Source organism: Mercenaria mercenaria, chromosome 6 (assembly GCF_021730395.1).
Source record: "Mercenaria mercenaria strain notata chromosome 6, MADL_Memer_1, whole genome shotgun sequence".
NCBI lineage: Eukaryota > Metazoa > Mollusca > Bivalvia > Venerida > Veneridae > Mercenaria > Mercenaria mercenaria.
The window spans coordinates 71,084,737-71,228,915 of NC_069366.1; the positions used below are offsets into that span (position 1 = coordinate 71,084,737).

General features: G+C 36.5%; 3 protein-coding genes across 4 annotated transcripts; 2 read left to right on the forward strand and 1 right to left on the reverse strand.

The window, feature by feature from the left end:
- The first annotated feature begins 3,824 nt into the window (after positions 1-3,824).
- On the forward strand, positions 3,825-8,087 carry LOC128557831 (uncharacterized). Its single transcript, XM_053546277.1, has 2 exons — positions 3,825-5,609; positions 6,214-8,087. The coding sequence occupies exons 1-2, from the start codon at positions 5,573-5,575 to the stop codon at positions 7,074-7,076; spliced, it is 900 nt and encodes a 299-aa protein (XP_053402252.1). The 5' UTR covers positions 3,825-5,572; the 3' UTR covers positions 7,077-8,087.
- A 4,783-nt stretch (positions 8,088-12,870) lies between these two features.
- On the reverse strand, positions 12,871-72,079 carry LOC123550056 (hemocyte protein-glutamine gamma-glutamyltransferase-like). The gene is made up of 18 exons (XM_053546278.1): positions 71,948-72,079; positions 67,021-67,326; positions 65,294-65,402; positions 59,892-60,052; positions 59,254-59,384; positions 48,054-48,207; positions 47,484-47,602; positions 44,892-45,005; positions 43,286-43,457; positions 27,220-27,358; positions 26,063-26,169; positions 23,631-23,793; positions 21,362-21,498; positions 19,437-19,531; positions 18,560-18,764; positions 17,155-17,327; positions 15,888-16,027; positions 12,871-13,628 (listed from the first exon to the last, which is right to left on the reverse strand). The coding sequence occupies exons 2-18, from the start codon at positions 67,316-67,318 to the stop codon at positions 13,484-13,486; spliced, it is 2,562 nt and encodes an 853-aa protein (XP_053402253.1). The 5' UTR covers positions 67,319-67,326; positions 71,948-72,079; the 3' UTR covers positions 12,871-13,483.
- A 2,013-nt stretch (positions 72,080-74,092) lies between these two features.
- Positions 74,093-117,043, forward strand: LOC123548648 (hemocyte protein-glutamine gamma-glutamyltransferase-like). Of its 2 annotated transcripts, none has more exons than XM_045336109.2 (18): positions 74,093-74,267; positions 77,746-77,999; positions 78,369-78,477; positions 79,183-79,340; positions 80,553-80,683; positions 83,344-83,497; positions 85,808-85,926; positions 87,688-87,801; positions 88,527-88,698; positions 90,288-90,435; positions 106,101-106,207; positions 106,980-107,142; positions 108,471-108,604; positions 108,795-108,886; positions 109,699-109,906; positions 111,772-111,944; positions 112,874-113,010; positions 114,107-117,043. In XM_045336109.2, exons 2-18 carry the CDS (start codon positions 77,768-77,770, stop codon positions 114,246-114,248), a joined length of 2,493 nt encoding a protein of 830 aa, XP_045192044.2. In that variant the 5' UTR covers positions 74,093-74,267; positions 77,746-77,767; the 3' UTR covers positions 114,249-117,043. The 2 variants fall into 2 exon arrangements, with proteins under 2 accessions (XP_045192044.2, XP_045192045.2); XM_045336110.2 differs by having other exon boundaries at positions 77,756-77,999.
- The last annotated feature ends 27,136 nt before the right edge of the window (positions 117,044-144,179 follow it).

A 144,179-nucleotide genomic window follows, 5' to 3' on the forward strand; every position in this document is an offset into this window, starting at 1 on the left:
GTATTTGTGGAAAAAAATTTATATACAGGTATGAAATGTTGACTGTGGTGCATTTTTTGTCTACTTTTTAGGTACGTACGCACTCCTCTTATTTAAGGTGGTTAGGTCTTTTTCCATTGACAACTTTGAAATACAAGTATGGAAATGCTGGACTTTTACTGCATTTTTGTTCAAAATTTCGGTGTATGGGGAGGGGCTATCCCCGTCATTTAGGGGTCAGGGTCTCTCCCCGGAAATTTGGAAACGGTATAAAATGGTTGCCTCTGGTGCATTTTTTTTAATTTTAAGGTACTGGATGGGTACTCCCCCATTTTAAGGGGTCAAGGGTTCTTCTGGGAAATTTTGAAAAATAAGTATAAAATGTTCGCCTCTGGGGCGTTTTGGGTCTACATTTTGAGAAAATATTATTTCCAAAATGGGTGCAACTTTGATGAGTATAAGTCACTAGTAGACCAACAAGGGTGGGGTTTTGGGTGGAGGTGGGGGGGGGGGGGGGGGGGGGGGGGGGGGGGGGGGGGGGGGGAATCGGCTCGGGCATCAATCCAGGTCTGTTACACAACAGGATGTTCAACTACGCGACACGAGACTGGTTTTTGTACCAGCTGTAGAAAACGAAGATTTCTATTAATCACCATGGGCTCTATTTCTTTGTTTGGAGGTTTACATTTAAAGTCATAAGGTAACTATCAAGCTTCAATGGCGAAGAAGAATCTTATGTGCCCTCTGTAACATTTTTCAGGTAAAGCGGGAATTTTGATATTAGTTTCCTTCAAGTCTCTTAGAATTGCTTGATTTAGTCTTATTCCCCTCATTATCCTACTTTTCCGTCTACCCACACATAACCCCCTCTCTTTCTCTCTCTCTCCCCCCTCCACTTTCAAAATGTAAATATTTATATTTTCTATTAATTGTCTTGGTGCTGTGTGTTTGTGTTTTAGATTTCTGTGTCGTTATTCACCCCGTCCCCACCCATATACCCAACCTCCACAAACATACAACACTATTACCAATCGTATTTAGTAGAAAAAAACCTCAGAATATTTCTGCCCTAGAACACTGGCCCTATTACAAAATAATTTCACAAATATTTTTTTTCCGTGACTGTTCAAGCAAGGTGTGGAACTCATGTGAGCGATCTAGGGCCAACAAGGCCCTCTTGCTGCTATACGTAACAGCACTTATCATTAAGATAATTATTTGTATTACATAAACCTGTTAATTTTTGTTTCCACAAAAAAAATAAATATACACAAGGAATTGACAGTCATAATGTCAAATAGGAAGTGCGACATTTAGCGTTGGTGTTACGACATATAACGGTGGGCAAATTTTTGCGACATTTAACGTTAAAGGTGCGACATTTAGCGACAGACGATTTTGCGACATTTAGCGGTGGTTGCGACATTTAACGTCAACCTTGCGACATTTAACGGTGGTTGCGACATTTAGCGGCGTTGCGACGTTGCCACAGTGCGAAGTATTTTTGAGAGCTATCAGAAAAAGCCACGTCGGATGGAAATCTTTACCTACAGAAACCAAATGTTTATTGAATAATATAACAGGACGCTTCAGATTTATTAACAATTATGAAAATGTCATATAGCATGATTATTATATTTGACATTGTTAAAACATAAATTCAGTTTGTGACATTGTATGTGTACGTGTCCGTGACGTATCAGATGACTTGCTCCGTGTACCTTACTTCTTTGCTGTAAATGTTTAAAGTGGCACTTCTCAGTATTCAATATACCCGCGATAAGCGGAGGAATATAGTTCTGACGTTGTCGTTGTTGTTCGTCTGTCCGTCCGTCTGTCATGATAGTTCTTCTTAAGTTTTCAAGAGATTGGGCCCAAACTTAATGAAACGTGGCACTGTGAAGTGAATTGTGACATATTGTCTTGACATACATGTACCATCCACGGTTCAAGTGTAATGGTACTTTTAAGATTTCACAGAATGTTACATATTGCTATACGGATAACTCCTGTCAACGTTTTCAAAGCACTTGGCCAAAATAAATAGAAACACAAATTGCTATTAAATGGACATGCTCATATTGTAAGAATGTCGTGTACTTTCGTGGAGTACATCATATGTTACTCCAAAATATAGATATAAATAATGTTGATATATATTTTTTTGAAAAATTGTAGATTTTGCAACTTATAAAATGGCTCTAAACGTTTCCCAAATTTTGAATTGACTTGTTGAGCAATTAAGGTTGTGCGATTTGTGATTGTTTGTCTCGTGCGTGTAGAGTTCGGAAATTAGTATTTCTAATAGAGTCGTAGGTCTATACTAGTATAGAATTGTATTACAAATAAATGTCACTTGTTATTGTCACTGCTAAATATAGATTTTAAAAAGACAATGAACATTTTTATTTATAAACTCGCCCACATGTTGTAATAAAGATGTTTCGATGGATATCGAAGGTTAAACAGAAAATGTGTTTTTTTTTAAGATTTAGTAAGTACTAATATATCCAATGGGGAGAAACACGTATAGATATTTACGATTAATGTCGACGTAATTCTCTCCCTTAATCGGATCAATGTTGAAGTTTGACTGAACTGTGATGAATATACAATACTAAGAACGTTTAATGACAAAAAAATGATAGGGTCCTGTGTTTGAAGGATTGCGGTACTGATTAGAAAAATTTGGACCTCACGCAAGTTTTCATAATGACGGACAATGGAAAATCACAGTTTCGATACAAAGCATTTTTAGTTAAACTTCACACAGTTGTAAATAAACGTATGGTCTCTTACTTGGTGAAATAAAATGTATAGACCCGTGTGATTGTCTTTTGGTAATTTTCAATGATTAAACAGATCTGCACATTTCAAGCTGATTGTAAGATATTAATAAGATCCTCACTGATAGTTTTGCGACGTGGAAGTGAAAGTGAAGGTGTTGAATTCGGCGAGTGTGAGGTTGCACGCTTTGACGTTTTCACCTGTATCAGACTCTACTGGAAGGTTGCTTTGTAAGGAAAAAACATTTTATGACGGTAGAACATTGTTCCGCTGTAATACTGATCGTAATGCCATAACAATTTGATCATAGTACTAGTTTTAATATAGCTTTCATTTTATTTCTGCGTAACATTCTTCTAGTATAGAATCCCAGTAGTCTCCGATCGGTCAACTTCCTGTGCAACGTATCTGAAATTTCATCTTTATAAGCAGACCTTTTACAATATTTATATAGATATTCAGTTTAGGGCGCTCAATCCATATTGATATTTAATTTACTTCTTTCATGAAGGGAACCCGCCCGCTTAGCTCAGTAGGTAGAGCGTTGGTCTACGGATCGCGAGGTCGGCATCGCGAGGTCGCGAGTTCGATCCTCGGGCGGGACATATGTTCCCCGTGACTATTTGATAAACGACATTGTGTCTGAAATCATTAGTCCTCCACCTCTGATTCATGTGGGGAAGTTGGCAGTTACTTGCAGAGAACAGGTTTGCACTGGTACAGAATCCAGGAAAACTGGTTAGGTTAACTGCCCGCCGTTATATGACTGAAATACTGTTGAAAAACGGCGTTAACCCCAAATCAAACAAACAAACAAAATCTTTTATGAAGGGACTTCTGGTCCCCCCATTCTTGTGTAAATTTTGGTTTATCAAAGTTGTAAGTCATTTACACTAAAATCTTTCAACGTCGTTTCCCAAACACCTCACTTGTGTATGCAATAGAGGCTGTATTTTTCAATTGATCTTCATGAAATTTGGTCAGAATGATTGCCTTGATATAATCTAGGGCAAGTTTGAATATGGGTCAAAAAGTAGGTCACTAGGTCATATCAAAGAAAATACTTGTGTCCACATTTTTGGTCCAATCCTAATGAAAATTGGCCAGAATAGTTGATTCCATGAAATCACTAGGTCAAACATGTTTACACTGTTATGGTGTGTTTCTCAGGTGAGCGACATAGGGTCATCTGGGCCCTCTTGTTTAATGAAACGGAATACCTTTATAGATAGCAACATGGAATATATGTACATTCTTTTATTTTATTGCAAAAATGTGATTGATATATGGCAGCATATATGACAAAATACAAAAAGAATCGAGCAATAACAGAAAGTACTAAACAAATCCTGACATTTGTTAGATTTTGTTTCTTTCGGGTTTAACGCCGTTTTAACAGTATTTCAGTTATGTAACGGCGGGCAGTTAACCTAACCAGTGTTCCTGGATTCTGTATCAGTATAAACTTATTCTCCGCAAGTAACTGCCAACTTCCCACATGAATCAGAGGTGGTGGACGAATGATTTCAGACACAATGTCTTTTATCAAATCGTCACGGAGAACATAATTTATTACGCCTCGCACAGGGCTCGAACTCACGACCTCGAGATCCGTAGATCTGCGCTCTCCCTATTTAGCTAAGCGGGAGGGCATGTAAAGATAGAATACTATCGAGAGAACATCAGGATTGTTCTGTTTTCATCATTTATCCATCTGTTTGTCTGTCAGAAAACCAGGCGCAATTGGTGGTTTCTGCCATAAATTTAAAAGTACAAAAGAATTTACCTGGAAATCTTAGGCATAGATAAAAGGCAATATGGATATTAGTGACTATATTTTGTCATACATTCATCCATCTGTCTGTTCATCCAACAGTCATTCATAAAAGATACAGCTGATATTAACTTGAAAAGAACGAAAGAATTTGTCATGAAACCTGGTGTATAGATGGTGAATTATTTGGTGAATGTGCAAGTCCTTCGTTTCAGTTTCAATATATAATAATGTTGTTCTTATGAAAGCATTTAAAAGACAAATACGAATTTACAACGCTGATTGTTGCCCTGGTGTTTTACCGTATGTTTTGATTTTAATGCGCAAGCGCTCTTAACGTGTGACAACAGTAGGGAACTTTTTATTGCTTGGTAATAGTTCTTGTTTCGGATGTAAAAATTAAATATTGCGTTTTGTAACCTTAACTCCGGCTTCCAAAGTTTAGTGTTTCTAGTATAATAAAAACATGAGCTCAAGCTAAAACAAAACATAATCAAAAATTAGAAAGGTAATTTTATAAGCAGGGAAATTTTGGTTTGAAAACGTGTAAACACGTATGACCTAGTAATCGAACTGTACTATAACATGTATATATATAATGTCAAATCAAAACAAAACACAACACAAATTTTGTATCGAAGTTACTGTTTATTAACCCATTTACAAACTTATTCAATAGTTTTGGCGTACAGTTAATGTACTCGGAGAGAATATCTATTATAGATAATATTTTCGTTGAAGATTTTACGATTATAAACTTCACGATCATAAAACTCTTTCTTCCTCTTTTTCTTTGCTCAATACTTACCCTATCATACAAAGGAGACATGCGGTAAAAAAAAAAGGAAATACATCAAAATGTACAACGGGTAAGATTTAAATAGATATAATAAGTAATTCAACCCCTCGTTTTACCCATGACTAATCGGTTTATTCAATTCTATTCCTGTTTTCAATTATTGACTGTACCTCATTATTAATGAAATCATTTAATGATATTAGATTGTAGTTTTCTTATGGATCTGTCTGAAAATGGGAAGTTTATGGAATCAAATAAGGCCTATAATAGGTATGATCTTTTTTTAGAGTATATGTAGATTTTTATTGTCTTGTCATGAATTTATTTTAAGTAAATTATAAACTTCCTTTTTTGATCCAGTTCGTAAAATGCAGCATTCTAGTCTCACTTTGATTGTTATGCAAAACGTGGTTTACAACAACTGAATTTTTACTTATTAGATAAATTCTCTCTAAAATAATTAGATTGTTTCGACGAAAAATGTTCGACGCTAAAACTCATAAATGGGTCGATGTGAAAGAACTCTGTCAATAATGCGAAATAACTAGGTCAATATGAAATTTCAGTGCTCTTGGTTCACGGGGATTTCAGGGTAAATTACGTAAACTAACCAGGACAACTCGCCAGTGTCAAGACAGTGATTCCTGACCTATAACGTAAAACGACAACTTTGATTGGTGTGTAAATAATGCTATTCAAGACGACAAAATAGCAGAAAACGATCTCGCTACAAATATGTGACCCAGTTATTTTTATTGATTATAGGGTAGTTTCTTGTGTATTAATAGAACTGTCAATACTCAAATAGATTGATATCTGCATAATATATATTTGATAATATCAGTTACTGAGTGCCTTTCCATTCTGCTTTCAGGTAGACCAAACCGCGTAAATCGATTCCTTTATGATATATATAAAGAAGAAATTGCTGTTGACAGACAAAGGTCCAAGGCAGAAATTCATGATATAGGGACCGCAGTGAATGACATGATTAGCGCAATAGTAGGTCAAGCTTTTGAAACCGATACTGTCTTCAATATCCCTCGTAAAATGCTTCCCAACCACATCATTGGTGTCGGCAGTTTCTTTGAACAAACCAAGATAATTGACGTAAATGAGTTTGACTTCACTGTTGTACTACCATACTTTACTAGTGAGAACGTCAGAGTTGTGAAGGAACTGCATTCTCCTTACGTCGGATGTAGACATGGAGTTCGTAAAAATCCATTCGCATTTGTGGAGCTTGAATATGTTGGAAAGAACGCGGACATATTAACAAAGAAAAATCTGCTGACAACAATTAAGTCAAAGCGATATATACTTGCCTGCGGACTTTACACCTTTGCCAAGGTAAAGATAGATGACTGTTTATCAGGTCCGAGGAAAGTCCAGCCAGTTGACCGTGAAACGGGGACGTTAGAGTTTAACGTAAACGGCTTTGGTAGCAAATCATATCCAAATGGACCTGCTTTAAAACTGTATTTGAAATGGTGGCAGAACTGGGGACACAACAATCTTGATATAACTGTGGATTTAGTACCTGCAATTAAAACCAGTATCCCTAAGAATATGAGTAATAATATCACTGCACCTTATGTAATGAGAAAGGAAGTAACAAAGTCGAACTGTTGTTTCTTTATACCGAAAAATAAACCTCATGTATCTGTCGACTTTATCATCTCCTTCAGTCAAATTGAGTCACAACTTCTTCTAACGTTAAGAAAGGAAAGGCCATAGTGGTTTATGTGCTATAATATATTAAAATTCTTATTCTGGAATGACTCAATGTTGACTCAAGTTTCCTCTGCGCATTTGTTTTCTAGTTATATTCTAAAAGCAATTATTCTTCAAGAGTCACTAACTAGTACAGAAAAAGGAATTACTCTAGTTGACTGCTTAATGAAGATTTTAGTAAGCCTACAGAGATACACAGATACAATAGACCAGGGGATTGTAGACCACATTCAGGTCCGCTCTGTATGGTTTCTTGACAGTTCTATTGCTTGTAGAAGTCTGAACGACCGCTTTGAAAAAGAGGAACTTAACATACTGCACACTTTTATTGAACAATTAAAGAATATGTTAATAGACATTGATAGAGATTACGTGTATGAATATTCCAACTATAAAAAAGATTTTTTAGATATTGTTAAATCGTTAAGAACGTCTTTATCGGATTTAAATCAAGAACGAAAGTCAAAATATTCTCAAGTTGACAAAGAAAGCAAACCAGACAAGCTACACAGCAGCTACACCTAATGAGTCTCTTTACAGGAAAATGTTTTATGTAAACGAACAAAAGAAACTCATAACATCAAATCAACTTTCATGCTTAATAAGTGCTTAAAAGCAATTGCTTGTTGAGAACCTAGACAGTCTTGATAGTTTTTTTCATGAGAGTTTTAGTCATCGTCATTTTTGTCTGTTTATAATCTCATTGTATGAGCAATATCGGTTCGCTGTCTACAGACTTGTTCATAAATGGTATATCTTAAACGTCAGATTTCTCAGTCCGAAGCTTGTACACTACACCTACAACCAACGAGATTTTTACAATGTAAAAAAAAATGATTTCACGGTAATAAAGGTATTTCTCAAAGAAAATCGACCTTTTTTATTTAAGCGTTAATGCATTGATTAAGGTATAAAATTAGGATTATATTTCCTTCTAAGATGATAACAAATATGTACAAAAAATATTGTTTTAGTCATTTATGAATATGCTTTCTGGTATATAAACATGTTATAATGAAATGAACATTTTCTTGTACTGTCAATCCCTTTCGAGTGCAGATGTATCATGAAAAAAGTATAAAACGCCCCTGCGTGATCTCTACAAGTCGCCAAAGGACGTTGTTTAATGGTCTATAGCATCATTCCACTTTTATTTTGCAAATTGATGCATTGGCTCTTTTTGGTGGCTGCTAGAGGTAAAAATAGAACCATTATAATAAGATCTTCCAAGACACCCTTAGCTTGCTCCAATATAGTCTGTTGGTGTTTTCCCATTCCATTTTAAAGACATAAGAAGCATATAGTGTTTGGACTGTTTGTCATTTTTCATACTAATTTATGTAACCTCAGGAACTTTCCACACCTGGACCATATTAAGGTCTTTCGAAGCTGCACAGTCTGTGAACTCTGTGAAACTCAAATGAGCGATCTAGACCCATCATTGCCCTCTAGTTATATATTAAGATGCTCATGTTATATGAATTCAGTCAAGTAGCATAGGTATGAAAATATGACATTTGGATATTTACAAACACTTCCAGATTGTTTATGCCTGTACAATATTTGCAGCACAAAATCCCACTTTTCCTGCAATCTTAACAATTTATGCATGCGCATGTCACAGCTACTAGTATGAGGTCTGGAATACTCCTGTATGTATGGGGCACTTTATCTTCTTCATCATCATTTGTGTATCCGTACCAGAATAGGTCAAGTTCTGTCATTCTTTTATTGTAAGGATGTTGTACACTAGCGCATTAGTATATGATTCAGGATGAGCTATTAGTATAGGTGGATGGTCCGAAATCCGTTATCAACATTATTACTTAAACATCTTTTCCTCGGATTCTACTGGTCAGAATTACCCCAAACTTGGGTCACTAGATTTAAAAATAGAAAAACCTTTAATCAACTTCATCTCATGAACCACTTGGTGGATTTTCTTCAGACTTGGTTTGTAGCATCGTTATAGGCTTCTCTCTCCAATCTGTTCAAATGGGAATGCTAAGCTCCTTTTGGGATTGCTAGAGTTAAAAATAGAAAAAATCCTGAAAACAAACTTCATCTCATGAACCACTTGATGTGTTTTGTTCAAATTTGGTCTGTAGCGTTGTGATAAGCTTCTCTCCCTCATTTGTTCAAATGCTTAGATCCTTTTAGAGTCGCTGGAGTTAAAAACAAAAATACCTTTAAATGACTTCTAATAAACTGGTTGATAGATATTCAATAAGCATGGTCTGTAGAATCATTGTAGGGTCCTCTCTGAAATTTATTCAAATTTGAGTACTTCGCCCCTTTATGGGGAATTAAGAGGTAAACATAGAAAAAAACATTAAAATTCTTTTCATGAACCGCTCGTTGGATCCTCATCAAACTTGGTCTATAGCATCATTATAAGGTCCTCTCTTACAATTGATCAAGTGGGGGCACATGACTCGTTTAAGTGCCACAAAAGTTAAAAACAAAATACCTTTAATGACGTTTGCTAGATCTTCATCAAACTTGGTCTGTAATATCATTTGTATGGCCCTCTCTCAATTTTGTTCTAACTGGGACATCCTGCCCCTTTTAGGGGTCAGTAGAGCTACGCACAAAAATACCTTTCAACAGATTCTTCTAGGCAAAGTTGGTCTGTAGCATCATTGTAAGGTCCTTTCCTACATTTGTTTAAATGGGGGCGCTGACCACTAGAGCTAAAATAGAAATACCTTTAAATGTATTAACCGCTTGATGGATCTTTTACAAACATTGTCTTTAGCATCAATATAACGTTCTCTCCAAATGTTGATCAATTGAGGGCGCTTGGCCCCTTCAGGGACTGCTACAGCTAAAAAGAGAATATCTTCTAACGACTTCTTTCATTGAAATTGCTTGATGGATCTTCACTAAACTTGATCAGTAGCATCATGGTAAGGCTTGCTTCCAACTTCTCCTTATGAACTGCTGGATGCAGATAGCCATTAAGAAGAGACCTTCCAATACATATTCGGACTGCTCCAATTGTCTATGTGTATTTTCTCCTCCCAGTCTATAAGGCTTAAGAAGCATATAGTGTTTGAACTGTTTGTCATCAGTCACACTTATTAATGTTTTTAACTAATACTGCCTCTGGAACATTGGACACTTGGAGAGCAGATTTAGTTCCTGTTTCAACGGTGCACACGCTCTTGTCTGTTTAAGCACCGAAACGAAGGTGGACGAATTCAAAGGGGTATTTCGTCCCCTTTTAGGGACCATTATAGATAAAATATACAAAATTCTTTTAACTACTTCTTCTCATGAACTGACAAATCATTTTGAGGTCCTTCCTCAATTAGTTCAAATTGGGACACTTGGCCTGTTTTATGCTAACCTAACATATTACCATTCATAATTCAGTATGTATGTCATATATATCTTGATGGGCAAATAATCAAGGTCAGGTGAGCGGCTTAGAGCACTATTATATGGGTCTCTTGTTGCATGAAATGTTGGCGGAAGGCACTGCATATGTGTTTTACAGAGTTCGTCCATCGTTTTATACTGGTTTGACTTTACAACCTGGACCAGATATACCACAGCATTAACTGACACATCCGGAGTACCGGCTAACGTCTGGTGAAACTCAATCAAGAATTCTTCTGGCGGAGCCTTTAAGCCAAGTTGTTCTTGTTGTCACATCCAGTAAAGTGTGTGTTGCGGGCATAGTGATGGGTTTGTCTCTACAATATAATGAAGTGGAGTGTAGCGAAATGTGTTTCCCAGTCCGGTCTTCATCCATAACTCACTCATCAATACCAATTTTTGACAATAAAACATCACATCTCTATCACCAGAGAGCAGCACAATTCTTTTATTGCTGTGCGATATGGCACTGATTACATAGGGCACGATACAAACATCAGCTTCTTCAAGCAGTAGCTTCAGTGATATTACTATGAACATTATGTTTTAACATTTGTGTACATGTCGAACTTGCAAGCTTAGTCCATGAGTCGTAAATACATTAATATAAATGCTTTAATATTTGAGCCGTGCCATGAGAAAACCAACATAGTGGGTGTGCGACCAGCATGGATCCAGACCAGCCTGCGCATCCGCGCAGTCTGGTCAGGCTCCATGCTGTTCGCTTTTAAAGCCTATTGGAATTGGAGAAACTGTTAGCGAACAGCATGGATCCTGACCAGACTGCGCGGATGCGCAGGCTGGTCTGGATCCATGCTGGTCGCAAAGCCACTATGTTGGTTTTCTCATGGCACGGCTCATTTTAATTGAGGAAATGAATTAATATAAGTTTTCGCTGAAAACTTATTTTCAGATCCTTTACATCATTTTGATTGTAAATGTTACTGTATATATTTATGTACATGATATATCTAATAAATACTGTTTAAACCAAAATTTAATATAGAAATAATGAATTTAAGCGTGAATGTATTGTATAAATATTTAAAGGGGCAGACGTTTTCTGATATATATTTAATTTCCGAAAGTTTGATCCCAACATTTCTCAGGTAGTAAATAACATACAGTATGTACAGTTGGTGTAAAACATATATAGGAAGTGAAAATAAAACTAACGAAATTGTTAAAGAAAACGTTTGTTACACAGGTAGTTCGGCATAGGTCATAAATAAACAGCAACGCTTGTTTTGCCAATTTGATTCAATATAACAAAGGTAACACGGTATCGGCCTAAAATCAGATTTTCTACGTTTAAACTTGGTCTACGTTTGAACTTGACCTCAGGGGCCTCCGTCGCCGATTAGTTAAGGTCGCTGACTTCGAATCACTAGGTTCTCGCCTATATCGGAGGGTTCGAGCCTCACTCGAGGCGTTGAACTGTTCATGTGACGGAACCATCCAGCAGGTTTCCTGAAGGTTGGTGGCTTTTTACACAAAAAATAATTCTAGGTGCGACATTAAACCCAACAAAAACAAAACAGAAAAAGAATTGAACTTGACCTCAGGGGCCTCAACTTCAATCCTTATCTTGATCCTCATGTAAACTTGATATACACCAACGTTGGTCAGAATGTTCCATTTTAAACTTATATAACAGATTTTGAACTATCACACCAGCAGTCCTTAAGTGCCGTTTTCGGCTGTAAAAAGTCTCCACGTACTTGGACTCATTGTTGTTACATTTTCTGGACCTTTGGGGTCATGGAGTTCATTCATTGTACTCAAACAGAAATACGTTTAAGCCAGTGCTAGGGCGCGTGAGGGGTGTTGCACATTTCATTAACCGGCATCAATCAAACCGAGTCTGCTATTATATTGCTTGGTTCCGTTCTTTGCTTCCAAAGGATATTTACACATATTTCATTGTATAAAAACCATGGCCCGTGAAGCATGAAATACAATCTGAAGCTAAGACTATTACCAGGTTTACAGACAATATGTCAGTCCGAAGCTATATGCTTTAAAGACCTAATTTGTCAAAAAAAAATATGTTTTAGTAATAACAACCTTGACATTAGATAGCCCAGCAGCTTCTAATGCCACAACTAGTTTTAATATTAAATCTAATTTCTGACTAGATTTATACATAAGCCTCAAACTGTGCATCCCTGAAGTTTGTATACACCCAAATCTTAATCGGAATAAATCAGTACAAACATGAGCTTTTGGCCGCGTTTGTTTTTTCTGTTTTAAGTAATAAATATCATAACCCTAACTTTCAATACAAAATTCAGGATTTTCACAAATGAAATTTTCTTTTTCTGTTTTCACTTGCATATTTCAAGTCTACTCCCCTTAAGTGTTTTAGGGAAGGTATGTCTTGGCAAAGCAGAGACAACTTAATGTATTCGTATTTTCTAAGAATCTTTTATTTCAGAAATAGGCAAAAAGGTTAAATTTATTTTAAATATGGCACCTAAGAAAAGTCTGCCGAAACGGTGTAAAATCAACAATATACTTTGCAAAAAATCTCTAGAATTGTTTAAATGAGTATAAATACATTGTAAAAGCAAAATATTTTGAAATGAATCCTGTAAATAAAGACAAATTCTCGACCTTAATTGCGTTGTCTTTATATTCAGGTGTGACTGTATAAATATCTCGTAAGTCAGAGATGTATCACTGAACAACTTGGTTTGAAAAAAAAACATCAGGTCAGTTTGAGAAAATAACATGATTTTAGTTATATCTCAACATTTTTTTTACAACACACAATAAGTATAAGTAAAGCGGACTAAAGTAACTTTAATGTCTTGGTTTAAAGAATATATGTCAGTCAAATACTATATCATATTGTGAGAAACTACATATCTAACCAAGTTACACCACATGCTATTGTTTGTTATTTAAAATCAGAATGAATGTTATTGTTTTCATTTAAAGAAATATCTGTCCGACACACTACAGCGTAAAATAGATTATCACAGTCTTCGCATTTTTTGTTCATGTTCCATCCAAATTTTACGTTATGGATTAATTCTTATTTCTGTCGACCCAGAAATGTCCGGAATTTCTTTGCAATCGAAGCTAAAATACACAGCTCCGTATTTCTTCCGTTTCACGGCCCTCAGCATAAATTCTTCTGTATGAACACCTCTAGCCGGGACGTCCCTACAAAATTAAACAAGAGGGCCATGATGGCCCTATATTGCTCACCTGTTATCATTGCACTTGAGGACAAGAAGGTCCTCAGAAAAAATATCTAAGTCCAAAGGACAGTAACAACAAAGTGAAGAAATTTAACCGAAAAGAAAAAAAAAATTCTTACAAGGTACAGATATGTCAAAGTACACCTAAAAATTGGAGGTACCATCCATCTTGTACCACAGAAAAGTGGTCTTGGTTTTTCCCTACGGCCAATAATAAAAAAAAGTTACTAAAATAAGCTATTTATAGTAACGTAAAAGGGAAGTCATTAAAAATTTTTTTATTATAAGTGAACAAAAGAAGGATCTGCCAAATAAATTTGTTGACATAAATGAAATTTCAGATAAGTATCTTCATTAGGTACGGAGATATACCCATTTTAATTTGAAATAAAGGGAGGTAATTTGAAATAAAATCAGTCCATAGTTATCTACCCTGATTGGCTCAGTCCAACTAATGACAATAATGAAATTTCAAATAAGTCCTATAAGTACTAACTGATATAAATCCATTTTGATTACAATCAGGGGAGGTAATCAGATATAAAATAACTCTGGAACCTATGATTGGATCTGATTTGTCATGGAATCCAAGATTTATTGTTGTTGAAGATATTTTGGAAGTTTGTATCAAATAAAACCATAAATGAAGTCTCTATATGGCTGCAAAAGCCAAAATAGCCGATTTTGGACCTTTAAGGGGCCATAACTCTTGAACCCAAGATGGAATCTGGCCAGTTCAAAAAAGGAACCAAGATCTTGTGGTGATACAAGTTGTGTGCAAGTTTGGTTAAAATCAAATCATAAATGAAGATGCTATTGTACAGACAAGGTCGAAATAGCTGATTTTGGCCCTTTCAGGGGCCATAACTCTGGAACCCATTATGGGATCTGGCCGTTTCAAGAAAGGAACCAAGATCTTATGGTGACACAAGTTTTGTGCAAGTTTGATTAAATTCAAATCATAAATGAAGCTGCTATTGCGCAGACAAGGTCAAAATAGCTATTTTTGGCCCTTTCAGGGGCCATAACTCCGGAACCCATAATGGGATCTGGCCAGTTCAAGAAAGGAACCGAGATCTTATGGTGATACAAGTTGTGTGCAAGTTTGGTTAAAATAAAATCAGTAATGAAACCACTATCGTGCAGACACGAAATTGTTGACGGACGGACGGACGACGGACGAAGGGTGATCACAAAAGCTCACCTTGTCACTATGTGACAGGTGAGCTAAAAAAAAAACTCTAATAAATTATTTATAAATAATACGATAAACAGGTAGATCGGAATCATTCTAAAAATTATTACGAAATTTCCCACATTCTGTAAACTGTTAAAAATGTTATATCCTACTTTGACGTCTTCATGATTTTACTAATATAGTGTACGTTCGCCTGTCTTGTTAGAAAAACGAATTGCCCTAACATAGTCAATCCACTTTGCCAATCCACTTTTCTTTTCCTACCATAGATAAAATAAGATAAAAAAGAGCGGAATAAACATCTCAAGATTTAATTCTAAAGTGTATGGTGTACTCTCTCTGTTTCATTTTATTTTTGAAATAAATCAAAGATCTATTTCATAAGAGACCTGAATATCCCTCCAATACACCTAATTACATCAAATACTAGGACTTTTTAAACCAAATTAAATTTCTTTCTATTAAAGGCTACACTTTATACACATAATCAACGAGTGTTCTTCCCAAATGCATCAATTTTAATATACTTGACCTTTTAAGAAAAGGAAATATAAGTTTTGACTTCGTTTGGTATATTTTCGAAAGATTCTACTACAGAAATCTGTAAAGATTCGTTTGTTGTGTTGACGTTTAATACACACCGGCATCAGTTAGGGCAATATGGTGACTTTTTACTTTTTGATGATGATGAAGACCACAAGTGCCCCTCCCGGGAATTATTTTGTGCACAGGCACCCTTCTGGGTGGATGGCTTCCTCAAATGAATTAATTCTATACCCTAACCGAGGTTTCGAACGCAACAGTTTAGTTTATTATCCAGAAAATTATAAAATACCATTTTGAAACGAATTAGTTTTCGTGAAAACTAATAATATACCTTTATATCTTAATATATTGTCAAATAATACAATTAATATTTTTATTGAATCAAATTGAAGAAGTTAAAAAGAAAGAAAGGGATTTAATTCAAACTATCTGTATCTAATATTTAATACTTGATTCTAACGCTTTTCGTCTACTTACATAGTTGGTACATCTTCTGACAAATCCTCAAACCCAACACTTTCCATTGAGAAACTGCAATTTGTCAGTGGGCGATCTAGTGGATTAATGACAGTGACCTTGAACCTAACTGTATCTCCTACCTTCGTTTCTTCCGGGCCCTTTGAAAAGAAAAAGATATAAAAGTGTAAGATTCCTGTATGTGCAAACTTGAGTTGTCTTCTTTCTTTAACCATACAATGAACTATACATAAAACGTTTTTTCTGTAGAACTACATCATGCAGGTAATTATGGGATTTGTAACAAAATACAGCGGCTGAATTAATGTCATGGTGATTTGTTTGTTTGTTTGTTTTGGCTTTAGGGCCGTTTTTCAACAATATTTTAGTTATGTAACGGCGAGCACTTAACCTAACCAGTGTTAATGGATTCTACACAAGTACAAATCTGTTCTTCGCAGGTAACTGCCAACTCCCACATGAATCAGCGATGGAGGTCAAATGATTTCAGACACAATGTATTTTATCAAATCGTCAGGAAGAACATACGCCTCGCCCGGGGATCAAATCACGACCCCGCGATCCGTAGATCTGCGCTCACCCTATTGAGCTAAGCGGGAGGGCTAGATAATGTCACAGTGAACATCTCCCTTGAGGAAATTAGCAAAGAATAATTTCTCTACAAAGTAGAAATGTGCGCCGCTGTGCGAAAACCAACGTTAAAGACATTGCGACCAGTATGGATCAACATTAGCTTGCACGTCCGTGCAGTTTGATTTCGCTTATTAGTAGCACAACAATCCTGAAATTGATAAACGAATAGTATCAATATACACTAATCTGGATTCTTTCTCATCGCAAAGCTCTTACGTTGGTTTAAAGCAGCGGCGCTCATCATTTATTTTATACAATCATGCACTGAATACTGATGTGTCCCATAACATAATACAACACATTGAAACAGATACCGATTCTTTTGATATGTATTCTTATGTTAACTGATGGTCGTCAGTAAAAGATACATCATTTGCAATACTTTATTGGTTTTACTGAAAATTTCGTCAATATGGCGGACATATTTGGTAAGAAGCAGATTCCCTTTGACACGAATATCTAACGAAGGCGAGAGTTGTTATCCTTTGATATCAAAGCTTTTTGTAAGTTTCTTCACAAAGTTGACCAAACACATGTCTGTTATTTGAAATAATTACGCATAATGTTTGTCTAGGTTTACAAAAATGTGGTACAGCCTTTTGAAGACTTCTTGTTCAAATTCCCATAGCGGTACCTCTACTTCTAGGTCCGGTCGTCGGAATCTGACCACGTGTTCCTTTCTCGCTCTTTGTTTTTCCTCATCACCAGCTCTATCAACATTCGCTTTGGCATCAATACGAACGCTAGCTTGTTCAAGGAGATAATACAAATAATCATCTGGTTCCAAAACTGCTCCAAAACGTTTCTCTAAAAACAATAAATGTTATACAAATATTAAGCTGAGAAAATATTTTACGTCGATATCTTCTTTTGAACTAAGTTTAATTTTACAAAACTTGGTTTAGAAGCATCCTTGGATGAATCTGTCTAACGTTCAAATGTGCAGCCTGACCGCAGTTACGGGTTTCAGAGCAAACAAAAGATAATACTCCCACCGACTTCTCATTTTGTATTGCAAGACGGAAGTTCACAAAACTTAGCTTTTAGCTCCCTTGGATGATCGTACTTTCAGCTAGTGCAAAAGGTTCCAATTGACCCCACTTAATTAGGGGCACCACAACTAAAAGGATCAAAGATCTTATAAACTTATGGACAAATGTTCACCAAACCTGGTCAGATACATCCTTGTATTGATCTTATTTTTAAGTATGTTCGACTGGTTTTTGTACGACTTATTGGCCACCAGTGCTGAAATTAGACTTATTTCTTGACTTATGACTTATTTTCATGAAGTGATTGATGAATTTTCACCAAGCTTGGACTGTATAACCCTCAGTGTATGCATATTTCGCAAGTTTGTTCAAGTGTTACCATTTGACTGTCTTTACGAGCGTCTGAGATAAGAATAGAAAAAAGTTTCAGTAGAAAATGTGGAAAACTACAGATCGCCAACACTACATCAATGAAAATGTTGCAGACTCGGTTTGATTAAAAGTTTGACGAATTTTCATCAAACTCTATCCGAGGCACATTTGGATGAATACTCTGTTACAAGGCTTCCACTTGACTACGTTTTGGGGCAGCTAGAGCTGAAAATAAGAAAGCCTTTAAACTACTTCTTCTCACGGAACGCTTGATGGATGTTCGATTAACTCGAACAGAAACAAACTATTACAGACTTTTGTCAAACTTGTTCAAATGATGTCATCTTGCTTTTCGGGATATTTAATGAAAATTGCTGTCTTTCATGATATAGAGTGTCAGGACATATATCCAAGGCCAAGATGTCAAGGTCATTTGAGCTTAGGATCATATTAACCATTTTTCATGTACAAAATGTATTTCATACTTCGTTGGACATCTCATGATATTATGATTAGGGCTTGTGGCCAACATCATTTGCTAATTCATCGATTGTTAATAAAACATGTGTTAAACTTAAACTTTCAAAAACTGCACTATCCCTTTATGTTTCAGTAGATATATTAGCAAAACTATGGAGAGAAAAAAGCTTAACTGATTAGTAAATTGGGAATCACCTTCTCCCGGTTTCAAAGTAGCTCCGTTAAAAGTTCTGCTAAGCAGCATACGTCCATTATAACCAGTGTAGCTTTGTGCATAAACCCTTATCGATGCATAAGATATCTTTCTCTCATTTCTCCCTGTGTTTTTGGCTGTGAACTCTATCTCCATCTTACTTCCAATCATAGCCTTATTGTCGTGGTACAGATGGAATTCCACATGCTGAAATAAATATTTATTATTGATAAGCCCGGGTGCGGTCTTATCGGTTGTTCTATGATTATTTTGAATTCTGACACTAGAGGCGCTTCATTACTTTATGAGAAATATGACAGGCACCTTTTATAATGTTAAATTAAGGGCGAACGTTGTGTCTTTGCTAATGGACAAATTTCTTCGGACATGTTGCATTTTGGTAAGAATGCAATATTGTTGGAAGAGAACGAAAGAAATTTGAACTTACAAAAACAGTTTTCTATTGGATTTCAGTCCTTATTTTGGTACATGGCTTACCATGTTTAATGATTTTGGACGTATACATTGGATGTAATGTGTCTGTTAAAGGGTGAACTATTTTGGAGGTATTGTTAACGGACGAATTTATTTGGACGTATATCAGTATGGTCTCTTGTAAATAACAACAAAGTTGTATTTAAAGAGACACTGACACAGTTTACTTCGACAAAAATATATGTGCATTTACGATACGTAGTGCTCTGCATTAACATTTATATACAATTGTCTACACAGCGATTTAACATGTTTTAAGCTTGATAGATGGAGATGGTTCACGTTATGTTTTTATAAAGTTTGCAATATTTTCAAAAGATATAATGACTTGTTATTGCATAGAATATAGAATTTCCTATCTCTCTAAAAACGTTGAATTTGAACCTTGACTATTTCTTCTTCCCCTAGATATGTTTCGATTATAGGGAACCGGGCTGTTCTGTGTGCATTCATTACGGATTCTCTTTCAGCTTCCGTACCTATGTGAACAAAAAGAATACAAAAGTCATGAATATCATTCAAGAATGTGATTGCTCTTCGACCAGAAAGAAGCTATTGTTATTCCCATACAAAAACCCGGAAAAGATAGCACGAACCCAAGTAATTATAGACCGACAGCTCTTACTAGTTGTTTATGTAAAACTCTGGAACGTATGATTAATTCTAGACTAGTTTGGTACCTTGAATCACAAGGTTTAATTACAAACTTTCAAAGCGGCTTTCGCAAACAACGCAGCACAACCGATCATCTTGTTCGACTGGAAAATTTTATTCGTGATGCATTTATTAAAAAAGAGCACCTAGTGTCTGTCTTTTTCGATTTAGAAAAAGCTTATGACACTACATGGAAATATGGTATTATGAATGATCTTAACGACATAGGTTTAAAAGGTCGTCTGCCAACATTTATATCACAATTTTTATCTGATCGAAGTTTTAAAGTACGTGTTGGTGATACCCTTTCTGACTCTTTTGAGCAAGAATAGGGAGTTCCACAAGGTTCAATTTTATCTGTCACACTTTCTAGCATCAAAATTAATAATGTTGTGAAATGTTTGTTACCAGGGACAGACTGTTCATTATATGTTGACGATATTTTGATAGGTTATCGTTCAAAAAATATGCGTACGATTGAACGCCAATTACAACAGTGTTTGAATAAAGTTCAAACTTGGCCCATGGAAAATGGGTTTTAAATTTTCCCAATCAAAAACTCAATGTGTCCACTTTTGCCAATTACGGAAACATCATTGTGACCCTGAGCTTTTTCTAAATGGAACAAAAATACCCGTTGTTGATGAAGCAAAATTTCTTGGTGTTATCTTTGATAAAAAGCTTTCGTTTGTGCCGCATATAAAATACTTGAAAGCCAAATGTCTGAAGTCATTGAATCTTTTAAAGGTAATTTCAAATACTGATTGGGGAGCTGATCGCACGGTTTTATTAAGACTTTATAGGGCTTTAATTAGATCTAAGCTAGATTACGGTTGTATTGTTTATGGTTCCGCAAGAAAATCTTATTTACAAATGTTAGATACCATCCATAATCAAGGTCTTCGTATTGCTCTTGGTGCATTCCGAACATCGCCAGTTGAAAGTTTATATGCTGAAGCAAACGAACCATCTCTTTACACACGCCGAGAAAAACTTTCATTGCAATATGCTTTAAGAGTGGCTGCCAACAAATCCAATCCTGCTCATGAAATTATTTTTAAACCAAAGTACTCTGATTCATATGAGGAAAAACCAAAACAAATCAAACCGTTTGGATTTCGCATAAAATCTTCTATGAATGAAACTGACTTTGATTTCGATAGTATTAAAGAAAATTCAATACCAGATACACCATCATGGACCCTTCATACCCCTACAGTTCTTTTCGATTTGAAAACTGCCTTTAGAAAGTCTGAAATATTCAAGTCAGAATATCATGAAATCAAATCAACTTACAAAGACTATTTTGCAATTTACACAGACGGTTCACAAGAAGAATCAAAGGTTTGCTGTGCTGCTGTCAGTCTCCTTCATCAATCAAAATTACGTTTGCCAAATAATGCAACAATATTTTCAGCCGAGGCCAAAACTATTGATTTAGCTCTAAATTTTATATAAAAAAATAGTGAAGAAAAAATTATTCTCTTTTCCGACTGGCTTTCTGTTTTACAGTCAATTCATAACCGAAATATGGAACATTCATTCATTCATTTTGCACATGCTTCAAAACCATGCCATAAGTAATTATACATCGATTCAAAAGTATTTCACACCACAGCTGTAAGGATTCTCTCAACAAGTAATGATACATTTACCTTCTTTTGGCTTGTAATCCATGGTTAGATCTAGACACCTTTCCATCGCATAATCGTCCTTTTCTGCCATAGACATGTGTTTTTTATACTTGAATTGTAGGCCAGTTGGAGTTTTTGTACTGATGAATTTTCCAATTCTAAAAACAACAAGCCAAAATGCTTGTAATACAGTTAATATATCGTATGATTGTATCAGGCTTCTCATAACATCGAATGATCAAATTACGAAACTTCAATTTATGTTTCGTTACTATGTCTAATCTGAGCATTCTTCAGGCACATACGGGTACATCGCTAGTATCATCAGCCTTTAATAGTGTCAATTTTTTAAATACTGTACTCTGAGATGTTTTAAACGAAATCAAGATTATAATTGTTTCTATATGTATTGATGGTGATGCAGATGGTGATGGTGGTTGTCAACTACGATTATCCTATGTCCTGGAATTAATAACATTGAAACTGTTTTGAGGATTGGAGGATTAACAATGGACCTGTGATGAAATAGAACAATTTGTGTTACATAAAGCTAGGATGTGCCTGGAAATGTTGGTTTGTCGTTGTACAAAATAAGAGCTGATATTAAAGAATAACACGTTCTGTATAAATGAGATTTGCGACGTTGTAGGAATACTACGTTAAAGTGTTGAATATTCATCCTTTTGCCACCTTCCCCCAACATCCGACCCTTTTACCTACACCTTACCACCCCACCCCCATTTTTCGGTATTTTGCACATAATTATTTAAAATGTACTTGTTGTTAGATTTTGAAGCAACCCGTCAACTATATTTTCCATTACTGTAACAGCTTCTTTTTGATGTGGACCTACTTTGCGATGCATGGTTCAATGGCTGTGTTTGGCGTCTCTGTGCTTCTAGGAAATCTACCCTCCGGTGATTAAAAAAAGGAAATAGGTCATTAAATTGTAGAGTGTACTAATTTTCAAATAATCATAAAACCCAAATCTTGAAACCGTCTGGTCCGGTTTGATTCTTAATAAAAACATGACTTTTTCATTATTACTAATATGAACATTTATTTCGAGATATATTACGCTAAATTTCATTTTTGAAAATACTAAAACTTACTTCCCAGAAGATATTTACATATGAAATAAACGTATATGTGTTTTATACAGTACTGTGTGTAAAATTTGAAACACTTCAACCCACTAGTGAATATACAAGTTTACACAGTGTGAATTTGAAATGTCAATAAAACTCTACACCATACCATCCGGTCCAATTGGTTTGCCACAACCTAGTGACCTACTTTTTTCTCCCACACGAACTTCGTAAAAGTCATTCTGATAATACTGGTATAATGCAGCTATTTTGCATAATGACAAGTGGACAAGTAAGGCTCGTTTGATTTAATTAATGTTCTTTAACAACTTTATCTGCAAACTTTATTCAGTAGGCCTTTGTTCAATATAGGTTTAAAACATAGATAAATGGATAATTATGTAATGCTAAATAACAATCCTCTAATGGTTTATGGCTCTAAGACATGTACTTTTCCAGATTCGTGCAGCACACACTTTTATGCCCCTTTATACATATCTGTACTAAACACTCTGGTATAGCCGAGTGAAATCTCAAACAAAAAATCTTCACATCCTTAATAATATTCTATAATGTTTCATAATCCTAGGTCAAACACTTTCTGAGATACATGCGACACAACCTTTATGCCTTTTTTTTTGCACATTTTTGACCAAGTAATAAGCCTTAACTCTGGTCTGGCTGTATGCAAACCCTCCTGAAACACCAAGTGCACAACTTCAAGGGATGAAAGACGATCCTGTTAGGTTGACTCTGGGTCAATATTTTGAGATTTGCAGAACAAAATTTCGGATGGACGGACATAACGTAATGAGCCATATCTGGTTTGTTTGTAAGAAATCTCAATAAAAACACCAGATGCACAACTTCATATGCTGAATGACATATCCCTGTGAGGGTTAATGACTCTGGGTAAAATACTAGTACCTTTTGAGATATGCACGACACAAAGTCGGAAAGACAAACGGATAAGAGTAACTCTAAGTGCCCCCTTCCAAACAAATCTTTTTTGTGGGTGGGGGAGAGGCAAAAAATGTTTTTACGGTGGGGTTTTAAAATTTGGCGCAACTACTTCACTTTGCGTACTATGACCTGTATTTTTTCATGTATATACAAGAAGACAAAGAATAAAGATTATATAGAAATACCAAAATGCACCATCGCATTAAAAGCAGTATAAAAAAGATAAACTAGGCACATACTTGTCTTTAAGAATTTCAATTAGTTCTGCACGATCACCAGGAAATACACGCCAGTGAACTTTATCTGCATTTACTTCCGAGAAGATAAATCCTGCGTCATACTTTGTTGAACAGTCACCTTTCCTTATAGCCGCCACTGGACACGGACCACACATGTAAACACCTGAAGAAATACAATGAAATACGTATCGTGGTACTTAATTACATGTACAGAACATATGGAAACAAAACACGTCTACTTCATACATTGGACCACATGTGTAATAACTCGTGGAATCAAAATCCAATTATAACTTACATGTTATACCTGGGGTCACAATATCCTTTGGTAACAATATACCTCTACTTTATACATTGGGCCTCATGTGAAATAACTCGTAGAATAAAAATCAAAAGCATACATGTTATGCCTTGGACCAAATGTGTAATAACCCGTGGAAACGAAATCAAATACTTCTAAGTTACATCTAGGGCCTGATGTGTAATAACCCGTTCAAATGAAATCAAGTACTCATGAGGTATATCTAGGGCCAGATGTATTAAAACCCGTGAAAAAGAAATCAATTCTTTTACTTTATACATTTTATACTGTATCACATATAATATCTAATATTATGGAAAACTATTTGCCTTTTTAGCTCGTCTAATCATTGAAATCTACGAGGTATTGTCGTCAATGGTTAAAAAGAAAAAAAATGTTGTTTTTTTTTTTGTTTAGGTCCATCTTTTCTCAACAGCTTCGAAACATTGTACATTTGTCTATCAACATTAGATGACTTAATAGACCAATAACCATAACTCTGATATGCACTTTATTAAAATGTATGGCCCTTTTTATACTTAGAAAATTTGACTTCTTGGTTAGTTGTTTTTTTGTCCACCTTTTCTCAATAACTATAACAACTAAGGCTCTGCATATGTGTTTATCATTATTATATGACTATGTAGGCCAAGACACATAACTCTGTCCTGCATTTTGTCAGAATTAGGGTCCTTTTTGTACTTAGAAATTCTGAACTATGACATTTTCAGACGAGCGATGGTGCTCGTCGGCGGGGCTCTTGTTTATTTTTGCTCTCATTCAATTCTTACTCAGTATCTCATACGTCGTTTCATCAAACATTTCAGTGCAGTCTACCTCACTCACTTGATGTTCTACTCAAAAACTCACCTCCTCACCACATCCCAGTACTTTTGGTGATACTACATACTTCAGTTTACTCCACTCCACTGGATGTCAGGGTTGTGTTTAAAGAATTTGTCACTAATTCCATTTGTCTAATAGTATCTCTATATTATATTAAGAATTTAAGCATGGTATACATACTGGATGATGATAACTTATAATTTGTGACAAGATCCTAGATGAATTTAAAGAATATATATATGTTTTAGGCATTTAGGAATTTGTCTCTGATACACTGATACAGTCTGTCTGTTTCCAAGGGCTAAAGGCATGTATGTGTATATAATGTGTAATATCAACATATTGTTCTTTTTAGTAGATGGAGATTTTACTGTGAATTGTACAAAATCCTTTCAAAAGTTTTAGTGATAGAATATTAATATGAAACTATTTAAAAGTTTAATTCTGTAATGTTTGTTCTCCTAGTCTCACATATTTCCTTTAAGAAAGGTTTGCATGAATATTTTATGTGTAAATGTAACTGTATTATATTTGTATTCATGCAGAGTGCGACTATAATAAACATATCTTATCTTATCATGTGTAATAACTAGTATACAAATAATGTTTTACCTGGGACCTGATGCGTAATAACCCGTGAAAACGAAAACAAGTACTTATAAGTTACATCTAGGGCCAGATGTGTCATAACCAATGGAAACGAAATCAAATATGTAGGGCCACATGAGTAATAACCCGTTTAAACGAATACAACTTGTAAGTTATATCTAGGGAAAGGTGAAAACGAAATAAAAAATAACTTGTACTTTATACACTGGGACGCTTTTGTAATAACCCCTGGATACGAGGAGTATAAGGTATCTAGATGGCCACATATGTAAATAAACCAGATACTTATTGTTTATATTTGGCAGCACATGTATAATAACTTAAGGAAATAAACCATACACTTACTTCAAGATCCATCTTTGATTCAACCCGCCAATCGAGCACAACCAACGTCATTATTGACGGCCGTCAACTGACAAGCTAAGCTAACAACGTCCCTGCGTCATTGTTCTATACATGTCTAAGGAGACAGGTCCCACTTTAAGAGGGGTTTTAATAAGTAACTCAGTGACCCTGTGGTAAGACATCTAACTACGTAACTTAGGGTCGCGAGATCTAAACACTAATCTTTAATTAGAATTACCGAACGATTGAACTCTCTTCGATCAGACGCCAGTTGCTGCTGCAGAAAAAAAAAGAAAAAGAAAAGAAAAGAAACTGCCATACACAAACATACCTTCGCTTCTTTCCTGCGGTGTTGCATCAATAACTTGCCAGCCGTACGGGTAGTAAGGTTCTAGGTCAGGTCTGGCCATCCATGCCTCATTCCACACATGGAAGTTCCTTCAAAGTATTTACACCCTATATATACTACATTAATGTTGAATTGGTATCTATTACTTAATTCGTGGACAGCCAGGTATTAGGTTACTAGGAGGCATCTATTCCTCATTCCATACATGGACGTTTCTTCTTAGTTTTGACTTTTCACATTTACATAAAAAAATCACATTGTAGTTATTTAGCCAATCTAAAAAAGTCAAGCTCGATCCAAAAAAATAAAAAAATTAACAAGCATCAGACATACAAACGACTTAAACTGACACACGAACATTTTAAACTGATATCAATTCGCCATTTATTGAAAATTATACATTTTTTATTCATTTTTCTAGAGACGAAAACCTTATTTTTGTGATTTTCATACCACATTTAAGATTATATACAAAAGTTCATGATCATACAGCAGTTTGTTTGGTTTTATTGTCCATGACGTATTTCGCTATCCTTTTAATGAAACCTTTATCACGTTATGTACAAGTCAATGTTAGTCAAGGTCTCGAAGCAATCTTCGGTCGAATTTAGACTTATGTCATACTATGCTCAGAGACACTATTACACTATACTAACACTTTTTATCACATGACACTTTATATAAATCGCAAGTCCATAATTTGTGCAAGTGACCGGTCAATCGTTCAACACTAAATTTTCAAAACTTCCAGAAAAATAAGAAAAAATATTTCTGATATCTTGTAATAAAACACTTATAGAATGGCATACCGGTCAAAACCCACGATATTTTGCCCTCGGTCCACCAGAACGCTGGCAATGCTTTTGATTATTGACCGGTCAATAAGTGTACAGTAACTCCATTGTAGTGTTAGAAATCAAATGAATTCTACTGAATATGTCTGCGGATGTCTCTAAATTATATACTGTTCTGCTTAACCCGGGGCTAGAGAGCGTGGACGGTAGCTTGCATTTCAACTACCGTCCGTGAACAGGCTCAATCAAACCGAGTCTGCAACATTTCCGTTTATGTTGTGTTGGGCGACCTTCGGTTTCCCATTGTTTTATACTAAGTAAACAGTTTATTGTTATGATACAAACCAAATAGAGTCTGCATTGTATTCCTCAAGTTCTTCATCATCTGGTGAAAAATATTTCTCAATGCTGTTGGTCTCATCAGTGTCGTGTGCAGAGGCGAAATTTGTTACTGTTCGACATGGAATGCCAAGTGCTCTGCAAACTGAAGACAGAAAGTTCTCTTACGATTGAATACTACCTGAAGTACACTCTAAACAGAATGCCAAGGGCTCTACCAACTGAAGAGTGAAAAGCTTGTGAATTGTGATTACATGCTACGTGAAGTATACAAAACACAGAATGCCAAGGGCTCTATCAATTGAAGACAGAAAGTTTTCTTGTGATTGAATACTACATGTATACACATTACATAGTATTCCAAGGGCTCTAAAAACTGAAGAGAGAAAAGCTTGTGATTGTTTACTACATTAACTAATCTCTACGTGGAATGCCAAGGGCTTAGCAAACTAAATATTGAAAATTCTTCTGTGACTGAATATTAGACGAAGTACACGCTACATAGAATGCCAAGGTCTCTACAAACTTTAGACAGAAAATTCTCTTGCGATTGAATACTACATGAAATACACTTTACATAGAATGCCAAGGGTTCTACAAACTAAAGTGAGAAAAGCTTGTGATTGCATACTACATGAAGTACACCCTACATAGAATACCATGGTCTCAGAAAACTGAAAATTGAAAAATATCTTGTGATTGAATACTGCATGATATAAGCTCTACATGGAAACTGAAGAGGGAAAACTTTTTTTCAGAAAAAATACTACGCTATAGCATGGAAGACCTTTGCAAACTATAATATAGAATAAACTGTGGTTAGATAGAATACTACATGGTGTATAATCAAAACGAAATTCTCTGCAAACGGTAATTATGATAAAGTACTACATGACATATGTTCTCAATAAGATGTAAATGGACCTGCAACCAATAAATATTAAACTGTGTGATAGAATACTACAAAACATACGTTCCATAGAGAACATTCTAAGGTTCAAACTGTATTGTGACAAAATTCATTAACAAACGTTCTATATAGATTTCAAAGGATCTGCAAAGTCTAAGGTTCAAACTGTGTTGTGACAGAATTCATTAACATACGTTCTATATAGATTTCAAAGGATCTGCAAAGTCTAAGGTTCAAACTGTGTTGTGACAGAATTCATTAACATACGTTCTATATAGATTGTCAAAGGATCTGCAAAGTATAAGGTTCAAACTGTATTGTGACTGAATTCATTAACATACGTTCTATATAGATTGTCAAAGGATCTGCAAAGTCTAAGGTTCAAACTGTATTGTGACTGAATTCATTAACATACGTTCTATATAGATTGTCAAAGGATCTGCAAAGTCTAAGGTTCAAACTGTGTTGTGACTGAATGCATTAATATACGTTCTAAGTAAAATGTCAAAGGAGATGCAAATTCTAAGGGTTGAAATGTGTTGTGACTGAATACTTCATAATATACGATCTATACAGAATGCCAAAGAATCTACAAATTTTAAGGCTTAAATTTAAAAATTAAACGAGACTTACCTTGGTTAAGTCGATGTTCGATGGAAATTCTATTTGTCAAATGAACACTTGAGGGATTAAATGAGATTGTATTGCGTATGCGTAGGATCAGTTTTTAAAGTAATCATTTTGGCATTATTGAAATTGTCTGAAATCTTCGATTTCAGTTTTAGTCAAAATGAACACATTTTACACCTCATATATGGGATGGGAGTGGAGGGCATTTAATCCCTCAAGTGTTCATAGACTCATAGAATTTCCATCGAACATCGACTTAACCAAGGTAAGTCTCGTTTAATTTTTCAATTCTATTTCATCAAAAAACACATTCGGTCTTAAATGGGAAGTTTTACGCTCAATAATGACATAACAGTCCAAACCTTATTTCAGGACTCCTTCAAAGGAAATTCTGGTGCTACTTCCCTGTCATAGAATCTTGAGAATGTTCTACAATTTGACCATCCAGCTTTCTGTAGAATAGCTTGTACAGGGACTGCGTTAAACTTAGCCTTTGATGAAAACGCTCCCCGGACACTATGTGGTGTAAAAACATTTGTGTTAACACCCGATCTGAACATGACTGTCTTTATCCATCTTGACACAGTATCACGAGTAACTGGTGCATATGGTTTTATGTAGCTGATCAATAGTTTCTTCTGTTGATCTCGTATTACTTTAGTTCTCTTCAAATATGCCTTTAGTACTGTATTATACACAAAGCCTTCTGTCTGGAGGGTAAGCTTTCAGAACAAACACAGAAAAATCAGCTCCTGGCCGGTGTAACATTAAATATTGATCCCGTTGAATATTGACCCCACTGATCAAAATTAAATGTTGAAATGCTGACCGCGTCAATTCTCAACGTTGAAAGAGGACCTTTTGATCAAAATTTAATGTTGAAATGTTTACAGGGTCAATTCTCAACGTTGGAAAAGGACCCACGGGATCTATTTTCAACGGGGTCAGTATTTAATGTTACACCGGCTCTGTTTGAGAAAAAAAAATCAAATTTAAATACAAACTGTGAACTTGACTTGTTCATATTATTTATAGACAATAAATGCACTGTCTGTGCTCTTGCCGCATTCGTGATAGCTATAAGCATAACAAGTTTCAATGTGAATTCTTTTAATGACAAGTGTTTCACCGGACTTAATTTTCGCAGATAGTTCACCACAAGGTTAACATCCTAAGTAATAACATATTTTGGTTTTGTTGGTCTTAAATTAACTATTCCCTTCGTAAATCTAGTAACATCAGGATGTGAACCAACACGATAACCATCTACTACCAATCCAAAAGCTGATAAGGCTCCTCTTGCTGTGTTTAATGCACTATAACCTAAACCATTTCTAAACAAACAGGTTAAAAATTCAATAACAGCCACTATAGTAACCGAAATTTCACTAATTTGTTCTCCACGACAATACTGTAACCATCTTGATATATACGTTTGATATTGTATTTAAGTTCCTGATTTCCAAGAACACATGAAGATTCTGGCTGCTTCCTTAGAAAAGCCTGGCTGTCTGAAGATCTTCCTGACACATGACATGCAATTAGAATCCTCTTCCTCAACAGAGGATGAGTCTTGTTTCCTTACGGGAGTGCCAATAGATCCGTTTGTGATGGTAGTATCAACGGTTTCTATACTAACAATTTCATCAGTGGTGTGAACCACGGCTGGGTTGGCCGCAGTGGAACAACTAATATGCAACTTCCCATGTCTATGGTTATCATCTGAATACATGCAGCGTCCCAGCAAACTGAAAGGGGGAAAATATAACAGCATGACAATTTCCCCCCAATCCAATATAAATGCATTAATATACTAACCTGTGGATCAGGCTTCCAAGAGCAAAAAACTTGTACTTTTGCATTAAGACGAGATGCAAACAAATCAATATTTGAAACCCTGGTTTTCTCAAAAATATTTATGAACACATCGGTATTCAGTTCACATTCTAACTGGTCATTAAACCTGCGTGAAAATACATCAGCTTCGTTTTCTGTACCTGCTATGTGAACACAAGGGAGCCAGACTTTGTGTTGAATGCACCAATACCATATGTGTTTACTAAGTGAATTGCACTCGGTGGACTTACTTCCACCCATGTTATTTATGTAGCACACTGCAGTCGAGCGTCCGATAAAAAAAATTATGGTATAATAGACAGCCAAAAGTTCTAACACATTGATATGTTTTTGTGAGTCATCTTTTGTCCATCTACCACCGCTTTTACAAGCATTCAACACAAAGCCCCAACCTTGAAGGCTCCTGTCAGTCTGTATTGTCAATTCTGGATTTCCGTGACTAATATGCCTAACCTGATTTCTTATGTTTACATACCACCAACGAAGTTCTACCCTCATGCTAGTAGTAACTACCATTTCTGCATCAAAATCAGCCCTGTTTTGCTTCAGTGCCCTAGTTTTTGCATTTTTCTAAATTTCTGAATGCAGTTTGCCATATTCTACTGCAGAAAATGTTGACACTAGAATACCTATGACCTTGGCTACATAAAGAATGGAACTGTCTTTGCACTGTATGATGTCCTGCATTTTGTTTCTACTACGAGCATTTTTTCCTCTGTTAAATAAACTAACATATGCTCCGAATCAATGATATTTCCCAAGAAAACAATTTTCTTAGTTGGTTCAAACACAGATTTGTCCATATTTAACATAAAACCTATATTGAAAAAAAACAATTTCTAGTAACATTGACATTTTCAATGCATTCATCCTTTGTTTTCCAACAAAGAAGACTGTTACCAATAAATCCAGAATTGATATATCCTAAGCTTCTTAGCTTGGAGAGACAGGTTTTAACAGCTTTGTATAAAGCCGAGGGCACGGTGCCAGACCATTAGGGAACACAGTGTAAGTATAAATCTGAGATTTGAAAATGAACCTGAAATATGTTTGTTGCTCTGCAGCTAGCTATATAGAGGTACTGTATAATATGCGTGAAGCAAATCTAATGATGCCATATAGATATCCTTTGTTATTAACGTTAATGCTTTTTCAAACGTATCCATTTTAAAATGATAATAAGGGATAAATATGTTCAATTTCTTCAAATTAAATAACATTCTATAATCACCATTTTTCTTTTTCCTCAAGAATATTGGAAGTAAGAGCTGCCCTTCTTCATACTGCACTTTTTGAATAACTCCAAGCAATGTATTTCTTTCTTTCTGAATAATGCCAGATTCAATTTTCTTAAAACAATATTGAGGGCATTGCTCTTGTTTATACAAGTAAAACTCTGGTTTAAACTTAATATGACAATGTTCTATCATGTCTAGAATTTTTTCATCACTAGTCAATTTTCTCTATTCATTTATATAGTACCTCAACCTGCCTGCTCTAAAAACATCAAGTCTTACCTCATCTACATTCGAGCTTTCCCTGTTCCTCTCCGACGAGGATAGATTTTTGTATCAGCCTGTGAGTGAAACAAACCTCGTCCTCGACTGAAATTCCTTGTAGGAAGTCTGCCTCTATAAGATCCCCTAAAACTAGGATGAGTCTGGATGACCACTAAATCCTCTTCGGATTTTATTACTTATTTTTGCAGTCCTCGTTCTCTTTCGTTGTCTTCGAAATATCATCCCCGAAAAGTTGCTTTGTAAAAGGCAGTGAATGATTACACAAATGTGCATACTCTGCTTTTATTTCTGGCTTCATTAAGTCCCTACGGAACATATTTATCTGTTTGTTTCAGTGTCCAAACAATGCTAACACATCATTGCAATTTTCGATCAACTCACCGTATTTTTCATGTTCTTGCTCTAAAATAGCCATCTTATTTACTGCCTTTGCCAAGACTGTACCTGCTTTAACCACAGAAGTTTCAATGTTCTGTAACTTTTTATCATTGGTACGAGCGTTTTGGGAGATTCCATCCCAAATGCATGGGTTTGTTTTCACGACAACCAAAGACTCACAATTTTCGGGTCTACAGTTTATCTCATCTTTTACCAGTTCAGAGTACCTTTCCTCCTCTATACCACTTCTAAACAAGTCGAGCACATTTTCAGCCAAAGTATCATCGATAATTTCGTCACAAACCTCTTGTCGTTCGAAACGTTTAGCCATAAATGAAAACCTATTTTCACATTTTCGTTCCGATCTTTTTACGGAATCTTCATTCTGATTTTCATTTTCGTCCCTATGCGTATCACCCGAGAAAGGAGGGTAGTCAAAATAGTCTTCATTACCTTTGTAATCATAATTCCGTTCCAAATCATCTAAACGACTTGTCGCTGTCACTTTTTTTTTCCTGTTCCTTAATAAAATTTTGAATTTCTTGCAGAAAAGATATCATTCTGTCACCGGTTTCCGCGACCGCAGAGGACATTCCCGACGGTGTCTATCATCAATTTTCGGCGACACTTTCTTGTTTGGAGCGCTAGAGCCCTTAGAGTTTTTGTTTGACCGTTCTGAACTACGTTCCGAACTTCTATCTTTCGTATTTCCACTTATTTTTTCCTCACCATCTTCGGACAATTTCTCCTTCATTTTGAAATTTTAATGCAACACCACGTGTTACAAACACAAATTTTTCCAGAAAACAAAACAATGTCCTTCAACAGAAATCGAATATCGTTCGATAAAATAAGATTTGCAAAATTCGCATTTCCTCTAAATACTTGAAAATTTAAAACATCTCTTATGTAAACTTCAACTTCGTTTACAAAAAGCGAATACTACTGAATCGACATGTTGTCATTCCGACAGCATGCAGCACACTGATTCGACGCATGCGCAGTAAAATCTCATTTAAGACCGAATGTGTTTTTGACGAAATAAAATGTGTTGTGACTGATTCTGTTAACATACGTTCTATTTAGAATATCAAAGGACCTGCAAATTCTAATGTATAAACTGTGTTGTGACTGAATACCTTATATCATGAGTTCTATACAGAATGTAGTAGGACCTAAAACTGCAAACGCGGTAGGATATTCCATGAAAAACATTCTATATAACATATCAATAGACCTGCATACGTTTGGATTAAAACTTGTTGCAGTCAAACATCTCCGTGACGTTCGTTACACAGAAAATGTGAAACTTTAATCGAGATAGAAGGAAATATAAGATAACACGATATACATTGTACAGGGAATGTTGTAGGCCCTGTTCTATGTTAGTGTAGTTACATACCTGTCGTTCGAAACCTCGACACCCGAAACAGTTACATACCTGTCGGTCATAACCTCGGCCACAAAACAGTTATGTATCTTTCGTTCATAACATCGACCCCCAAAACAGTAATATATCTGTCGTTCATAACCTCGACCCCCAAAAACAGTAATATATCTGTCGTTCATAACCTCGACCCTCCAAAACAGTAAATATATCTGTCGGTCATAACCTCGACCCCCCAAAACAGTAATATATATTTCGTTCATAACCTCGACCCCCCAAAACAGTAATATATCTGTCGGTCATAACCTCGACCCCCCAAAACAGTAATATATCTGTCGGTCATGACCTCGAACCCCCCCCCCCCCCCCCCCAAACAGTAATATATCTGTCGGTCATAACTTCGACCCCCCAAAACAGTAATATATCTGTCGGTCATAACTTCGACCCCCAAAACAGTAATATATCTGTCGGTCATAACCTCGACCCCCCAAAACAGTAATATATATTTTGTTCATAACCTCGACCCCCAAAAACAATAATATAACTGTCGTTCATAACCTCGACCCCCCAAAACAGTAATATATCTGTCGGTCATAACCTCGACCCCCAAAAACAGTAATATATATTTCGTTCATAACCTCGACCCCCCCCCCCCCCCCCACAAAAAAACAAAACAAAAAAAACAAACAGTAATATATCTGTCATTCGTAACCTCGGCCAAAAAACAATAATGTATCCTTCGTTCACAGCCTCGGCCACAAGACAGTATTATACTTGTCGGTCATAACCTTGGCCACAAAACAGCAGTATTTCTTTCGTTCATAACCTCGATCCCTTAAACATTAATATATCTTTCGTTCATAACCTCGACCCCCAAAACAGTAATATATCTGTCGTTCATAACCTCGACCCCCAAAACAGTAATAAATCTGTCTTTCATAACCTCGACGCCCACAAATCAGCAATATATCTGTCGTTCATAACTTCGACCCCAAAACAGCAATAAATCTGTCGTTCATAATCTCGACCCCAAAAACAGCAATATATCTGTCGTTCATAACCTGGACCCCCAAAACAGTAATATATCTTTCGTTCATAACCTCGACCCCACAAAACAGTAATATATCTGTCGTTCATAACCTCGACCCCCAAAACAGCAATATACCTGTCGTTCATACCTCGACTCCCAAAACAGTAATATACTTTCGTTCATAGCCTCGACCCCCAAAACAGTAATATATCTGTCGTTCATAACCTCGACCACCCAAAACAGTAATATATCTGTCGTTCATAACCTCTACCCCACAAAACAGTAATATATCTGTCGGTCATAACCTCGGCCCCCCAAAAAAGTAATATATATTTCGTTCATAACCTCGACCCCCAAAACAGCAATATATCTGTCGTTCATAATCTCGACCCTCAAAGCAATAATATACTTTCGTTCATAACCTCGACCCCCAAAACGGTAATATATCTGTCGTCCATAACCTCGACCACCCAAAACAGTAATATATCTGTAGTTCATAACCACGACCCCCAAAACAGTAATATATCTGTCGTTCATAACCTCGACCCCCAAAACAGTAATATATCTTTTGTTCATAACCTCGACCCCCAAAACAGTAATATATCTTTCGTTCATAACCTCGACCCCCAAAACAGTAATATATATTTTCGTTCATAACCTAGACCACCCAAAACAGCAATATATCTGTCGTTCATAACCTCGACCCCCAAAACAGTAATATATCCTTCGTTGATAACCTCGACCCCCAAAACGGTAATATATATTTCGTTCATAACCTCGACCCCCCAAAACAATTATATATTTTTCGTTCATAACCTCGACCCGCAAAACAGTAATATATCTTTCGTTCATAACATCGACCCCCAAACAGTCATATATATTTCGTTCATAACCTCGGCTAAAAACTAGTAATATATCCTTCGTTCATAGCCTTGGCCACAAAATAGTAATATACTTGTCGGTCATAACCTTGGCCATAAAACAGCAATATATCTGTCGTTCATAACCTCGATCCCCAAAACAGTAATATATCTGTCGTTCATAACCCCGACCTCACAAAACAGTAATATATCTGTCGTTCATAACCTCGACCCCCCAAAACAGAAATATATCTGCCGTTCATAACCTCGACCCCACAAAACAGCAACATATCTTTCGTTCATAACCTCGACCCCACAAAACAGCAATATATCTGTCGTTCATAACCTCGACCCCACGAAACAGCAATATATCTGTCGTTCATTACCTCGACCCCAAAAAACAGCAATATATCTGTCGTTCATAACCTCGACCCCTAAAACAGCAATATATCTGTCTTTCATAACCTCGGCCAAAAACTAGTAATATATCCTTCGTTCATAGCCTCGGCCACAAAACAGTAATATATCTTTCGTTCATAGCCTCGACCCCACAAAACAGTAATATATCTTTCGGTCATAACCTCGACCCCCCAAAACAGTAATATATCTGTCGTTCATAACCTCGACCCCTCAAAACAGTAATATATCTTTTGTTCATAACCTCGACCGCCCAAAACAGTAATATATCTGTCGATCATAACCTCGACCCCCCAAAACAGTAATATATCTGTCGGTAATAACCTCGACCCCCAAAAACAGTAATATATCTGTCGTTCATAACCTCGACCCCCCAAAACAGTAATATATCTGTCGGTCATAACCTCGACCCCCCAAAACAGTAATATATCTGTCGGTCATAACCTCGACCCCAGAAAACAGTAATATATATTTTGTTCATAACCTCGACCCCCCAAAACAATAATATATCTGTCGTTCATAACCTCGACCCCCCAAAACAGCAATATATCTGTCAGTCATAACCTCGACCCCCCAAAACAGTAATATATATTTCGTTCATAACCTCGACCCCATCCCCCCCAAAAAAAACAAAAAAACGAGAAAAAAAAAACAAAAACAAAAAAGACAGTAATATATCTGTCGTTCGCAACCTCGACCAAAAAACAATAATGTATCCTTCGTTCATAGCCTCGGCCACAAGACAGTAATACACTTGTCGGTCATAACCTTGGCCACAAAACAGCAGTATATCTTTCGTTCGTTACCTCGATCCCTAACCCAGTAATATATCTTTCGTTCATAACCTCGACCCCCAAAACAGTAATATATCTGTCGTTCATAACCTCGACCCCCCAAACAGTAATAAATCTGTCTTTCATAACCTGTTCCTTTTAACATGCGATGACTAATTTGATCCGGGCCACTTGCTTTATTAACCATTAAGTTTGATAGTACATGTATCACTTCTTGTTCTGTAATAACAAGATTATCTAATGTAGAGTCAGTTTTTAATCTGAAGTCTGGAAGATCTGTTTTAGAATCATCAACATTAGAAACAGCGACAAAGAAGTCATTAAGCGTATTCGCCTTATCATATTCTGACGTTGAATAAGTATTATCGTTGTTTAATAACGGTGGAATGATTTCACTTTTTACCGAATTTTCTTTCATTAAGGTTTTAACAAGTTTCCAATACTGGCGAGGATTTGAAGAACTTAAATCATTCAGTGAAAATTCTATAGAGTTATAAAATTGTTCTTTTGCATATTTTTTCATATTATTGACTTTGTTCCTGAGATTTTTATAAATTTTCCAGTCAGATAATTTGTTAGAATTTATTGCTATACGTTTTTGTCGATCACTGTCGTTCATAACCTCGACCACCCAAAAGAGTAATATATCTGTCGTTCATAACTTTGAGCCCCCAAAACAGTAATATATCTGTCGGTCATAACCTCGGCCCCCCAAAACAGTAATATATATTTCGTTTATAACCTCGACCCCCAAAACAGCCATATATCTGTCGGTCATAACCTCGACCCCCAAAACAATAATATACTTTCGTTCATAACCTCGACCCCCAAAACAGTAATATATCTGTCGTTCATAACCTCGACCCCAAAAACAGTAATATATCTTTCGTTCATAACCTCGACCCCCAATACAGTAATATATCTTTCGTTAATAACCTCGACCACCCAAAACTGTAATATATCTTTTCGGACATAACGTCGGCCACCCAAAACAGTAATATCTCTTTTCGTTCATAACCTCGACCACCCAAAGCAGCAATACATCTGTCGTTCATAACCTCGACCCCCAAAACAGTAATATATATTTCGTTCATAACCTCGACCCCCCAAAACAGTAATATATCTTTCGTTCATAACCTCGACCCCCAAAACAGTAATATATTTTTCGTTCATAACCTCGACCCCCAAAACAGTAATATATATTTCGTTCATAACCTCGGCTAAAAACTAGTAATATATCCTTCGTTCATAGCCTTGGCCACAAAATAGTAATATACTTGTCGGTCATAACCTTGGCCATAAAACAGTAATATATCTGTCGTTCATAACCTCGACCCCACAAAACAGCAATATATCTTTCGTTCATAACCTCGACCCCCAAATCAGTAATAGATCTTTCGTCCATAACCTCGACCCCACAAAACAGCAATATATCTGTCGTTGATAACCTCGACCCCACAAAACAGCAATATATCTGTCGTTGATAACCTCGACCCCCAAATCAGCAATATATCTGTCGTTCATAACCTCGACCCCTAAAACAGCAATATATCTGTCGGTCATAACCTCGGCCAAAAACTAGTAATATATCCTTCGTTCATAGCCTCGGCCACAAAACCGTAATATATCTTTAGTTCATAACCTCGACCCCACAAAACAGTAATATATCTTTCGTTCATAACCTCGACCCCGAAAAACAGTAATATATCTTTCGTTCATAACCTCGACCCCACAAAACAGTAATATATCTTTCGTTCATAACCTCGATCCCCACCACCCCACCTAAAAACAGTTATATATTTTTCGTTCATAACCTCGGCCACAAAATCGTATATGTATTTCGTTCATAACCTCAACCCCGTAAACAGTAATATATCTGTCGTTCATAACCTCGGCTAAAAACTAGTAATATATCCTTCGTTCATAGCCTTGGCCACAAAACAGTAATATACTTTTCGGTCCTAACGTCGGCCACAAAACAGTAATATACCTTTTGTTCATAACCTAGACCGCCCAAAACAGTAATATATCTTTTGTTCATAACCTCGACCCCCAAAACAGTAATATATCTTTCGTTCATAACCTCGACCCCCAAAACAGTAATATATATTTCGTTCATAACTTCAACCCCCTAAACAGTAATATATCTGTCGTTCATAACCTCGGCTAAAAACTAGTAATATATCCTTCGTTCATAGCCTCGACCACAAAACAGTAATATACTTTTCGGTCATAATGTCGGCCACAAAACAGTAATATATCTTTTGTTCATAACCTCGACCGCCCAAAACAGTAATATATCTTTTGTTCATAACCTCGACCCCCAAAACAGTAATATATCTTTCGTTCATAACCTCGACCCCCAAAACAGTAATATATCTTTCGTTCATAACCTCGACCCCACAAAACAGTAATATATCTTTCGTTCATTACCTCGACCCCACAAAACAGTAATATAACTTTCGTTCATAACCTCGACCCCCCCCCCCACCTAAAAACAGTAATATATCTTTCGTTCATAACCTCGACCCCACAAAACAGTAATATATCTGTCGGTCATAACCTCGACCCCAGAAAACAGTAATATATATTTTGTTCATAACCTCGACCCCCCAAAACAATAATATATCTGTCGTTCATAACCTCGACCCACCAAAACAGCAATATATCTGTCGGTCATAACCTCGAACCCCCAAAACAGTAATATATATTTCGTTCATAACCTCGACCCCATCCCCCACAAAAAACAAAAAAACGAGAAAAAAAAAACAAACAAAAAAACCAGTAATATATCTGTCGTTCGCAACCTCGACCATAAAACAATAATGTATCCTTCGTTCATAGCCTCGGCCACAAGACAGTAATATACTTGTCGGTCATAACATTGGCCACAAAACAGCAGTATATCTTTCGTTCGTTACCTCGATCCCTAACCCAGTAATATATCTTTTGTTCATAACCTCGACCCCCAAAACAGTAATATATCTGTCGTTCATAACCTCGACCCCCAAAACAGTAATAAATCTGTCTTTCATAACCTCGACGCCCACAAATCAGCAATATATATGTCGTTCATAACCTCGACCCCCAAAACAGCAATATATCTGTCGTTCATAACCTGGACCCCTAAAACAGCAATAAATCTGCCGTTCATAACCTCGACCCCAAAAACAGCAATATATCTGTCGTTCATAACCTCGACCCCCAAAACAGTAATATATCTTTCGTTCATAACCTCAACCTCGAAAACAGCAATATATCTGTCGTTCATAACCTCGACCCCCAAAACAGTAATATACTTTCGTTTATAACCTCGACCCCCAAAACAGTAATATATCTGTCGTTCATAACCTCGACCACCCAAAACAGTAAAATATATGTCGTTCATAACCTCGAGCCCCCAAAACAGTAATATATCTGTCGGTCATAACCTCGGCCCCCCAAAACAGTAATATATATTTCGTTTATAACCTCGACCCCCAAAACAGCCATATATCTGTCGGTCATAACCTCGACCCCCAAAACAATAATATACTTTCGTTCATAACCTCGACCCCCAAAACTGTAATATATCTGTCGTTTATAACCTCGACAACCAAAAACAGTAATATATCTGTCGTTCATAACCTCGACCCCAAAAACAGTAATATATCTTTCGTTCATAACCTCGACCCCCAATACAGTAATATATCTTTCGTTAATAACCTCGACCACCCAAAACTGTAATATATCTTTTCAGACATAACGTCGCCACCCAAAACAGTAATATCTCTTTTCGTTCATAACCTCGACCACCCAAAGCAGCAATATATCTGTCGTTCATAACCTCGACCCCCAAAACAGTAATATATATTTCGTTCATAACCTCGACCCCCCAAAACAGTAATATATCTTTCGTTCATAACCTCGACCCCCAAAACAGTAATATATTTTTCGTTCATAACCTCGACCCCCAAAACAGTAATATATATTTCGTTCATAACCTCGGCTAAAAACTAGTAATATATCCTTCGTTCATAGCCTTGGCAACAAAATAGTAATATACTTGTCGGTCATAACCTTGGCCATAAAACAGCAATATATCTGTCGTTCATAACCTCGACCCCACAAAACAGCAATATATCTTTCTTTCATAACCTCGACCCCCAAATCATTAATAGATCTTTCGTTCATAACCTCGACCCCATAAAACAGCAATATATCTGTCGTTCATAACCTCGATCCCACAAAACAGCAATATATCTGTCGTCCATAACCTCAACCCCACAAAACAGCAATATATCTGTCGTTGATAACCTCGACCCCACAAAACAGCAATATATCTGTCGTTCATAACCTCGACCCCCAAATCAGCAATATATCTGTCGTTCATAACCTCGACCCCTAAAACAGCAATATATCTGTCGGTCATAACCTCGGCCAAAAACTAGTAATATATCCTTCGTTCATAGCCTCGGCCACAAAACCGTAATATATCTTTAGTTCATAACCTCGACCCCACAAAACAGTAATATATCTTTCGTTCATAACCTCGACCCCGAAAAACAGTAATATATCTTTCGTTCATAACCTCGACCCCACAAAACAGTAATATATCTTTCGTTCATAACCTCGATCCCCCCCCCCCACCTAAAAACAGTTATATATTTTTCGTTCATAACCTCGACCCCCAAAACAGTAATATATCTTTCGTTCATAACCTCGACCCCCAAAACAGTAATATATCTTTCGTTCATAACCTCGACCCCACAAAACAGTAATATATCTTTCGTTCATAACCTCGACCCCACAAAACAGTAATATAACTTTCGTTCATAACCTCGACCCCCCACCCCCACCTAAAAAACAGTAATATATCTTTCGTTCATAACATCGACCCCACAAAACAGTAATATAACTTTCGTTCATAACCTCGACCCCCCCCCCCACCCCCACCTAAAAACAGTAATATATTTTTCGTTCATAACCTCGGCCACAAAATTGTATATGTATTTCGTTCATAACCTCAACCCCCTAAACAGTATTTAATATATCTGTCGTTCATAACCTCGGCTAAAAACTAGTAATATATCCTTCGTTCATAGCCTCGGCCACAAAACAGTAATATACTTTTCGGTCATAACGTCGGCCACAAAACTGTAATATATCTTTGGTTCATAACCTCTACCCCCAAAACAGTAATATATATTTCGTTCATAACCTCGACCCCCAAAACAGTAATATATCTTTCGTTCATAACTTCGGCCGAAACCAAAACTAATAATATATCTTTTGTTCATAACCTCGGCCACAAAACAGTAATATATCTTTTCGGTCATAACGTCGGCCACAAAACAGTAATATATCTTTTGTTCATAACCTCGACCCCCCAAAACAGTAATATATCTTTCGTTCATAACTTCGACGCCCCAAAACAGTAAGATATCTTTTGTTCATAACCTCGACCCCCACAAAACAGTAATATATCTTTCATTCATAGCCTCGGCCACAAAATAGTATTATATGTTTTCGGTCATAACGTCGGCCACAAAACAGTAATATATTTTTTGTTCATAACCTCGACCCCCCAAAACAGTATTATATCTTTTGTTCATAACCTCGACCCCCCAAAATAGTAATATATCTTTTCATTCATAACCTCGATCCCACAAAACAATAATATATCTTTCGTTCATAACCTCGACCTCCCAAAACAGTAATATATCTTTTCGTTCATAACCTCGACCCCGCAAAACAATAATATATCTTTTGTTCATAACCTCAACCCCCACAAAACAGTAATATATCTTTCATTCATAGCCTCGGCCACAAAATAGTAATATATCTTTTCGGTCATAACGTCGGCCACAAAACAGTAACATATCTTTTGTTCATAACCTCGACCCCAAAAACAGTAATATATCTTTTGTTTATTACCTCGACCCCACAAAACAGCAAAACAGTAATATATCCTTCGTTCATACCCTCGGTCACAAAATAGTAATATACTTGTCAGTCATAACGTTATATACCGGCCCTTCTTTACCTCGACCCCTAAAACAGTTACATACCTGTCATTCATAACCTCGAACCATACGTCAATAATATACCTGTTGTTCATAATCTTGAGCCCCCACTCTCCTCCTAAAAAAAGTGACGTACATTGCACATGTCGCTAATAACTTCGACCTCTTAATTAAACAGTACCATACCTGCCGTTCCTAACTTTGAAACAGATACATGCCTGTCAATTCCTGAAACAGTAACATACCCGTCGTTTATAAGCTCGAACCAAAAAAAAGTTACATACCTGTCGTTGTTACACAAGCAAACACCCAACACTGTCCGAACTTTACGGGGCCACTCTTCTGCCACTGTTTCAAAATTTTGATACTTCCAGCCCACTTCCAAGGCGGTGTACCACCCTCGTATTCGCCACTCCAGTTGCCCATTATAACTCCATTGTCATCTGATGCATTCACCTTATAAACAATTCAGCTCAAAAGCATAAGTGTTTGAATAAAGTGCAATTTTATTTACAGAATATGAATAACTGTTTTGGGGTCTAAGTAAATAAATACCCTTATATTTAAGGTTACTCGTCAATTGTAAGGTGGAAGTTTTCAACTTATACATTACCGACATCTTTTACCATATAATTATTATATGACATTGAAAATGATAAAAATGCGTGAAAGTAAGTATTAGGTATTGCTATAAAGTAGGCATAGGAAAAAGAGATCAATATAATTGCACCTTTACTAATCCTACCAGGTGTTCTGTATTACAAAAGTGCTTCTATTGTGACATTTCGATACAAGCAAAATGTATTATCTGCACTATAAAATACTTACTGGTATTTCACTTTATAATCGGCTTGTTAAAAGTTATTTTTTACCATAAGTAAATTGACAAAATCATAGGAACCAGTAGTTCAGGGTTAAATCAAACACATATTAATAAATCCTAAACGATTTTGTTGTGCAAAAATGTATAATATTGTGTTTTAAACCGTTTTCGTTTTCTACTCTATTGTGTAATTGCAAGGAAAGTAAACTAATAAATATCTCTGCTTTAAAGTATAGTGGACGCAACTTGACCCCGATGGTTGACCTTTGCATTATAATACATAATGAGGCACAACCTATTATTGAAAAGGAGTGTACGTAAAACACGAGCTGCACGAGAAAAAGGAAATATAAGTTTATGTAAATATATATTAGTGTATTGGAAAGTTTTAACTGATCAAATGTAAGTATATATACTTTGATACTGCAATGTATACAAACTAATTCAATATAAATATACACGGCTACCATAAGCACCCTTGATTTCTATAATGAAATAATCGATATGAATAATCAGCCTAAGGACAACCATCGCGGTCAAGTTGCGACTACTATACTAGCCCAAGGCAAGAGTTGACATTCTTTGCGGATCACAACTTTGAATTAGATATCAAAATTTCTGTTATTGATATTAGCAAAACTATCATACATTGCACATTTGTGAAATCATTTTTGTTAATTTCAAGGACTTGGAAATCAATTTCTAGACTTTATTTAATGTATTTCTATCAATGAAAATGTTAGGGTCTATCTCTATATAAAGGCTAGAATGTTGATTTTCTCCAGTATTTCAAAAGTGTTACAAAGGTTTACTCCCTTCTGTTACCTTTAATAATTTATTCCGATGACAAAGTTTGCAAAAATCATATTTCAATAGGTTTGTATCACGGGTCACTCTCACAGTACCCATATTTTACGGAATTATGACCAAAATAGTTTTCGCCTGAAATGTGTGAAAATGTTGCTGTAATTTATATAGTACATAGTTGTTAAAATGTCGTAAGACACTAATATACGAAATTATAGAAGAGATGTAAGATATTATTACTGCAGAGAAGATATAACTACCATTTTTACAATCATCCTGCTGACTTGGACCGGATTTGACATATGCCTTAACTTGTCCGGCCCAAATCCACTTCTAACAAGGTGCAAACAAATTTCGAGGATACCCTCTTCAAACTGAAAAATAAAAATATTATATACTGTTATGTTCATTTACAATTTATATAATTTGTAATCATTTTCAACACAGACCGTAAATTAAACCTGGTAAATTGGTTATTTACAAAACAAGTATCCATCTCTTAAAAAAGAATTTCAAATATTATATCCGCAAGGAATAAACAAACATGTTTTAATGAATAAACTAATCTTTACTTGCTTTGTCATGTGAACGCCAGTGAAAGTCCTCTTTTTCCGAACAACATTGCAAACAATTGAAAGTTTCGGTTTGCTTTAGAGTGGTGCTTTCAAAATAATGAACTTATTGAGTATCAAGACCATTGTTCGGTTTCGAGGCGTTTCCGCTTTTCGGAGGTTTCGGCTTAGAGGGGGTAACGTAAACATATTTCGTTTAAGGTAGTTTTGCACCTTTGATAAACCGGAAGTAATACGTTTGGTCATTTATCCGCAAAACGTGGAATAAAGCCTGGATTCGGTGTACGGTAATGAGAATAATTTTATGAATTATGAATTAAGAATGAAGGTGAGTACATTTATAAAAATGGCAACGTTACTATCTAAAGTTAAAATATGATATTAAAACATCTGACATGTTAAGCGGATCTGTTTAATCATTGGCACAGTATTGCCTATGTAATATTCGCATTGTAGAGGATATTAAATAAATAATAATGATAACAGCTTTGAACACGGTTCGAATATGCGACTTGTTCACGTGTAACAGTTGGACCACTAGGCAATGCAACATACCAAATATCAAAAGCCTAGGCCTTCCAGTTTCAGACAAAAAGATTTTTAAAGTTTTTCCTATATATGTACATGTAAAATTATGGACCCCCAGGGAAGGGCTTCTTTTCACCCTAGGGTAATAATTTGAACAATCTTGGTAGAGGACCATAAGGCAATGCTACATACAAAACATCAAAGGCGTAGGTCTTGCTGTTTCAGACAAGAATATTTTTAAAGTTTTTTCCTATACAAGTCTATTTAAACCATGTGACGCGGACCTGGGCGGGGCCATATTTGACCCTAGAGGGATAATTTGAAATAACTTGGTAGAGGACCATTAGATCATTAGATGATGCCACATACCAAATATCAAAGCCCTAGCTACTGTGGTTTTGGACAAGAAGATTTTTAATGTTTTTCCTTTCGGTTGCCATGGCAACCAGAGTTCTGCATGGATTTCAATTCTTTGGGCAATTCTGATAGGAGGGCACCCAAGGATCATTACTGCGAAGTATAGTGTAAATCTGCCCAGTGGTTTTGAAGAAGAAGATTTTTGAAATTTACAATATAGCCATATAGGGAAAATAAGCCCCGCCCCCGGCGGCCATGTTTTTTACCGAAACAGAATGGCTTAGGCAATTTTGGTAGAGGGTCACCTAGAGATCAATTCTACAAAACAGTTTTGAAACCCGTCTAACAGTTTCTGACAAGAAGATTTTCAAAATTTTTCCTTTCGGTTGCCATGGCAACCAGAGTTCTGCATGGAATTAAATTATTCGGGCAATTTAGAAAGGGGGCCACCCAATAATTCCTGTGAAGTTTGGTGTAAATCTGCCCAGTGGTTCTGAAGAAGAAGATTTTTTTACAAATTGTTGACACACGACGGACGACGGACATCGAGCGGTCACAAAAGCTCACCTTGTCTCTACGTGACAGTAGGTGAGCTAAAAAATCTACATTGTAGAAAAAATTCTATTCGCGAAAGAGTTATCAAAATTGTGATTTTCCCATAGACGCTTATTGTGAAAATTTGTGTCAGGTCAAAAATTTTCAAACCAGTCTAGCAAAAATCGAGCACACGACCCTATTTTTTATTTTTTTTATTTGTCGAATTTTCTAAGTATATTTTGAAGGTTTGAAAAATCAAGGACAAAAATTGATGCGAACGTGCAGAACTACCTTAAGCGTGCAATATCAACATCTTTAAATCCATCTCTTAGTCAATTTTCTTTCATTGAATTAAATGGACCCAGAAACAGGCAGCCATTATAGTAGACATATAAAAATGTTTCTACCAAATTACTTTGAAAGCGGGCCTGCAGATTTTCAAAATCTACCAAACAGCCAAAAAGTAAAAACCAGCCCCTTCTCTCGCAAGCCTTGTTATATGACATAGCATATTGGTTGAGGGTCATCCAAGGGAATATTTGTCAAAGTAATTAGGTCAGCAGTTTCTGATGATAATGTTTTTACTGTTCCGACTTTTTACACTATAGGTAAAGGTAGCCATTCACCCAGTGTGTTGTTTTTAGCGAGTCTAAATAAGATTTTACTTCGTTCTAGCACATTGTGAGGCGCACTTAACGTTTATTATTTTTATTTCATTCAAATAGCAAGCTTAATGCCTTCAACGCTATGGAGATATACCAGACTAAAAATGTCTCGTCAAATCGTCTAAGAAACTTTTATTCCACTTTAGTAGAAAACTTATGATTGAAATATGAAGAATCACAAAATATAGAGGACCTGTCCATAATTCCATGCACTCGCCCCTCTTTGTTCATGGTTTCCTCTCCACACAGCTCCGTTCTCATTACAGATGTATTCATTAAGCAAATTTTCCGTAGCCATATATACACCGTCCTCTGAAATGCGAACAATACACGTACTTTTAGAAACATTCTGAATTCTTTAAAAGTTGATATAATCTAGTTAAAGACCTGTTTGTCGAATTGTCCTTTTATCAAAATTCAAGGGCATACTCAGAATCCTTCCCACCTAAGAAATCCTGAAGTGGAAGGACCTGTCAACAGTCCAATTAAAAGCTATCATATGGGGTAAATTCATTCTTGTTCATAAAAATTACAAATGTAAAAGAAAATATGACATTTTGTGAAAAAATAGTGCTCAAACGTTAGTTTGCGCCATGTGAGATATACTTTCTAAAATGGTTCGGAGGGGGGAATGCCACTGGACTCCATAAATTACCTCCCCTTAAACCCCTTACGCTGGATCCTCCCGTGAAATATGTTTTCCCCTGTTAGTATCAGACAATAAAGGCCCTTCACCAAAGCTGTGAGGAATGGATGAGCTCACCTTTACACCAAGGGTTAAAGAGTATGGTGATGTCATCTTTAGGCTTGTACGTCCCGGAGAGTGTTTTATCTTTCCCATCCTTGTCCTTTCCTTCACTAATTGTCTTCACATAAAAATTCCATTCGCCTATGATGCAGTTGGCAGGAATATATACCTGTATACACAGGATAAAACAAACTATAAATAAAGGAGAGGACAGATGTAAGCTAATATAGCTTTCTGTCCAATTCCTGGAATGTTGTATTGTAAATATTTCATGCTTTTCGGAATAAAAATATGTTTAAACTAAACTATAAATACATTCACGGACAGTATGGACTCCAAATACTTAAATGTGTACAAACACTACAGAACGCCAGCCAAACTGGCTAGTAAGAATTCATAAGTGGCACTGAAGGAGGCTAAACTGTGTTTTGGGTGACGACGATTGCAATTAATGACTTTACATGTGTTTGCATGAATATTAGAATTGGTTTTATTTGCTTTCTTGTTTCTAAATACCCTACATATATTCGTATCATCAAAAATTGCGATTTTACACAACTGTGTATTTACTTTAAACAAGATACATCAATAACTGGTTACTCATTTCCCTTCTTATTATCTACTATACCACTTTCCATTTTGTATTTCTTTTTGAGTGAAACTTAGTTTTTCGTATATTTTGAAACGTCTTATTCACACTGCAAAATAATCTTTAACAAAATCTTTTGCCTTTTCAAAACTCGCATCAAAGCAAAATAATTACTTAATCCATTGGATTGTCTTTTAAACAACACCATGAGAGGAATTCTATTTAACACATACACGTTTAGGGATGTCGGTCACACGAAGATATGGTTTCAACGGATTTCTAGGTATGTATGTCTTTTCAATATTCAACTTAATGTTAAACTCATCCTAAAAAGTAAGGGACTATCGTTGAACAGATTATGTTAATTGCAAACTGAAGTAGAAGTTTATACTGTCGCAAACGAGTTCACCTCCATGAGGGGTAGGTGGTCTACGAATGTTCACATCGCAAACTATATATCAAAATGTTTGTAAGAGTATTAAGTTTCCAAAACCAGCTGATGTCAGAATGCAAGTGGTGGGCAAAGTGCTCAAATTCAAGATGGCCGCCAATATGATTACCGAAAATTAAAAATCATACTATACATATTGACTGGACAATATATTTCAAATTTAAAGGCATCGTCCTAGTCTTATACTAGTTTCTGTTGCAGAAAAGATTAAAACACAGTTTATTTCATCTTTAAGTAAATTGAAATATATTCTTACATAATATGATGGATTTTGCATGCAAAATGATCAGAAAAAAATCGTTGTTTTACATACATTCTTTTAATAATTCTACCACTTTTAATTGCTTGGTTATATTTTACAAGTTTTATGCTTTATTATGTTCAGAATTTTATAATCTATATCATAAGTATTTGACATGACAACTTTTGATTAAATTATTATCTGTTAATCCAACAATCAAGGGCTAAGTAAACAGCTTAGTGGGTGGGGTAAATCTATGTACACTTATATATAATATGTGTAATACTTTAAAATTCATATTAAGTAAAGGTGCAGGTTTTTTAATGTGCATTTTTTTTCTTGACGGAACAAATACGTGAAAAAGAACTATTACATGAATAAAATGTGGCATATATACCGACATCAATAAGACTAAGTTACATAATTGGTGTGGGTAATCAGGAAATGATGAAAATATATCATTTTCACATTATGACACAATTCGATTTTGAAGTAAACATAATGTTTGCTAAAAGTAATTAAAACAGGCTGAAATGTAAATTCGAAGATTAAAACAGCATTTAATAGAATATTTCTTTAGCAATTACATAAAATACTGATTTAAACTTATGAACTGCTTGCTAGTCTTTTCTTGTAAAAAGAGAATGTAAAAATGATTAATATACAACATATGTAATAATGTCTTCGACATTTTATGTTCAGTTGTAAGCTTGTAAGCTTGTGAGATATGATAATGTCAGTAAAATATGGAATACTGCTCTGCAATGACATCTTTTTTTTAAGATTTGAATAAATAACCTTTAGAGTGTTATTAAATTCTAAAAAAAATAAAACAACATACATTGAACACATATTGATTGATACAAACTGACACAATATGATTTAAGTAATGTACATGTAAGTCATGGTTTTGAAATAGCAACATGTTAATTTTAATTACTTGTTATTTAAGAAAGCATATGTTTTCTCATACTTTGTAGTATGGAGCAATTATAGCAGAACAAAATGTAGAAAAGCCTTAAACTGAAGAAGGTCTTTGAAAACATATGCATGATTTTATCTAGGCACTTTTTAATGGGGTATCATTGTATACATCAAATACGCACAACTCATACATAAAATGTATTTCGGATTTAAAGTTTACTTTTAAGACGTAAGTTGTTTCTGTAGAAATAAAATGCTTACCTATATCTATAGAAATGAGTTCATCTTTGGGATCGCATCACGCGAATATTTAGAGGGGCCAAGCCCCCGCTTCCCTATGTCTGATCCAGCAATGCATACATCTTCGAACCTTACGGGTGGCGCGAGGGATCATACCCCTTACCTAAATACAAATGAAATGAGTTCATCATTGGTATCGCATCAGGCGAATTTTCAGAGGGGCCTCCCATATGTCTGGCCCAGCAATGCATACATCTTCGAACCTTACGGGTGGCACGAGGGATCATTCCCCTTATTCAAATACAAATGAAAAGAGTTCATCTTTGGTATCGCATCACGCGAATATCATGAGGGGCCGAGCCCCCGCCTCCCGTATGTCTGAACCGACGGGTCAAGCAGCATCGAATCTCTATGCTGGCAAAGTGTGCCAGACTCCTGCTGCATATAAACCAGTTCTGACTATGGCATCAAGAGGTACTGGGGGACAAGTACCTCCGTTTGTACAAATGAGCCTACATCGGTTTCCGTGCCAAGTATTATTAGTAGTGGCACCGGAGGACAAGTACCTCCACATGGTACAAATACGCCCGAATCCGTGTCTTAGTAGTGGTACCGGGGGGGGGGGGGGGGGGGAAAGGGGCAAGTACCTCCGCCTGGTACGAATACGCCCTCATCAGCTTTTATGTCAAATTATCTTTTAGGTGGTTCCGTGGAACGTGCCCCGCAACATGGTACAATTGTACCAGCATCCAAGTATATGCCGCTATATCCTATGAGTGGGAGTGGGGTACTTGACCCTCATCATGGTACAGCTGTACCAGTTTTGGGTATGGTACAACAATCTCAGGCTGAAATATGGAATAGGCTGTGTCCGCCCGACATAAAACAGTCCACTTTGGTACAACCGCCCAATTCTAAGGGAACAGCAGGACTGCAGGGCCCTACAACTGGTTCAAATGTGCCAGGAACTATGCCCGCACTACATCCTACAGGTGGCCCTTGGGATCAATCCCGTCCACCTGACGAGGGCCAGAATGCTATTGCTAGACCACCCTACTATATGAGTAGCACGGGCGATCACCTCCTCCTATAGACACAAAAACAGTTTCTGCACCAAAACCCACAAGTGGCATTTGGAATAATATCCGTCTACTTGATCAAAACGCTCTGGTTCGACCACCCTACCCTATGGTTGACACAGGGATTCAGGCCCCTAAAATTAGTACAAATGTACCGGCTATGGCTCCTGTAACACATCTCACCGATGGAGCAAACGGTGGTTCGAAACTTTCCACATGGAGCTAGTGACCATATTGTTGCACAAACACCCTACTGTATGAATGGCACACTTAGTACAAATATACAAGCTCCCTCTCGCGTAGCGCAACCCAGGGGTTGTCATTTGTGTCAATCCCTGGCACCCGGAATAAGTTTCGTTGGGGTTCAATCCATTCCAACCAGTATAGATTGGTCCTGTCTTCCCTCAATCCCAAATACTACAGTTGATGCACTGCCATCTTACCATACGACTGCGTCCTTTGCGCTAATGCCCGCAAATATATCTTTAGTGACCTCGACACCATACACTATGGCTGCTTCAATGCCACCTGATGCCGCGGCTACTCCCATGATCCGCACCCAGTTTATGCAAATATGCATGCTAGGGCACCGTTCCAAGTGCCTGCCACAAGAGCACAGATCTTACCTAGGGTAAATGAGTCGATTGCGGCTCAGATCATGTACCCTTGGGGAGGTTCTGGTCTGTTATATTCGGATTCAAGAGATACAGCGCCTTATGAACATCAAGTCAGTGCTGTGGCTCCAGTCAATTTACCAACCAATGGTTCCATCTTGAACCATGAAACCTGGGCCCCCAATAGGCTATTGGGGACTCTACAGCAGGCGCATTACGTGCTCCCCAGTAATTCTGGTTTGCAAGACTACAATAGCTCGGGTGTGCGGTTTATGAACCAAAAATGGGGTTGCCCTCGCACAACCTTCTGCAAGACCAAAAGAAACTTCCAAGAAGAGACTTTAAGCTGCAAAATATGCCACCATATGATGGCACCTCAAGTTGGCGAACCCTCCGTCATAAGTTTGAAACATATGCACGTTATAATAAGTGGGGGAAGAACAGAGCAAATTTCATATAGAATTGAACCTTTCCGGGAAGGCAGAGGAGTTATTCTCAAACTCAGTCACACGTAGGCCTAACATCTCCTGTGCAGAACTAAATATAGAATTGGAACGGATTTTTGAGGCTTTAACACCCCCCCCCGCCCCACTGAAAGATATCTAGTCCAGCTTCAGTCTGCTACACATTGCCCCGATGACAGCCTTGACGACTAGTCAGATAGGGTGTTAGAATTGGCCACTGAGGCATTTCCATCCGTTGACCAGGCATTGACAGAATCACAGACTGTAACTTGTCTTTGTTATGGAATGCGGGACGTAAGTGCAGCTGAACATGTGATCCATCTCAAACTAAAATACACTCGTGCTTAGAACGTGCTAAGGAATTTCAACAGTGCCATAATGCATTACAGGGCAATCTGTCTCCGCATAAGGAATGTCCAAATATAAAGGCTACTAGGGAGTCAATTCCCAGACGTTCAGAGAGGCTTGCCTCTAGTACATACTCAGATAGTTCAAGTCCGACTATTAGTTCTAAAGTCGCTCCAATCCCAACGCAACATACCCTCTCAGAGTTACTAAACAGTATGATTTAAGTCCAGGAGACCGCTAGCAAAAGCCAACTTCAATACCAAGAAAACGCTACTAAGCAGCAGACAGATTTGTTGAAAGCTATGTCTGAGCTTACCGCCAAAGTTGATCAATCATTGTCTCCCTCTCCGTATAGTCCCGGAAGAAATAAGTATCAGGTAGTCCTAGTCGGAATGGGGGAGGCTGCTTTAATTGTGGGGGAAATCATTGGCTGAAGAATCGTACTTTGCCTAGATCTCCAGGGAGATGCTTCAATTGTCAGGGAGATCACCTGAGAAGAGATTGCGCTGAACTGAAGGAGCAGAGTGATTCTCCGACTGACCGGAGTGTCGCTTTCCAAGAGTAAGCAATATTTCAAATAAGGTAGGATGTCCTCCGTGATGATCATGTTAGGAGTCTTAGTTTTTATATTATATTTTGATGTACACAGGGGAGTACTCTTGTAAATTTTACATGATGTTAGTGAAATTTTACAACCGATCAATTCAGAACATATAAAACAGGGGAGGTTACACTTGTAATTGTATATAATGTACATGAATTGCTTATTTTATGATTGGTCAGTTTAGGATGTTTAACAAAGGGGAGATTACCCTTGTAAATTTTATATGATGTAAGATATTAAACCAGGGAGGTTACCATTTTGTATAGTGTATGTTCTCAAGGATCTATTTCTCCCTGCATTTACCACATGGTTGGCAGGGAATGTCCAGGCCATTTTGAGTATTCAGCAGGTCACCGACTGGAAATAATAAATTCCCGATAGTTTGTGAATGCTGGAGTCGAATGCTCAGTATTTTGTCCTACGGGGGTTTTCAGATTTGGCAGCCCACATTTGTTGGGCAGTTTGTCCCATGGTGTTTCCAGATTTGGCAGCCAACATTTGTTGGGCATGACTGCCCAGACAGTGGCAGACATTATTGGAACGTGCACAACGGGTGTTTTGACCCTAACAGCCAAAAATACTCAGGCCCTGTATTTCCAATAAAAGAGCGGACAATTTCGTTATTTCCTGTGACTGTGGTGTAAGGGAAAGTTTCCCTTGATCTAGGCAATTTAATTAAGCAGTGTTTATTCACTGTGTATTTGGTGTAGGGGAAAGATTCATTTATTAAATATTTACATTTATAACCTATATCTGGTATGGATGTATATACCTATGTTCTGTTTCGTTTATTTTATAAATATAAAAAAATATTGCAGTTTACTCTATAAATCACAATGCAATTAAATAATCAACATAATGTACGTCTGTTATAACGCAAAGAAATCAAAACGCTATAGCAGAGTCTTCAAAGGTGCTGCTGTCGGTATAAGATATAAGTCATAGCAAAAACATTGCGGCAGCCATCTTGGCGGCCATTTTTTAAATAAACTTGGTACGTTTCGTTTAAATATATATTTCGTAGTTTATACATTGTTTTGATAATGAAATTATAGTAGAATGTATACATAACTGAAGATGATTATCAATTTATTTTTTATTTTACCTGTTATTAGATATATTCCATATTGGATAACCCCACCCACTTAAATATATATATTATCAATAATTTGAATGTATCCTTTAACAAAATAATAATGTTATTACAATTTATTATCATTTATTCAACACGGGATTGCATTGTATAAGGAACAAGATTAAATAGTAACTATTTAATAAATAGTGGAATACAAACAAAGTATATTGACCGTATGTTCAAGAAAATAGTATTCATCACATTTTAGTCCATATAAAATTGGTATAAAATGTGTCAAAAAGTTGTATTTCATATCGATAAATGCATATAATTTTGCAGATTTATAACTTTCACATTTTTATAATAACTTCAAATTAATTTACAACAGTTAAATGCTTTTATTTTGCAATTTTATGCATTAGGTAACATTTTCATGTATCAGCGGCCATGTTGGCGGCCATCTTGAATTTGAGGACTTTGCCCAGTGACTAAAAACTGGCATCAGGCAGTTCTGAAAACTACATATTCTGACGAACATTTTGGTATGCAGAAGTTGATGTGCACATTTATAGACCACCTACTACCAGTTTTAATTTATTTATTTGGCCATATTTGCAGCATGATTAAGTACGGAACCAGATAAGTTATGTCCTGTAAATTGAAAACAATATTTCCAGTGGTTTTGACACGTGGGACTCTTTCTATTTCGTTCAAAGTTCATCGTCTCAAATAACAAAAACTGTGTATAGATGCTGGTAAAAGATTTCAATAGGATACGGGTAAAATATCACTAAGAAATATTATTCTGGTATGAATGTCACCACCGTTATGGTAGTTATGCACGTTCGGATCAAAATTTTTCTCCAATACAAAATTGGATTAAATCATTTTTTTTTTCAAAACTTCAAACTACAAATAATACTTAGAAAATTCGGCAAACGAAAAGGACAGGATCGTGTTCTTAGCCTTTTGCTAGGCTAATTGAAAAAGAGTGGACCTTGTGTAAATTATCCTAATGGCAGTCCATTGGAGTTTTGATAAAGTTTTCGCAAATTTAATTTTTTTTACAATGTAGAATTTATTGAAACTTCCCCTAGTTGTAAAAAATTTAAAATGATTAAAAAGACAATAACTTGGATTTAGAGGCGTTACGTTTAGATTTACATTTAATAATTTTAATGGAAAAGAAACAAATGAATATAATAAACAATGGCATCGTCAACTACCCGCACCAAAACTGGCATGTTCCTCGAGCAACCTCCTGCAGGTTATATGAATAACAGCTTATTCGTTTTACAAGAGCTTGCACTATAGGAAAATATGTTACAACGAGGTAACATTAATTATACTCGATAGATTATAGAACATGTCGCCCGACTTTGATTGAAATACAAATTCAAACTTGGTTTTGCGGACCCGGAATTCCATGGTAATGTATTTACAATATATGAAAAATCAAACTTCATTTACTTTGAAGAAATGTTTAAAACTTACCAAAAACAATACATAGCAAAGATTGTAACGTATGGTACAAGTTTGGTGACAAACATCTCTACAGATTAATTCGTCATGTGAGGAAGCCAAACAGCGGACTAACGAAAGGTCGATAGTTCTACCCAGATGCCTAGTCGTGATCATATAATGCACGGAGGGGCACCTGGGGTCATCCTCCACCATCAAAACTAGAAATTCGTCATATGACCTATAATCTGTACAGATTACCATTACACTTTCCTGTGGTGTGATGGCAGTTCTATAATACATTATATCTTCACTCGTCAATCTATTGTATCATTTGTTGTGAACTGTATGTATATTGAAATAATTGGCGAATAAATATGTTTAAACTAATACATTATTTCCTACACATAATGGACGGAATGATTTGATATTTTTCTTGCAGCTTATCTGGTTGTGCTTTAAAAGTAAAACTCCTGGTGCTTCAACTTCAAATAATATTATAATACTACAGGCTCTTTGGTTACTTACGTTGGAGCTTAGCGCAGAAGCGGCCTATCTCGCCAAGTTGCATTTATTGTAAGCATGAGGCTGGTATGCCCAAAACGCGTTTTATTTCCAATTTCAATCTTGTTTTGAAAAACTGACTACGACTATGCGATAACCCTGAATTTGTTCGTACAGTATGGTTTGTGCCATTTAATACCAGTAAGGTTTTTTCCTGTCCGGTCTATAACTTTGTCGTGCAAGACAGGATTTAAATATCAGTTGGTACAAATATTCCCCTGGATGAGACAACATGTCATGCGCAAAACCCGGGCCCTAGGTCTAAGGTCAAGGTCACACTTACAGGCCAAGTATGCCTTTGACCTTTAAGCTAGGGTTCTGGGTTTGTACATGACATGTCATCTCATCATGGGGAATATTTTTGCCAATTAATATTGTAATCTAGAGATGGTACCTACCCAAATAAATCAAAGGGAGGCAACTCTGAATTGATCAATAAACTGAAGCCAACATTAAACATTGATCAAAAGTGAAAGAAAAATCAGATAGGTCCTTTTTCAAACAACTGATCAGGCAGACAAAATATGACCTACATTTGTTTAAATCAATTTGTATTCAATATACAATATGCACGCTTTTCTCATGACTTACACAGACAGTTATTTTGTAAGTTGTAGTGAGGACCTGATAGAAAGTTTTGTAATGCATGAAGATTATATAGAATAATGCATACATTCCTTTGAAGAAAATTAACGACATTAAGAAACGTTATTAAGTTTTGATCTTTTAGCCAAAGTTGTTTATTTATTGTTCTCAATGGTGATACATTGGTTTACACAACATTTATATATCAAAATGTAAAATGTATATATCCAACAATGAGAAATAACAAAAAAAGTTAAATTGGTAACACAAAAATTCATTGTCGTCAAATATAATTACAATGTTTTAAGGTAGTGATTGTAATTACTACATGTTAACGTAGCTGACAGGTAATGACTCTGTGTAATGTATTTTAAGCAATTCTCAATTTAAACATTCTCTGGAGGGAACTAGCACGATCCTTTGCTTTCCTTGAAAAACGAATAAATGCTGAAAAAGCATATGGAGATTACTCTATTTGATGATTTTCGTTTCAGGTCAACTACCCTAAACAAACTAAAAGGTGTTTTATTTATTGTTGAAAACAAAGTAATCGGATAATTTCAGATATCAACATTAATTTAAAACTTATACTGTTTACACAACTTGAAAAAATGGTTTTTGTTGGGGCCTCTCATTTACAAATATATCAACAATTATCACCTGAATTGAGTGCATTCATGAGTGGAAAATATTGATAGTAAAATGGTGTAGGGGTTTGTTTACAATATAAAATCTTTAATAACTTCTTTAAGGTACATTTTTGGTCTGGTTTTGGTAAGCTTATAATAAAGAGCATGTCATTCTCTTTCACTCATAATTTTTTCAAGCGTTTTAGACTCTTGGCTAGTCTTGGAATTTGACTTTATTAAAAGACAAAAGGAAGTTCTGTATAGGCTCTTTCAAAATGTTGAAGATAGAGTAAACTTAGCTTATACGCTATTGAATTTATTTAGCTGTGGGAGCTTTTGATATAGACTATAACTGGGGAAGTCCTAAAATCTTTGAAAAACGGTCAATACAAGAGTTGTCCATTTTGCTTCAGACATTTTGAGAAAGTCATTTTTTAGATATCAAATATTTCTATTTTTGACATGGAGAAGAGGAAAACCATAAATATATTTAGAAAATTGGTGCACTTAGCTATCATTTCACTCTGAAAAAAATCTATAAAGATGAATTTGAATTTTTTAGGTACCATCTCTATGTAATCCCTTGATGGATGACAGAGTTCTGGACAGGACAGGAAAAAATTCCTATTATAGTTTGACCTCCAATTCTGACCTTGCCCTTTAAGCTAGGGGTCCAGCTTTTGCATATATCACGTCGTCTCATCATGTGAAACATTTGTGCCAAGTAATATTAAAATCCCTTCATGGATGGCAGAGTTATGGACCGGATAGAAAAAAAGCCCTGTTGACCTTTGAGCCCTAATTGTGACCTTGACCTTTGAGTCAGGGGTCCGGCTTTTGTGCATGACATGTCGACTCATCATGGGGAACATTTGTGCCAAGTGATATTAAAATCCCTTGATGAATGACAGAGTTATGGACCGGACACGAAACAGACCCTGTTCATGCCATGTTAACATTTGACTGCTAAATGTGACCTTGACCTTTAAGCTAGGCGTCTGAAAGCTGTGCATGACACATCATCTTATTATGAGGTACATTTGTGCCAAGTAATATTAAAATCCCTTCATGGATTGGAGAGTTATGGACCAGACAGGATAAAAGCCCTGTTGACCTTTGACCTCCAACTGTGACCTTGACCTTTGAGTCAGGGGTCCGGGTTTTGCACATGACACGTCGTCTCATCATGGGAAACATTTGTGCCAAGTAATATTAAAATCTCTTCATGGATGACAGAGTTATGGACCGGACACGAAATTGCGGACGGACGGACGGAATGACGGAAAAGCGCACTCCTATAGTCCCCGAAACTGGTTTTCAATCAGCAGGGGACTTATAATCGCTTACCAGAATCGTGATGTCATTTCCGGTCTTGTCTTGTAAAGTTGCACCCCATTTATCAGGCTTAAACTTTTGATTTCCAGACTCGTCAATTTTAAACTCAACTTTAGTACCTCGAGCTGGTTTAGGATCTTTTCCTGTAATACACGACAAGAAGTGTTTATTTTTGGCATTATAAATCCTAAAAGGACATAAATGTAGGCAGTATTCAAATACAAAACGATCGTTTATCTTTTGGTATGTGGAGGTTGGAATGTGTTTGACGAAAAGGGTTCTTACTTATATAAGAAATTAGAACTTTGGTCAAAACATTAAAACTACTCGTTTCCTTTCAGAGTTTTAATGAAATTAAAAGTGAGATTCTAAATTATGAATTATAAAACAATCAAGAGTAAAAATAAAATGACCAGTGGTCACTATGCTAGCAATAAACACACAATCCGAGCCTTATCATTCTGTAACTTAGATGTTTTAAAAACATATATTAAGCGATTTTCATCTTATAACGCCAAAAAAAGCGTTCACAGCTCATTTTCCAATACCCACTTTATATTAATGAGTTCACATTAAGAACATTTAAACTTTTTTAAATATGTAAACCTGTCTTAATACTTGTTCATATATCATGTAAAGAAATCTCGTACCGATCGAGAAGATTAACTGCAAGTCGTTCTTCTCTTTGCTGTATGGACTTTTGTCAAAAGTGATTGTCATTTTTATTGTGTCTCCCCGACGTACAACTAATTCCGCCGGTTCTAACTTCCCGTCAACTTTTCTGTCCTTCGTACAGTCGTAATCGGCCGTTCTAAAACGAAATGGTAAATGAACGATTTTCCGGAAGCAAAGAGCACAGTAAACACAGTAAGAACCATACCCGCAAACTGAGCCCGCTACAAATATAAACTGTAGCGGATAGATAATGCGGACGTGCTGTTTCGAGAAAATCCAACAAGTACATTTTTACCAGATGCAAGATATCAAAATGGGGAAGTCGTAGAACAAGAGGGTCATGATGACCCTGGATCGTTCACCTGAGTAATATGAGCTACATGTTTCAAATGTCAAACTGATGATAAAATATTAAGGAACTCAGTAGGTCACATTCATAGTCAATGAAATTCAGTTTTATGATTTGTGTGCAAAACTGTGTATGTCATCAAAATTTCAAGGCTGTATCTTGAAAAACAAGAAAGTAGGTCAGTAGGTCAAGGTCACAGTCAAGTGACATCATATTACTTGGGGTCATCAGGTAATTATAATTAAACAGTCTTGGAAATAGGATCAGACGATTTTTTAAGTATTTTTCCTATATAACTCACATAATAACTAAGTGACCCCAGGGCGGGCCTCTTAACCCTAGGGGCATAATTTGAATAATTTTGGTAGAGGACTACTAGACAATGCATAATACCAAATATCAAAAGCCTAGGTTGTATGTTATCAGACAAGAAGATTTTTAAAGCTTTTTCCTATATAAAGTATATGTCTATATAAAACTTGGGACCCCCAGGGCAGGGCCACTTTTCACCCAAGGGGTACAATTTGAATAATTTTGGTTGAGGACCATAAGACAATAATACAAACCAAATATTAAAGGTCTAAGTGTTGTGGTTTCAGACAAGAAGATTTTAAAACTTTTTTTCCTATATAAGTTTATGTAAAACTTGGGACCCCCGGGGAGGGACCATATTTGACCCCAGGGAGATAATTTGAACCATCTTGGAAGAAGACCACTAGATGATGCCAATTACCAAATATCAAAGCCCTAGGCCATGTGGTTTTGTACAAGAAGATTTTCAAAGTTTTCGCTATATAAGTCTCTATAAACCATGTGACCCCCGGGGCGGGGCCATATTTAACCCTAGGGGGATAATTTGAACAATCTTGGTAGAGGACCACTAGATGATGCCAATTACCAAATATCAAAGCCCTAGGCCATGTGGTTTGGTACAAGAAGATTTTCAAAGTTTTCCATATATAAGTCTATATAAACCATGTGACCCCCGGGGCGGGGCCATATTTGACCCTAGGGGGATAATTTGAACATTTTGGTAGAGGACCACGAGATGATGCTACACACCAGCTATCAAAGCCCTAGGCCCTGTTGTTTTGGACAAGAAGTTTTTCCTTTCGGTTGCCATGGCAACCAGAGTTCTGCATGGAATTCAATTCTTTGAAAAATTTTGAAAGGAGGCCACCCAAGGATCATTCCTGTGAAGTTTGGTGTAATTCTCCGCAGTGGTTTCAAGAAGAAGATTTCTTTAGAAATTGTTGACGCACGACGGACATCAAGCGGTCACAACAGCTCACCTAAAAAGGGGCGGGGTGTTGGAGTTAGGGGAAAAACAAGGATAAATATTCAGTATAGGAATCTACGTTACAGAGACGCTGCCTCTAAGACCACAAGCTTTGTTAAGTTGTAGTTCTGTTCACTATCTAAGAAAAATGTAGGATGTCCATGTTTAAAATATCATGTTTAAAAGTATCATCAAGGTACCTCATTTAAAACTTCAATATCAAACTTTGTCTCAGTGGACAAACTGAACATGAAATCACATTAAAAACAGTATAAAAATGAATCAGCAATGAGTGAAGTGCAGTTAGTTCCCACAAATTATTAGTTGTCTATATGATTTATTGCTAAATTTAATAAATTTGTTATCCAAGAGAAACCGCCACACTTCGATTAACTGATCACAACTCCGCCAGGTATATTTGTAAAACTTACTTTTAGACAAAGAATGGTCTAGTTTACGTTAACTTTCTCTGTTGCATTTGTTTCTCAGTTACCGATTTGTCTTCTTTGAGAACATGTGATCAATTAGTAAAGTATAAAGAGTAGGGTAGGGATATCTCGCCATTTTGTGATAATCTCTGAACAAAGTACATAATAGGCAAGCCGAAATAATGCAGAAAGGTCTGCTTGCGATTACGGAAAAATACGTACTGTATAATGACATGTTGGGTTCTCTAAACAATGCATAATAGAACAAAAGACCATAAGAAAATTTCCCTAACCAGACGTTTTAAGAATTCACATGGTGTTCAATTACCACTGATTTACAGATACAAACTGACGACTACAGATAAGATGATAGTCAGCGACCATCTACAGCTCTATTAGAGGAGGACCATTGAACAAGTAAGATGACGGGGGCATTTTAAGTTTGCAAATTTGCTTTTATCTCCCACATAACCCCTTATAGGGATCCAACAGAGATGACGTAGCTCATTGGTAATATGAAATCAGAACGAGGCTTTGGTTTATGGAATAAACAGTCACAGAATTTCAGAGACATTAAATTACAAATATAACACTTAACTCACTTTTATTCATCCCGATAAATAACGATTAAAGACACAGAGGATATTCAACTGATAAACATCACTCGCGATTTATATACAGTAGGTAAGATGTACAAAATATTTATTGATTTTCGACCACAAGATTTATCGATCTGGATTTTGAAATGCGGTCATTATCGGGCGTTGGCCAGTACTTGAATGGACGATTCTGAGCAAGGTCTGAATGACAACACAGAATGAATTTCTGGGTTTAAGAAATTGTCTGAATGACATTTAATTTGACCGGAATGGTACAAATTGGCTTGTAACATGCGTTATATAATTGCGGAAAGTCGATTGACTTTCAAACCTGGCGAGGCCTTTCGGATCCCGAGCTGGACCCGTTACTAATTTCGATTCGTCTGCGAAATGCAGATTTGCCCATCAATTTAATATCGTAACCGTTTTCCATTGAATTGTGCTGCAATATTTCGTTATTTATACCTAGAGATCGATTCATGATTATTATTTTTCGATTTCTAGGGAGAGACGCGAGGTCTTAACTGGAATGGCGCCAAATTGTGGGGAGAACAGCAGCAGCTGTTCCAGTGATCTCCCGGGCGGAAATAGTCAAACCACGCATGCGCGAAAGGAGCAAACAGATGTAAACAAACTCGAAAAATTCATCGAGAAGGGTGAATGCATATTAGAAACATTCACTAGCTCAATTCGTGCCTTCGAGGGACAAACTCTCAGAATTAAAGAGCTTTCATCGTCAATCAAACAAATGCAGGATGATGTAACCTCATTAAAAAGAAAAAAAATTGACGACGACGTTGCTTCCAAAAAGCGGAAGTCATCCCACGCTCAGCCGGATTCGGACAATAACGATTCGGATATCGACGATTTGATTTCAAATCCGCCTGTTTCAGATGAGAAACACGACTCCAGTGACTCGTTTATGTCGGATATGGACGAGTTTTTTGGGGAAGAGCAAAAATTCAGCGCCCCATTAAAGGAGGAAGTGGCCAGACGTGTCAACAAAGCTTAACGCCCTTCTAAGGTAGATAATGACAAACTGAAAGAACTTTCAAGCAAATATTTAAGACCTGAAAACGTGGAGTCATTGCAAGTGCCAAGAATCGATGGCTTTCTGTGGAACAAGTTGAAAAATTCTGTCAAATCATCGGATGTTACTCAACAAAGGTGTCTAAGTCAACTAAATCAAGCAGCAGGGCCTTTAGTACAGGCTATGAATCATGTCTGGAGAAACGTAGAACCAGACACCAGGTATCTGAAAGAATGCATCTGGGACTCTTTCAAAATTTTGTGTGGGAATATTAACGCAATGGATCTTCAGAGAAGAGAGAAAATAAGGAAGGAATTAGACCCGAAGTTCCGTTCAATATGCTCAGCTGATACCCCCATCACAGCCACCGGACTGTTTGGTGACAATTTAACAGATCAAACAAAACAGTTAGACAGCACCAAAAACATCAGTATGACAGTTAAACAACCAAAGGGGGGGGGGGGGGGGGGGGGGGGGGAACAGAAGCCTGGGACATCCCGCCTCTCAAACAACACAGCAGAGTGCCCGGCAATCAAACCCTCATCCCCATGCACAGAACCAGGGGTACAGAAAATTTGGAAACAAATCAGCAACCTTCGGGAAAGCATTCGGGAAGAAAGGAAAACAGCCTTACAACCAAAAAAGCAAATATTAGAAGTAAGTACGGGCAAGGATTTTAAACTGATTAACACTCCTGGTAATTTTATTGCTGGTAAAACTCGTTTTACTTCAACGTACCAAGGTAAGTCTTGTTTAATCTTACAATTATTTTCTACAGAGTAACTGGACATGTTTCTAACATGAAGAAAGCTTCCACACCAGAGCTTTCACATTCATTGGATGCTACATCACAACGGTATTCACGTTTTAAGTAGTACCACTTTCACAGACTTTTTAAAACCCCAAATGTAGCAAATCTAACTACATGCACTGATAAAACAAACTTTTCGTACCATTTGGAAGCTATCAACAGTGCTTTATAGAGTTACATATCTAACGCTAAAACCTCTACTTACTATCATCGAATACTAATTGCTATCTGACTGACTACCCTCATTTATCAGATGTTAAAAATATTAAGAAGTGTTCAACTTATATTTTAACAAAATACTACAACGCCTGGACCAAAACAACGACAGTGTTACATTTGTTAATTGGTCCAGTATCTTCCAATCACCAGCAAACGTGTAAAGACCTTAAATGGTATATTATACGTTTCTAAGTAATCTTTTTAGGACTCCCAATATACCAAAGCTTATCTGGCACATTAGCAGCCATTCTTGGAGAGATATGAAATTGGCTTTACTTGATTAAATATTGTCTAAAGTCAAAGTCTACATGTGTAAATGTGCTTACACCGTACTGTTAGCACTATCTCTTTAAAATAATCTAAGCACAGAAAGAAACAGTGTAGCACACAAGATTCAAAACTCTCGCGCATGTTTCTGAAAGATACAAATTTTACACTATTTCCAAGATGTACTCCTGAAAATAGATGACAAATTTAAGAGCATAATGCTTGCGATTTTGAAGACGTAGCATGCATCAAAAAGAATATCAAATCATGGTAAATGAGCTCAAATCTATTGATAACTTTGATCTTCGTTAGGATACATGCAAGGACTGATTGTCATTGATTGTGGATATGTTCAGAGATCTATACATTACTGAATATGGTTTTAGTTAACTTACCTGTGTTTCTCTGTGTTTGCTTTAATGTGAAGGTCAATATCTTTCACGTGTAGTTCCTTCACCAGTTCTTCTTCTGGAACTTCTGGTTGAGGTGGCGGAGGGGGTGTTTCTGAAACAACAAAAAGCAACAGCAAAATGTTTTAAACTTGACAGCTATGACAGGTGCAGCAATCACAGATCAAATAAAACAAAGTATATAATAAGTAAAACACAATAACAGCTCCGTTCTCATTAGAAAGATCACCCTGAAATTTAGCAAATTAAATTGCGTACTAAACATGTTAGATGCAAATGCTTACATTCAATAAGATAAGAACTGCTTTGTGTGTGTTTACAGACATATCGTGGTGATTCTATTCCTTTCGTTATGGACCGAATTTTATAATATTTGACATACCAGGTGAAAATGAAATAATTATGTTAGTATCTGGCTGTACATAGAAAATTAAGCCTTTGTCAGAGGTAAGGCGCCCCCATCCCCCTACCCAATAATTTGACCGATTAAGGTAATTATCTTAGCAATTGTTTGACAGCGAGTCAATTTTACCTGTACCATGCAGTTTTGTAATTGTTTTAGAACAAAAAAAAAACAACAAAAAAAACAAAAAAAAAAAAAAAACGTTGAACGTTTCTTTGATCTGGGTCTGTTATACGTCGGCTGAATTTTCAATATGTGTGCCCCCCCACCACCACCCACCCCCAAATCTGAAAATGCTTCCTACGTGTCTGATGTAGAAAATTAATTTCCACGCAACATACATTTGTAATCACTTGACATATCAAGATGCGAAAAATGCACGTTTTATTTCATTCTAAAAAGCGTTTTCAATATTTTTGAACAGTTAATCAAAACTTTGACATGCACAGAGCTAAATTGTAACAAGTTATCCATTTAAAGACTTGAGACCGAGTGAAAGATCTGTTAGTCTATAAAATTACTAGTATAGTACTCTACATCCAAAAATTGCCTAACAACAAACTATCTCGATAAGATTGTTAGAAAAATAGTTGTGTTTTGTAAATAGTCAAATTTGGACTCTTTCAGTGAAAGCATAATACATTATTCTTTTTTTCGAACAGAAATAATTAATTATTCTCTTTACTGATAAGACTTAACTGTTGTGAATTGCAAAACTTGATTTTATGAGCAAAACTGAACATTTACCATCTCTCATTTTTTCTAATGACTATATTATATTCCCACTGTATCATCAGTAACTTGGGCGTAAGTTGATATTTCCTTATTTATCTATGATTCAGTATATTACCATTGTATTTATTACTAATCATCAGTTGAGCAAAGCGATATCATGTTACACAAGTATATAAGTTAATATAAGTGAACAAATTACATAATATTGAGCCGTGCCATGAGAAAACCAACATAGTGGGTTTGCGACCAGCATGGATCCAGACCAGCCTGCACATCCGCGCAGTCTAGTCAGGATCCATGCTGTTCGCTAACATTTTCTCTAATTCCAATAGGCTTTGAAAGCGAACAGCATGGATCCTGACCAGACTGCGCGGATGCGCAGGCTGGTCTGGATCCATGCTGGTCGCAAACCCACTATGTTGGTTTTCTCATGGCGCGGCTCAATTATCAAGATAATAGCAACATTTATTTACATACAGATCATTGCTAGGATAAAGGCCGAAGGTCATGTTCTTACATATTAGATATAAAATAATTACAGACTAGTAACAACTATTTTGAATAAAACAAATACCGGGTGAAGGGGTTCTGGTTCTTGCTGTATTTTCATTTCTTCTCCAGCTATTGTAAGTATCTCTATCTCTTTCCCAGTAATTCCGTCTCCTCCTACCGTAGCCATAGTAATAATTGCTATAGTATGGGTATGGATCGTAACTCCCGTAGTTGCTACTCCCGTAGTCGCTACCTCCAGAGTCGTAATTTCCATAGCTGTAATTTCCGTAGATCCGGTCGTAATACGATGACCCGTATCCATAGCTCGGGTAACTATACCTATAGCTAGGATAATAGCTGCTTCTGTACGAACCGTACATTGCTATATCTAGAAAACAACCAAGAGAAAAGTCAGAGAAATTTGTTTCCATGAAATATATCATATATGTTTTAACGTTCACATCGTGTTCATGCGCTACAGAATTTTGCTCAAGTGGGCCCTAAAGGTGCTTCAGGGATATTGTACATTTCATTTCGCTAAGGACAGACTCAGTCAAACAAGTTATGTCGACTATTATTTTTCTGCGTTGCATTTTAATCTCTAAAGAATACCATATTTATAAATGTTTCTAAGTTCTTTTTATCTCTTATTATAAAGAATTTTTCAAACTTACTACATGCATGCATCAATGTTTAAGTGTATCACGACCTCCCGTTTCTTTAAGATAATTTATTTTAATATAAAAAGAATAATTCTGTAGACGAATAACTTAGTTAGTATTAAAACGGCATCACCTCATACAATTATTTAAAATAATCATCCAGATGTTCATGGGTCAGAATTCTTACACAGAATCTCATTATTTTTACTTTTTTTCTGAAATTTGAAGATTCATTTTGACTATTAGATAAAAATTATTAAAGATATCTTAAAAGCTTCAAATAAACATCGCAGTTACCCTCATTTAAAACATGTTTTGAGTTATACATGGTTTCTGAAGGCCCGCCCGCTTAGCTCAATAGGGAGAGCGCAGATTTACGGATCTCGGGGTCGTGAGTTCGAGCCCTGGGCGAGGTGTATGTTTTCTGTGACGATTTGATAAAAGACATTGTGTCTGAAATCATTCGTCCTCCAACTCTGATTCATGTGGGGAAGTTGGCAGTTACTTGCAGAGTCTGAACAGGTTTGTTCTGGTACAGAATTCATGAACGCCGGTTAGGTTAACTGCCCGCCGTTATATGACTGAAATACTGTTGAAAAACGGCGTTCAAGACAAACAAACAAAAACAAACAAACAAACATGGTTCTTGAAAATTATCTTCAGAAATTGTTTGAAATCAAGCTTGAAATATAATATAAACTTTAAGTGATTTCACTTAACGTAAATATGTCCCTTATGCATATTCTTTCGACGTAAGAGATCTTCAGTATTTAAAAAATCTTCAAAATACAAAGGAGCCCAAGTCGACGGCGGAGAGTGTAATGGATGCATGTGACTCATAAACAGAGACAAATTAGCTTGTTTTTGAACTCTATGAGGATCATCGACGATTTCCAAACCGAGTTTTTGCATTGGCAAAGAAAAAAAATCAAATGACTTGTGATTCTTTTTCATCTTTGTGGGACTGAATTCGATTTAAGTTCGTGCATGTCTTCGGTTCGACTTCGGTTTAATATTCGGTCCCGTTTCGGCGTAAATATGTGAAATGGCCCACTGTGTGTGCAATCTCGGTTTTGGTTCCGGGTCAGTGTATATACAAGGTGGCTTTTATCAAGATAAGTTGTATTTTATAAGGAGCTAACATATCTACTGCTGCGCCGCTGTGACGGTTAAGTGAGTTGGGTTTTATGGCGAATCGACACAAAATGGTTGACGCTATGATGTAATAACTATGATTTTGCAGTACAGTATAACATGGTTCAAGTCTTCATTGTTTCATGATAAAATCAATCGAGTCATATCGGAATGTATAATATGATTCCGCCACCCGATGTTAGGGAGCGTGAGGGATGTTGTATTTCTCATTACCTATCATTCAGAGATCGATTCAAAACGAGTCTGCTTTTATCTTCCTTCTTAACGTTCTATGTATCTAAATAATCTTTTAATATGTTTGATTATAAATGTAAAAGCTTTCCATGTTTTGACAGTTCAAAATTTCTTATGTGGATTTCATATTTTTCTAAGAGCAGTTTGTAGTAAAATCTATATGAAGGCTCTTATGAAGCATATCATATAACCAAGAACAAAAACAACGATTGGATCTGTTCATGAGAGGTAATGAAACACATCCCTCCGGCCACGTAGCACCGGTTGAAGCAGAATTCTGTTTCACATATACTGAATGGTGGTGATACGCCCGCCACACAAACACTTGAACACTGATGTCTGGTGGTGATACTGCCGCCACGCGGCACTTGAACACTGATGTCTGGTGGTGATACGGCCGCCATGCGGCACTTGAACACTGATGTCTGGTGGTGATACTGCCGCCACGCGGCACTTGAACACTGATGTCTGGTGGTGATACTGCCGCCACACAAACACTTGAACACTGATGTCTGGTGGTGATACTGCCGCCACGCGGCACTTGAACACTGATGTCTGGTGGTGATACGGCCGCCACGCGGCACTTGAACACTGATGTCTGGTGGTGATACGGCCGCCACGCGGCACTTGAACACTAATGTCTGGTGGTGACAGTTCACAAGATCAACAAGAAGCTCCATTGGAAGCATACAATGCAACAAAGCATATAGGTGAGGCGACCTTGCCTTTAAAATAATGACAAAAAATTCCAAACAACACAAAATCAGTAATAATAATCTACTGAAGTAGAGAATTACCATTTCCATGACCATTGTGGTTTTGACCTTTGACGTAATGGTCTCAAAATCATCATTTGTGTCATAAACTGACTACCTCTTCATCCAGCAACATCGGAGATTCGTGTGCTTAAAGGTTCTCAAACTGTTCAAAAGAAACCGTTCTTCAGTGGTCACGGTGACGTGTATCCTCTTACCCTGTAAACGACTGGGATCATCTACTGGCCACACATACAATTATCCTATAAAATTTGCATTTTCACTGATTCAAGTATGCAAGTCCTCAGATAACTACCACCTTGACCTTTTACTAGACTAGTATATCGATGATGGATATGTACCTCAAGAACAACAGGGGTCATTTAATTATACGTGCGTTTGATAACCATTGGCGTAGGCGTTCTTCGGTCATTGGTCGTAATATCGTGACTTTCAGTATCAGTGTCGTTGGTCTTTGATACACTTATCCTAAAAAACAATACTGGTCACAGGCAATAATCCTTATGAAGTTTAATAACCGTATGCCAAGGCATTTTCCAGTTTTTCATCTGCAACTGATTTGAACCGCGGGTTCGCTATGTCTGTCCGATATTGGCGAATGTGCACGTGAAATGATTATGTGCAATAAGGTTTAAATTACGTTTTCAGAAATATTTTTTATTTGAGTTTTGTCTACTAAATATCAATGTAGTTGTTAGTAAGAAAGAAATCGATAACCCTGAATAACCCAATACACAATTTACATACCAATATTGTGCCATGCATGATGAATCAACGCATCCCGCGTATATCCCATATCCTTATAGAACTATTGAAGCTATAAATTCATCGATCGATTACAGATGTAAATTGGGTCTATATACATGCACGAACATTTTGACATTGAATATTATAACTTGCAATGATGAATAGCAGAATATGAAATCGAATATTAGTTACATAATCAAGATTTTCATGTACATTCTTTAATGACAAAGAGAATTTCATAACTTGACAAGTGTAAAAAAAAAAAAAAAAAACACACACACAAACACATAGGTAAAATACAGATATAGTCTGTACTTCAACGTTCAATCATAGAAAAGAACTAAGGAAAATTTGTCCTAGGAAAACAGACTAGGAAGTAGATAAAAACACGCCGATATTTACTGGTTTTATGTTGCTAAATCAACTTACAAGGCATACACATCAAAATGTAATCAACATTTGTTGAAGAAATGAACGTGTGACCAAATAGAGCAGTTTTTGCTTAAATAGAGGCTTGTAATCTGACATTTTATCTACATATGGTTAGAGCTGGTGACGAAATGAAGTTCCAAGAGTGTTAAAGATACTTAAAAACGCAAACAATCACAAGCGTAGACAACCCGGTTCGATTTTTCCATTAGACTCTACTGATGCTAGATGTGATGAGGAGTGATTGAATATAAATGTATTAGAATGTGGAAGTAGTGGATTAAGACATTAGATAAATCAAGAACCTATCCCTCCAGACACACTTGTCAGGTTACTTTTTATTGCATCAACGAATCAATATATATCCAATAGCGCAACCAAACAAGTATACGATTTTACAATCGTAATTGGGACTTGATCCTAAGAACTTGAGTAGGCGGAAGGGTAAGATTTGACCCGCACTATTAACCTGAAACTCCTCAGCAGTTTTTTCCCACTGACCGTTCCGTGGCAGTAACCCGTGGTCTTTGTCCTCGTTTTCTAATTGTTTTATTTTATGTAATTTTGGGTGAATGCCAGTCGTTAACACATTAAGGCATTTTTGTTTTGGGGAAGCTGCAACATGGCTATTTCCATTGGATCTTTGTTACTATTTACCTCTTCAAATTAAAAACAGACTTAAAATAGATCGACCCCGTACGTTATGTAGGTTTTCCGATATTTGTATCGGCAATTATCAATGCACAGACCTATACATTGTATTTTTTTTTCACTACATTATCTCGAATCAAATTACATTTTTTACAATACCTTTAACATGCTCTAATGATACGCAGCATTTGAACAGATTAATCTGCTATGCATACCTTAAACAAAGAAACTAGCAGGCTGTTTGCACATTACAAAAGTACTCTAATGTAAGCCGATATTAAATGCTTTACAATTTATAACAATTACTGAATTAATGATGATTATGAAAAAAATCGCTTAACATAAAAAAACTCACCAGATTACAGGTAATTTAATCCAACCGATATAGAAACAATGTCTTTTTTATGTTTATTTATTTTTTTTTTATTGATGCATCGATCTGAAAAAATCAGCAATGTTTACTATGACGCGACGGTAACTAAGGGAGAGGATGCTTGACTCGGCAAACACAAAACATTGAAAAGAATAACGAGATGCTATTTATTTCTATGTTGGCAAGGTTTAAAAGAGAGTTTAACTGGGTTATAAAATTATACTTTTGCGTTAACGACATTTGCTCACCGTATGGTTATATTTATTATATTGAATTCATTGACTATAGAATATTTTATGCATCCTTTTTGTTATGTGTCTGTTAAAGTTTAATATAGCTGTAAATATTTTATGTTGATAGATGATAAACCTATAACTAAAGAACTAAACCTTTAACTGGTAAAGAACATTTTCATAATGGAATACGATCAAACCTGTGTTAAAGTCCACCTTTGAATAGAGTCAACTATTGTAAAACCTGCTTATAATGGTCTCTTTTTTCACTTCCATCTAAACAAAGATTGTATCTATTAATCTGCACCGAGATAAACAAAGACCACAAGAGACCACCACACATGTAAAAAAAAGCGTAAAAGAATGGTACAATGTGGGTATGGTCGTACTCGATTTTTTTTTCGAAAAGCTCAATTCTCTGTCGTTAGATTTAGCTTTTTATTTTGGTATACATGCGAGTGGTATTTTGGTGTCCTCCACGGACAACGCACGGAAATGGTGAGTTCTGTGTGATTAGATGGGAGACATTGTCCTGCTTGACTGAATCTAGGGCCGTTATATTTTCAATGCCAAAAAGTCAAGGTCTGATGACCGACTAAATTCCATCATGTCTCTCTTTGAAATAATATTGTCCATTCGTCACAAAATATTCTTTTTGTAAATCATGAGATGATTATCAGCACCGTTTTGTGTTGGATATGTACATATCCGGCGCATTTTGTTACCACATTTATGTAAACTGCAGTGACATAATAAAGACGCACACAACATAAAGTTCCATTTTTTTTTGCTGCATAACGTTATGAAATTCTCATTAACTATAAAGAACAAAGTGCGACTACAATTTTCATCCTGTTTTAAGCAAACAATTTAAAATTCATACCAATGTAATGAGGGGGGCGTAGCTATATCTCTCACAGTGTGAAAATATAGATTTAATATTTTCACAGTGTAAGTGACGAGATAGGAAAATATGAATACAGTATTTCATTTAGTTAGTATAAAATGAACGTCTTTATTTGGTTTTTACCGTTGCGATGTTATGGTGAGAAAAAGATGTGTTTTGGTGTCGTTTTATTTACCAAATAAAGACGTCTTTTAATTAAGATTACAACACACTCGAACTGTAACATTCTTACATTAGACCTTCATCAGGTTTGTTCGAATGGTTCAACATGACTCTTTTTAAAGACAGTTACAACGAAATAAAACGCTTCAAACAGTTTCATTTTGACGTTTCAAGGACTTGTTTAATTGTGTGGCTCACAGAAAAACATTAAAACGACTTTTTGTTATCAAGATTATAAAACAGCAAGGAAAAAAGTAAAAAGCATCAGTTGAGCGGCTCGGCGCTATGTGAACCTCTTGTTGTTATCAGTAATTAACTTTAATAAAAAAACAAAAAAACTTTAATATCTATGAATTAGAAATCAAGGGGAAAAACAATTTTGACATTGTTACTGCAGAAAATTTGGTGTTATGAGCCGCATCATGAGAAAAACCAACACAGTACGTTTGCGACCAGCATGGATCCAGACCATCCGCGCAGTCTGGTCAGGATCCATGCTGTTCGCTAACGGTTTCTCTAATCGCAATAGGCTTTGAAAGCGAACAGCATGGATCCTGACCAGACTGCGCGGATGCAAAGGCTGGTCTGGATCCATGCTAGTCGCAAATGCAGTATATTGGTTTTCTCATGATGCGGCTCTTATCTATTTTTAAATTGAAAAATAACGGCAATTTTCTACTTCAAAGCTTTAATGTCTATTAAATATGTACAAAAAGTTATAACATACTTAAATTTACCTTGACAGTTAAACTTGTCAATGTGCAAATAAGGACAGATATTATATTACCAATTTGTACCCTACTTACGAGCTGAACTTATTTATTCTTTTCAATTTTTTGTATTCGCCGCGTCAAAAATTTTCACCCTTAGTAACAGCCGCGTCAGTGTAAACATTGAGGAATACACTAGGATGTACAGATGTTGATTTGTTTCAGGTCGATATCACAGGAAAACATTACCTTAATTCTATATTGACTGGATTGAAAGTGTCTATAGATTGGTATGTATTTTATTAGCTGTTGTGTAGTTTACTTTTTACTTAAATTCATTTATGTAGCAGTAATTATAACGTATTTTTTTATTAGAGATGTTCCGATGTTTCAGTAAAAATTAGTGTTATCTTCAAATAGACTGCATATCGTGCGAAATTTTCGGTCTCGTATAAAATTGTTGCGAAGACAATGGGCTGGCAACATCGATTAATCAGTTAAATGAAACTTTTCTTTTACTGGAGGATGATTATTGATTTCTGAAGAAAGATAGAAGCTTTAATATGGTGTTTGATGTTGTAAAACGATACAATTTATGTTACTTTGCAAAACCAAAGTGATAAAAGGCTATTTTAACACAAAGCTTTACTGCAAGGGAACTATCTCAAAAAAACTTTTACGGAAGCCATAAATATTTTCATTGTTTCAGAAGACCCACATTAAGTACAAGGACAATCTATTTTAATAAAGGTGTAATAAGTATAATTAACATGTTTCGACTCGAGTCAACCTACCCGTATTACATTGAACAATGTCAATACACCAGGATAGTATTACGTACGATCCACACAGCAATTAACCCTTAGCATGCTAGATAAATTGTCGCCTGCTGGAAATGTCGTCTGCTAAAATTGTAAAGTTCATTCAATTTGCTCCAAAATTGGAAGAAATATTGTCAGAGTAGCAAACAGCTTGGAACCTGATCAGACGCCGATTATTTAATCGGCGTCTGATCTGGTTCCAAGCTGTTTGCAAAGGCTGTTAAATTCGCCTGCAGCAGGCTAAGGGTTAAGTTATGAATATAAAATCGTTTTTCAATGAGACATATTTTACAAATTTAACTATTTTCTTTATCAAAGGTGGGTTCATATTATTTTACTGCCTAGAAGGTTGCCAGTCATCTAAACAAAGGCCCACATTTAGAATATATGCATACATGCATTTATTTTTGACTCGTGAGGTTTAAATCCTGTGTGTGTGTGTGTGTGTGTGAGTTTATTTAAAGTCGCCACCGGTTACCCCAAATGGGCGAGTCCTCCAGAGTTAGCAGGAGGAAAGTGCAAGATACAGAAGACGCTCCCATTCCAGAAGCTTCCTGGTTCTTTAACGTGCCAGATGTAAAGCACATATGCACGGGACTATTATCCCAATATTAGTAGCGAGCGTAGCTCGCCTTACGGCAATGTGTAGGCGAATATAACAAAGGTGTGCCGAATGGGGCAAAGTGATGTAGCTGAAAAATTTTCCTCTCGTCTGGGCGCCGCCATTTTGGGTGCCGCCATTTTGTTCTACTTCCGTCAAAGTCGGGAAAAATGTTTTTCTTTTTTTTTTTTTTTTAATTTTATATTTGAGTTACAACCTCTATGTTCATTAGGTGTCTTTATTTTTAAAAAAGTTATGTTATGGAAATAATTTCAATTTTGCTTTTGTTTTACAAAGTGCGTGTCCCTAGAGGACAGGTGCTCACAGGAAATGCTTTGTTGGCAGTGAATATAGAACTTCATTTGATTGCTGAATATTATCCATCACTCAAAAATAATGCAAGAAAGATTTCCAGTTGGTAGGAAAAAAAATATATGATTTTCTTTTAAAAGATCAAGCATTGGCCAGAAAATGGGATAAAATGTCATAAATAAGCATAAAGCCATAAGAACGCCATAAACAGGTAATGACGTCACCGTGACACCGGCTTTCCATAAATTTTGCAACGTATGATATTCGCTGTTACAGGTATAATGACACTAATTTTTTGTTCTTTTCAAGTGAATAGGTCCTCGGAATTGTTTTAAGCAGTGAATAGTTTCTTTGCCGTTTAAGCTACGCTCGCTCAGAGGCTTTGCCTTTTTCATATTAATTTTTAGTTGGAGGAGCGGGAGTTCGAACTCACGACCCCTGGTTTCCGGTCAAACAGTCCACTGGACCACTGCGTCCGACCTGGTTTATTTCCCTTACTTGTCCCACTTTATCATGTAAATACTCTTCTATTAGGAAGAAAAATAGTATTTAATTGTTGGTGTGAATGGCGTTAGGCATAGTAAATACTTGTTTTCATTACTTTTGCTGTCAGACACGCCTTTCAGTTGATACACAAATCAATAACTTAAATATATATCTATACATAAACCAACGGCTGTAACTGCTATAACTGAACTAATTACGACAAGTTGCTCGACATTTATAAAACATATGATATACTCTTTAATATTACAGGGATTTCAAGTTTAACAGTTTACTAGTTCAAGTTTAGAATACCCGCTGGTAGTATCAGTATTACATAAACATTAATGTCATCAACATATATCATTCATTCTTACTTTTTGACATTATGATTTCACCCTCTTTTCAAATGGAGTAAAAACACATTTAAATCTACAAATAAATTGTACAGCTGAATATCTCAAAAATATTTTGCTGTTGAAATGTCAAAAAAAAAAAAAAAAAGCTTCAAAATGGAAAAAAAGTGGGATTCACAATGTATCTAAGAGATATATTTAGCAAAAAATACCTGTAAAAACCGGTCAGTGTGGATATTTTCAGTTCTTTTTGGGATAATTTATTGTGCTATGTTAAGATCTTTATTTAACTGTAGCCCACTTTTACAAATTTTACTTAAGAAAGTTAACAGAACCAGAAAGTTTCTACTTAAATTAGAAACTCCTAGTTCATTGTCCATCTTATATCAGATTAAGGCAATTCTGACCAAACAAATAGGTTTTTTTTTTGTTTCGCAACAAGTAGAATTTGAACGATTAAGTGGTACATTTTTAGCCATATTTTGATGATTTAACTTTTATTTTCGGTATAAACTTTGTTTGAAAGAAATATTTGTCGGATCAAAGTCCCTTTCTTTTAATTTGTTCTCATTCATTTGCTGAAAAAATGCTAACTTGTCGTCGCTACCGTTTCAGAAGCACCCTTGGTAGTGCACTGATCAGTATCGGCAAAGTTTACCGAATGCAAGTTACCTGCAATTTTCATGTTATGGATAACCCGAATGGAAACGTGCGTTTCTGTTAATGATGAATATTTTGACGAACTGGTGTAAGCAATATGCTTCCCATATTTTATGCGGACAGTGTCAAAATTTTATAAATACCATTTGTACAACAGTCTAAGTTTACAAAATGCTCTACCATTTTCAGCCAACGTTTGTAAGTACTGGGAATGCCAATGTCAAAAACAGATTGCTATCAGTGGCAGAAATTTTATATACAAAGTACAATCTCTACATAATGAACCTATCACGATCTCGGAATTTGATAACCTCTAAGAATTGTAAGAAAGATTGTCATTTCTTTATGAACAAAACATTTCAATGAATAAAGGTAATGATAAGCCCCATGTTAGATGGATGCAATAAATCTCTTTTATAAAGTTATTATTCCTGGTCTCACGTTAATGAATGGAGACTCTACAAGAGTTTCTCAAAGTTCATTTCGTAGTACATATTGTCATATTCCACTGAGTTTACTCTTGTTTCTATTTAAGTTTGTTTCAGACAAAATCAGCCATGTATTGCACGTACAGAAGTCACTTTACCCCAAGCTATAGTTACAGTTACCCGAGCTACGGTTACGGGTCTCTGTATGGTTATGGCTACGGGAATTCCGGGTCCTACTATAGCAGTTACTACCGTAGCCGCAGTAGAAGAAGGAAGAATTACTGGGACAGATACACGGACATGTGCAATAGGTGGAGAAGAAACAGACGTGACAGAAGATCGCCTTCTCCTCCGAAACCAGGTTCGTGTTATGCATCTTAATGCATTTATTTCATGAAGGTTTCGTTGGATTTTGGTCATTACGACACGTTAGATGTTGAATGGCGACTTTCTAGCTTTAATGGTGAAGGACTCTAGTGTAGGGAGACCAAAGGTGCTCATCTAGGCATTATTTCAGGCGCGAATAGACACCTTAATATAACTACCGACATTCGTTAAGCGAGCTTGACAACTTCCTCACATGGCAACATGAGCAGGACTTGAACCCCCAGAGGTTAGCATAAAAATATTCGATGTCAATGACCGTAACTATTCAGACACAAATACAGCGTAAACATGTTAAAAGAAATTTTTATATGTGAAAAAGATATGACCATAATTATATATTCAGAAACACCCCCTCTGCCAACTATACCAGAAGTTCCGACAGAAGAACTGGTAAAAGAACTTCATGTGAAAGATGTTGACCTTCACATTAAGGAAAATACAGAGAAACACAGGTAAGTTAAATGGTATCAGAATTAATTCCGAGTATGCTTTCATTATACACAGGACCAGTGTAAGTGATCTATTTATATTTTCTTTGTAATGCAGTGGTAGGACACTTTATTCTATCTTGCATGCATTTTTTCTGTATAAATTCATATAAAAAATTCTTGATGGCATACCTCTGAAAATAGTACATTCTGAACATAGATTTGAATATCTGCTGTTGTGACATTTTAATCGTAATGACGACAAAGAAATTTTATCTTGGCTGTTACTGTAGCATGATACATGCCATATGAACACCGAGCCACAGATAGATAACATTTCAATGCCTAGTGGTGACCCCATGTATTTTGTATCATTTGAAAGAGTTGTGTCTGCTGAACAAGAATTAGTAGGCCTAAATAAGATGACCATAATAATATGCCCGAATCACTACAGTCGTGTTTTTTGGCTGCGAAATAATAAATCTTACACTGTAATAACTGAATTTCTGTTGACTATTAATTAAAAAAATATATAAATTCTATTACATATTTTTGTCATGGAATTTGTATTTTCTTTTCAGTAAACACTACATCTTCAAATGATAACGAAAGTATATTAGCTTACCAGGCATATTAATATATTTCAATAGCACTGTTACATAGAACTTGTTTTTTTTGTGGACTGGGTACCTTAAACTCAAGAAGTCATATCAAATCATTTTGTTTTAGAACTGATGAGTACGCCTGTACGAAGGACAGAAAGGTTGATGGAAAACCAGAATCGGCGGAACTGGTTGTACGTCGCGGAGACACAATAAAAATGACAATCACTTTCGATAGACCTTACAGCAAGGAGAAGAACGACTTAAAATTATGTTTCTCGTTAGGTAAGAGAATTTTATACAGGTTTTGTACATGTTTTAAGTGAATTATTGAAATATTAGAATGAAATTTGTCGGGTATTTTTGCAGTGAAAATGTCAGATATATTTTACACTGGTAAGAAACTATAAGGTGGGTAAGTTTAGTTAAAACAAATGTGATTGTTTTACTTGTAAGATCAAAATATCTTTCTTCATGGACACAATATCTTACATTTTTTCTCGTGACTATAGCACTATTGAAAATATTGTATCTGGTGTTCACTCGTGAAAGATATTTCAATCTTACACTAAAACAAACAAATTTCCTCTGTATATTTATCTAGCAAGAGCAAGTTGTAAAATATTAGGCTGGAAAATCGCTCGCAATATAAACATAATAGTTTATTATCTATTATCCACTATACCCATTTTAGATCATGATGTAATTGTGTAATGAATTAACAGGTGACATAGGCCGGGTGTTGTGTAGAATGATCACTTATTGTAATTTGTATGTACTCTATATATAACAAATGTCACGTTGATAAACGATTTACTTACTTATATACTTACTGTATGCCTTGAGCGAAATGTTGTTTATTAAGAGTTAGGTCCATGTTTCGGAGAAAAAAGTTTGAATGTCACCAAATCATAAAAAGAAAGCATTATTTTACCTGAAAATTAAACAGCATATAAAACATGTATATTATTCTGCAAAACCATTGTCAATTTACTCACATATGTATTGAATTCTGGAAAGGGACTGCATGAAGGGACCACATTTCTGGATAGTTCAGCACCTTTAAAAACTCACCATTTTTAAAAAGCTATTACATGTCTTCGTTTTGATGCATTTGCAACAATGTACCAGTGTTTAAACTTAACATGACTAGGTAAAACATCGTTTTTGACAATTGTTTACATTTATTTCTTTACAAATGGCATTCTTTTTAAAGGGGGACAACTCCTTTCGAATATTTTAAATATCCAATTCTGTGGGACAGAACAATAAAACATGTATTGAACAGATAAATTGTTTGTCAATATGTTGTTCGTTTACTAATATTTTCTGTTGTTTTGTGTTATACTGCTAAACCTTAAACGTTCATGAAACTGTTACTATTAGACCTAATATTATGAGCATTCAAATGATTTAAGTTGTTTAAAAGATCTATGAAAAAGAATAAAAAAATCAACATTTTTTCCTTTCCTTAATAAATATTGATCTGTTATACAGGAAAGAATCCTAAACCATCTCGAGGTACTCAAGTTGTTTTTGACATTGACGAGTCTGGAACGAAGAAGTTTAAGCCTGACAAATGGGGTGCAACTTTACAGAGCAAGTCTGGAAATAATGCCACAATTTTGGTTAGTAATTATTCATAATCTGTTCCGTATTGTTTTGAACTTGTGCTCTATTTTCAAATATTTTTTCTGACTTTATCACAGAATTTCACAGGTAGACCGACACATTGTCATATATAAAATGGAAAAGCGTCTAAGGATGCTAGATAAAAATCTGATATGAGCTCTATAAGTGGATTTGATAGGTCAAGAATAGACCCAGTGCAATTTCCGACTGATGAAAGTGATTTATTTGAAACATATAATCTTATCATTAAGTTAAAGCTTGTCAATATGCAACATTGTCAAGACATTTCTTATTTTAAGACTTTCTTTTGGAGAAAGTAATCCTTATCATGCTGGGAACAATTGATTCTGCCTTTGCGACCAGTGTAGATCATGATTAGCCTGCACATCCGTTCGCCAATCAATCAGTATCTTTTTGCTAAGCACCCCTTTTAACAGTTAATGGTACTGTCCAAATTGAAAGATGGACAAGTTCATTATAGAAATTTAGCAGGATAAGGGTTAACGTGGTCGTTGTGATACTTCTATCTCTTTTATTGCAAATACATGTAAAAATATACAAATCTTAACACAAAAAAAACAACAACAACAAATTACACGTGTAGAAAAAAACATATTTTAAAGGTGTAGTGTATATACTATATCGACCATTTTCCCAATCTAGAAGAATGAAAAGATAACTGATTTAGATCTTCATTTCCTGTAAACTGTAAACCTAAGTCATAATAACAGTGTTAGTGTTTCAAACATTTATTCTTTCCTCATTTTCGTGTAACATTTTCCTGTAGGTTATCAACGGCCTTACTATTTAACCACACTATGTTCATGTCGTTGTTAACATTTGAGCCGCGCCATGAGAAAACCAACATAGTGGGTATGCGACCAGCAAGGATCCAGACCAGCCTGCGCATCCGCGCAGTCTGGTCAGGATCCATGCTGTTCGCTAACAGTTTCTCCAATTCCAATAGGCTTTAAAAGCGAACAGCATGGAGCCTGACCAGACTGCGCGGATGCGCAGGCTGGTCTGGATCCATGCTGGTCGCAAACCCACAATGTTGGTTTTCTCATGGCGCGGCTCATTTATTTTTCGTAAAACGGTAAGGTCACGCTGAAAATGCTTATGTGATAGAAAAATGATACTGACAGTTACTTAAATGGAGAAAATAACACAAATATGAATGAACCACCGCATGTTTTCAAACTCTAAAAACAACTGTTGGTACATCTTGTTTCAACAAAGGTATGAAAATTCTGTTTTCATGTACGAAGGACAAGATATGAAATGTATATCTGACATTGAGAGGTAAATAAGAAATTAAATAATTGCAATATACTACAAAGTTCTTATTGTCCAGTTTGAACGGCAACATTTAAGCTCACCTAAGCACGGTTCTAGTTAATCTTTTGTGCACCCTCCTTGTCCATCGTACGTGCTGTATTTCCGTCCACACCCGGTCCTGACTTCAAACAGTCTAAACAATTCACAGAAAGGTCTGTCAAAATATTTTAAATTATTATTGTGGATAGTGGGCGTAGTCATACATTTATGTATGGAATCTTCTTTTCAGAAGCTAAACTTAATTCACAGAAATGTCTCTTGGGTAACCTCTTCCAAGATTGTTCCAAGATTGTTCACATATTAGGTGAACATCAACCGAAATTGTTCAAATAACCCGATTCCTTAAAAAGTATAGCCACCTGAGCGCATGGTTAACTTGTCATATACTGGTATACCGGTATATAAAATTCTGTTTCCAAAAGTACCTTGCCAAATTCGTCAATAATTTCGCACAAATATTTCGTTGGTATCCCTTTACAAAGAGTATTAAAATTACACAGATTCGTCGGAAACATGGCCACCGTATCTAAACATAGAAAAAGCTTCAAATAACTTCTAAAACGGTAACTCGATCCCATATGTACCCATTGGATGACCGCAAAGAACATGGTCATTTTTCCAAAATGTATCTACTAGGAACTTTAAAAAGGTTCTTCTTCAAGAAGCTAAAATAATTTTTGTAACAGTATACAACGATTTGTCAAATTAATCCGATAAGTCAAAAATATGACAGTCAGATAGCGAGGTCACTTAACATATGCATATGGTCGAAACTTTAAAAGTAATCATTTTAGTATTTATTTTTAACTCATTACTTAAGTGTTCGAATTTTGAAATTATAACACAGATATGGTTCATGGCTGACCATCTACCAAGTTTGATGAAATGACTCTGACAGCCGCCGCTAGAATTAATAACAAAAATGCATCCTTAACTACAGGTCGGATATTGACATAATGTCACAAAATTGTTCATTGGGTGACACGTCATTAACTTTGTAAAAGCCACCGTGATTTCTTTAAAAGAACTGCTCTAAAGAGGCTAGTTATTCCAATACTGTTATATGAAAAATTCTTCTTCTGACAAATTTTCTTTGAATGGTTTCTCGGATGACCTTCTGCCAGAATTGTTACCCATTTCAGATGTGAAACTCAGATGAGAGAACTAAGGCACTCATGATCCTTTTGTTAGAACCGGTAAGACATCGTAATTATATGTACAGTTTTTCAACAGTAAAGAGAATCTATCATGCGGTATTTTGTTTAATGGGAGTAAGAATTCACTTTTATTCATATATGATTATAAATTATGGTTACAGGTGCATATTCCTGCCAACTGTATTATTGGGGAATGGAACTTTTATGTGAAGACATTTAGTGAAGGAAAGGATAAGGAAGGGAAAGAAAAAACACTCATTAGACAGTTCGAGCCTGATGATGACATCATAATTCTCTTTAACCCTTGGTGTAAAGGTGAGATAACATAGTTAACACAACCCTTGGTTCAACTTGAGTTTCTGTTTCTTTTTTCATTCAACTCAGCGTGATATTTTTGTCAAAATTGCCTCTTCGGTGAAGTTCAATTTCCGTGTTATGGTAATAAAAAGGATGTTTTCATAAAATGTCCTTTCATCATATATCAAGAGGGATATTAAACGTAATTGGTTTGCCATATCTGGACATTTGAACGCCTTAACCTATATTGACACGAGAGCTTTAGGAATGCTGACAACCACTGAATGAATGTTATTGTTTACTTTAATAAATTGTCTATTATCAACCTAAAGGAAACTTACGTTTATTAGAACGTCATGCGGCATGCAACTTGTAGTTAGTTATTGTGAGAGCGGTGCTTTAAAGTGATGGTGGCCCTGGAAAGGTTATTATCTTCTTCCTTGGCCATTACCACTCAAAGGCACCGTTCTCTGTGTATATACTTGTTCATCACATGTTTATCTATAAATTGTACTCGCCCGCCCGCTTAGCTCAGTCGGTAGAGCGTTGGTCCACGGATCGCGGGGTCGTGAGTTCGATCCTCGGGCGGGGCGTATGTTCTCCGTGACTATTTGATAAACGACATTGTGTCTGCAGTCATTAGTCCTCCACCTCTGATTCATGTGGGGAAGTTGGCAGTTACTTTCGGAGAACAGGTTTGTACTGGTACAGAATCCAGGAACACTGGTTAGGTTAACTGTCCGCCGTTACATGAAAAAAAAAAAAATAAATAAATAAATTGTACTAGATATGTCATAATTTTCAGCCTTAATAGGCTAGAAGGCTATGTTATTCTAGTTTCTTTTTATGTCCCCGAAGGAGGGCATATTAAAATCGCACTGGCAGTTCGTCCGTGCGTCCGTGCGTCCGGTAATTCTTGTACGGGCTGTAACTCTTCCATCCATAAAGGGATTTTGAAATAAGTTGGCATATATGTTCACCATAATAAGACGACGTGTCATGTGCAAGACCCAGACCCCTAGCTCCAAGGTCAAGGTCACACTTAGAGGTCAAAGTTTAACATGGTCTGTTTCGTGTCCGGTCCATAACTCTGCCACCCATGAAGGGATTTTTAAACAAATTTGCATAAATGTTTACCGTAATGAGATGAGGTGTCCTGCGCAAGACCCAGCCCTCTAGTTCCAAGGTCAAGGTCACATTTATAAGTCAAATGTTAACAGGGTATGTTTCGTGTCCGGTCCGTAACTCTGCCATTCATAAGGGGATTTTGAAATTACTTGGCATAAATGTTCCTCATGATGAGACGACGTGTCATGAGCAAGACCCAGATCCCTAGCTCCAAGGTCAAGGTCACACTTAGAGGTCAAATGTTAACATGGTCTGTTTCTTGTACGGTCCATAACTCTGTCATTAATGAAGGGATTCTGAAATTAATTCCTTGGCAAAAATGTTCCCTATAATGAGATGAGGTGTCATGCGCAAGACTCAGACCCCTAGCTCCAAGGTCAAGGTCACACTTCTAAGTCAAAGGTGTTTCTTGTCTTGTCCATAACTCTGCCATTTATCAAGAGATTTAAAAAAAAGAAAAAGAAAATAATTTGACACAAGTGTGGCCTCTAAGGTCAAGGTCAAGGTTACAAAATGAGATGTGATTTTTTTGCGCATACAGCTGTTGCATTCTAGGGCCTACTTCGGGGGCGGCATTTGTTAACAATAGTGACAGCTCTTGTTTATTAGTTTTTACACGCAACTGTATGAAAATCTGGTGTCTTTTCAATTGTACTTTGTTGCCTATAGCATATGTTTGAATTGAAATTACTTATTTCACGAAAAATACATGAATTTGCGTTTCAGATAATAAAACTTAACCTGAACTATTAACTGTTTTGCATCTGTGAAAAGCCAAGATGTCATTTATGTTTACGGCGATGTCGCCAGGGTATTACTTACAGAGGTGTATATACAGCTTGGAAGTGTCATCTAAAACCCTCGGGCAATTATGACACTAGGTGGGCAAATATGACTCTAGGACTGGTGTGTCCTTATGGCTTTCAGGCACGACAGCCTTTTATTGACCTTTTTTATCATATATTTTCGATCAATATTTATCTTTTTTTCTTATTTAATATATCTTCTACAGACTTTCTATCATTGGTATTGCGTTTCATCAACTATGCCATCATTACTTGATAATCGATCAGGAAACGATTCAGCTACCTCTCATCTGCCATAAAATGTAAACTTTACCAGTTAGGTAGGTAAGACAACATAATCTATGTCAAAAATTGTAAAGAAGTTGCTTAAAGCATAGAAAGTTTGACATTTCAGAGGACGGTGTATATATGGCTACTGAAAAATTGCTCGACGAATATATCTGTAATGAAAGCGGAGCTGTTTGGAGAGGAAACGGATACCAAATAGGCGCAAAACCCTGGAATTTCGGACAGGTTATGTATATTTTATGGGTCGTCTTAGTTATTTTATACGCCAGTAATGGAACAACCTTTGCCTTTTAGTGATGATTGCCCTGGCAAGGTGACAATGTTTACCTACAGTACAGAGAAAGTGTAACATTTGTATTACATTTTACCCGTGTTATAGAAACAAAATCAGTGTACATTTTTAATGGGTACTACATTTACTGAGATAATGACTGTAAAAGCATAGATGTTATTTGTATTATACAGGTGCACGTGAAAACTAAAAAAGAAACTCGGACACACAAGTACGGAAGAGCACGGAAGAGTGTCACGTGCGTTTTTTTATTAACTCGAAATTTCGAGTTAGTAACTCGAAATTTCGAGATAATAACACGCGATTTCGAGTTATTATCTTGCCCTTTTATTCGCAAACTTTTAACGTCTGTCCGTCTGTCAAAGGCCAAAAATGTAATGGACGAGTTTTGAGTCTTCGAAGTCTACACATCCGTATATTGTACCCAACATGTAGGGACTTGAATATATACTATCATACATCAATGTATGACCTACCATAACCCTTAGAGCTACTCCAGATTTCAATCTGTATCCAGGATATATACCTTCATTTACATGTTCATGTGGTAGGGGCTCGAACCTGGTCGAAAACCTTCCAGATATGGTCGAAATAGTGAAATATTATTAGTTTGAATACTTCCCGGTCACTTTCTATGACCTCTCTTCAAAGTCTAGATCCGTTCATGTACCAGATCTTGGTCAGACTCATAGCTACACGTTCATTTAGGGTATGTCTATACTTCATGGCCATATGGGCTCAAACTTGGTCGAAAACAAGACTTAAACATGGTTTAGATACCTGGGGTCTTCCTCCAACATCACAGCTGGGAAGTCGTCCTATCGCCTCTGATTGTGACGGTGCGACGTTAAACCCAACAAAAATAAATAAAAATAAATTAACATGGTTTAATTAGTGATATTTACTATGAGCAAACGCTGCCCGTTCATCTTAATCATATGACCCTGTAGGGCTACCTGATGGATACACAAGGTACCTGATCTAGGCCGGGACCTATATATCAGCGTAAACAATTACAGTTAGTAACTCGAAATTTCGAGATGCTTGACTTGAAATTGCGACTTGGTAACTCGAAATTTCGAGTTGGTAACTGGAAGTTCCGTGTTAAAAATAGCATACACCTGTCACTAATGCTCTTCCGTAGACAAGCCTTTAAATACCGAAAATTATTACGCCAGTAGGTGCTAGTACCCATAAAAACACACAAGGCTTGTTTTCTGATTAATAAGCTAACAATTAATTGAACCTGGAAGAAGATAAAAGTTGATCTTACCAGAGTCATTATCACTCAAACACACTGCTTATTCTTTGTTATCCGTTACTTAATATACAACGTCACGATAACCAGTTAAAACTACCACTGAGTTAGATAACCGACATAAAACTCTCTCAAAAAAAAAAAAAAAAATTGTTCCGGTTTTGTTCGGATTGAAGTCTTCTATAATTATAAATATTCCTTATTTTCGAATAATAATTATTAGTCTACTCTTGGGGAAGGGCCTTCGCTAATGTTGGAAAATCTTGTGGCCCAACCCTTTTGCTTCTGATTTCAATGTATACATTAACATGCTTTTCTAATTCTCATTAATCTATGATAAAATAATGCATGTGTTTATTTGTATTATAAACATGTATCGTTTGCAATAAAATATGTTTAAACTGTTAATAATGGTGTGTAACATTCTACATTTCAGTTTGGGGAAGGTATCCTTGATATTTGCTTGCTTCTTGTCACAAGTGGATTTGACGATGATAGGTTAAAACATATGTCAGATCCGGTCAGGGTCAGCAGGATGATTGCAAAAATGGTATCTATATATACTCAGTAATAATGTTGTTTTTCATCCCATCCATGAAAGTTAAACTAAAAGAAAACTCAAATTTGTTTTAGGTATTATCACCGTAACTGTTCCAGATCATATTACAGTCTCATAGCGTTAAAGGGTCATCAGACGCTAATACGTTTTATTACGTTAAGGCTGCGGAAAGGTTATGACCTTTTTGGTCATATGGGATGTAGGGGCAGATACGATCATGTTATTCAGTAGATATTCGGGTATTCCTGAAACTGACAAAATAGCAGATACGAACTTTGATTATTTACAAAATGTTATTTTTGTTAAATAACAAATGTAATTCATATATGTTTTCTATGTTAATTGTGTCTCTATTTTAATATAAATGGCGTTATTTATTTATTTATTTATTTATTTATTTATTTATAATTATGTATTTCATCAGTTTGTCAACAATGAGAGCGACAAGTTTATACAATTTATTGTACTAATCAGATATTATTTAAATAAAAAGCGATCGAATTAACATGTAAAACTTTTAATTAATGATGTTTATTATCGCAAAAATATATGACACATATTTCTTGTAAATAATAGATCATTAAGGAGTTTAAGTTTGTCTAAAGTGTATTAATGAAACTTGAAAGAAAATATTGATATAAATTTCATTCCATTGAAATCTTTTTGTTATACCGTACAAACAACCTTCAGGATTACCTGTTGAATTGTCTTTTTAGGTGAATTCGTCGGACGACAATGGAGTTTTGACGGGAAACTGGAGTGGCGATTACACAGGCGGTACCCCGCCAGGAAAATGGGCCGGAAGCTATAAAATTCTGACGCAGTGGCGAGAGAGTGGTCCCGTCAAATTTGGACAGTGTTGGGTGTTTTCCTGTGTCACAACAACAGGCATGTTACTATTTATTGCCCCTCATTTATCATATTGTACCGTCTCAACAGCTCGGTGTATTTGGCTGAAGTTTAAGTGCGGGAGGTCGGGATCTCGCTCCCTTGTCGTATCAAACCAAAGCCGTGAAAAAAAATGGTACTGGCTATCACCAGGGTTGTACCTGGTGATAAAATAAGCCCAGATAAGTATCTGCTAATGGGTACCTAGTTTGTTTGCACAAGATCTTTGTAACTTGTGTTATTTGTTTATTATATGCGACATGAAATAAATCTTACCTTTACCCTTTACCGTTAATTAATAACGAATCTGGAGATCAGCTTCAGAATTCCGCTGTGCTAGTGGTCATTTGTGGTTACATGGAACAGTCAGCGTACAAGGTTGTAAAACTTAGACTGGAGACCACTCTCAAAATTCAAGGATCTGATTGGTTGATTTTAAGCTCAGTCATGAAATTGACCAACAATAGAGCTGAATTCTTATACTGATCTCTATACCTGCATATCCTTTGATACAGACGTTAGAGGTGCGAGACTTGTCTCTTAACTTAATTGATTTCTAACCTCGGACCTTGTACTTTTTACACTAATTTTATCATGGTTTTTAGAATCTCATATATTTCACCATAAGTTGGTTGTTAAAATATACATTTTTCAAACACATTTTATGCTCGTTTTAATTTTATACAAACCTTTTAACAGAACAATCAAATTATTATGAAACGCAACAGTTTTGAATCATCCCATGACTTTCACTGTAAATGTTTAAACAGTTTTGTTCTTGCAAAATGTATATTCCCTGTATAGAATTCGAACGTATTCATGTAGTGCTCAATGACATCGTAGTTTCCCGCATAAAGTTGACAAGCATAGTTTTGTTTCTCTTAGATTTAGCAGAGCCCTCCCTGTAGAACGTTTGGCGTTTTAAAATGCGTAAAAGGACACTTTTCTTTTTAAGGTTTTAGAGGAACCATGTCATTCTCTGTAGAAAATATAGTGCTTTCCATTAGAGTTATTTTTTTCCGCTTACAGTTGACAAAACCCCATACCATGTCATAAAGTATGCCATGCTCTATAGAACGTATGTCCTGTTGCATTCCATTACTGCACAATACTCCCCTTGCAGTTTTGACATGATCAGCATAGTTCTCTGTAGAATACATAGTATGTTGCATTCCATTACAGCACATTCGTCCTGTTACAGTTTTAGCAAGGCCTTCATCATTCTCTGTAGAATATATGTCTGTATTCTATCAAACAAATTTGCGTTTAATCCTTATCTTTGACGGGATTTTGCCATTCTATATAGAATAAATTTCATGTACTATTCTGTTACATCACGGTTTAGTTCTTACCAATGGCAGGTCTCTTGGCACTGAATAGTCCTGTCAGTTGGTAGGTCTTTTTGCATTCTATATATAAGGTATGCCATGTAACATTATGTCACATCACAGTTTGCATTGCTTTTTTTGTTCTCTATAACACTCACATCATATGGTGTTCTTAATCCGTGCAGTTTGCATGACTCTTGACATTCTTCGAAGAGCGTGCACAACGTAATAATTTAATCACATGGCATATTTTGTCTTCAGTTTGTAGAGCACTTGGCATTCCATGTAGAACGGTAACAAACTTCTCCTCAGCGCACGACACTGATCAGACCAACTGCATAGAGAAATTTTTCCAGCGAATTGGTAATGAAGATGAACCTATTGACCACTTAAATAATGACTCTGTTTGGTTTGTATAATATTCAATATTATTTCTTAAAAGATTGAACTGTTTGCTTTTAAAAGAAATTAAACTGGGATGATGTTATAAAACGGAAAATTATAATTGTTATTTTCGAAGAAAATAGGCTATTTTTGCTGATTTTAGTCGGTGTGTCAGTCCTTCGATCTGTCCGCCGGTAGGACTTTTGGTTTACAGTTAAAACTATAGAACACTTTGACCTACAGTTTTCAAACTTATTTTAAAAGATGGTTGCATGTGGTGAGACTATGAACCATATTGTTTTAAGAATTATTAGGTCAAAGATCAGGGTCAAACTAACTGAGAAATAAATAATTTTCTGCTCAATAGTTAAAGAACGCGAACACATACACCAGTTAAACATCGTAGGATGATTGCTCGTGGTCAGTAGATGACCGCTATTGGTTTGGAGGTCAGAAGGTTAAAGGTGAAGGTCACAGTGACATAGATGCTAAAAACTGATGATTTTATAAAAAGGGATTTGACAAAATAATCCCTGTTTGGGGGTAGTATACGCCATTTTGGGTGTCCTAATTTTGACTAAATAACGGAGGACTATTTAGGAAATGGTCGAACTTGTAAATAAATGCTAAGGTTATGACATGGATTAATCCATGCATTGACAAACAAACGAATAAAATACGTAAGCTATTATTTCAATTTTATTCCAAGTGTATTATATAAACATGGATTAATCCATCTGCAAATATAACATCCATTGCTGATAATGCCTTTACAATAAAACTCCAATATTTATCGTAGATCTTCAGGTAACAGTGCATGGATTAATCCATCATTCAGTCCCAGTCATTTCCAAATAATTTCTACAAAGTATAGAAACCAATACAATCTTAAGCACGGATTAATCCATCATACAATCAGCAAAACTCTAATAAGCAATGCAATCGACTGAAATCAAGAATAGTTCCAACTTTATCTCATTTTAGTTTGATCAAATACATGATCGGTCCACTTCAAGTGTAATACGAAAGATGGATTAATCCATCCTTTCATCTTGGATTGTTATTACAATGCCATTAACGACTGTGAAATGCACACTGTATGTTTATCTAAAATGTAAAACCAAAAACATGGATTAACCCATGCATTGACTTTATAAGAAAATCAATACTTCTACCGAACAGTGCCAGCATTAATTATAGAAAAAGATGGATTAATCCATCCTTTCATCTTAGATTGTTATTACAATGCCATTACTGACTGTGAAATGCACACTGTAGGTTTATCTAAAATGTAAAACCAAAATCATGGATTAATCCATGCATTGACTTTACAAGAAAATCAATACTTCTACCGAACCGTGCCAGCATTAATTATAGAAAAAGATGGATTAATCCATCCATATTTTATTTTTGTGGAAAAATATTTTTCCAACTCTATCTCATTTTAGTTTGAACAAATACATGATCAATCCACTTCATGTGTAATATAAAACATGGATTAATCCATCCTTTCATCTTGGACTGTTATTACAATGTCATTACCGACTGTGAAATACACACTGTCGGTTAATCTAAAATGTAAAATAATAACATGGATTAATCCATGCATTCAGTCTTTAAGGAAACCAATGTTTCTACTTAACAGGGCTAACATTAATTATAAAAAAGATGGATTAATCCATCCCCATTTTATTTGGTGAAAAAAATATTGTTCCGACTCTATCTCATTTTAGTTTGAACAAATACATTATCAGTCTACTTCATGTTTAATATAAAACATGGATTAATCCATCCTTTCATTTGGACTGTTTACTGACTGTGAAATACGCAATGTCGGTTTATCTAAAATGTTAAACCAAAAACATGGATTAATCCATGCGTTAATTTTATTATGTGAAAATCAATACTTCTACTAAGCAGTGCTAACATTGATTATAGAAAAGGATGGATTAATCCATCTCTATTTTGTGTAGTGGAAAGATATTGTAAGACCGTCTAAAATGTTAAGAAAAAGGCATATATTGATCTGTCCATTTCAACTTGTAAAAACAAATGCTAATATTGACAGAGAAAGATGGATTAATCCATTCCAAACGTCTCACAAGTAAAATCAAATACAAAGATTAATTCATCTTTTTTCTATCATGTTTCCATAATTGCTACACACATTGTTGATATCGATAGAAAAAGATAGATTAATCCATCTCAGTTGCATGTATTGAAAAACACATAAGCAAACAGTATGAAACGTTTCGAATTTTATGTAAAATCATAAAAGACCTGGATTAATCCATCTTTTCTACTTCAGAGTTACCAAACTTTTTTTAAACTCAGTGTATTAATATAGAAATTATGAATTAATCCATCCCTTATTTTATATTGAATTCTAATGTATTTTTCTTGTTGAAACACTCTTACGCTACAATGACTTCATGTTAACGTGCGGTAACTTCAATGTTTAGGTTGCGACCAAGAAAAAGCGCTACTATATTGTATCTACTGTTTTAGATTAAGGGCATATTAGAATCAAAATAATTTATAACAAAACCTAGTTTTAACACTGTTTATACATTCGGGCGATAATACGTCGTAAAAAAATCATTACGCCTGACGTATAAACGCCCATCCTGCATGAATAGTGTTAAACACTATTTTGCTATAAGTTATTTCTTAAATAAAAGCACATTCGCGGATCACATTAACTATATAAAATCAAAGACACGGATTAATCCATGTTTTCCCAAGTTTTTACACTCAATGTTGATATTAATTGAAAAACAAAGAAAAAAGATTTATCAGTCTGCATTTATGATTTACTTATAGTATAAAAACATTGGCTTACCATATCAAAATAAAAATGAAAAAAATCAAAGACATTGATTAATCAAAGATGGATTAATCTATCTGCATTTCTTTTAGTGCAAAAAAACAAAACATTTGCTGATCTTACCAAATAAAAATAAAAAAAGACATGGATTTAATGCGATTCTTTCACTGGTTGTTGGTGCAGATGGAATTTCCGGCCGAGGCTCTGCCGAGTTACCGCGTAAATATATACCCGAGGGCCGGATATCTGCACCTAAAACCAGTGATATAATCTCTTTCTTGCAGATATCAGTAGTAATAAGAATAATAATAAAATCTATCGAACGGCTTTCTTTTTAGAACTATTTCTTATAGCAGCGTATTTAAATAAAATACGGGAAACCAACGTCCATAAATATAATATAAATTACTACATAAATCTTCTACATATAAAAAGGTAAAGGTAAAGTTCTTGTTTATTAAAAGGGCCAGCCAATTTGGCTTATGGGACACCTTCATTGTGCGTACCAATTGCCTCCAAAATCCTACTACTATGCCAGGCGCAGGTGGAAAAAAAGTCGGTAACCATTTAACTAGCTCGCGGCTCACGAAACGGCCTTTTCGGAACGAGTCCCATTACAAACATTCTACGGACGAACGCACCCAATGGGGCTCGAACCTTCGGCCTCCCTATCCCGATGCGGACGCCTTAACCACTGGGCCACGGTAACCGATATATATATATATATATATATATATATATATATATATATATATATATATATATATATATATATATATATATATAGTTCGTAGTACGTCATTTACAGCACGAGAGTCACCCAGGGTGTAAGATGGATTTTTCCAGCAGCGGTAAAAAATACCGAAATTCCCCGTCTGGTAAATAATCTCCAAACTTTCTTCTTTGTACATTCAGTTAAAATGATTTCCAAATAATTTCAACAAATATTAAAACCAAAAGAATCTTAAGCATGCATTTCAAAATCTGCCTTAATTACATGTGTATAAATATTTATTTCAACGGCCCGGCGTTAAAGGCCTAGATCTTGGTAGTGGGCCAAGTGATTTCTGTCTTCATTGGTACAGTTGGGGGCTGATGACTGTTCTAATAAACTAGGGTCAAGTCAGTCTACCTTACAAATGTATTGTATCAATTAGTAAGAAGGGGAAACAGTGAATTTTATTTTAAAAACACGTAATACATATTTGTGCATTTTTGTGAAAAGAAAAATATTTGTTGATTAAACATCATAATAAAATAATAAGAAACCTATTTAGGAATACGTTACAAATTTCATTAATGGTTTTTAGGGAAAAAATCAAGTTTTTATTTTTTTCGAGTTCTGTTTGGAGATGTGCACTAATTCAAAATCTTATAAAAATGTAACATTTACTCATCTGAAAATTTTGTTTTAATGCTTGCAGAATATTGTGAGTAACATTTGTCTCAGATTGAAAACCGTAGATTTTCAACAACAACAACAATAATAATAAAAATCAACATTCATCGAAGGAAAATCAATTTCTTTCAACTCTACTACACACGTCTTCACGGTCTAGCTGGGACCCCTTCTGTGCTAATTGTCCTCTAATCAGCTACTGTTACATAATCGCTGATAAGCAACAGATAAGATGGGAGTTGTTAATTAGATTGGGGGGACACATATATAGTAGTGGATCTAGGCCTCTACAATGCAGTAGCTGTATTAATGCTTAAAAATGCGCATAATACCACTTTTATGAATTTTGTACATGTATATAAATGTAATGGATGAAATAAGTACCCGCACGGTTATAACAGTTCATCCTCATAAATCGCTGATGAAACGACTACTGTTTCAGTTAGACTGTTTTTTTTTCTGACTATTTATGTAATGGTGGTAACTTTGATTGATATTGGTTTATTTATCAACTAGAAGTAGTACCATATACAGTTTACGTGACTATTAAAATGTTATATGTGTGTATACTATGTATACGTTACAACGATGTACGTATGTACAAGTTGAAATAAATTATATGTTCTGTTCTGTCCTGTTCCTCTACAAATTCTCCCATGCTGTATTGGTCAAGATGGTAGAAGTTAATTTGTTCTTGTTTTTTTTGCCGAGGCAATCCGGATTCGACTCCCGGCTAAAACTGCATGTTCTAATGTTGATTAAATGGCCCATTTAAAAAATAAAACAAAACAAAAAACGATCATTTTAGCCAAAATCTGGAGCCCAGACTCTCAAATATTGATAGGAAAAGATGGATTTTCTGTAGTAAAACACATTCATGGACTATTTCAAATGGAAGCCAAAGACATGGAATAATTCAGTCTTTCTTTTTGCGCATTTCCAAAATTAAAATAAAAAAAAACACATTCACGGACCATCACAAATTCAAAATCAATGATTTCGTGCCACCCATCCTTTCTTGCACTTTTCAAAAAATTCTGCATTCAACTTTGATATTCATTGATAGATTTTTCATTACAAGCAATTAAGAAGGATTTATATAATATCATTTTCTTTACATTCACAGATCCTTACATACGAGAGAGCGCTATACAGATGGAAAATAATTTTTAATCAATCCCGATCGCAGACATTTTGTAAAAATATATCCTTCGGCCATTTCAAAGGCCAAACGTTTTACATTCTTTCAAACTTGTACAAGTTAAATGAACGCTGATATTGACGGAAATAGATGTATAATACAAATATTTCAAAGACATGAATAAATCCATCATTTCTTCTTGCGCGTGTCCGAACTTTTTTGCCACTTAATGTTAATATCCGATTTAATCCATCCCTATTGTTAAAATCAAATGCATGTATTAATCCACTCTGTTGTCTGCACTTTTACAACACTCTTGCATACAATGCAAAATAATTATGATAATATGTCAACATCCAAAGATTCGAACAAACACGCTGTCCTTCATTCAGTTGATAAAATATCGTCTGCTACCATCTTGATGATATAGTATTTTGATTATTAGGTAACAGCAGTCATTCAGCATTTACTTATAAAATCATTAAGTGAAATTTGTGTTCATATCCTTTGATGTTTTTTGTTTCCAAGTAATTCCGCAGATGTTTTATGTATACAGTGTTCCAAGATTATTTTGTTTCCGTGGTATTTTGTTTCCGTGGTACTGATATTGTTCATGATCATTAACATGTTAACATACTTTTAATCAAATGTTACATAGGCATTAAACTGATTAATCCATCTCAACAGTTTCAACATTAATTTACATTAAAATCATACACATTAATTATAAAAGGCAAAGTACCCTGCGCCGCTAATTGAATCGTCCAATCAGCGGGGACACGCATTGTGTGTTTATCTAGCCCGAGGCGATAACATCCTGTCGAAGTGACCGCACTCGAGAATATACCCTGTCATTAATTCTTCAGTGGAAGACTTGGACAATAGGGTAAGTACATATTTGATTAATAATTATCTTTTAATTTTAATTAACTGAATTAGAAAAAATATGAATAGTGCGTTTAATTCTTTTTTTTTAAGAACACATCATTAAACATATTTTTGTGCATCCGAAACACGAGTTTCTTCGTATTTAAATGAAAATGTAGATCTTATGAATTGCTGTATAACGAAATAAAAGTGAATGAAGAACATTTCAACTGACTAAATTTTGAAATATCGATATGAAAAATCCAGAATATAGCCGAAACAATTCATTCATTCATTCATTCATTCATTCATTCATTCATTCATTCATTCATTCCATCAATCAATCAATCAAAATTCATTTAAATATCATTTCATTAGTAATCGACATCAAACATTGATGTTACAAGGGTTTGAAATAAAGTCGAAGAAAAAATTTTATCGTGCAAAAGTTTTTCATGAATGCCATTGGAATTAAACGAGAAAAAAAGTTGCAAGGAAGAAAAAAGCAGCTACAGTACCGATAAAAAGTTTCATTTCGTATAAGCAAATTTCTTTACGAATGAATTGGGCGGCACAAACGTTAATTAATTCATTCGTTCAAAACTGTAATCTCAAAAAATGCATTAATGAAGTTTAATATATTTATGATATTTCATCTTAAGGAATTGGGTAATCTAAGCGTCATATTATACTGTCAAAATAACGCTATTTCAAGACTTAAGTGTAAGCAGTTTTGATGTATACGTAATATTGTTTCGAAGTATTATATCAAAAATTATATCTGTCACTACGAAATAAATTAACACACCCACTCCTTTGTTTACCTAGGGTCTATATATTTCGGAAAGATTGCATGAACAATATATATCTCGCGGGAAGGTCTATATGTGCACGTAAACCGGTATTCTATTACACTAGCCAGACCTGTTCACGTGCACTTAGAGACATGCGCACGTGCACCACAAATTATTCTGAAAACAGAGGTCATCTGTTAGTAAATTATTCGAGTAGGTCTGTAATTCCGATCTAGTAAAGAACAACAACAAAAAAAAATCTGTCAAACTAGAATCATTCCTTTCATTTTAACTACCACTGATTAGGCATGTATACAATATTACATAATTATTTCGAATGATTGGCAACTCCAGTACAGAATAATGTATATTAAATTGGTTCCAGGATGAAATACCGAAGCTGAATGTTACTCTGCATAATATCTTAATTTTCATTTAGGTTAATCTATGAGATTTGGATACTTTTAGATTTTATTAAGTACTACTGCGCCTTCCAGTTTGCAGCTTTATCTTCTTTACAACATTTATTCATCAGTCGGCTGTTACTGCAGTGTATTTTTCTTTCAAAATTACATGATTCCGAAAGAGTGCACTTGTGATACACAGTAAAATGTGCATTATATACAGGGACGAATCCAAGATTAGCGCGGAGTTTCTAGGGGACCCGTGATCCATGAATATGATCCCTCGGACAATTGTTTTTGATGTGTAATTGAAATAGTGCAATCTCATTTTAATCTGGGCGTGACTATTTGAGGCATAAAAGCAATATGAGCTGCGCCATGAGAAAACCAACATTTTTACTTTGCGACCAGCATGGATCCAGACCAGTCTGTGTATCCTCGCAGCCTGGTCAGGATCCATGCTGTTCGCTAACGGTTTCTCTAATTGCAATATGCTTTGAAAGCGAACAACGTGGATCCTGACCAGTATGCGTGGATGCGCAAGCTGGTCTGGATTCATACTGGTTGCAAAGCCACCATGTTGGTTTTCTCATGTTGCGGCTCATAAGATGAAGTTGAGACTGTCGTCCGGGGCCCTACATTTCAGCGATTATAAATTTGCGAGCGAAACAAACCAGATATATCAATTTTAGGACATGAAATGTATGCTTGCCGCCCCGCCCCCTCCAAACACACACATACAAACACAAACATGCACAAGGTAATAATTTTTCAATACGGACGAAAGAAATTTTTATTAAGGAATAGCTTATAGCAAAACCGTGTTTTAACGCTATTTATACAAGATAGACGGTTGTACGTCTGGCGTAACAGTTTCACAGTCCGACCGCTTAGCTCAGTAGGGGGAGCTCAGATCTACGGATCATGGGTCGTGAGTTGGATCCCTGGACGGTGCGTATGTTCTCCGTGACGATTCGATAGAAGACATTGTGTCTGAAATCATTCGTCCTCCCACTCAGATTAATCTGTGGAAGTTGACAGTTAATGCTGAGAACAGGTTTTTACTGGTACACTGATAAGGCTAACTGCCCTCCGTTACATAACTGAAATACTGTTGAAAAATGACGTTAAACCCAAACAAAAAAAGTAATAATTTCACGAGGGCGCAGAGTTAACCGGACATCGACGGCCTTTAAGTGTAAGAAAGACCTGCCGACAAGCTTCATTAAACACCTCAGGCGCTCCGCGCTCATGGTGTCACATGCAGAAAGACCTCGTACTCGGCTGATAATCTATACTTTAACATGTTTTTAAAAACATAAAAAATAAATACGTGTTTTCATAATGATCTGAAATAAATCAAACATAAATATGTGTTTTCACAATGGCCTGAAATAAACATGTGTTTTCATAGTACCATGTAATAGATCTAAAGATTGTCGTTTTAGCGAAGGCCAGAAGGCCACAGGGACATGTCGTTCATTGCGATCATTTTAAAATGTTTTAAAAATCGAAATAATAGAAAAGTTTGAATGTATGTACATTTTGCTCGTTATCAAACGATATCATAAGTGTTGCCACAGAGAACGTATACCTCCAGGCAAGGAGGTGGAGATACTACCTCCGAGCTCGTGCTCTCGGGTTGTAAATCCAAGGGAGACTAATAATACACTTGATCATGTCATAAAAGCATTGCTATAGCTTAAGTTTTCAGCTGTGAAATGTTAGCAGCTACAGTTAAATATTTCACAAGTAGTTTCTTAAAAATTAAGTAAAGCTTTTTGATTGATGCGAAAAGTTAACGGCCTTGAATACTAGATGCCTGTAAAAATATTTAACACAAAAAGATTAGACGGTTATGACGATTATTTTACTTGTCTATAAAACACGAAGAAAGAAACATCAAATAAAAATCGTTTTAGATTAAAAAAAAAGTCCTTGCAAAAATATTATACTGACCGAGAGACTGAAAATCAAAATCTTTATTTTAGCAAACACATCATTTTCACACATTTGGACAAAATTAAAACATTAAGTTAGAAAAATATCGATCGGAACTTGTACAGTCACAAAGAATAAGGAACGTATAAAATTATTTTTTGAAATAAAAAAATAAACCTGTCATGTCACTGTCACATATTTCATCAAAATGTACATGAGAGAATTATTTTGCATTTTAAAGTACAGTAGTCCTAAATATAGGTAATCAAGCAGCCAGATAATGGCGGAAAGAAATAATCCTCCATTTTCCCCCAGTAAAAGTGGCATTTTCATGTTTTATATAAGACAGGTCCTTTTTTATTTCATTATTGACCTATACCTGACATTTTGGTAGCATTTCAATGAGTTTTTTTTTTTGCTTTTAGCTTTTAAAGAAATGTAAATAAACATATTTACACATGTATTCTTACCCACAATTTAGAACTTTGTCAGTTTGGAAGATATTCCATGGTGTAGACATGTCAGACATTAAATCTCTGACATTAGAAGATACACAATATCTACTTTTCTTGGTGTTCTTTGTGGTTAATACATGTAGGTCATTTAGGAACATAAGGCTAGTGATCCTTTTCTAAAATGGGTCTTGGTATATTTTACAGCTCGCAGAAGATTGCTAATTTTATATAGAAGATACAACTTTTTTACTATTTTAAACTTTTAAATAAGTCCTAACATTGCAGACAGCTTATGGAACACTAATTAAGGGCAATAACGGCAGACAGGTTATGGGACACTAATTTTGACAAGGTATCGCTACGGAGCTGGGCTAGGTTTGGTTAAGATTACATTGTGGATGTATTTGTGACATTTTGATAGAAGCAGAATGAGAAGTGTAATTAATTAATTTATTTGTTCGTTTAGTTATTTTGGTGAAGCAAAACTACATTTTAATAGGAGTAGTAACAGCAGATCACATCACTGCATTTTTATGTACTTTAAAGTAAACAATTATGATGGTAAAATCTTTCTTGAAAAATCTCTACCCTTTTTGTCTCAGTTTGAAGACAATTCTTAAATTGAGGAAAGGACTGGCCCGTCTATGTGTGACAGGAGTATGAACACATTGCATTTAATATGGAATGTTATTTACGGTTTAATGAATTATAACCATAAAACGCAAATGAAGTTACTAACACTATCTAGATAGAAACATTTTAGATAATTTGTATCAAACTACAGTAGAAAAATTTAATGATATCTACTTTCTTTTTTCGCGATGGAATGGGTATGGTGCGTAATGATACTAAAACTATGTCATCCATCCCCATACCGGATTTTATTCATAATAATTTTCACACCGGATCATTTTATAGCCTATGTCAATCTCGGTATCTGTGAACTGTAAGATCACGGAGTCCGTTATTATAGATTTTAATGCGTGTCCATTATTTCAGGTTGACACACGGTGGAAACATGCTTATGTAAGAAGTTTCCAATAGTTTGGCCTGGATATTTACACGTTCCGGGGTATTCAGCAGATACTGACAGACAGTCTTTTTCATCATTCAGAAGTTCGTCAGAAGTCAGAGATGAACTACCGGGGAACCATGGTAAACCTCTGGTATGCGAGAATGGCAGACTGATATTCGTATTACACTTATGGAGATCATGAAACTGAATATTTCCATGGGTTTTATCGTTCATAACTCTACTCTTCATAGCAGACGGCAAATAGAGAAGTCTATAGATCTTATAAAGACATTTTTGCATGTCTGTGAATAACGAAAATCTGAAAGAAGTGATGCTAAGTTGATCTGATGCGTAAACGGCGCAGGATTTAATGTGTGAAATGTTGTGTATTACTATTGATTAGAAACAAACATCAAGAAATGCATGACGTAGTATATTACTGATCATTTTCTGCTGATTTCATTTAGGCAAAAAATGAAAATAATATATTATCGTATGAAAAGCTGTATGAACTGAACAATCCGAGCTGAAACAAAACAGAAAGTTTTAGAGTTTGATATTTTATCAAACAGGAAGGAATGCTTTGTGTATGAGAGCCATCGTCAAACAATTTTAACGCTTAAAAGAATTTTGAAAATCGGACGATAGGATATTGGTCACACGGCAGTGTAAAATCTAAAACCAAAATAGCCAGCCATGGTGGCAGCAATTAGAAAGGTGTATAACCTCAATCACTGATGAAATATTGACTTACCGATCAACCTTTAACCTAGATTAATTTCTAAAGCCCATTGAGTTTATGACACAAATAATGCGAATTTCCTTCGTTCTAATTGGGAAAAAATGAGAAATATTTTTGGACTATTATGATTATTTTCCATTTAAACCAACCAAACATGTATGAGTTGATAGAATAATCTATCCTTTTTTCTTGAAAACCTATTTTACTGTTTTCAAATTTTTTATAGAGGGATGGATTAATCTCTGCTGTAGCATAGAAATCATGTAAGGTACGCGCAACGAGAAAGGGTGGTTTGATTTAACATTTGAGATTGTCAGCAAATGTTGTTTGTTTTTTCTCACTACATGAAATATGGATAGAATAACCAATATTACCATTGTATGTAGAAAATTTGAAAAACGTGTTGGAATAAAAGATGGATTAATCCGTGTCTTTGATTTTACGACCGAGACTGTTTTAGAATTGCTTCCACTAAATGAAAAATGAATCCACCTTTTTATCAATATGTGCATCGCATGTAGAAGTTTTTGAAATATACAAGAAGAAATGATGGATTAATCCATGTCCGCGAACTGGTTTTCACTACATGAAATATTTCGAATTACTTTATCATTTATTAAGTTTTGAAAACTTGAACACCAAAAACGCATGGACTAATCCATGTTTTGCATATATATTTTAGACGGTCTTACAATTTGTTTTTATTATATATAATAGGGGTGGATTAATCCATCTTTTTATCAATATGTGCATCGCACGTAGAAGTTTTTGAAATGTGCAAGAAGAAACGATGGATTAATCCATGTCCGCGAACTGGTTTTCACTACATGAAATAGTTACGGATTACTTTATCTTTTATGAAGTTTTGTAACTTGCACACCAAAATGCATGGATTAATCCATGTTTTGCATATATATTTTAGATGGTCTTACAATTTGTTTTCATTATGTATAATAGGGGTGGATTAATCCATCTTTTTATCAATATGTGCATCGCATGTAGAAGTTTGTGAAATGTGCAAGAAGAAATGATGGATTAATCCATGTCTGCGAACTGGTTTTCACTACATGAAATTGTTACGGATTACTTTATCTTTTATCAAGTTTTGTAAACTTGCACACCAAAATACATGGATTAATCCATGTTTTGCATATATATTTTAGACGGTCTTACAATTTGTTTTCATTATGTATAATTACTTTATCTTTTATCAAGTTTTGTAAATTTGCACACCAAAATACATGGATTAATCCATCTTTTGCATATATATTTTAGACGGTCTTACAATTTGTTTTCATTATTTTATAATAGGGGTGGATTAATCCATCTTTTTATCAATACTTGCATCGCGTGTAGAAGTTTGGAAAAGTGCATGAAGAAAAGATGGATTAATCCATGCCGAAGAACAGGTTTTCATTACATGAAAGAAAAAATAATTTATCAAGTTTTGAAAACATGCACTAAGAATGCATGGATTAATCCATGTCTTTGATTATATAATTTAGACGGTCTTACAATGTTTTCTCATTGCATATGATAGGGATGGATTAATCCATCTTTTCATCAATATTTGCATCGTATGTAGAAGTTTTGGAAAAGTGTAGCAGGTTTTCACTACTTGAAGAAAATAATTTATCTTTATCAAGGAAGAAAGGATGGATTAATCCATGCTTTTAACTCTACATAATTATGAGATAGTCTGCTAATGCGTTTTCCACTACAAATATTGGGATGGATTAATCCGTCTATTTCTTTTTTAACATTGCTTGTAGAAACATGTAAACATGCGCGAAGGAAGGAGGAACATATCTATGTCTTTCATTTTCAATTTTAGCATTGACTTTACTACATGAAATGGAGATGGATTAATCCATTCTTTATATTTTCTTATCAATATTTGCATTTATATGTGCTAGTTTTCAAAAATGTACACAATATAGATGGATTAATCCATGTCTTACATTTCCTGCATTAGATAGGGATCAATTAATTCGTCATTTTCTACTATCAATATCAGCAATGATTTGTAGATGATTCGAAAACATGCAAAATAAATGCATGGATTAATCCATGTTTTTATATATATATATCATACCAGGTTTATATTACCATGATTATGACATATATCAACAGTCCAAATGAAAGGATGGATTAATCCATGTTTTATAATGAACATATAGTGTAATATTTCTTCAAAGTATGGAATTCATTTCGACTGAATAATGGATTAATCCATTCATTATCAGTAATGAATTCTGTATTCGCAGATGAAATAAACCATGATAAAATGGAAATTATAGCTTCTTTTATTCGGGGTTTTGCCAATGCATGGATTAATCCATGTCACAAATTCCGCGTTTTTTTTGCAAAGTTGACAATTTCCAAAATAGTCCTCCGATATTTGGTCAAAATAAAGACACTCTAAACGGCGTATACTACCCCCAAACAGGGATTTTTTTGTCAAATCCCTTTTTATAAAATCATCAGTTTAAAATGATTTAATAGCAGTTGCTCTAAGAGCGCTCGGACAAATGGCTCTCAAACGTCATAGGTTGATTACATGAAGTTAGTAGATGACAACTCAAGTTCAATATCATAGCACACATCAAAGTGAAAACTAAAGACTTTTTATCTTCAGTATGTCTTTATTGTGGTCATATATGGTTGAAAAACAGTATTGACATTTGTCAAAATTCAGTCGTCACTTTGGCATCAAAATCGTTAAAAGTATTTAAAAAAACATAACGCAATGCATTAAAGAGAAAAGAAACAAATGCAATAGTCCAACAGAAAGAGTCACAACCAAAGAACGCAGTTGTCTACACAAAACAGCTTTTGAAAGGCTTAAAATGCCGCTGCTATCGATTTCTCGCTAATTCTTACTAAGATGTTGTTTTTAGTACATAACGCAGTTTTCATTTGTCATCTAAGATTTAATTTCTAACACGTTAACAACTTTGACTGTATTTCGAACACTGTCTTTTGACCGAAACCTATAAGTCCGCCTGTTTGTAAGTCTTTCTGGCTTTTTCCGTGTATGGACACCTTGTCCGGGTCATAAGCTAGTAAACCCTATTAATACTGTATTCGCGCCTTGCACAAACATTTATCACGAGATTGCAGATTGCGGTGCATATAATTCACCAAACTGTCAAAGTCTATGTGAGGAGGGATCAGAGAGGAAATAAAACATTATCATTTCTTCCTAAACGAAATTATTAAAGAGACTTAAAAAAGTTACATGAATGAAATGAAAGTACTAAATGTAAATATTTTATACCATTTTAGATAAAACATGTTATAGAATCAGTTCTACGTGTACTTTGTATATGCTACTGTTATGTTACATTTTTCAGCTTTAAAACCCTCCATTTTGTAATAAAATGTTCGAAACTTGTGATAGTGTATGATCATATATATGAGGGTGGGGATAAATCTCAGGCAGTGGTGATTGCTCGTGATTTCTGTATATGAAAACCGATCAAACTTAAGAAACACCTTTCAGTTTACCACATTGAGACCTGTTTAATTTGTTACATCCTAAGTATGAACTTTTAAAACACATTTCATTTTACAGTATATTTCTAATGCAATGCACCATTCTAATAGATGTCCTTAATTCTATGTTATGATGTAACCACCATATTGGTATTCTATTGAGATTCTATGAATAACCGAATAGGAAAAGCGAATCACCTTAAAATGATTTTTTTGCGAAACACATTTCACCTGTAAGATTTAATTTTCTCTGATCGACTTGTGAAGGTTAAATAGAAATCAAATACAAGCATTTAACATCTTGGGACAACTAAGCTATTCGTTATAACAGGTAATCCAAGCTAAAGTTAAAGTAGATTATGCTTACACAAATCTGATCGTGAATTTTCCGGGACGAAGCGAGTGTGTCGGATACGACAGTTTCCAAATTAATATGGTTTACAGGAATATATACCACTACATTTTACTGTAGAATGTTTATATTTCTAACGAACTTCTATGTGTGGAATGAGGCCAAGATGCCCGGACTTACTAGTAACGAACAACATGGCTTTACTTGGAATAATACATATTTATCAAGCCTAAATGTAGTGTTCATATTTTGAAGGAATTTCCACGTGTGGAACGAAGTATGGATGGCACGACCTGACCTAAAACCTAGCTTCCCGTACGGCTGGCAAGTAATTGATGCCACACCACAGGAAACAAGCGAAGGTATGTTTGAATGTGGCAGTTGATTTGTAATCGCCACGGGCACCTTATACTCAGCGATGTTAAACATCCTTGCTTTACAAAGAGGCAATCAAAAAAAGAAATTTGGTTATTAATAATAAATTATAAAGACTCCATGTCATTGTATTCTCACTTCCTTTGTTAATTACATTATATTTGATTATATATTATGTGTCTAGGTATTGTTTTCTCTTTTCTAGTTAATAACATGTTTGTTACTTTCTTTAAAATTGTATGAACGTGACTATGTATATTGTAATATTGGTGTTTAGACGATGTACGATGTACAAGTCTCAATAAAATTCTGTTCTGTTCTGTTCTATTCTTTACAAAAAAAAAAAAAAAAAAAAAAACGAAAAAAGAACAATACATAGAAGTCGCGGTTTTATTTCAATAAGAAATGTAAAGCGGAATCTCAGCTTAAGGTAAAGGCCCGTCCGAAAGAATGCTTCATATTAGACGAAAGAGGGGATCTAACTCACGGCCCTAAAATGAACAATCCGGTGCCTTGCCAAAAATTATCCTTCCATATAAACATCATCTAAAACATTCAAATTCTTAATCCACAAAAATAAAGTATGATTTTATGAGGGTAACCAAGGTTTCGGATTAAGCTTTTTTCCTCAAGTTTTTTTTATTGCATATAGGACCGTTGATAGCTTGATTTTGATTTCATAAGACGCTGCTTAATTCATTTCAAAGTCGTTGTTACTAAAATAGGTATAACCTTTATTTATTTGATTTTATTTCGCAGGTGTTTACACATGTGGCCCCTGTCCAGTAGCAGCTGTAAGGAAAGGCCTCTGTATGACAAATTATGATACGGCGTTTGTCTTCTCGGAAGTAAATGCAGATAAAGTACACTGGCGTGTTCATTCGGGCGACAGGCTTGAACGAATAGAGCTTTTCAAGCACTCGTAAGTCGATTCTTAGCCTAGTTGGACATGTTTTATTTATTTTGATATTTGTTTAGATTAATCTGTAACATGATGCTTCAGCAGTATTGAACGCAACCACGCAAGTAATAGCAGGCTCCGTTTGATTGATCATTTGTGGGAATTAGGAGAGGAGGTAATGGACGCTCCCATTCCTAACCAACGTTCACTAGCACCGGCTTATCAACATTAGTAATGTTCAGGAAATTTGGAATATATTTAGGAAAAAAATGTTTGATAAGACAATTTAGCTTATTAGTAAATTACAACACTAATCAAGATAAGGACCTTTCCAAAAAAGTCGATGCAAATACATCCTGTGAAACGAATACATATGTTTTTGAGCAAACATGATAGTTTGTTTTCATTCTAGTTGAAAAAAAGAAGTATTAGTATTCTGAGTTAATTAAAATACGATTTCGATGCATACCGAAAACTAATGTTGTCATGAAAGCAGTATTTGAGCCAATTTTTTAAAATCAAACCTCGAAATGTTGTATGACTGTTCTTAAACACAACGATAAAGTTCCAGAATGAATATTGTCGTCCTAAAACTGTAATCTCCCAAAACACGTTACCTTACAATAATGTTCTTATGTACAAATTATTAGCTGACATTTTAATGAAAAATATAAAAGGAGCAGTAAAGTAATAAAGAAAAAAATAACAAACAAAAGAAAACAACAAACAAACATAAAAATATGGGGTATTGAAACTATATATATATATATATAAAACAACAAAAAAAAAACAAAAACAACAACAAAAAACCAACAAAAAAAAAACAACAACAAGGCAACAGTTATAGTACCGAAACACACATGTAATCGCATTTGCAGTAAGAATAACGAATTAGTGAATACAGAATTTCAAACAAACAGTAACAATAACTAAATATAAAGAAATCAATAGCGACTTTTACTAAACACTGTATAAGAAATATGCAATACTAATGAAATGCAGATAACATAAAAGTAAATCTTCAGTGACTGTTGATTTTGAAATTGAAATGAAATGAATCCTTTGAATAAATATTTTAAGCATGGAATTAAGAATTGTATTAACATTTAGACTGCTCTGCCTTTGCGACCAGTGCAAACCAAGACTTGCCCGCATATCTGTTCACGCTGATCATTGTCTGCACTGTGCGCTATTCAGTCAGTAAATTTTCAGTGAACACCCCTAATAAGTGGCACTGCTCAAATTGCATGATTGACTAGTCCATTTTAGAGATTTAGCGGGGTCAAGTTTAAACTTATATCGAAATTTTCTCTCGTTCAGAATATCCATATGTGTACCTTATTTTACAGGGTAGGAAAGAAAATCAGTACCAAAACGCCAACTGGGAAACCGTTTTCGTATAGGCGCATTCCTAATGGCAAACGGGATGATCATGCAGAGGCCAACCGAGATGATGTAACTCTGGCGTATAAGCCAGCAGAGGGTATATTCCTTTGATTTCTTTAAATTATCGAATCTGTGAATAGTATTACATAGATGTTACACAAAAAAGTGTGGTTTACAAACGGCAATTATATCAGTATTTTAATTTCATACTCACTCATCAAATTAAAGGGATTTCATATACACATGCAGTAACATATGATATAAGCACACATGTTTTGTTCTTATAGGCACGGAGGAGGAGCGTGAAACCGTTATGCAAGCACACAGAACGGCCCGCTTCCCGGTTCCTGAGACGTATAAGGAAAAAGAAAAAATCAAGGTGAATGTTGAGCACTTGCAAGGAATGTACAGATAGTAAAAAATTGTCGGTCTCATATAAGGTGTTCATGGTTCAGTTTTGGTTCTTCATATCTTTCAACTTTCATTGAAACGTTGGGGGTCTCGCGATCGAGTGGTTAGGGTCGCTGAATTTGATTAACTTGCCCCGACACGATGTGGGTCGAACCTCACTCGGGATGTTGAATTATTCATGTGAGAAAGCCATCCAGCTGACTTACGGAAGGTCGATGGTTCTACCCAGGTGCCCGCCCGTGATGAAATAATGCAATAATGCATCCATCAATGCTGGAAAGTTGCCATATGACCTATAATTGTTTTGATGCGACGTTGAACAGAACAAAATGAAAACTTCATTGAAACTTTGCCCTGGACACTATAAAGTCTAACAGTTTGACCGTGGTTCTGTATTTATATCGGCCTTTACTTAAACTTTTGCCCCGTACACCGTCTGTAGTATGAAGATTATGTATGATTCGATATGGTTCTGCACTTATTTCGACCTTCACCTAAACCTTTGACACGGAGGCCGTAAAGTCTAAAAGTAACAAGTTCATGGTTCAATCATTGTTCTATATTTATACGGAACGTCAATGAAACTTTTTCAATGGATACCATAAAGTCAAGTTATAAAATATTCACGGTCCAGTCTATGTCGACCTCTTAACCAGAATTGAATTGCTAAAGTCGTACTGAAATAGTTTATTACTCGCATAACATAAGTATTCTTTTGTATCATACCTTATCAATCGTATGCATAAACGTATAAAAAATTGATAAGTAATGATATTTCAGCCTGTTGAATTCCACCTAAACCATGACAATAGCGTGATGATAGGAGGTAAAATGCTGGTAGAGTTGACAGCGAAGAACAATGGGAGATACGAAAGAAAGATACCTGTTGTGGCTATAACAGCTTTTCCACAAGGATACACTGGAAATTATGGAGAAATGTTCCATCGGAAACATTTTATGGGAGGAGCTACGTTGAAGCCAGGAGAAGGTATAAGTCCATTTTATCGTTTGAACGTTTGAAGACAACTCAGCTTCTCCTCAATTATTTCAAACTGCTATCATCTCTCTTGCATAAACATGAATAAATGACACCGTTCTTTCTCACCGTCTTATAGAATACCAAATGGCTTAGGCCGCAAGTGTTAGTTTCTGTATGAGGCGTATCTCTCCTAATACGGTACTGCACTCAATGCATTAAAACAGCACTTCGTTTGACCTGAGATATTTTAATATCTGTCAGTTTATTGTAAAGTAAATTCATAATTTTTGTCATTACACATATATCTATATATATGTCAAGTAAACGTGAAATAACCATCTCAATGTATTTTCAAAACTATGTAGAAAACTTTCATTGTACGTTTTATACTGTATAATGTTGTGACTTTTAAAATTTTTGTCATACGTTATTGGACATCCATCTAAAGATGTACTTATCCGAAAACATACGCACTAACAATAATACATAGCACGATGCCGGTTCCAGTGAAACAAGGACAAATACCAAACAGTGATAGCCACGTCCCAGTAATACAGTCTCTCCAATACGAAATCCTGCCACGTGATTGGTTTGTACATAAAATACACACAGTGCAATACATTAGGGCACCGCTCAGTGGCATTGTACCATGGCGCCTCATCCCCTGCTCTGACCCAACCCGATCCCCCGGTTATTGCCGATTAATAGTGCATATAAAACGTTACTCCTAATTAACTCCAATATTTTCCAAAGTTACAGGACTATGTAAATAAAAAGGTTTTTACTACAGGTGAATCCCTGCCACATGCAATGGTAACACAATAAATGGCGTAAAATAACAGATTATTCATCCGAAATGATATCATAAGTAGCAGTAATGTTGATTTTGATTTTGAAACTCTTAAACTGGGTGAGAAGTAACAGTAAACTTGACCTTGATTAAGTACAGCTTCAAATATACGTGATTTTTAGACTTTATGTTTTGTGTAACAGAATCATTGACATTGATTTAGACGAAAACAATGTGCCTTTGAGACACTTAAACTCTGTTATTAGACCTTGATAAGTAGAGCAGGAAAGCAAAATGTGAAAATACATCCAGTTTCAATGTCACGTATGTTATTATGTAAAATCTCTATAATATCAGTTAGATTCTAATTAATGTAAATAACATTTCTATTTCTTATGGTTCGTCTAATCCGTGTAAAGAACTCTTGTGTTTATTTCTTAAAAGAAAACGAAAATCCTGATCATACACAATTCTAAAGAACACAAGTGGCTGGTGATTGAAACTTTTCTTTCTTGTTTAGAGATAACCTTGCATTATTTGTGGACAATTCACATAAAACCTTTCAGACATTTTTGTTTATATTTGAAGCATCAGATGAGGTTTTGTTCAGTTTTATCGGTCTGAATTTTCACAGAATGCTATTTTTGTCATAAAAATATAATGAAAAACGTTTAAGTAACGTTTGGTTCTAAACTCAAATAAGAGATTTACGGGAAAACCCTGTTACCAAACTGGTGATTCAACCATTGTTTTGCTATGAAGTACACGGTTTTAAGTTACAGACAACTGGTGAATGTCCAAACTTGTGTTTAGTCTCTCCAGTAATAAGATTTAGTTTATGGCCGGTTTAAACTCCAGAATTGTGTTTCTGTTCATTCAAAGGTGTTGTCTAATTGATTTCATTTTTCTCTGAGATTTTGTGTAAATGTCAATTATTTACACAGTTTTATATATAGTGTTATAAGATTTCGCCAAGTGGAGGTTGCCTTCCTGAAACGTGGCAGTTCCTTTGGTTCTTTCTTTATACGCGTGGTGTAGATGTAGTAACAGCCCTGATATTTTTGTTATTTTCATTTTGCTTTAGAGAAAAGTTTTGGAACAGTTATGGACCCAGAGGAGTATTTGGACAAACTGAAAGAACAAGCAAGTATCAGTATTGTTGCCACAGCTTATGTTGAAGGTATTGATGATGAAGAGGAACAAACGCTTAGAAAGGAACATACTGTCAGATTCCGACGACCTGATCTAGAAGTGGAGGTACTGAACATTGTTGTTCAACCATCAATTTATTTTATAACTTCAAAAGATAGTATAAGTACCAAATAGTATTTTTAACTAAGACCAATATTAAGGGGTAGACGTTGTTCTTTGAACATTTCACATGGTAAGATGTTAGGACCGTAGGAGAGGCGGAGTGGCATGCAGGCTGACAATTTTAATATTTGTTTCCTTTAAGTTTTCTTGAAAAACAAGCACCAAAATTAAAACTATATAAGTTCTTCTTATTGTTTATCAGCTTCTGTCTTCATTAAAACTGGGGATTGTTTACCCTTTACGTTTTTACTTTCATGTTCCTGTGAAAAAGGAGTTTTTAGCCCCAAAACCCAAGGTTAGAAATGAGTTAGTCCCCAGGGACCCTTTCAACCAAGCCTCTCTAAGTCTGTTGTCACACAGAACGAAAAGTCATGGATAAGATAAGTGCTGATCATGTATCAGTAAAACAAGTCTCGAGATGTTGATAGTGCATCTAGAAGAAAAAAAGAAACATTTTTACTTAAATGATATGAGATTTGTTCTCATTCTTACATAAAAGGAATACATTAATCTAAATATTGGTGTAATTGTTGTTTTCTCTTGTGTTATCTATATTCTGTTTAAATACTCCCGGGTCATCCAGTTCGCACATTGCCGACGAGCAGAAATATTCGCAAATCCACTGCATCTAAGTTCTTTTATTTTTACGTGACTATAACGATGTGTCTTGGTGTCATATGACCATGTCTTGGTAGTATGAAAACATGAAAACTGTATTTTGCACAAACTACAAAAATCATTTTCCCTCTTAAAATTACCAGAGAAAGTAACAAATGCATAAACAAGCATGTGGTAATTATCTTGAATAGGAATGGTATAGACCGTAGTCAGTATTTATAATCAACTCGTTTGTTTCTTTTACGCTTTCAAAGGGTCCGGACGAAGTGAGGAATGGAGACTGTGCGACATTCGTGGTTAGTTTCACTAATCCGCTAGACCGACCACTGACAGCTTGTAATATGTCAATGGAAAGTGCCGGCTTTGTAGACTTGGACGATCTCCGTTGTCTGTAAGTAGTCTTAACCTTTATCGTGCTGGTCTTTGCGACCAGTATTGATCATGGTCAGCCTGTCGTGCTGACCAAGATCTGCCTGTTTGCTATTCAGTGAGTATCTTTTTAATAATCACCCATTTTAACAGCTAATGGTACTGTCAAAGTTGAAAGCTGTTCATTATATAAATTTAGCAAGGTAAAGCATCTTCATGTGACTTTAGAAGGTACACTCATGTGTCGATTTCTTTTAAAGTGCATACGTTTTTAATGAGATCAAGGCAGTGTTTGTCCATCAAATTATTTAGAAAAGCTGTTTATCGTGTTATTCACGAATTAGAAATTGAACATTAGGCAATAAACCTTATTGCATTTAATAGGAATATATTAGCATGTCATGTAAACCTTAAATATACGGTAACAAGGTGTTTTCGGTCAACATGCAATGTAAAATTATCAGTATGTAATTTTGTTATGCCTGAAAAAATTGCGAAACGTGAATACAGAAAATGATGGCCAGATATTGAGACTAAGCTAGTAAAACAGATGAGATTTTGACTTCCTCGTGTAATCATGATTAAAAAATGATAGACTGTTGGTTTGAAGAATCAATTACTCTTGCCATCGAACTAATGAAAACATGCATCTCTTAGTTTATCTCACCTACGTTGTTCTGACGTTTCTCACAATCATAATTCTATTTGGTATGGCCTTTAATTGTGTATATCAGCTGATCTCTCTCGACTATACATCAATTTATCAATCATAAAACTTTCAAAGAGAAAATATGGCAGGACAAATTGCTCCACTTAAATTAATTCTAAGGTTAAAACAACTTTGCTCGTGCAGTTTTAAAAGGTTCTCTGTTTATGTACAAGTGTAGTAATAACAAAGGTCAAACTATTTTGTTATTTAAAAGAAAAACACTTTTCATGTATCTTTGCTATTTGGACTATATCTATATTTCAACAGCCTTCCATTATACATGGTACCACCATCATGATAAACGATGGCATATTAACGAACCGTTCTAATTAATTAATACGTAACTACATGAGAATCACTTTTTGTTTTGTGTTTATAAAGTTTGATAGGTTTTGTTTTTGTTTTACAGTGATGTTCAACCTAAAGGAGAGTTTAGACAGGAATTTAGGCTGGATGCCATTAAACCAAAGAAAACTGCTGCCGTGTATTTTAGTTTCGATTGCAAGGAAATTCCGGACATTTCTGGGTCGACAGATATACGAATTACCTAATAAGGCAGAATTTCTACAGCGCCGGAATCGGAAGTATTGAAAACATTGTGATAAATTATTTATTGTTTCCTATACCGGAAGATTATTTCTAATTTAAAGTTCTTCTTAATATGCATTCTTACCCAAAACAAAAAAAAGAAGAAGAAATATCTGTGATGGCTTTTATGCTTACATTCTGACTAAATCATATACCTATTGAATGAATTATGAACTAGTAAATTCTGTTTTCTTAGAAGTGTACTTGAGTAGTTAGATTTATTGTTTGTTTATTGAAGTGTTTCTTAGAAACAGATTTTTTGGGGAAAAAGAACAACTAATATCTATAAAAATGTATTTTGGTAAAAATGTACTAATTTTAGAAGTGAGCTGGAAAAGTTAAATTGATGGGTTGTTCCTTCAGTGTTCTTAAACAGATTTTAAGTAAAAGTGATTAACATCAATTAATTAAAAAAAATTTTTCTTTTCACTAAAATGGATACTAGAGAAATTAAATTTGTTTTTAGTCACAGCGAAAACAAAACCGCTGGAGCTCTAAATTTCCGTGATGGGTTCAGTAGTAAAAAGTAATGTTTGTTATATTTTAAATCTGCAACAGAGTTATCATTTCAAAGTGAAATGTATTTAGTTGACTAAACACTGCATTATCTTTTCGACAAAACAATATATATTATATATAGTCATTGTAACAGGCGACGATCTCCAGTGGCAGCAACACTTTTTTATTAAAAATGTCACAGTGTCACATAAATAGTTTGATATAATATTGAAAATGAAATTTCCTACTGATTTAAAAAGAACATTACTGAAATGACACGTGTCACTCATTTTATCAAATGAATCAAAAGAGATTTTTTTTTGCAAAAATATATGTTGACATAATGAAATTGCAACATTCCAGTTTTAGTCTGAACAGTCAAACCTGTATTAAAGACCACCTTCTAATGACACGTGTCACTCATTTTATCAAATGAATCAAAAGAGATTTTTTTTTGCAAAAATATATGTTGACATAATGAAATTGCAACATTCCAGTTTCAGTCTGAACAGTCAAACCTGTATTAAAGACCACCTTCTAATAACGAACACTATGGAACCTGATCTTACCGGCTATTGTTTTCTCTTCTCGTTTAACTATAAATAATGAAAATCTACCCGTATTGAGACACCATTTATCAGCTAAAATCGCCTTCTATTTGCGGAGAGTGGTTTTCACAGAAACGTGAATGTATAGGTTGCAATTTGCATATGTTTGACTGTATACATAATCATATTTCTATATTGATATACAATACAAAGACATTAAGAATGTCTAAGACATTGCTCAACTTTCCTATTTCATTTTTAGCTCACCTGTCACATAGTGACAAGGTGAGCTTTTGTGATCACCCTTCGTCCGTCGTCAGTCCGTCCGTCCGTGCGTCCGTGCGTGCGTCAACAATTTCTTGTCTGCACGATAGTGGTTTCATTTATGATTTTATTTTAACCAAACTTGCACACAACTTGTATCACCATAAGATCACGGCTCCTTTCTTGAACTGGCCAGATCCCATTATGGGTTCCAGAGTTATGGCCCCTGAAAGGGCCAGAATTAGCTATTTTGACCTTGCCTGCAAAATAGCAGCTTCATTTATGATTTGAATTTAATCAAACTTGCACAAAACTTGTGTCACCATAAGGTCTCGGTTCCTTTCTTGATCCGGCCAGATTCTATAATGAGTTCAGAGTTATGGCCCCTGAAAGGGCCAAAATTAGCTATTTTGACCTTGTCAGCACAATAGCAGCTTCATTTATGATTTGATTTTAACCAAACTTGCACACAACTTGTATCACCACAAGATCTTGCTTCCTTTCTTGAACTGGCCAGATTCCTTCATGGGTTCCAGAGTTATGGCCCCTTAAAGGTCCAAAATTGGCTATTTTGACTTTTGCAGCCATATAGAGACTTCATTTATGATTTTATTTGATATAAACTTCCAAAATATCTTCAACAACAATAAATCTTAGATTCCATGACAAATCAGATCCAATCGTAGGTTCCAGAGTTATTTTATATCTGATTACCTCCCCTGATTGTAATCAAAATGGATTTATATCAGTAAGTACTTATAGGACTTATTTGAAATTTCGTCATGTTATTAGTTGGACTGAGACAATCAGGGTAGATAACTATGGACTGATTTTATGTCAAATTACCTCCCTTTATTTCAAATTAAAATGGGTATATCTCCGTAACTAATGAAGTTACTGATCTGAAATTTCATTTATGTCAACAGATTTATTTGGCAGATCCTTCTTGTGTTCACTTACAATATTTTTTTTTATTACTTCCCTTTTATGTAACAATAAATAGCCTTTTTTTAGTAACTTTTTTATTATTTGCCGTAGGGAAAAACCAAGACCACTTTTCTGTGGTACAACATGGATGGTACCTCCAATTTTTAGGTGTATTTTGACATATCTATACCTTGTAAGATTTTTTTTTCTTTTTGGTTAAATTTCTTCCATGTTGTTCCTGTCCTTTGGACTTAAATATTTTTTCTGAGGGCCTTCTTGTCCTCAAGAGCAATGATAACAGGTGAGCGATATAGGGCCATCATGGCCCTCTTCTTAATGTACTGATTATTATATATGTATATATAGTTATTTTCACAACCGATATACTTGTTTGAATATTACTTATATATTTTTCTTGCTTTTACATGAGTTTTGCAAGCTTCACTTATGTGCCATACTAAAGTTTCACCTTTTTACTTCCTTTTACTATATTTCTGAAAAAAAATCTAAGAAAAACGCAATATGTTTTTTTGTTTCTTTTTTGTCCTTCTCCCATTTTAGAAATGAATTTGAAAGCAAGAAGTTGGTAGTTTCTTAAAGACTTGCTGACAAATAGAATTTCACAAGAATTTAACTTAAAAGCATATAATTTTGACAAAAAGTTAGCCATTCTACGTGTAGTGTATGTGATGAAAGTTGTCGTTGCAAACTGTACGAAAACAAAAATGTTCCTGGGTAAAATATTTGGTAAAAGTTGAAGCAACTCCACTGAAACTTTATTATATACATAGGTGACACTAGGTACTTTTCATCTCCTTCTATGGAATTTTAGCTTACCTGAGTCATCTGTCAGTGGTCTATCTGTGGGTCACAATTTTCTTTAATCGACATCTCAACAACCTTTTGGTGGAAGTTGATGAAACTTTGCCTGATTGTTCTATGTGTGTTCCTCTACCTAAATTGTTGTAAGAATTCCAGCCCTTGAAGAAATCTGGTAAAAAGGAAAACAATCTTTAATTTTTTTCTCAGAAGCGATTCGCTCTGTTTTGAAATAATTTCACACAAATGTTCCTTGATTGATCCTCTACTAAAGTTTTTTTCCCCAAATTATTCATATCTGGTTAATGAACTGTTGCCTCTTGGGGGCTGATCTTATTCTAATATATGTATATCGTGGAAACTAAAAAAATCTTCTTGTCAGAAACTGATGGCCAGATATCGAAATGATGTTCCTTGGTCGACTGTCTACTAAGGTTATTCAACTTTGTCAACAATCATGGCTGTCAGGGGATGTGATCAATTTTACCTATATGTATAGATTCTTGTTACAAATTGCACGCCTGGTTTAGGAATAATTTCGCACAAATGTACCTTGGATATTGTTCAGACTATTCTATTCCGTCAAAAAAAAAAATAAATAAATAAAACATGGCCGCCAGGGAAGATTGGTTATATATTTTCCTTTATATATGATAATAAGAACTTTGGTGAACCTCTACAAAGATTTTTTTAATTAATCAGGTTGTAGAAAGCATTGCCGCCGTATGTAGTTGTCTACTTTATTGTTATGTATGCAGGAGAAAATTTAAAAATCTGCTGGCCTTATGTCAAAATAATTTCACGTTTTGGGTGATACTTTATCACGATTCTTTATTTTCTTCTGATTTGTTAAATAACATGATAGCTAGAAATGCAATATAAAAATCATCAAACGAAATCTCCTTTATCACTTTAAGTACAATTTTAAGATAATTTCATACAAATGTTTCTTTGGAGATTTTAAATCATTTAAATTAACTTGATTTGTCGAAAAAGTAAGATGCCTCTGAATAATTATACCGGTTTTCACAGTATTTTACAATAGCAGAAATCTTTACCAAAATTGTTAACTGCTTGAGCTGTGAAACTGAAATTTGTCAACAAGCAGCTTGTAAAAAAAATTAAGTGAAATATGTTGATGAAGCTATTAGTGGGAAATGAAAGGTCTCTGCTGCCTGTATACATGATGAAGCTGGTAGTGGAAAATGAAAGGTCTCTGTTGCCTGTATACAGAATGAAGCTACTAGTGGGAGATGAAAGGTCACTGCTGCCTACCTTCATGATGAATTTATTAGTGGGAAATGAAAGGTCTCTGCTGCCTACCTACATGATGGAGCTACTAGTGGGAAATGAAAGGTCTCTGCTGCCTACCTACATGATGAAGCTACTAGTGGGAAATGAAAGGTCTCTGCTGCCTACCTACATGATGAAGCTACTAGTGGGAAATGAAAGGTCTCTGCTGCCTACCTACATGATGAAGCTACTAGTGGGAAATGAAAGGTCTCTGCTGCCTACATACATGATGAAGCTACTAGCGGGAAATGAAAGGTCTCTGCTGCCTGCCTACATGATGAAGTTACTAGCGGGAAATGAAAGGTCTCTGCTGCCTGCCTACATGATGAAGCTACTAGCGGGAAATGAAAAGTGTCTGCTGCCTACATACATGATGAAGCTAGTAGTGGGAAATGAAAGGTCTCTGCTGCCTACATACATGATGAAGCTACTAGTGGGAAATGAAAGGTCTCTGCTGCCTACCTACATGATGAAGCTACTAGTGGGAAATGAAAGGTCTCTGCTGCCTACCTACATGATGAAGCTACTAGTGGGAAATGAAAGGTCTCTGCTGACTACCTACATGATGAAGATACTAGTGGGAAATGAAAGGTCTCTGCTGCCTACCTACATGATGAAGTTATTAGTAGGAAATGAAAGGTCTCTGCTGCCTACCTACATGATGAAGTTACTAGTGGGAAATGAAAGGTCTCTGCTGCCTACCTACATGATGAAGCTACCAGTTGGAAATGAAAGGTCTCTGCTGCCTACCTACATGATGAAGCTACCAGTTGGAAATGAAAGGTCTCTGTTGCCTACCTACATGATGAAGTTACTAGTGGGAAATGAAAAGTGTCTGCTGCCTGCATACATGATAAAGCTAATAGTGGGAAATGAAAGGTCTCTGCTGCCTACATACATGATGAAGCTACTAGTGGGAAATGAAAGGTCTCTGCTGCCTACCTACATGATGAAGTTACTAGTGGGAAATGAAATGTCTCTGCTGCCTACCTACATGATGAAGTTACTAGTGGGAAATGAAAGATCTCTGCTGCCTACCTACATGATGAAGCTACTAGTGGGAAATGAAAAGTGTCTGCTGCATACATACATGATAAAGCTAGTACATGTATTGGGAAATGAAAGGTCTCTGCTGCCTACATACATGATGAAGCTACTAGTGGGAAATGAAAGGTCTCTGCTGCCTACCTACATGATGAAGCTACTAGTGGGAAATGAAAAGTGTCTGCTGCCTACATACATGATGAAGCTACTAGTGGGAAATGAAAGGTCTCTGCTGCCTGTATATAGAATGAAGCTACTAGTGGGAAATGAAAGGTCTCAGCTGACTACCTACATGATGAAGTTACTAGTGGGAAATGAAAGGTCTCTGCTGCCTACCTATATGATGAAGCCAGTAGTGGGAAATGAAAAGTCTCTGCTGCCTACATACATGATGAAGCTACTAGTTGGAAATAAAAGGTCTCTGCTGCCTACCTACATGATGAAGCTAATAGTGGGAAATGAAAAGTCTCTGCTGCCTATATACATGATGAAGCTACTAGTGGGAAATGAAAGGTCTCTGCGGCCTACATACATGATGAAGCTACTAGTGGGAAATGAAAGGTCTCTGCGGCCTGCATACATGATGAAGCTACTTGTAGGAAATGAAAGGTCTCTGCGGCCCACCTACATGATGAAGTTACTAGTGGGAAATGAAAAGTGTCTGCTGCCTACATACATGATGAAGCTACTAGTGGGAAATGAAAAGTGTCTGCTGCCTACATACATGATAAAGCTACTAGTGGGAAATGAAAGGTCTCTGCTGCCTGTATACAGAATGAAGCTACTAGTGGGAAATGAAAGGTCTCTGCTGCCTACCTACATGATGAAGCCACTGGTGGAAAATTAAAGGTCTCTGCTGCCTACCTACATGATGAAGCCACTAGTGGGAAATGAAAGGTCTCTGCTGCCTACATACATGATGAAGCCATAATCGGGAAATGAAAAGTCTCTGCTGCCTACATACATGATGAAGCTACTAGTGGGAAATGAAATGTCACTGCTGCCTACATACATGATGAAGCCACTAGTGGGAAATGAAAGGTCTCTGCTGCCTACATACATGATGAAGCCACTAGTGGGAAATGAAAGGTCTCTGTTGCCTACCTACATGAGGAAGCCACTAGTGGGAAATGAAAGGTCTCTGCTGCCTACCTACATGACGAAGTTACTAGTGGGAAATGAAATGTCTCTGCGGCCTACATACATGATGAAGCCACTAGTGGGAAATGAAAGGTCTCTGCTGCCTACATACATGATGAAACCACTAGTGGAAATGAAAGGGTCTCTGCTGCCTACAAAACATGATGAAGCTACTAGTGGGAATAAAAGGGTCTCTGCTGCCTACCTACATGATGAAGGTACTGTGGAAATGAAAGGTCTCTGCTGCCTACCTACAAAAGAAGCCAGTAGTGGGAAATGAAAGGTCTCTTCTGCCTAGCTACATGATGAAGCTACTAGTGGGAAATGAAGGGTCTCTGCTGCCTACCTATATGATGTACTATAGTGGGGAATGAAAGGTCTCTGCTGCCTACATACATGAGAAGCTACTAGTGGGAAATGAAAAGTGTCTGCTGCCTACATACATGATAAAGCTACTACTGGGAAATGAAAGGTCTCTGCTGCCTGTATACAGAATGAAGCTACTAGTGGGAAATTAAAGGTCTCTGCTGCCTACCTACATATAAAGCCAGTAGTGGGAAATGAAAGGTCTCTGCTGCCTTCCTACATGATAAGCCACTATTGGGGAAAAGAAAGGTCTCTGCTGCCTACCTACATGATGAAAGTCACTAGTGGGAAATGCAAGGTCTCTGCTGCCAAACCTACATGATGAAGCTACTAGTGGGAAATGAAATGTCAACTGCTGCCTACATACATATGAACCACTAGTGGGAAATGAAAGGTCTCGCTGCTGCCTACATACATGATGAAGCCACTAGTGGGAAATGAAAGGGCTTCTGTTGCCTACCTACATGAGAAGCCACTATGGAATAAAGGTCTCTGCTGCCTACCTACATACGAAGTTACTAGTGGGAAATGAAATGTCTCTGCTGCCTACATACATGATGAAGCCACTAGTGGGAAATAAAAGGTCTCTGCTGCCTACATACATGATGAAACCACTAGTGGGAAATGAAAGGTCTCTGCTGCCTACATACATGATGAAGCTACTAGTGGGGAATGAAAGGTCTCTGCTGCCTACCTACATGATGAAGGTACTAGTGGGAAATGAAAGGTCTCTGCTGCCTACCTACATAATGAAGCCAGTAGTGGGAAATGAAAGGTCTCTGCTGCCTAGCTACATGATGAAGCTACTAGTGGGAAATGAAAGGTCTCTGCTGCCTACCTATATGATGTAGCTAGTAGTGGGGAATGAAAGGTCTCTGCTGCCTACATACATGATGAAGCTACTAGTGGGAAATGAAAAGTGTCTGCTGCCTACATACATGATAAAGCTACTAGTGGGAAATGAAAGGTCTCTGCTGCCTGTATACAGAATGAAGCTACTAGTGGGAAATTAAAGGTCTCTGCTGCCTACCTACATGATAAAGCCAGTAGTGGGAAATGAAAGGTCTCTGCTGCCTTCCTACATGATGAAGCCACTATTGGGAAAAGAAAGGTCTCTGCTGCCTACCTACATGATGAAGTCACTAGTGGGAAATGCAAGGTCTCTGCTGCCTACCTACATGATGAAGCTACTAGTGGGAAATGAAATGTCACTGCTGCCTACATACATGATGAAGCCACTAGTGGGAAATGAAAGGTCTCTGCTGCCTACATACATGATGAAGCCACTAGTGGGAAATGAAAGGTCTCTGTTGCCTACCTACATGAGGAAGCCACTAGTGGGAAATGAAAGGTCTCTGCTGCCTACCTACATGACGAAGATACTAGTGGGAAATGAAATGTCTCTGCTGCCTACATACATGATGAAGCCACTAGTGGGAAATGAAAGGTCTCTGCTGCCTACATACATGATGAAACCACTAGTGGGAAATGAAAGGTCTCTGCTGCCTACATACATGATGAAGCTACTAGTGGGGAATGAAAGGTCTCTGCTGCCTACCTACATAATGAAGCCAGTAGTGGGAAATGAAAGGTCTCTGCTGCCTAGCTACATGATGAAGCTACTAGTGGGAAATGAACGGTCTCTGCTGCCTACCTATATGATGTAGCTAGTAGTGGGGAATGAAAGGTCTCTGCTTCCTACATACATGATGAAGCTACTAGTGGGAAATGAAAAGTGTCTGCTGCCTGTATACAGAATGAAGCTACTAGTGGGAAATTAAAGGTCTCTGCTGCCTACCTACATGATAAAGCCAGTAGTGGGAAATGAAAGGTCTCTGCTGCCTTCTTACATGATGAAGCCACTATTGGGAAAAGAAAGGTCTCTGCTGCCTACCTACATGATAAAGTCACTAGTGGGAAATGCAAGGTCTCTGCTGCCTACCTACATGATGAAGATACTAGTTTGAAATGAAAGGTCTCTGCTGCCTACCTACATGATGAAGCTACTAGTGGGAAATGAAAGGTCTCTGCTGCCTACCTACATGATGAAGCTATTAGTGGGAAATGAAAAGTGTCTGCTGCCTACATACATGATAAAGCTAGTAATGGGAAATGAAAGGTCTCTGCTGCCTACATACATGATGAAGCGACTAGTGGAAATGAAAGGTCTCTGCTGCCTACCTACATGATGAAGCTACTAGTGGGAAATGAAAGGTCTCTGCTGCCTACCTACATGATGAAGCTACTAGTGGGAAATGAAAGGTATCTGCTGACTACCTACATGATGAAGCTACTAGTGGGAAATGAAAGGTCTCTGCTGCCTACCTATATGATAAAGTTTCTAGTGGGAAATGAAAGGTCTCTGCTGCCTACCTACAAGATGAAGTTACTAGTGGGAAATGAAAGGTCTTTGCTGCCTACGTACATGATGAAGCTACTTGTGGGAAATGAAAGGTCTCTGCTGCCTACCTACATGATGAAGCTACTAGTTGGAAATGAAAGGTCTCTGCTGGCTACATACATGATGATAAAGCTACTAGTGGGAAATGAAAGGTCTCTGCTGCCTACCTACATGATGATAAATCTACTAGTGGGAAATGAAAAGTCTCTGTTGCCTACCTACATGATGAAGCTACTAGTGGGAAATGAAAGGTCTCTGCTGCCTACATACATGATGATAAAGCTACTAGTGGGAAATGAAAGGTCTCTGCTGCCTACCTACATGATGATAAATCTACTAGTGGGAAATGAAAAGTCTCTGTTGCCTACCTACATGATGAAGCTACTAGTGGGAAATGAAAGGTCTCTGCTGCCTACCTACATGATGAAGCCACTATTGGGAAATGAAAGGTCTCTGCTGCCTACCTACATGATGAAGCTACTAGTGGGAAATGAAAGGTCTCTGCTGCCCACCTACATGAAGAAGCTACTAGTGGGAAATGAAAGGTCTCTGCTGCCTACCTACATGATGAAGCTACTGGTGGGAAATGAAAGGTCTCTGCTGCCTACCTACATGATGAAGCCACTAGTGTGGAATGAAAGGTGTCTGCTGCCTACATACATGATACAGCTAGTAGTGGGAAATGAAAGGTCTCTGCTGACTACATACATGATGAAGCTACTAGTGGGAAATGAAAGGCCTCTGCTGCCTACCTACATGATGAAGCTTCTAGTGGGAAACGAAAGGCCTCTGCTGCCTGCTACTAGTGGGAAATGAAAGGTCTCTGTTGCCTACCTACATGATGAAGTTACTAGTGGGAAATGAAAAGTGTCTGCTGCCTACATACATGATAAAGCTACTAGTGGGAAATGAAATGTCTCTGCTGCCTGCATACATGATGAAGCTACTAGTGGGAAATAAAAGGTCTCTGCTGCCTACCTACATGATGAAGCTACTAGTGGGAAATCAAAGTTCTCTGCTGCCTACCTACATGATGAAGTTACTAGTGGGAAATGAAAGGTCTCTGCTGCCTACCTACATGATGAAGTTACTAGTGGGAAATGAAAGGTCTCTGCTGCCTACCTACATGATGAAGCTACTAGTGGGAAATGAAAAGTGTCTGCTGCCTACATACATGATAAAGCTAGTACATGTATTGGGAAATGAAAGGTCTCTGCTGACTACATACATGATGAAGGTACTAGTGAGAAACTAAAGGTCTCTGCTGCCTACCTACATGATGAAGCTACTAGTTGGAAATGAAAAGTGTCGGCTGTCTACATACATGATGAAGCTACTAGTGGGAAATGAAAGGTTTCTGCTGCCTGTATACAGAATGAAGCTACTAGTGGGAAATGAAAGGTCTCAGCTGCCTTCCTACATTATGAAGTTACTAGTGGGAAATGAAAGGTCTCTGCTGCCTACCTATATGATGAAGCCAGTAATGGGAAATGAAAAGTCTCTGCTGCCTTCATACATGATGAAGCTACTAGTGGGAAATTAAAGGTCTCTGCTGCCTACCTGCATGATGAAGCTACTAGTGGGAAATGAAATGTCTCTGCTGCCTACATACATGAGGAAGCCACTAGTGGGAAATGAAAGGTCTCTGCTGCCTACATACATGATGAAGCCAGTAGTGGGAAATGAAAGGTCTCTGTTGCCTACCTACATGATGAAGCCACTAGTGGGAAATGAACGGTCTCTGCTGCCTACCTACATGACGAAGCTACTAGTGGGAAATGAAATGTCTCTGCTGCCTACATACATGATAAAGCCACTAGTGGGAAATGAAAGGTCTCTGCTGCCTACATACATGATGAAGCCACTAGTGGGAAATGGAAGGTCTCTGCTGCCTACATACATGATGAAGCCACTAGTGGGAAATGGAAGGTCTCTGCTGCCTACATACATGATGAAGCTACTAGTGGGGAAAGAAAGGTCTCTGCTGTCTACAATCATGATGAAGCCACTAGTGGGAAATGAAAGGTCTCTGCTGCCTACCTACATGATAAAGTTTCTAGTGGGAAATGAAAGGTCTCTGCTGCCTAGCTACATGATGAAGCTACTAGTGGGAAATGAAAGGTCTCTGCTGCCTACCTATATGATGTAGCTAGTAGTGGGGAATGAAAGGTCTCTGCTGCCTACATACATGATGAAGCTACTGGTGGGAAATGAAAAGTGTCTGCTGCCTACATACATGATAAAGCTACTTGTGGGAAATGAAAGGTCTCTGCTGCCTGTATACAGAATGAAGCTACTAGTGGGAAATGAAAGGTCTCTGCTGCCTACCTACATGATGAAGCTACTAGTGGGAAATGAAATGTCTCTGCAGCCTACATACATGAGGAAGCCACTAGTGGGAAATGAAAGGTCTCTGCTGCCTACATACATGATGAAGCCAGTAGTGGGAAATGAAAGGTCTCTGTTGCCTACCTACATGATGAAGCCACTAGTGGGAAATGAAAGGTCTCTGCTGCCTACCTACATGACGAAGCTACTAGTGGGAAATGAAATGTCTCTGCTGCCTACATACATGATGAAGCCACTAGTGGGAAATGAAAGGTCTCTGCTGCCTACATACATGATGAAGCCACTAGTGGGAAATGGAAGGTCTCTGCTGCCTACATACATGATGAAGCTACTAGTGTAGAAAGAAAGGTCTCTGCTGTCTACAACCATGATGAAGCCACTAGTTGGGAATGAAAGGTCTCTGCTGCCTACCTACATGATGAAGCTACGAGTGGGAAATGAAAGGCCTCGGCGGCCTACCTACATGATGAAGCCAGTAGTTGGAAGTGAAAGGTCTCTGCTGCCTAGATACATGATGAAGCTACTAGTGGGAAATGAAAGGTCTCTGCTGCCTACCTACATGATGATGCTTCTAGTGGGGAATGAAAGGTCTCTGCTGCCTACATACATGATGAATCTACTAGTTGGAAATGAAAGGTCTCTGCTGCCTACATACCTGAAGAAGCTACTAGTGGGAAATGAAAGGTCTCTGCTGCCTGTGTACAGAATGAAGCTACTAGTGGGAGATGAAAGGTCTCTGCTGCCTACCTACATGATGAAGCCACTAGTGGGAAATTAAAGGTCTCTGCTGCCTACCTACATGATGAAGCCACTTGTGGGAAATGAAAGGTCTCTGCTGCCTACATACATGTTGAAGCCACTAGTGGGAAATGAAAGGTCTCTGCTGCCTGCATACATGATGAAGCTACTAGTGGGAAATGAAAGGTCTCTGCTGCCTACCTACATGATGAAGCTACTAGTGGGAAATGCAAGGTCTCTGCTGCCTACCTACATGATGAAGTTACTAGTGGGAAATGAAAGGTCTCTGCTGCCTGCCTACATGATGAAGTTGCTAGTGGGAAATGAAAGGTCTCTGCTTACCTACATGATGAAGCTACTAGTGGGAAATGAAAAGTAAGTGTCTGCTGCCTACATACATGATAAAGCTAGTACATGTATTGGGAAATGAAAGGTTTCTGCTGACTACATACATGATGAAGCTACTAGTTGGAAATTTAAGGTCTCTGCTGCCTACCTACATGATGAAGCTACTAGTTGGAAATGAAATGTGTCTGCTGCCTACATACATGATGCAGCTACTAGTGGGAAATGAAACGTCTCTGCTGCCTGTATACAGAATGAAGCTACTAGTGGGAAATGAAAGGTCTCAGCTGCCTGCCTACATTATGAAGTTACTAGTGGGAAAAGAAAGGTCTCTGCTGCCTACTTATATGATGAAGCCAGTAGTGGGAAATGAAAAGTCTCTGCTGCCTGCATACATGATGAAGCTACTAGTGGGAAATGAAAGGTCTCTGCTGCCTACCTACATGATGAAGCTACTTGTGGGAAATGAAATGTCTCTGCTGCCTACATACATGAGGAAGCCACTAGTGGGAAATGAAAGGTCTCTGCCGCCTACATACATGATGAAGCTACTAGTGGGAAATGAAAGGTCTCTGTTGCCTGCCTACATGATGAAGCCACTAGTGGGAAATGAAAGGTCTCTGCTGCCTACCTACATGACAAAGCTAGTAGTGGGAAATGAAATGTCTCTGCTGCCTACATACATGATGAAGCCACTAGTGGGAAATGAAAGGTCTCTGCTGCCTACATACATGATGAAGCCACTAGTAGGAAATGAAAGGTCTCTGCTGCCTACATACATGATGAAGCCACTAGTGGGAAATGAAAGGTCTCTGCTGCCTACATACATGATGAAGCCACTATAGGGGAATGAAATGTCTCTGCTGCCTACCTACATGATGAAGCTACTAGTGGGAAATGAAAGGTCTCGGCTGCCTACCTACATGATGAAGCCAGTAGTGGTAAATGAAAGGTCTCTGCTGCCTACCTACATGATGATGCTTCTAGTGGGGAATGAAAGGTCTCTGCTGCCTACATACATGATGAAGCTACTAGTGGGAAATGAAAAGTGTCTGCTGCCTACATATATGCTAAAGCTACTAGTGGGAAATGAATGGTCTCTGCTGCCTGTATACAGAATGAAGCTACTAGTGGGAGATGAAAGGTCTCTGCTGCCTTCATACATGATGAAGCCACTAGTGGGAAATTAAAGGTCTCTGCTGCCTACCTACATGATGAAGCCACTAGTGGGAAATGAAAGGTCTCTGCTGCCTACATACATGATGAAGCCACTAGTGGGAAATTAAAGGTCTCTGCTGCCTACCTACATGTTGAAGCCACTAGTGGGAACTTTAAGGTCTCTGCTGCCTACATACATGATGAAGCCAATATCTGGAAATGAAAAGTCTCTGCTGCCTACATACATGATGAAGCTACTAGTGGGAAATTAAAGATCTCTGTTGCCTACATACATGATGAAGCCACTAGTGGGAAATGAAAGGTCTCTGCTGCCTACATACATGATGAAGCCACTAGTGGGAAATGAAAGGTCTCTGCTGTCTACATACATGATGAAGCCACTAGTGGGAAATGAAAGGTCTCTGTTGCCTACCTACATGATGAAGCCACTAGTGGGAAATGAAAGGTCTCTGCTGCCTACATACATGACGAAGCTGCTAGTGGGAAATGTAATGTCTCTACTGCCTACATACATGATGAAGCCACTAGTGGGAAATGAAAGGTCTCTGCTGCCTACCTACATGATGAAGCCACTAGTGGGAAATGAAAGGTCTCTGCTGCCTACATACATGATGAAGCTACTAGTGGGAAATGAAAGGTCTCTGCTGCCTGTATACAGAATGAAGCTACTAATGGGAAATGAAACGTCTCTGCTGCCTACGTACATGATGAAGCTACTAGTGGGGAATGAAAGGTCTCTGCTGCCGACGTACATGATGAAGCTACTAGTGGGGAATGAAAAGTCTCTGCTATATACATACATGATGAAGCCACTAGTGGGAAATGAAAGGTCTCTGTTGCCTACCTACATGATGAAGCTACTAGTGGGAAATGAAAGGTCTTTGCTGCCTACCTACATGACGAATCTACTGGTGGGAAATGAAATGTCTCTGCTGCCTACATACATGGTTAAGCCACTAGTGGGAAATTAAAGGTCTCTGCCTCCTACGTACATGATGAAGCCACTAGTGGGAAATGAAAGGTCTCTGCTGCCTACCTACATGATGAAGCCACTAGTGGGAAATGAAAAGTCTCTGCTATATACATACATGATGAAGCCACTAGTGGGAAATGAAAGGTCTCTGTTGCCTACCTACATGATGAAGCCACTAGTGGGAAATGAAAGGTCTCTGCTGCCTACCTACATGACGAAGCTACTGGTGGGAAATGAAATGGCTCTGCTGCCTACATACATGGTGAAGCCACTAGTGGGAAATTGAAGGTCTCTGCTGCCTACATACATGATGAAGTTACTAGTTGGGAATGAAAGGTCTCTGCTGCCTATATACATGATGAATATACTAGTGGGGAATGAAAAGTCTCTGCTGCCTACCTGCATGATGAAGCTAGTAGTGGGAAATGAAAGGTCTCTGTTGCCTACCTACATGATGAAGCTACTAGTGGGAAATGAAAGATCTCTGCTGCCTACCTACATGATGAAGCTACTAGTGGGGAAGGAAAGTTCTCTGCTGCCTACATACATGATGAGGCTTCTAGTGGGAAATGGAAATTGTCTGCTGCCTACATACATGATGAAGCTTCTAGTGGGAAGTGAAAGGTCTCTGCTGCCTGTATACAGAATGAAGCTACTAATGGGAAATGAAAGGTCTCTGCTGCCTACCTACATGATGAAGCCACTTTTGGGAAATTAAAGGTCACTGCTGCCTACCTATATGATGAAGCCACTAGTGGGAAATGAAAGGTCTCTGCTGCCTACATACATGATGAAGCCACAATCGGGAAATAAAAAGTCTCTGCTGCCTACATACATGATGAAGCTACTAGTGGGAAATGAAAGGTCTCTGCTGCCTACATACATGATAAAGCCAGTAGTGAGAAATGAAAGGTCTCTGCTGCCTACCTACATGATGAAGCCACTAGTGGGAAATGAAAGGTCTCTGCTGTCTACATACATGATGAAGCCACTAGTGGAAAATGAAAGGTCTCTGTTGCCTACCTACATGATGAAGCCACTAGTTGGAAATGAAAGGTCTCTGCTGCCTACCTGCATGACGAAGCCACTAGTGGGAAATGAAATGTCTCTGCTGCCTACCTACATGATGAAGCGACTAGTGGAAAATGAAAGGTCTCTGCTGCCTACATACGTGATGAAGCCACTTGTGGGAAATGAAACGTCTCTGCTGTCTTCATACACGATGAAGCTACAAATGGGGAATGAAAGGTCTCTGCTGCCTACCTACATGATGAAGCTACTAGTGTGGAATGAAAGGTCTCTGCTGCCTACCTACATGATGAAGCTAGTGGTGGGAAATGAAAGGTCTCTGCTGCCTACCTACATGATGAAGCCAGTAGTGTGAAATGAAAGGTCTCTGCTGCCTACCTACATGATGAAGCTACTAGTGGGAAATGAAAGGTCTCTGCTGCCTACCTACATGATGAAGCTACTAGTGGGGAATGAAAGGTCTCTGCTGCCTACCTACGTGATGAAGCTACTAGAGGGAAATATAAGGTCTCTGCTGCCTACCTACATGATGAAGCTACTAGTGGGGAATGAAAGGTCTCTGCTGTCTACATACGTGATGAAGCTAGTGGTGGGAAATGAAAGGTCTCTGCAGCCTACCTACATGATGAAGCTACTAGTGGGAAATGAAAGGTCTCTGCTGCCTACTTACATGACGAAGCTACTAGTGGGGAATGAAAGGTCTCTGCTTCCTACCTACATGATGAAGCTAGTGGTGGGAAATGAAAGGTCTCTGCTGCCTACCTACATGATGAAGCCAGTAGTGTGAAATGAAAGGTCTCTGCTGCCTACCTACATGATAAAGTTTCTAGTGGGAAATGAAAGGTCTCTGCTGCCTACCTACATGATGATGCTTCTAGTGGGGAATGAAAGGTCTCTGCTGCCTACATGCATGATGAAGCTACTAGTGGGAAATGAAAGGTCTCTGCTGCCTACCTACACGTTGAAGCTAGTAGTGGGAAATGAAAGGTCTCTGCTGCCTACCTACACGATGTAGCTAGTAGTGGGGAATGAAAGGTCTCTGCTGCCTACATACATGATGAAGCTAGTAGTGGGAAATGAAAGGTCTCTGCTGCCTACATACAGAATGAAGCTACTAGTGGGAAATGAAAGGTCTCTGCTGCCTACATACGTGATGACGCTACTAGTGGGAAATGAAAGGTCTCTGCTGCCTACCTACATGATGAAGCTAGTGGTGTGAAATGAAAGGTCTCTGCTGCCTACCTACATGATGAAGCTACTAGTGGGAAATGAAATGTCTCTGCTGCCTACCTACATGATGAAGCTACTAGTGGGGAATGAAAGGTCTCTGCTGCCTACCTACATGATGAAGCTAGTAGTGGGAAATGAAAGGTCTTTTCTGCCTACATACATGATGAAGCTTCTATTTGGAAATGCAAGGTCTCTGCTGCCTACCTACATGATGAAGCTACTAGTGGGGAATGAAAGGTCTCTGCTGCCTACCTACGTGATGAAGCTACTAGAGGGAAATATAAGGTCTCTGCTGCCTACCTACATGATGAAGCTACTAGTGGGGAATGAAAGGTCTCTGCTGTCTACATACGTGATGAAGCTAGTGGTGGGAAATGAAAGGTCTCTGCAGCCTACCTACATGATGAAGCTACTAGTGGGAAATGAAATGTCTCTGCTGCCATCCTACATGATGAAGCTACTAGTGGGGAATGAAATGTCTCTGCTGCCTACCTACATGATGAAGCTAGTAGTGGGAAATGAAAGGTCTTTGCTGCCTACATACATCATGAAGCTTCTAGTGGGAAATTAAAGGTCTTTGCTGCCTACATACATGATGAAGCTTCTAGTGGGGAATGAAAGGTCTCTGCTGCCTACCTACATGATGAAGCTACTTGTGGGAAATGAAAGGTCTCTGCTGCCTACCTACATGATGAAGCTACTAGTGGGAAATGAAATGTCTCTGCTGCCTACCTACATGATGAAGCTACTAGTGGGGAATGAAAGGTCTCTGCTGCCTACCTACATGATGAAGCTAGTAGTGGGAAATGAAAGGTCTTTGCTGCCTACATACATGATGAAGCTTCTAGTGGGAAATGAATGGTCTCTGCTGCCTACCTACATAATGAAGCTACTAGTGGGGAATGAAAGGTTTCTGCTGCCTACCTACGTGATGAAGCTACTAGAGGGAAATGAAAGGTCTCTGCTGCCTACCTACATGATGAAGCTACTTGTGGGGAATGAAAGGTCTCTGCTGTCTACATACGTGATAAAGCTAGTGGTGGGAAATGAAAGGTCTCTGCAGCCTACCTACATGATGAAGCTACTAGTGGGAAATGAAAGGTCTCTGCTGCCTACCTACATGATGAAGCTACTAGTGGGGAATGAAATGTCTCTGCTGCCTACCTACATGATGAAGCTAGTAGTTGGAAATGAAAGGTCTTTGCTGCCTACATACGTCATGAAGCTTCTAGTGGGAAATGAAAGGTCTTTGCTGCCTACATACATGATGAAGCTTCTAGTGGGGAATGAAAGGTCTGTGCTGCCTACCTACATGATGAAGCTACTAGTGGGGAACGAAAGGTCTCTGCTGCCTACATGCATGATGAAGCCACTAGTGGGAAATGAAAGGTCTCTGCTGCCTACCTACATGATGAAGCTACTAGTGGGAAACGAAAGGTCTCTGCTGCCTACCTACATGATGAAGCTACTAGTGGGAAACGAAAGGTCTCTGCTGCCTACCTACATGATGAAGCTACTAGTGGGAAATGAAAGGTCTCTGCTGCCTACCTACATGATGAAGCTACTAGTTGGAAATGAAAGGTCTCTGCTGCCTACCTACATGATGAAGCTACTAGTGGGAAATGAAAGGTCTCTGCTGCCTACCTACATGATGAAGCTACTAGTGGGAAATGAAATGTCTCTGCTGCCTACATACATGATGAAGCCACTAGTTGGAAATTAAAGGTCTCTGATGCCTGTAAACAGAATGAAGCTATTAGTGGGAAATTAAAGGTCTCTGCTTCCTGTATACAGAATGAAGCTACTAGTGGGAAATGAAAGGTCTCTGCTGCCTACCTACATGATGAAGCTAGTAGTGGGAAATGAAAGGTCTCTGCTGCCTACCTACATGATAAAGCTACTAGTTGGAAATGAAAGGTCTCTGCTGCCTACATACATAATGAAGCTACTAGTGGGAAATGAAAGGTCTCTGCTGCCTACATATATAATGAAGCTACTAGAGGGAAATGAAAGGTCTCTGCTGCCTACATACATGATGAAGCCACTAGTTTGAAATGAAAGGTCTTTGCTGCCTACATACATGATGAAGCTACTTGTGGGAAATGAAAGGTCTCTGCTGCCTACCTACATGATGAAGCTACTAGTGGGAAATGAAAGGTCTCTGCTGCCTACATACATGATGAAGCTACTAGTGGGAAATGAAATGTCTCTGCTGCCTACATACATGATGAAGCCACTAGTTGGAAATTAAAGGTCTCTGATGCCTGTTAACAGAATGAAGCTATTAGTGGGAAATGAAAGGTCTCTGCTGCCTGTATACAGAATGAAGCTACTAGTGGGAAATGAAAGGTCTCTGCTGCCTACCTACATGATGAACCTAGTAGTGGGAAATGAAAGGTCTCTGCTGCCTACCTACATGATAAAGCTACTAGTTGGAAATGAAAGGTCTCTGCTGCCTACATACATAATGAAGCTACTAGTGGGAAATTAAAGGTCTCTGCTGCCTACATACATGATGAAGCTACTAGAGGGAAATGAAAGGTCTCTGCTGCCTACATACATGATGAAGCCACTAGTTTGAAATGAAAGGTCTTTGCTGCCTACATACATTATGAAACTACTTGTGGGAAATGGAGGAAAACGAAAAGGTCAAAGAAACAATTTGAGGACTGTTAAATGTATGATTGAGTTATCCTTTATATTGCAGGTCACATAGAAAGATTACTTTTCTACTGCATTGAAATACCTTGGATAGGATTAAGATTGACAGACAGTGTTCACTCACCAGTGTACTTTCTAAAATCAAGTTATTCCCTTTGAGTGAGGAGGTTATATACTACTGAAAACAACATGGTTGGACTGTTTAGAAGATGCAAATATTATTGCACCAGGATCTGGAATAAGACCAGAAATTTAACCTTTATTTTCACGCAAAAGTGCCTGAGATAACCTTTATTTTTACAAAAAAAAAATAAAACTTTAGAGAAAACGTTTATTCTCATCATATCCTGCTGGGAGGCCTTAATTGTTACAACATTAGTGTTTAGTATCATCTTTATCCTTTTAGAAATTGTAGGTGGATATCCAATCCCGAAAATTTGATTTTTCCTGACGTCCAAACATCTCATTATGTGAATGTTTGTCCAAGGAATTAATCATTTATAAAAATCTATTCATACACATCCACACTTCTCGGATCGCATATAACACTGAAATTCGAACAAAATCATAACGTTAGACGTATCAGAATGTTACATTTTTGCGCAACAAATGATAATGTAATTGAACACAGTTGGTGTTTCAATAGGTAAGTTATTATGTAGTACAGGAATAGAAGTTTCGTCACACACTTATAACTGGGTGCATACTTGCAAGGGCATAGAATTTATAAGTCGTTTAATAAGAATCCCAAACATTTTTAAATAGATTCAGTGTATCTTGTTTCAGTATTTTACCATTGGAAATTACGTTTATATATGTGTCACATTTGTTTATGTAATTTATTTTTTACATAAATGTTTGTTTTGGACATGAAGTTACCTCTCGTTTGAAAATGATCGTTATGTGCCCTATATCTCGAGAAGTTGCAGAGGTGTAGTTACAAGTAATAGCAACTTTATTACAATTTCAGTCTCTTCCGCGCACTTGAAAATGATGTTTTAGCAATTGCCAGCATATCTGTCGTAAGTGCCGCCTACAAAGTCTTTTAGAGCTAACGCTTTTCTGAGCCCACGAATTCTGCATGCCAGCATGTGCGCAGTAAGTGCAGCAATACACACTTACATTATCAGAGCTCATGCACATTTAAATGGTACACTTCAAGATGCCAGCTTGTCTGTCGTTAGTGCCGATTGAAAAAAAAACAAAAAAAAAAAAAAACAACAACTATCAGACTCCAGGTACTTTAAAATGGTGTTCTTCAAGGTGCCAGCCTTTACGTAGTTAGTGACGCTTACAACACTTTTCAAAGCCTACGTACGTTAAGGTATTAGACCCCTAATAGTAATGTTTAAAAATGGCATTTGCTTGGTATATTCTTACAGATGACCGTGCTTCGCACTGTGTTGGTATATTCTTACAGATGACCGTGCTTCGCACTGTGTTGGTATATTCTTACAGATGACCGTGCTTCGCACTGTGTTGGTATATTAGTAGTAAGGGGGGGGGGGGGGGGGGGGGATATGGGGACCTCCCGGGGGGGGGGGGCGATATGGGGACCTCCCAGGAGGGAGCGATATGGGGACCTCCCAGGGGAGCGATAAGGGGACCTCCATTTTTCTGTAGGTGATAAGGTTGATTCACGTATGTCTAAGGTTTTATATCATATTACTACTTTTCTACTTCACTACTACTACTACTACTACTGTATAAAATCTCAGATCTACTTAAATGAACCAATATCACCTTGATAAGAAAACCAGGACCACTGGTTTTATTTAATGGCATAATGTACTACTACCCCTTATTGGGAAAAGATAAAGAACAGCAATATGTGTGTACACGTTTTTTATTGTTTAACACAAAGAACAAGTAACAATGAACAGTAAGTACAAATTAAGGGTACAAGTAATCATGATTTAAAACATACAACTCAAACATATGCAAAGCATGTCTATTACATTGATCTGCTGTACAACATTGACAGTGTTCAGATTTAGGTAATTTTTTCTAGCTTTTGTGTATAGATATCCATATAATTGTTTAAACCATTCACCTACGTCTTTGTCATTTTGATAATAATATCTAGGTTCTGCTCTAAATTTAGTAGTTAAAATTGAGTTAAGGTCACAACCTCTGCTTAGAACGTCTAAGGCAAATATGCAGTAAACACCACACATAGCACTATTTCCACTTTGAAGCCTGACAGTATTCATGGTCCAGTTTCTAGCGTTAGTCTCCAAGAAGGGTTTTATATGTTCCTCCAAAGGTGGTAATCCATACGAATCAAAGTAGATGGCATTATTTTCCTTAAAAAATATAGCCACCCAATGTTCTCCAGGTTGATCTGAATCATGCGTGTTAACAATATAAGCTTGTGTATGACTAGGCTTTCGTTCTGGTAAATGATCCTTGGGACAGACTATACCATTGAGCGAACGCAATAGAAATGATTTGTCCAGTATATATTGTAGTTCAATTGTGTCCATGGTTCCAGGTGAATTTAACTTGTTCCATCCATACACTTATCCACGACTCATCCGGATCTGAGCGATTCAGTTTCGGCTGCTCTTTTAAATCGTCCAGCAGTTTAGGAGCTTTTTCATTTTTGTCAGTGTTAGGTGGTACATGTTTTATCTCATCATAGAAACGTTTTGTCACTTTTTGCATGACAAGTTGATCAAGTGCCGTATCAATACACATCTTTCTTGCCCGGTTCAAATGGAACCACACGAACGACGGGTGCCTCAATATCTCCCAGAAAAGTTAAATCAGCCAAATCAGAATTTTCTGGAATGACATTGTCAATTTCATGAATGAGATGCTCTGGAGTAGAATATACCCCTGATTTAATACAACAATAAAAAATATATTTATCATTGATTTTTTTACATTTGGGTGACAGTTTATCAAATTTCTTTCCAAGTTTGGGATTGGTTGTAACAACCTGAAATACAGATTCCTCTTCTGTAACATTTATGATTTGAGAAGGAATAATGAGCTCAACCAACGCCATTTCCCATTCCTCTTTATTGACGTGAATAGGTTTAGGAAATTTTGTTTTAATTTCTATAGAACTGTCACTTAAAATGGTAATGTAAAAGGAATTCGTTGTTGTGTTTGAGGTTGTGATACAGGTTGTTGTTGATGCTGAAATGGTTTTATGAATTTTAAACCTGGGGTGGGTAAAATGTAACCAAGTGTGCTGCTGAGAAGAATTAACCAAATCCGGTCTTGTGATTTTAGGCAAAGTTGAATGATAGAAACCACCAACACAAAATAAATGGCAAGAATCTGTGACATGTAAGTAAGTCGGTTTTTAGGTTTGCGTGTTCTGGAAAGCGCGGAGTTGCTAACCTGCACACTGACTGAATCTAACTGGGGCATGATTGTGAAATAGTTTTGCTTTTATACGAGATGACTTTCTGGTATCCAATTGTCAAATTTCTTTGGATATCCTTCCCATGGACTTTAATTTCTTTATTTTTTTCCCACCTACATTCCTTGTGCGACGAGCAAGAACTGAATCAATTTCATAGATTTGATTATCTTTTATAGTCTGAATTTCAGGCAAGTAGAATGAACCTTCGATTTTTTCACCACTTAAATCTTCTAACTGAACCGTTGGTGGTGAAGAATGGCGTAAATAAATGACTTTGAAAAGTTCTTTAGTCTAATTGGGTAGATAATCTTTATCAAACGTTCGCCTTGTTTTATTAATACGGACTTAATCGCCTACTTTAACAGGAAGGGTTTTAGACTTTTGCCTTGTACCAAATAGATGTTGCGCAACCTCAGGCTCTGTAACAACAGTGACGGATGCTGGAGTTCTTTGAATGCTCCGATGGAAACTATGATTATAAGCATGAAGCAAATCATCTAAAATATCAATGTAAAGTCGCGTTTTTCATGTGTGAAATATTTCCACATGCGACTTTTCAGACTTCTCTGAAACCTTTAAACAGTGCTCGCTTTAGTTTCAGGGTTTTCTGTTGTAAAGAAATGAATATGTTTTGACTTTAAGAACTTTTGAAAATCTTTATTTTTGAATTCAGACCCTTTGTCAGTTTGCAAGGACTTAGGAGAGCGAGCCGAAGTTTTAAGTATGGACTCAAACGCTTGAATCAAAGTCTGACCCGTTTTATTATAAATTGGAACAACCCAAGCGTATTTCGAAAACACATCTATCACACAGAGTAAATATCGATATTGGTCGTTGTCTTTTACCTTTGTAAATCAGCTAAATCAGCTTGTCACTGGATATGAATACCCCCTACACGAGTTTTGCGTCTTCTAAATTTTCGTCGAATAGGTTTGTGTAAAGTGTATGTTTTTTGTTTTTGAAGCCAAGTTCTGACTTTCTTTAACGATATAGATGGTTTATGTTTTTGTACCGCCAAGTATAATTTTTGGACTCCTGCAAAACCGGCAGGGTGTTTAGGATCGTAATAAATTTTAGAGAGTATTTTATTCAATTTACCATCCATGTTAATATGCTACCCAAGTTTGAGACCCAGAGGCTTGAGGTTCTTGTTTTATAACCTTTTTCTGAGGGGGTGGTGGTGTTGGTGGTAAGTAGGAACTGGTTTCAAAATATTCATCCCCATCATCTTCATCCCCGGAACCGTCTCTATTCATCCATAACCAACGCTGTCTGTTGCCAACATATTCCTGAGGGACATTAGATTCTCTCAGACCTCGAGAAAATTCTTGCCATCCTCTTGGGTTGGATCCTTTGCGTTGACGGAGGACATCATTGACTAAATCAATCATATTAGACCCAGCAATTGGTTTTCCTTTGACTTCTAAATTTCCCTGAGCATTCCAACTCATGCTCGGGTGGTCTTCCAACATTTGAAGAAGTAGTTTGGCTTTACGACGCATAGTTACCGGAACACTATCAATAATACGATCACGTAAAGTCAATGGCTTTTTCTCTCTCACTCTTTTATACCCACGGAAATTTAAAGACCGCCGACAACCTCCAGGGGTCTATAAAAGAGACTTACCCAGCTATTTTTCATCAGTTCCAGTCTGAACTTCAAACATGGAAAACGCACCTATCTACACCAAGGCAGATCCTATAGCAGAAAAGGTTACTGATTCAGACAAAATTCGAGTTTTTATAGTCAACCTCGGTTTGCTTTCGTAGCTGCTATTGAACGTCGTGTTATGTTTCATGTGCATTTTTGAAGAGATGAATGATAAAGAAATGTGTGGAAATAGTTTAATTACTTATTTCGACATCAAATTAACAGCATAACACCGTAAAAGCATTTGTACGGCTACTGGTTTACCTCACGGGGAAAATAACTTCTTTTAGTGACACCATTTGAGGCCCCATGGAACCCATATTTTACGTCACAACGCGATGCTGATTACAACATCGGATGCGGAAGGAGCTGAAGTTTGTGCAGTGTGGTTTCATTTATGTCAAATATTTTATTTAGGGAATGATGGAGATGAAATATGAAAATGTGTCCGAAAAATGGTTCCAAATCTGTAGGGATTGGTGTATTTTTGAGAATTATTGCCGTAAAATAGTCAATCATTAGACTCTCCTTGTGCAGTTGGTTTCAGTTAGTTCAGATACTAATCCAAACATAGTCTGGGATTCACCTTTAGCGTTCTCTATCTTTTCACTTAGTGTGCTTCTCTTTTGACGTTTGATTCCAATGTTGTTTTCCTTTTTACTGCTTTATACGACTCAAACTGATCTGTTTTACCATAAAAATAATATTCTTCAAGATGCCAGCACTACCGTTAGTGCTGGGTCCAACAGCTATCTGAGCTCACGTACTTTTAAATGACATTCTTCAGGATGCCAGCATGTCTGTCATTAGTGCCGATTGTAACGTCTATCAGAGCCTACGGTCTTTAAAAGGGTGTTCTTCAAGATGTTAGCATGTCTGCCTGCCGTTTGTTCTTCTTGCAAAATATATCGGAGCTTACGTGTTTGAAGATGTTGTTCTTCAAGATACCAGCATGTTCGTTGTTAGTGCCGCTTGTAAGAATTGCAACAGTTGGCTTAGGTAGTCATTGTAGACTGGAAATCGCTATGTGTCCGATGACCGGACACCTACAGAAGTTGTCTAGGCGTCTGGGTGCATGCCTTATTGGACTTGATGAGTTTTTAACTTTGTTAAGTAAATATCTGACACTGATCATCTTGTTTTCAAACTTTGCATTAATAATAGTCGTGAATGAGCAACTCAAGATTTATGTTGTAACTCTGTTTTAAAGCGTATTTCCATTTGAATTCGCTTCACAATAACTACTCTTAAACCTTGTATTCACAATAACTACTCTTAAACCTTGTATTTCTGTTTATTTGTACGATGAAAAATTGACCACGAGCTAAGACAATGATCGTTGCAGTTTAATGTATTTGGATTGTAGACTTTGTTAATCTAACTAACCCAACAATCAGTTCAAAATGTACCTAACTGATACGACATGACGTGATATAAGAAAAGATATTAAACAGGCAGCGTGATTCAGGTAATCATGAAGTACAAAAAGTGCGACAGTCGCAAATTAAAATTTGATTTGTCTGATTACTTCATTGTTACTTACTAATTAATTTTCTTCCCTTTTGAATAGATTACATTTCCAAGAAATAGTCTCTGTTATTGTCTAATTGCAAACAGTGATAAGGAATAATCGTTCTGCCTTTTCAAAACTTTAATAAAGATTATAATTAACAAAATAAAACTATGTCATATCTAATTAATCACTGAAAACTTTCTCGCAATCTAATATATTTTAATTTCCATCTTTGTTCTATTAATAGGCCCGCTATTGATTCACAACTGAACGTGAACCTATAAAAGTGGTCCCGCATCGGAAATGGCTTTATAGTACGAATAGTTTTACTTGTATGTTCCTGTCAAACTATATGATAATGGAAGGAACGGCGGAAGTGGTCAATATAACGGGAAATTTATCTCAGTCCAACTCTACATTTACCTTTGCTGGAGGTGAAGCTTCAACGTCTGCTTCAAGAGCTTTGAAGGAAGTCAATTTATCATTGTCAGTGGTTGGGTTTTTGGTGAATATGATGACAACTTATACGATTGTTTCTACGACTGGAGCTAAAATGAAAACGAGCACAAAACTTGCCACAAACCTTGCTTTCTCAGATATGTTCATTGCATTATTTCACATACTACTGCGGTTCGTAGATTATACTTCTCAGTGGTCTGCGTGGCTGCAAAGCCAACAAACTAACACTATTTTTGTCGTGCCAGTGCCAAGTATTGGTGAAATAAATACGATTTTCAGCGATGGAAACATAGAAAACGGTACGTTTATGCCAGATGGATTTGGAAACGTAGAAGTGGGTCAGTCAGTGTTTACCAATGTTCTCAGCAGCTTATCAATTGTTCCAAACATCACCTGTCTCTTAAACATGTTTTTAATTACAGTATCTTTATTGATTGTTGTTTCTAAACCACTCAAACAACATATTATATTATCAGGAGGTAGGATAACCGCATTGATTGTTTCAATTTGGACTTTCGCAGTAGCGGTCTCCCTAGTTGTTTATACGTTAACTGTCAATAAAACAGAACTAGAAGTAAAAAGAACTATTGCCAGTGTATATCTAGTAATTTGGTACGTATCCTTTCTACTTTGTTTCATATTACCAATTATCTATGGAATCATCCTGGTCATAATATTTAGACAAAGGAATCTATCTTCGTCAAGGAATAGCAATCACTTAAAAGCTACTGTTACCTCTTTCATTATAGTGATCACTTTCATTCTTTGTTATTTACCGCTCATCTGGGAAAGCATCTTCAATGACTTTATAGGAATTACCAACAGCAATGTGTATACTATAGAGGTGTTTCAATGTGTCTACGTTCTAAACACAATTTTGGACGCATTTATACATTCCATGAGAATAGAGGAAGTGAAGACCGGATATAAAATATTGTTTACCAAAATAAGAGGCGGCTGCTGGAAGTAAAGTTTTTAACATTGAATCGATTTTCTACATCTGAAGAATGGTTTAGAGCTAAAATGAAATCCATAGACATCCATAGACATGCACGTTGATCGACAACGTAACATATGTTAACTCTCATTCACACAATTTTTCCATTATGTTCGCTTTAAATATTGCTTTATAAGAGTCCCATACTTGTCCCTTGTACATTGGTCCTTAATTAAATGTAATATTATTATTATTATTATTATTATTATTATTATTATTATTATTATTATTATACCAGATTTATATATTAGACTGCTATCCATCTAAATCTTTTGAGCTTGTGTGTTTTGGTGTACCAGTTTACATCTTATCTCATAACATGTACAGTGAGATAGCAATTTGAAAAAAATAATGATACAATTTTAAATGTCAAATTGAATCGGCTAAATATATATTATACACGGCTTTTTAGTGGTAAGCCTGTAAGTTATATTTTGTTATATAAAGTCAGAATTGATTTTTCTTAATGCACTCTTTAATGTCTTTTCTCTGGCTTGTTTGGGATTCTCTGTGATTCCGGAAAATCTGCCCTAACCTTTAAAATTTAGTTTTGAACTGAAGGCCGGTTAGTAGCACAAACAATCGACCGGCGATTTATATAAAGTTATTTATTTTATTCATTTTGTTGGGTTTAACGTTGCACCGACACAATTATAGGTAATATGGCGACTTTCCAGCTTTGATAGTGGAGGAAGACCCCAGGTGCCCCTCCGTGCAGTATTTCATCACGAGCGGGCACCTGGGTAGAACCACCGACCTTCCGTAAGCCAGCTGGATGGCTTCCTCACATGAAGGATTTAACGCCCCGAGTGAGGCTCGAATCCATATCGATGAGGGGCAAGTGATTTGAAGTCAGCGACCTTAACCACTCGGCCACGGAGGCCCCGGATTTATATAAAGAGTCATATAATAAATACTATAACATGACTTCTTATAAATTGTCAGTCCATATATAGTGAACGATCTATATTGAACATATGTTTTCTGTGCTAAAAAGTAAAAAATAATTACATTCGCCCTATTTTTATCCATTGAAAGTTATGACGTTAATTTCGTATGAACATCAAAAGGAAAGGCGCAAAAGTTACGTCAACACTGCTTAGTGATAACGGGCCGCTGTTTTGACGACGTCCGCGTATAGTGAGAGTGCTCCTCAGATGACGTCGCAATTGTTCCGTCTAGCGAGCAGAATGGCTGGGAAACTGATTTCAATATTAAATGCAACAAAATGTGTACAATTCATAATTCGATCTTGTTTTCAAATGGAAAGGAAATATGATTTAAATATAAGAAATGAAACTTTTTTTTCCGTGTCCATGCGAAATTAACTACAGAATAGGATCGTCAAATTAAACATTTCATAATAAACACCAAAAAAAAAAAATTCATTTCTTAAATGAATTGATGTGGCAGTTACATTAAACTGCCTCGATAGCCTAGTGGTAGAGCGTCCGCTTCGAGTGCGGGAGGTCGTGGGTTCGATCCCCGACCGCGTCATACCAAAGACGTGAAAAATGGTACCAGTAGCTCCATTGCTTGGCGCTCAGCATTAAAAGGGAAACTGGCCTCTTCTCTCATACCCTCGTGGCGATGGATTACATCAGGAATGAGGTGTCGAGAGTGATTAATATAAGTTGTACAACTTCCTTCACAATCGACCTAAAATAAATTATGTGTAAAAAAATAGTAATTATAACGAACTTACAGAAGTGTGCAATTCAAACAAAATGATAAAACATTTTTTAAGTTGAAGTATTTTGGTCAAGGTTTTATCGATATGAAAGACAGATGACTTTTCCTGTGCAAATACCATCGAAAGTTATCATCAGTATTTCGTTCTGACCACCTCATACGTTTATAATTTATTTCAAGTGAGAAAATCATTCTTTATCCTTTTGTTATTTTTTTTATTTTAGGCCTTATAATGAGAACATTGATATTGTAAAGGACATCAACATATTACATTATGTATATGCTAAGTAACTAAGCAATGTTAGATGTAAGCAAAATTATCATGTTTGATTAATACACATATATTCACAGTAGTGTACTTAGTGCATTGTATCTATTTAATATTATGTATTTATGATT

Excerpts from the sequence above, each read along its gene's own strand:
- LOC123548648 (XM_045336109.2), top strand. The coding sequence starts at position 77,768 with ATGTATTGCACGTACAGAAGTCACTTTACCCCAAGCTATAGTTACAGT. Across the intron at positions 87,802-88,526 it reads GCAGGATGATTGCAAAAATG|GTGAATTCGTCGGACGACAA; the intron begins GTATCTATATAT and ends TTGTCTTTTTAG. Across the intron at positions 113,011-114,106 it reads TTGGACGATCTCCGTTGTCT|TGATGTTCAACCTAAAGGAG; the intron begins GTAAGTAGTCTT and ends TTTGTTTTACAG.
- LOC123550056 (XM_053546278.1), bottom strand. The coding sequence starts at position 67,318 with ATGTACGGTTCGTACAGAAGCAGCTATTATCCTAGCTATAGGTATAGT. Across the intron at positions 48,208-59,253 it reads GAAATGACATCACGATTCTG|GTATATATTCCTGCCAACTG; the intron begins GTAAGCGATTAT and ends CTGTGTATACAG. Across the intron at positions 43,458-44,891 it reads GCAGGATGATTGTAAAAATG|GTGAATGCATCAGATGACAA; the intron begins GTAGTTATATCT and ends ATTGTTTATAAG.
- LOC128557831 (XM_053546277.1), top strand. The coding sequence starts at position 5,573 with ATGGGAAGTTTATGGAATCAAATAAGGCCTATAATAG. Across the intron at positions 5,610-6,213 it reads TCAAATAAGGCCTATAATAG|GTAGACCAAACCGCGTAAAT; the intron begins GTATGATCTTTT and ends TTCTGCTTTCAG.